Source organism: Pelodiscus sinensis, chromosome 29 (genome assembly GCF_049634645.1).
Source record: "Pelodiscus sinensis isolate JC-2024 chromosome 29, ASM4963464v1, whole genome shotgun sequence".
In the NCBI taxonomy this organism is placed as follows: domain Eukaryota; kingdom Metazoa; phylum Chordata; order Testudines; family Trionychidae; genus Pelodiscus; species Pelodiscus sinensis.
In genome coordinates this window covers 12,068,878-12,207,655 of record NC_134739.1, presented here as the reverse complement: position 1 = coordinate 12,207,655, position 138,778 = coordinate 12,068,878, and the positions used below count along the sequence as shown (strand labels likewise).

At 57.4% G+C, this 138,778-nt stretch overlaps 4 protein-coding genes, 1 long non-coding RNA gene and 2 other non-coding genes across 16 annotated transcripts in view; 2 read left to right on the top strand and 5 right to left on the bottom strand.

Moving 5' to 3' along the window:
* The window catches only part of PLXDC1 (plexin domain containing 1), a 66,939-nt gene extending 37,940 nt beyond the window's left edge, over positions 1-28,999 (bottom strand). For 2 of the 4 annotated variants that reach the window (XM_075911685.1, XM_075911686.1), the window contains exons 1-2: positions 28,772-28,999; positions 15,403-15,554 (exon numbers count right to left, since the gene is read on the bottom strand). In XM_075911685.1, the coding sequence (XP_075767800.1) occupies positions 15,403-15,554; positions 28,772-28,892 (273 nt within the window). In that variant the 5' untranslated portion in view covers positions 28,893-28,999. The remainder of the gene's footprint in view (positions 1-15,402; positions 15,555-28,771) is intronic. The other 2 variants (XM_075911684.1, XM_075911683.1) reach the window with 2 other exon arrangements.
* A 4,652-nt stretch (positions 29,000-33,651) lies between these two features.
* LOC112546298 (uncharacterized) lies at positions 33,652-38,569 on the bottom strand. The gene is made up of 3 exons (XR_003089965.2): positions 37,414-38,569; positions 35,757-35,901; positions 33,652-34,012 (listed from the first exon to the last, which is right to left on the bottom strand). It is a non-coding gene; the product is annotated as an uncharacterized LOC112546298 (long non-coding RNA).
* On the bottom strand, positions 36,317-36,388 carry TRNAC-GCA (transfer RNA cysteine (anticodon GCA)). The gene has a single exon. It is a non-coding gene; the product is annotated as a tRNA-Cys (tRNA).
* Positions 38,570-45,329: 6,760 nt separating the features above from the next.
* TRNAI-UAU (transfer RNA isoleucine (anticodon UAU)) lies at positions 45,330-45,423 on the top strand. The gene is made up of 2 exons: positions 45,330-45,367; positions 45,388-45,423. It is a non-coding gene; the product is annotated as a tRNA-Ile (tRNA).
* A 10,247-nt stretch (positions 45,424-55,670) lies between these two features.
* On the bottom strand, positions 55,671-67,046 carry ARL5C (ARF like GTPase 5C). The gene is made up of 6 exons (XM_075911288.1): positions 66,930-67,046; positions 64,218-64,278; positions 62,961-63,108; positions 60,729-60,812; positions 59,825-59,976; positions 55,671-57,304 (listed from the first exon to the last, which is right to left on the bottom strand). The coding sequence occupies exons 1-6, from the start codon at positions 66,973-66,975 to the stop codon at positions 57,256-57,258; spliced, it is 540 nt and encodes a 179-aa protein (XP_075767403.1). The 5' UTR covers positions 66,976-67,046; the 3' UTR covers positions 55,671-57,255.
* Positions 67,047-74,633: 7,587 nt separating this feature from the next.
* On the bottom strand, positions 74,634-111,328 carry CACNB1 (calcium voltage-gated channel auxiliary subunit beta 1). 7 transcript variants are annotated; one of them, XM_075911760.1, is made up of 14 exons: positions 111,171-111,327; positions 106,107-106,193; positions 94,958-95,077; positions 92,545-92,667; positions 92,235-92,371; positions 91,448-91,524; positions 88,749-88,768; positions 88,281-88,361; positions 86,693-86,751; positions 85,723-85,832; positions 83,815-83,966; positions 82,709-82,804; positions 81,536-81,721; positions 74,641-77,756 (listed from the first exon to the last, which is right to left on the bottom strand). In XM_075911760.1, the coding sequence occupies exons 1-14, from the start codon at positions 111,255-111,257 to the stop codon at positions 77,298-77,300; spliced, it is 1,794 nt and encodes a 597-aa protein (XP_075767875.1). In that variant the 5' UTR covers positions 111,258-111,327; the 3' UTR covers positions 74,641-77,297. The 7 variants fall into 7 exon arrangements, with proteins under 7 accessions (XP_075767873.1, XP_075767875.1, XP_075767876.1 ...); XM_075911757.1 differs by lacking the exon at positions 88,749-88,768 and adding an exon at positions 90,500-90,657 and having other exon boundaries at positions 74,647-77,756; XM_075911758.1 differs by lacking the exons at positions 88,749-88,768; positions 92,545-92,667 and adding an exon at positions 90,500-90,657 and having other exon boundaries at positions 74,634-77,756; positions 111,171-111,328.
* Positions 111,329-123,758: 12,430 nt separating this feature from the next.
* RPL19 (ribosomal protein L19) lies at positions 123,759-130,295 on the top strand. Its single transcript, XM_075911282.1, has 6 exons — positions 123,759-123,886; positions 125,682-125,788; positions 127,270-127,392; positions 128,157-128,277; positions 129,050-129,160; positions 130,098-130,295. The coding sequence occupies exons 1-6, from the start codon at positions 123,882-123,884 to the stop codon at positions 130,219-130,221; spliced, it is 591 nt and encodes a 196-aa protein (XP_075767397.1). The 5' UTR covers positions 123,759-123,881; the 3' UTR covers positions 130,222-130,295.
* The last annotated feature ends 8,483 nt before the right edge of the window (positions 130,296-138,778 follow it).

Sequence of the window (138,778 nt, the reverse complement as noted above, 5' to 3'; positions counted from 1 at the left end):
TCTCCGGGGGAAGGTGTTCTCAGCCCCGTGCCGTGGCTGGGGGGAGACCAGGAGATCTGGCCCAGCAGGACAGAGCGGTGAGAAGCCCCAGAGCATGGAGGTGAGGGTCAGTGGCTCCATCAACACACCAGAAAGCAGCCCCAAGGGGTCTTCTGTGACCGCCCCCCATCACGTCCCTTCTCCCCAAAGCTCAGCTCCCCATATCCGAGGGGGAGGTAGTAATAGTCCCTCGGTGCAGATGGGGGAAACTGAGGCACAGCAGCTGCAAATAGGGAACTGGTGTGGGAAGTGGAATGAGGCCTAAGGAGTTCCTGGCTCCCAGTCTCCTGCCCAGGACAGTGTTAGTATTGATATTAGCACCAGGTTGTTATCCCAGGTTCTCCGACAACCAACCGATTTCGGTGGGGAAATCGAGTCCCAATGGGTTCTGTACCTCCAGGTCACACAGCGTCTCTGTGGCAGATCTGGGAAGGGCCGGCACCCATTCCTTCTGCTCCACGATCCCTCCAAGAGCTGGGAGCAGCACGCCCTGCTCTAATCACTAGACCACACTTCCTCTCCAAGGAATCTCTAGACAGCGGAGACGCCCAAGAGGCACGGGGCCCGCAGAAGCTCTCTCAAGAAAACCATCTACAACCACTGATGGTGGATCTACCCAACGAAGCGCACCCCAGCCGGGCTGGGCGCTTGTCGTTCTGCGCCCACTGCCTCACCATTTGCTGTAGGTTTCCCAGCGACTGGCTGCAGCCGAACAGTCACCCACTCCCCAAAACCCAGGGCCCCCAAAGGCAGGGTTTCCTGGAGCGTGGAGCCACCCGCATTGCCGTGCAATCCGCCAGGGGAGTTTTGCTGCCGAACAGCAGGAATAATCCAGCCCCACAAGTGGTGCGAGGAATCAGCCTCTCGGCCGGCCCGGCGCTGTCAAGGGAGAGGCAGCGTTTCCGAGTCTGTTGTACCTGCGGGGGGGAAGGGGACAGCTGGAAGCTGCTTCGTGCTTTGTGAACGTGGAGGTGTCTTGATTTCAACGGGGAAGATGCTGATCGTGGTGCCCGTGATCTCCGCACCGTGTGCCTGGGAATAATGCAGCTATGACCCTGGTCTCCTCTAGGGCAATACAGCAGCCACTAGCGGCCACAGGGCCAGGAAAGCACAGACACAAAGGCCTGTGTGTGTCCTGCCCCCCACCCCATCACCCCCCAGCTGGGACCCAGTGCAGCCCCTTCAACTGGTATTAGCTAAAGTTTAGGACAAGCTAAGTGACTTCAGGGTGCAGCCTGCAGCTCTCTCTGCCCTTCCTCCTGCCCCGTGGGGTTATCCCAGTCCTGAGCTCGCTACAGCACCCATGTAGCTATGTACGGGCCTGGGGAGCTGCACCCGAGCCCCCCACCCCCACAGTGCAGCCCCCCACTGCTATGCCAACAGCTGTGCCCCGCACCCCGGTTCTCCCTGCCCTGGGATTCCCGCAGCACCCGCCTCACGGGTATTCCCCCAGACGGAACTGTGATGTCCCCTCACCCTGACCTCCCCTGCAGGCCTGTCCCTCCTAGCCCAGCTGAGCTCGCCGCCTTCACTCCGAGCTTTTTAAGCACAAGATCGCTTTTTGAATTTATGTGCAATCCAGGATCTACCTCAGACCCAAATATCCCGGCCCCGCCTCCTTCGCGCCCCTTTTCTGATGCCCTCCCCCTGCTCACTCCCTTTTCCTTCCTCCCTCCCTTTCACCAGGCTGGGGCAGTGGATTGGGACACAGGCTCTGGTCTTGGGCTAAAAGCTTTGGAGTGTGAGAGGGGCCCTGAGCTGAGCCTGGGGCAGGGGGTTGGGGTGCAGGAGGGGGTTCAGGATACAGGCCCTGTAAGGGAGTTTGGGTTCAAGGGGCTCAGGGCTAGGACAGAGGCTTGGAGTGGAGGAGGGGGTTCACGACTGGGGCCGGAGTTCGGGATTCTGGCTCCAGCTGGACACTGCTTACTTCTGGTGGCTCCTGGGTGCTGGGGCCGTGGGGCTAAGGCAGGTTCACCCCGGCTTCGCCCTGCACCACTCTCCAAAGCAGCCAACAAACTCCTTCCATCCCAAGCCCTGTTGTGTCCCCATCCATTCTGTGGAGATCGAACGCAGGGTGGGAAGGGGGGACCCTGACCTCAGCGCCCCTCCTCTCCCTCCCCTGCTCTGCACAGCAAGCAGACAGCTCTGGGGGGCGCAGCTCCAAGGCAAAGGGCAGGAGATGAGCAGCAGAAGGGGGAGGGGCAGCTGAAGCGCCGGCACTTGGTAGCCTCTTGGCCAAACCAGTGAGGGTCCCGTCAGAGACTCCAAGATCGACCAGTCGATCCTGAGCGTCTGGCTGGTGACCAGTGCCCACTGCTTTACCCCGTCCCTCGGCTGCAGAATTTACAAGCGGCAGAGAGACAGAGAGAATAAAACCTGTCACTCAAACCATTTCACAGCATCTCGGCCTGTAAACGGCAGGAGAAAACCGCTCCTGAGTCGGCGCAGCAGGTCTCTTTCTCCAGCCCGGCAAGTCGCAGAGAGGGGCGCAGCAGAAACGCGATGAGAATCATGCCACGCCCATTTTTCTCTGGCTTCAGCAAAACTCCAGCGAAACCGTCTCACTTCCTTGAACCACCCAACACCGAACAAAGCCGCCCACGTCATTAAGTGAAACGCTCCCCGGCCGGACAAAACGAACTGGATGAGCCCTTGGCGCGTCTCCAGTGCCCGTCACCCAGCAGAGCCAAGTGATTTGTGGGCGTGGGCAGTGCCTGGCAGCACCCCAGCCCCATCTCACCGGTGGGGAAACCGAGGCACGGAGCAGGGAAATGAATTGCCCACAGTAGGCCAGTGACACAGCCGAGGGGTGTAGTCTAGCCATCATACAACTCAGTCTCTCTCTGTTCTGGTAACCCACCCACCTTTGCTCTGGACCCGGCTGAAGTCAATGGAAACACAGGGGTTAATTAGACACATAGTGCTCTTACTGGTTTCATTACAGTAACCCCTAGAGGCTGCTCCGCATAGTGAAAGGCAGCCCCTGCCCTGAAGAGTGGTGGGGGAAACTGAGGCACAGAGCAGTGGCGTGACCTGCCCCAGCACCCTAGGAGAGAGGCGCTGACAGAATTGGGAACAGAATCCAGGTGTCCTGGCTCTTGGCCACCCTGCTGGTTGTCTCACAACCTAGCCCAGAAGAAGAGAAATGCCCAGTTGCTCCTGTCTTACCCCAGCACTGTCACACAACGGAGAACGAAAAGCAACATCAATTAAAGATCAGAATGCAACTGGCAGGTAACCTGTGGAACTCTCTGCTGCAGGACAGTGGTGAGAAAATAGTTGAGCAGGAGGAGCAGACATTATTGTGAATGAGAATCATCTTGGAGCAACACTAGTGAGAAGCCCAGCAACAGGGGAGACAAGGGCTAATGGGCAGAGGAGGAAAGAATTCTCCCAGCATGGGAGATGGTGAGCTCTGAAGACAGAGGGAGAATTGGCAGAACTGGAATTTATCTACAGATCTGACACTGTTACCCTGGGCTTGAACAAATACTTTAACTGGTTGGCGCATTACAAAGCCAATTTCTCCTGCCTTTAACATCCGCATTTCCACATTGAAATCTATGACTGGGACACATTCAGCCCACTTAATGTGCCTCCTTAACACAGGGCCTACAATTGACAGGTACATTTTCTGCTGTTATGTAGATCTCTGGGTTTCTGTGATGTCCACTCCAATTCATCTGAGGAAGTGGGTTTGGCCCACAAAAGCTCACGAGCCTGTTTATGTTGGTGAACCTCTAAGAAGCCACAGGACCACACGTTGTTTCTAAAGATACTGACTAACCCGGTGCCCCCGCCATGATGTTTTAATCATCGCCCTGGTATTTCCGCCCACCAGCGAGCGCCGTACAGTTGTGGGGGGAAGTTCTGGCTTCCTCCGAAGCATCCAGCAGTCGCCTTTTTCAGAGACTGGGACTGACGGACCATTCGTCTGCTCTGCTGGGGTAATAAAATAACCTTCCGCATGCAGGCCGGTGAGCAGGATGGTCACCCTGGGAGCCAGCGTCCAGAGGGCTGGCAGGCCGCTGCGCCTTTTGAGGGGTAAATCCGGAGTCACCCCCGCTAGCCTGAGATGCAGATGGATGGGATCCCCGCCAGACTGACCATCCCTGTAAGCAGCGGCGTTGTCAACAAGGGAGGGGGCAGGAACAGCTTCCCTCTTGCTTTGAGAGGGGCTGGGGTGAGCTCTGTGCAGCTCCTTGGCCAGGATCACTGGGCTTTGGTCTTTCGCCCCCCTCCAGCACCCGGGGAACAGCGTGTTCCAAAAGGGGGCGGAGGAATCCAGAGGTGACCCTGCTCCGAAAGGGCGTCGTTTCCCCCAGGGCTGCTGGACTGCGTCAGCAGGAGGCGGGAAAAGGGGCCAAACGAGTCCTTATCACCCCCGCATGGCGGCCCCCGCCCTGTCCAATGTGTTCCCAATAAAACTGGGAGCCTGGATGTAAACAGGCAGCGTGGGGACGGGAACTGGCTGCCGCGGCGCTGAGTTCTCAGCCATGCTCATGACCTCATCTCTGAATCATTATTATGTCCCAACCCGTCACCTTGCTTTGGTTACAGCGGGAATTAAAGAGGAGAACTTTTGGACACACTCACAAATGGGGGGAAGGGGGGAGGAAGATGCAGGGGGAAGGGATGTTAAACAGAAGCATAAAGCGAGGCCCTTTAAAGAAACAAACTGCCACACATAAATTTCTCCCTTGTTTTTTGTTGGGAGGGGGATTATCAAAGATCCGAGCCATTTCCCCCTTGCTGCTTCTTTCTGTCTAATCAAAGAGAAGAAAGGATTGTTCGGACGGTCCAAGCTCGGGATTGGTCAGGACTCCTGGATACTTTTTCCAGCTCTGCCACCAACTCTCTCTGTGGCCTTGAGCAAGTCACTTCCCCGTTCTATGTGCCTCAGTTTCTCCCTTGTTTGCAATGAGAGAGAACCCAGCCCCCGACTATGCTGCAAAGTTAATTCATATTTGGGATGTAAGGGCCATGGATGGAAGGTGTTACATTTGAAAAGAAAGGAAAAACTGCAACTTTTCCAAGACTTCCCAGATTTTGTTGCCACTACTTGGACCAGAGCCACTTGGAATTTTGCAAAGCTAGAATTCAGATTGTGAGGTTCCAAAAGCCTAGACTGAGCTAAAGGAGACTCTCTGTTCGCAGTACAGGACATATGACACAGCTGGATTGTTCTGACTATCCAACAGAGGGAAGCGAGGACACAAACTGAGCAGGCAAGGTGGACAGAGCTTGGTTTTGCAGGTGGAGCTCGGTAGAGTGTCTCTCTCTATCTTTTCACTTCTAATTTGTCTGTAGTTTAGACAACCTCCCTCCACCCAACAAACTCCCTGTCTGCCGCAGCTTTCTGCAGGCCCTCTCGTCGGAATATTTTCCCCCACTGCTGCCAGTTCTGTCTGGGAGAAGGCAACTTGCAGACCTCTCACCCCCCATGGGCTCAGAATCTTGTCACTTCAGCAGGGTGGCCGATGCTGAAGCGAAACTCAGAGCCCCGCAGAGAGAAATTCTGTGCTCCTAGCCAGCTGGCATTCTATCCCAATGAATGCTGGACCGGGAATAGCCTGCCCATGGAGAGGGAAGGAGAGAGGGGGTCTGACAGAGAGCGAGACGGGTCATTCAGAATAGCACATCACACACACACACACACACACACAATTTTTGGTGCACTCGTGTGTGCAAAAAAAAAAGGCACACGCACAATGACATCAGTTGCAGGTTCAAAGAATCCATTTGCCAGCTTGACCACGCTCACGGAGGTCACTGCCGACGGCTGTTATGATCAATATTGTTGCAGGTGCCGTTTTTCACTGAGCGCAGGGGCGGGGAATCGTTTTTGGGTCGGGGGCCGCTGACCCACAGAAAAATCAGCCGAGGGCTGCACACGAGTGAGAAGCAAAAAAACCAACCCTCCCCCCCCCAGCCCTCATTGACATGATCCCTGACTGAGAAGGCGAAAGACCCTCCCCATATTCCCCTCGCAACCAGAGTCTAGTGGGGCCCAGCCTAGTAGATTGTGTGTGCTTCAACGATGTGGGGCACTCCTAGCGAGGACTCCCCAATGTTGGGGGGAGCACTGAGCCTCAGGGGCCGGATCCAGGCAAGCCCAGGACCACATCTGGGCCCTGGGCCTGAGGCTCCCCACCCCTGACTAAGCACTTGAAAGAGAAGCCCCACGGCGTGAGGGGCGGAGAGCAGTGTTTCCTATAAGCTGAGCCCTTGGGCTAATTTCAGGTGCAGCCCAGCTGATTAGCAGGGTGCCCACAGTCATGTGTTTCTACTAGTGGTGCACATCTGCACATGCCGCAGTGCACCTAATAAAATGTATTCCGCACATGGCCAGCACAGGGCTGACTTGCTCCCTGCAGCTCCTCACTGCAGTCACAAGGCAATCAAGAGCCCCGGGTTCTTCCCACTCAGCCACAGAGGGGATGGAAGGGGGTGGGGGAGGCCAACCACAGGCTCAGGGCAAGACAGACACCCCAAAGCAATCGCCATCCAGCCGGAGAGCTGGAGAAAGGGGAAAACACCAACATCGGAAAACGTGAGAGTTCCCAGGAAGAGGAGAAAAATACTTAGGAAGAGAGAGACAGTAAGGGAGGGGAAGGGGCCTTGTTTTTTCTCTGAAGGGAGCTGCAATTAGTGATCCAGACTGCCAAGGACACAGCCACCAGCCTGCCTGCACCCCACCTCGCAGCAAGGCCTCCCATGCACCCTCAGGACTGGCACATACCAGGCCTCTGCCTCGCCCAGCCACCACCATGTTTAGAAGGCTGCATTTTCCAGCTGGCAGCGTCCGGCAGGGAAAGGCTGCCAGACCCTGCCCACTCGACCCGCTCAGTGCCTTTGGCTCTGCTACGCGCCACAAGGAGAAGCTGTGGAGCTCCCCAGCCCGTGGTCATCAGTCTACCCGTTCTGCAGCCCCACCTGCCTACAGACCCCATCCCGCAGCCCCGATCCCCCTGCTGAAACTCTCCCCTGGGCCTCCAGCTTGTCTGTTACGATGGGCACCACGCTTGTGCCTATGGACCCCAGCTGAGACTGGGTCCCTGCTGCGCTAGGTGCTGCACGTACACAGTGAGAAACTGTCCTTGCCTCAAAGAGCTCGTGGCCTGAAGAAACAAAAGGCAGCGCAAAGGGAACATGATTATTCTCCTGCTACAGGTGGGGAAACTGAGGCTCGGAGCAATTAAGTGACTCACAGAGGGAGCTTGTGATAGAGATGGGTACAAACCCCAGGAGCAATGTTGCCTCTAAGTTTTTCCATCCATGAGTTGAATATATTTTGTTCTGTGCACTGAGGCATGGGCAGATGTGCACCACCAGTAGAAACACATGCTGCTGACCTTGGATGCTCTGCTAATTAGCTAGCAGCATTTGAATTTCTCCTGGATGGCCACCCAAGTGCTCAGCTTACAGGGAACTCTGCCCAGGAGTCTTGGGTCTCAGTCCAGAATGGGGAATTGAACCCAGATCTACTATAGCCAGACCAGTACTTTAACCACAGAACTGCCCTTCTTCTGATGGTCACCCCCCAAACGGCTGCCATGTTCCCCAATAGCTCTCTGTTCATTTCCAACTGGAGCTCAGAAGTTACCCTCTCTTTGTTGCACCCTTCCATGTTGACCCTAAGAACCATACCCCAGACCTTCCGGCTTCCTTCCCCAGTCAATCCCCCCTTCCCCATCATCCATCACCCTCTTCTGATGCAAGAGCCTTCTCCCCCCACAGCTCTTGCCCCTCATAGTATGCTTGCAGTACTTTGTTCAAACACTAGGTGTCGCTGTGTTGTATGAACACAGTAGCAGGATGTGGTCCCTGGTAAATCAGACAAGGTTGGAACTCAAGCTGTGTCTGTTTCAGTCAGTAGTTGTAGCTGCTTTCTTTAGTAACCATCTTCTGTTTGGGAATATTTGTCATTCAATATATTGAGATCCTGATGACTGGAATAGCCCCCCTGCACCTCTCTCTCTCTCTCATCAATTCTCCCTGTCATTTCAAATCCTCTCTCAAACATTGCCCCTCCGTTTGCTACCCCTTCCTCTCTATCAGCTGTCCTCTCCCTCTGTCTGGATTTAATTCAGTAATCACATTATAAAACCAAATCCTGTTTGTACGTTTATTTAATTGCGTTGCTTTCTGTTCCTCCTAAGCGCCTACTCCTTGTTCTGAGTGCTTCGACCGCCGCCCTAACACGCAGAACCGAACAAAACAATTAATTCCAACAAATACATAGTCAGCAGCCTGTAAAGCGTCACAATAACACGAACTCAGAATGACAGCAGCAATCATGAGAGCCAGTGTTCCCTCTAATTTTTTTACAACCATGGGTGGAATTAATTTTGTTCTGTGCACCAAGGCATGTGCGGAAGTGCACCACCAATATAAACATACGCTGCCAGCTGTGAGCATTTTGTTAATCAGCGGGGTGGCATCTGAATCTCTTGAGGGTGGCTACCCCAGTGCTCAGCTTACAGGGAACACTGACGAGAGTCCATCGGATTGCCTGTTAGCCATCTCTCCACCTGTGCTCCTGGGGAGAAACACACAACACAGCCTGCAGAGCCGTGTCAGGGTCCTGGCAGACAAGGTCAGGACCCAAACCTCCACAGCCATTCCACCTGCTCCCAAAGCAACATTACCTCCATCCACATACCTAAATGCAGGGATGGGGACCATACGGCCTGGGGGCTGGATCTGGCCCCTGAGGCTCCTGCACCCTCCCTGCTGTCCAGACCCCATTCCTGGCAGCCCCCTCCCACCCACTGAACCCTGCATTTTTTACTCCATCCCAGAGCCTGCGGGGTCCACAAAATCTATTCGCTCTGCTGAGCGAGGGGAACGTGGGGGGGTCTTTCTGCTTCTCAGTCGGGGGCCACCTCAGTGACTTTTTTCTTTGCTTCTTACTTGTGTGCGGCCCCCGGCTGATTTTTCTGTGGGTCCGCAGCCCCCAACCCAAAACGGTCCCCCCCACCCCTGCCCTAATGCACCCCCTTGTAAATCACTCCCTGCCATGCTCCCTCTGTCCCGTGCATGACCCGCCCCACATGGCCTGAGAGGAACGGAGGCTCCATGATGTACGGCTCACCCCCGGCTCCACTGCTACCCACACATCTGCTCTTGTCAGCGGCTGCCTGGAGGAGCTGGCTCTCGATAGGTGCCCTAGTCCTGAGATCCTGCCCCCGTTCACCCAGAGGAGATGGGGAGCCCCTGGAACCAAGGCACTGGGCCTGGGGTGGGGAAGAGTTCTGCTACCATTGCATCCCAAAGCCAGATTTCAGCTTTGGGGTCGGCCCAGCAGAAAACCAGGGGGCAAAATCTGGGTCTGGGGTTTGGATGCAGGGCCCGATGCCGGCCTGAGGAAGGGCTGCCCTGCAGGATCCAGTCCCAGCTCCGTCACCGACTCCTAACGTGACCCCAGGCAGATCACTTTGCCTCTCTGTGCCTCAGCCCCCCATCTATCCCGTGGGGCAGATGGCCCCATCCTACCCCCAGGAGGAAATGCACTAGAGATGGGCAGACTCGGTGAGGGGAGCCAGCTATGTATGTCACAGCAACAGTGCAAGAAAGACCCCCTGGAATGGCTCTGCCACGTTCCTCCGCTTGCTTATCCCCGTGCTAGAGAACAGCCCACCCCTAAGCCCCAGGGTCAGTCGGCCCAGCCTTTCAGGGCGTCGAACCATGAGCCCGGATTTTCTGATCCAGCCCCCGCTTGGCTCAGCAGCTGCGGCTGTTTGAAAAGCCCCACTCTTACCTTGTCGGGTTTTTGCCTTCAGGAGCCATGTATGGGGCACAACTGCACCCCCTGTGTGCCCCCCCCCCTCCCGCCCGCCCCATCCACCACGAGGTGCCAGTTGGCAGCAGTGACCTGGTAAAGTCCCCCTGGCCTGTTGCAAACAACAAGCCAGTGGAAAACGTGAAGACACATAAATGCCTAATACAAACGGCCTGCCCCGCGGACACCCCATTAAGCAGGCTTGTGACAGCTCATAAATACAGGCCCTTAGCCCTCCACCTGGCCCAGGCTAGAGCTGCCGGCGGGCAGAGCGGGACACGTGGGGATGCTGGGCAAACCCCACGCCCGCCGGGGAGGCTGCAGCGAGGGCAGAGCCCGCGGGGGGAGGTGACAAGCACGTTCTGAAAGTCCCGCTCCAGTGAGTGCACAGTAGTGCACATGCAACGTGCACGTCTCGTGTCGCCTGCCTCGCACGCGGTGAGTTATATGGGCCTGAGGCTGGGCTCCACCAAAACTCACCACCCGCCTGCGCTCTCTGCCCCCCGCATCTCCCAGTCCCCCCTCTTTCTCCTGGGAGCAGCGCCTGGAGACACCCCCCTTCCCCGGGACATAGGGGCTCATGCCAGCAGCTGCGGGCAGCAAACAGCCAGAAGCTCACTAAACCTGGTGGCAGCGGGGCCTCCTCGGGAGTTTGAAATCACCCGGGGGTGGCAGGTGGGGATGGGGGACAGGCAAGGGGAGTGCACAGAGACACCCCCCCCCCCAGTGCCCCCAGGAACCACTGCCAGAGGGAGTGCCCCCAGGTAAACTTGGCACATCATCTACTAACGCCCTCCCAGCCCCTTGTGCACCTCACTCCCGCCAGAGCCTGCCCCCTCTTCCCACACTCCCTTCCGGCCCCCAAACTCCCTCCCAGAGCCCACCCCCTCCCCCACCCACACTCCCTCCCAGAATCTGCACCCCTCCCCCACCCAAACTCCCTCCCAGAGCCTTGGGCAGGTGGGGGGGGAGAATTTGAGTTGGGGAGGGGAGCCGGCTCTGGGCATTCTGGGAGCCACCGACATTTCTGCAAACGGCGTTCCCCCTTGAGCCCGCCCCACGTGCCACCAGATGCCCTGGTTTGACACCTCAGGGTCTGGTCCCTGGAGAGGGACTGAGAGAGCTGCCAGGGCTGAGCACACAGGGCAGACCAGAGCCTTTCTGCAGGGGGGGGATCGGGGCCTTGAATGCCCAGCCCCTGTTCTGCTGGGGAGAGGGGCCTTCCCCACCCGGGACGGGCCCTTGGATCTCACAGGAGCTGGTGGATTTTGATTGCTCTTTAAACACAAAGCAAAACACACACACACACACACACACACACGCACCCTCACACACACCCCCCCACACACACGCACCCTCACACACACCCCCACGCACCCCCCCACACACACTCCCCCACACACACACGCACCCTCACACACACCCCCACACACCCCCCCACGCACACACACACACACCCCCACACACGCACCCCCACACACCCTCACACCCATCCCGGCCTGGAAAGGCTGAGTCACCGCGGCCTCCACCAGCCGGCAAGGAGGCTGCCGCGGGGTTGGCGACACAAAATGGCCACCGAGGGCGATTTGCGGAGAGAGGCACCGGCGGGGGGGGCTGAGACGGAGACTAACAAGTTATTAGCCCCCGGCTCGGCCCCCTCCATGAGGGAGGGCGCTGAGGAAAAGGGGGAGACAGAGAAGAAAGGACGTGGCCGGGGCTGGGAAGTGTGACAGGAGCTGCCCCTCCCTCCGCAACAGGGTCTAACCTGCTTACTCCCCTCAGCTCCGGCTCCCCCTTCCCTTCCCAGAGACCCCTTCTCCCACGGGGCTGTGGCAGGGCCACGTGCCCATCCCCCGTCGGCATCAGGCCATACGCAACCGGTACGGCCAGCCTCTGCCAGAGCCGGCACTGCTGGGAGGAAGTTCACCACACTGGAGTCCAACCTCCGTGGAGGCAACACAACGCCGTGCGGACAAGGAGCTGGACCAGAAGCGAGGCGCCCTCAGGGCTAACCCCACCAGTGCCACTGACCTAGGGCGCCTCGCTTTGCCCTCCTCAGTCCCTGGGGAAGACGCAAGAGGCACGCAAGCCGCCCTGAGCTTTGTCAGAGTCTCAAATCCATGATGGTTGGTTATTCGGGTCACCTGCCCCCCTCTATAGGAAAGTTTGGGGGGGCCCAGAAAAGACAGGGCCTTGCTCAGGCTCCTAACTCTGGCAGCTGCAGTCTCTGCAAGGGCTGAGGGAACAGGGCCCGCATTTCAGTGCTGGGAGTGACCCCTGGATAAAAGTAGCTGCCATGCTCCTCCCATCCACTTCAGAGGCATTTGCATCTGGGGGAATCTCTGGATATAACCCACGGCTGTCTGTCACCCCAGAAGGCGGCTGCACCTCAGTACCGAGGGAGCAAGCCTCGCAAGGACAGCTGCCCCGTCGCACCCCAGAGACGGTCGCATTGCTGGCACGGAATGAGCGATCCCCCTTTCCAGAGCTGCCCACTTTCCGCGGAGATTTCCAGCTCTGTGGGGCAGCGACCTGTCTGGGCCACCCCTGCCTGGGGGGAGCAGGCTGAGAGGGGGACCCAGGGGTGCTGCTGCCGCCCTGAGTCCTTGCCACAAAGGCCAGGCCTGGGAAACCCTTTGGGGACAGGCCCCCCCTGCGGCGCTCCCAGAATCAGGGTATAGATACCAGTGAGCAATGACAGCTGGCAGAGGGATTCCATTCGCCCATCTTGCCCCCGAGCCCTGCCTATCTGGATGGGAGGGCAGGGGCAAGAGGAGATGAGGTTGCAGTGGGAGGGGGGAAATGAGACCCCCAAATGCCCCCCCCCGTGCTCCTCTGGCTGGGACGGAGGAAGAGGAGGCGGGTTATTCCGAGTGGCGGGGCGGACAGGAACATGGGGTGTAACGCTGCCTCCCTGACTCCCATCCGCCGCACGGCAACCCCGTCAGCTGCTGCTTATTAAAACCCAAATTTCCGTGGCAATGGCTGGGGGGGGGACAGAACCATCACAGCAGAGAGCTGCCCCCTGCCCCCTCCCTGTGCCCCATCCTTTCTAGCCAGGGCAGCTCTGAGCCGGGGGGCGGGGCAGGGAGCTGAACTGGAAAGCAGGGGGCTGCGGCAGGCCAGGCGCAGGGTCGGCCGAGCCGGGTGCGGAGCCCTGGGCAGAGCGAGGGGAAAGACCTCCCGTGTCTGGGATGCTACGGACGAGATGCTGGGTAAATCTGGAGGGAGCCCGGCCTCTCAGATGTCGCCCCTTCAAGCCACCAGGAGAAACTGTTCCTGCGACAGCCGGACACTGCCCTGCCCAACCGGCAGCCGGACCTCCGGGCGTGGTTGCCTCTGGGCTCTCCCCACACGCCTGCCAGCGGCCGCTCCAGCTTCCGGCCCAAGACTAAAATAACCCAGGGAGGCCAAACCGCCAGGGGCACCCACAGAACTTGGACCAGGCTCCTGCAGCCAGCTGGGAAGGAGAGTGGGACGGTCACAGAACTCGAGCATTTCCCAGATACATCCGCGGGCTCAGGGCCCAGGCCTGTCAGGGCCCAGGGACACGGCTGCTTTGCAGCATCAGCAGACCTTTGCCCCTCCCGCCTGCCCTCTCAAGCGCCCCTTTGGGGTCTCCTCACCGCCCCCACTCCTCTGGGCCAGTCTGTTCCCACAGCCCCTTCCCCAGCTCTTCCATGCTGGAGCTTCACCCTCTAGCCCGGCCTCTACGCCCCCCAACTCCCAGGCGCCAACTCCAGGTGGGTTTCCAGGCAACATCCTTAGGCTCCGGGCCTTCCCCATAGGAGCCCTTCATAGACCCTGTCCCCCCCCCCCCGCCCTGCTTTAGGAACATTGGCTTATGGCTATGAACATGCATAACTCGAAGATGCTTTATGCAAAGCCATTCATGTAACGTGCCAGTGTTGCAGGTGCAATGCGCTGCACCTGCCTGTCCTATTTCTGTGCCTGTCTCGTTCTTGTCGGCGCAGTTCGAAATGAGAGGTGTGGAGCTGTTTGTAATTCTGTCGGGGCTCACCAGGGCCATTACCGATGTCCCGGAAACTGAACGATTCAGTGATCAAACCAACGACCGCTGATTAGGCTTGTGTGTCCTATGAGCCCAGACAGTGGCTGCTCCTAGAAAGACATGTGACCGGAATCCATCTTGAATCTGGTGTTTTTCCATGAGACAGAGGATCGTGAACAAAGGATTCTGGCCCCGGGGGGAAGTTTATTTAAGCAATGGGAAGCCACCAAGATTTTGTCTTCAGATGACCTTTAAAACTGCCTGGCCCACCTAAGTGGACACAGGGTTGCCAGATGGTTTCAACAACAATACCAGACACACTTGACGTTACAGCACAATCGACATTCCATCTGATTTAGAAAATACCCGACATTTAGATTTTCCCCATTGATGTTGTCTCGATTTGTTTCCCACAGAGAAAGCTCAAATACTGGACTGTCCGGTCAAAACCGACAACACTAAGTGAACACTTAACAAGGAAGAACTCTGAAAAGTTGTAGACCCAGGCCAGAGTAACGATCAGCTCTGACTTGAAGCTGAAGCTCTTTACCTGAGAGATGAACAGCTGTTTAGGGCAAGAATTTGCATGTAACAAGTTTCTTAGTGGACTAGCCCCAAGTGTTTTTGTTCATTTTAATTGAGGCATTTTCTTTGATCTGACCCTTTTCACTTGCAATCCCTTACACCCCACTTTTATATTTAATGAAAACACTTCTGTTTATTATCAAGCCCAGTGTCAATAATTGTTACGGGGGAGGGACGGAGAAGGCAACCACTGTGCATCTCTCTCTTTCATCCATGAAGAGGGCGACCTTATGAGCCTTTTCTGTGCAAAACTTTTACACAGAGTAAAGTAGATGAGATTGGGGCATTGGTCCCTTTGGAGGGCGTTGGTTTCTGGGTGCTGAGTACTTAGAGCTGAGCCCTCCTGGGCTCTGTGGGGGGACAGTAACCGCAACTCTGTGCATTGGTTGGGGGGGACCAGAGCTTCTGGCTCAGCAGGAAAGGGTGGTAGGGAGCCTCAGAAGGCAGGAGGGCAGCTGTCAGTGGCAAGATCAGCTCACCAGGCGATAACCCCAACAGGACTTTTGTGATTTAACCCAGCACACCCCACAGCCTCTCGTCGCTTTCCTGTACTCCTTCCCACTTTCTCTATAACAACCAGCAGGAGGCTACAATCAAACTGGTCTTGCCTGGGCGTGGCTCATTCTACAACCACGCAGCCCTGGCCCTTTCAGGACAAGCCACCCTGTTACAACCTCCCCAGCATGTGTGGGGGCCACGTGGACGTTGCGTGGCTCTGGTAACCGTGGCCAAGCCCCGTGGCTCTCCTGGCAGCCTTTGAGTGTCTCGAGGACACGCGTGACCTTTGGGCGGAGCCACGCGTGTGGCGTTTGCGGGGCTCCCGGCACTCCCCTCCCCCCAACAGGTGGCTCGTTTCTGCTTCACCGGCCGCTCTCGTGGCCTTTCAGAACACACAGAATCTGGGTGAAGGTCCCTCAAACCTACAACCGCCTCCATGCCCTCAGGGCAGCCTCGTGCAACCCCCCACCTTACCCCGACTCACCACAATCTGCGTCTTATTGTCAGGGAGGATGTCCATAGCCAAACTGCCTCCTCCCAGGTCCTGGCTTATGCGAGTCCCGTCAGTCTCCGGCAAACTCTCCCGCGTCTTCCTTCTCCAGTCTGGCAGCTTCGTCCCTTCTCCGTGGAGGCGTCCTGAGGCGCACACAGGGAGTGGGGGATCAGGAGGCCCATGGAGGGAGGAGCCAGCGAGATAGGGAGCCTTAAATCCGGAGGAGATCAAACGCCTCCTGTTTCCCCAAGGGGCTGCCGTGTGACCAGGAGAGATGGGTCCAGTGTCGCAGGCCAGATCTTAGGGGACGTCACCAAAGGATTCCTGCGCCCCAGTAGGGACTAAACGGGCTGGGGGCGTAAATTTAAGGGTGTGGATGCCAGTGAGGAGGTGGGGCGCTGCGAGATGGGACCGGTTGACAGGGCTTTGGGGGAGGAGGAGCGAAGAGGGAGGTTCGCTCTGTCCTGGGAAGAAAGCAGGGTTTCAGCCTCGGCGGCCATCACCCCAGCCCTGTTCACCAGCTCGCCTGGCTCCCCACCCCTCCCAGGACATGGAACGTCAGCGAACATCCCCCCCTTCCCCGGGAAACCTACAGCCCCCCAAGGGCAGGGCACCGGCAATTCACAGCAGCGTTGCCACACGGCTGAGGCCAGCAGCCCCGGTGCCAGAAGCTACCTGGAATGAGAGACAGGCCCCACCCCAAAGACCTCGCTGTCGAAACAGACAAAGCGTGGGCAAGAGAAACTGAGGCACAAAGCTGGGAAAGGACACGTGCCAGTTCATTGGCAGAGCAGGGAAGAGAATTTAGGAGTCCTGGCACCCACTCCCAAGTCACTGGGCAACAATGACCTAAACCACCATGGGCTAAAAGCCATTTGAACCCCTATCGGCCGCCTGACCTCACCCCAGGGACCGCCCCTCAGCTGGCCCCGCCCTCAGAAGAGTCTGTGCCACCCACTGCAGCCCGGACACCCAGCCTGGGCACCTCCTGGCACGCGACACAACAGCCCCCCGCACGCTCACGCCCAACGTGTGCGGACCCACAAAAGCCCCCTGCACGCTCACGCCCAGCGTGTGCAGACTCACAAAAGCCCCCCGCACACTCACGCCCAACGTGTGCAGACCCACAAAAGCCCCCCGCACGCTCACGCCCAGCGTGTGCAGACCCACAAAAGCCCCCCGCACGCTCATGCCCAACATGTGCAGACCCACAAAAGCCCCCCGCACGCTCACGCCCAGCGTGTGCAGACCCACAAAAGCCCCCCGCACGCTCACGCCCAACGTGTGCAGACCCACAAAAGCCCCCCGCACGCTCACGCCCAGCGTGTGCAGACCCACAAAAGCCCCCCGCACGCTCATGCCCAACGTGTGCAGACCCACAAAAGCCCCCCGCACGCTCACGCCCAACGTGTGTCACACAACCAGACCCACATCAGCTCTCTGTGTGCCACAGACAGACAACAGCCCCCTGCACACTCACATACCACCAGTCCCACAACAGTCCCCTAAATGCTCACCCATGTGCCACAACCAGACACACAGCAGCTCTCTGCACACTCACAACCATGTACCACAACAGCCCCCTTAATGCTTACCCGTGTGCCACAACCACCCTCTGCATGCTCACTCCTGTTTGCCACAACCAGACCCACAACAGCCTCCTGCACACTCACACACTTCTACATCCCGTGCACAACTCACAATCACCTAACTGACACAGCCAACCCAGCCCTCTGGCAAGTGCGCTGCCCAAAACACCGCCAAGAGATGCACGTCCAAACCTACCCACACGGGCCTCTGGTCCCCAGGCCTGCAAAGCCCCAGCAAACACGAACACAAGCCAAACAGCCTGACACGTGTGTATCTTTAACTCTGCTTAAAAAAACCTCACACACAAAATACACCCCCCCCCCCCACCAGCAGCACACAGGACAAGACATACACATGCAAACCCCCTCCCAGGAACCCACGCTAGCCATCCCCCCAACACCCACACTGAATCCCCCCCTGGACATTCACCCCATTCCTGCTCTCACAGCGTGTGTCTTGGGGTGACATGACTTGCACACGCGCGCCCTGCGAGCGGCAGACGGCCCTAGCCTGGGGTGTGGGCAATTCCCCCCTGGTTTCACCGGGCGCAGGGTCGGACACCTCTCTGGACCATGCCAGCTAACCAGGGCCCCTCTCCGAGCTGTTCCAGGCCCAGCAGGCCTGCTCCGGGGCCCGGGACGCGGCAGGGCGGTGAGAGGGAGGTCAGCCTGCGAAGGGACTCGCCAACGAGCATCCAGCCGCAGCTGGTTATTCTGGGACGTGCCCCTCCCAGCTCAGCCTGGCTTCACCATGAACCCTGCACTTAGCCGCCCACAGATGGAGGGAGGGCCTGGAAGGGTCTCTAGGGGGGGCCATCCAACTGGTGCACAGCACCCCTGCTCAGCCAAACCCAGGGTGGCTTGGGGCTGCTCTTCCCCACTGCTAAATGGGGACCCACTCCCAAAAAACCAGCTGGCTGGGAGGGCTTAGGCCAGAGCACAACTCCTCCCTTTCCTCTCCAACGCAGGCAGCTCCTACAGCCAGCAGGAGGCGCCAGATCCACAGCCACACAAGTCCCCCAACCCCGCCCAGCTCCCCTCTCCTGCTACCGTCCCCCCACCCTCTGCCTTCTCCACTCCTGATTGCCCTGGCTGGATTTAGGATTCACTTGGGCGGGTGCCTTGGTAAATTCTTTCCACCCGGCTCCATCAGTGCAGACGGCAGCAACTGCCGGGCCCCTAAATCTCTCTGCCTGCATCCCTCGTCCTGCTCTGCTAGTGCCAACCTGCAGCCCTCCCCCTCACCCAGTGTTCCCTGTAAGCTGAGCACTCAGGCGACCACCCAGGAGAGATTCAGGTGCCGTCCAGCTGTTTAGCAGAGCGCCTACAGCCGGCAGCATGTGTTTCTGTGGGTGGTGCACATCTGCACTTGCCTTGGTGCGCAGAACAAAATGTATTCCGCACATGGGTGGAAAAAATTTGAGGGAACGTTACCCCCACCCTGCCAGCGCTCTTTGAAAGCCTGACCTCATCAGCACTTGCTACCTGCACTGCCCGGCACAAGGGGCATCGGCGTCCAACAAACTTGTGTCATGTGACCTAAGGCAGGTCAGAGCCGAGATCTCGGGGCTGGGAGGCCACATGTATGTGTGCCCAGGGACGGGGTGTAATTTGCTGCATGGCTCCGAAACACAGTGGGTCCGGCGGGTTACGATCAGCCACCCCGGGATGGGGGCCCGGCTGCAGAAGCGTCTTGCACGTGGCTGCCTCTCCCCACCCCCGCACCCTGGTTGCCTCACGCCCACCCAGCAGCTCCGTGTGCTCTGCCGAGGACGTTGCTCCAACTCACACACAGCTGCCAGCCTTTCGCAGCTCCCAGTGGCTGGAGCAGGACTCCTCCGAGGGGGAGCCTTTGGGTCAGTTCAGGCTCAGATCCATCATAGGGAGATTGGCCAGAGTCAGGAAGTTCTGGGCCGGAGCCAACCTGCCCCCCGACACCAAGAGGGACCATTGGGTCGAGGGGGTTTAACTCAGATGTGTTGACCAAGGTCACAGAAAGAATCGGTGGCGGAGGCTTCTGATCAACTAGTCTTGCCTCCGAGGTGACACGGGGCAGAGAACCTCACCCTCCCACACTGAGACCTAGACACACGCTCCTCCTTCCCTACTAGCAGCCACGAATTCTGACTCTGCTGCTACATAAAGCCTCGGGGACTTATTTAAGCCCCCTGAGGAGGCTGCGTGTCCAGCAGAACCCCTCCTCTCTGACCTAGCCTGTCTTGTCTCCAAACGTAGAACAATGCTCAGAGCTCTGCGCACATTATAAATGGGGAAACTGAGGCACGGAGGGGGGAAGTGGAGGCCACACCGCCGGTGTTGGGCTAGTGGCATCTGTGCTCTGAAATGGCACGGGGTGGGCAGGGCTTGAATCCCCCTCTATGGAGACTCAGCTTCAAACCCCGCTTCTCCGTCTTGCTCTGCCCACCCAGGTTCAAATCCCTGACTCCCTTACAGCAGGCAGAGGCCTGACGTGCTGGCGGAAAGCGGAGCATCCCCGGAGCTCTGCTTTGAATCAGGAGCGGCTCTAACAAGCCTTGATTAACCGTCACATCCGAGCAAGCAGCCCAGGGAAGCTCCAATTTCCTCCCCAAACCTCCAACTGCGGCACAAACTGCTCCTGCCGCACCGAGAGCTGTAAATGTCAGCGGCAGCTTGAGATGCAGCTAGCCCAACACAACTCCATGTCAAGAGAGACGCTCGGCCTCCACCCAGCTCCAGAATGAGCCAAGCAATGTTCCTGCTAATTAGTTCCATCCATGTGTGGAATAAATGTTACTCTGCGCACCGAGGCATGTGTGGAGGTGCACCACCAGCAGGAACACAGGGTGCCGGAGGGGGACACGCTGCTCATCAGCTGGATGGTATTTGAATCTCTCCTGGGCAGCCACCCAAGTGTTCAGCTTCCAGGGAACACAGGAGCCAAGACTAGCCTGAAAATACCCCACAATCGCAGGTAGCAGGCCCAAGGTAGCCGCCAGAATCCAGTGCTCCAAGCTCAGCCTGGGAACTCCTACCCCAGCTCACACCCCTTCTTACAGCTAGGCAACATGCGCCGAGATAGTTCGCCCACACACGGCGCCTCTTTCCAAAGCTACAGGAAAGGATCACTTCGCTCACCATGGAAATGCGGCCAGCTCTGGGGTAGGACGCACTAGCTGCTAACAGCAACAGGGCCCGGTGGGACACGAAGGGTGAGGACCCCACCGTGGAGGGTTGGGAATCTCCAGGCTCACGCATTGGGAAGCTGGTGCCCACTGCTCCCGGGAAATGCCTCCGGCTTTGAGTGTGGGGATTGCAAGCCACCACCCGCTCCCAACCCTGCAGTGCCGGGCTCCAAAGCTTCACCCCTGTGGTCCCCTGTGGGAGGCAGAGGAGATAAACGAGTGTTACTGAGATTAGCCCTCCCGTGTGCCCCTCCCAACAGGACTGGGAAATGGGGTCACGGCAGGTGACCCCGATCCTGTAACCAGGACGCTGCGCATGGTCCCCGCCCCCATCATGGCCCTGCAGCTGGCACCCCCTCTGGGATCAGGCTGGTGCACAGTCTGTCCCTCCCCCCCGCCCCCCAGCAAACCTCCCCCCCCATGGAAGTTCCCACGAGGGGGCGTGGCTGAGCGGGCGTGCTCAGAGTTCTAACTCCGCCCACCTCCTCCGCAGCGCCACTCATCTCCTGCTGCCAGCAGTGGGCTTGGTGGGAGAGTGGGGGGGCCAGGGCTGTATGGGGGGGGGGCAGCTGCCAGGGCTAGAGCCGGGCTGCTCCTGGGGGCCCCCTGCATCCCTCCCCCCTGCACTGCTCTCTGGCTCTCAGATCCCCCTTCCCCACTCCCCCCATGTCACCGCCCCACCCCCAGCACCCCACTCCCTGCAGGGCCTGGGCACTGGCAGCAGCTTCCCTCTGCCCCAGGCAGGGAATAGCACCAGCCTGGCAGGGAGCAGCCCCTGCCCTGCACACAGTCTGCCCCGGGGGGGCGTGGGCTGCTGGGAGCAGGGCTCAGGGTCCCAGCGAGGGGGGGGGCTGTCCTCCTCGACATCCAGCTCCCTCCTCCATCACGCTGACACCCGCCACACGCCTGCAGGGGCCTGCCCGCTCGCTCCTGCCCCCAGGCCTGGCCTTGCACCCCTGCTGCCGCTCCAGCCCAGACACCCCCCGCCGCTGCCCCTCTGCTCCCACCTGCTTCCCCCACCCTGGCCGGAGGAGTCTCGGGGTGAGACAAGGGAGCCCCCGGCCTCAGTCACACGCCGGCCATGTCCCACGAGGCAGGGCCTGTCCGCACCAGCAGGCGAGCTGGCCCAAGCTCTGAGGAGCAGGGAAGGGCGGGGATGTTCTGTGACCTTTCCAGTCATTCAATGGGGTGTGGGTCTGATCTGCCCCCCCCACACACACAGACGTGTGCCATTCACCTCTCAGTAGGGTTACCAGGTAGGTTTAGAAAAAATACTGGTCACACTTGATGCGGGGGGAGACCGGCTGGGAGTGGGGCAGGGCTGGCGGGCGGGGGGTCAGGGCAGCGTGGCTGGCCGGGGGAGATGGGGGCGCTGGGAGACAGAGCTGGCAGGCGGCGGGGGGGGGGGGGGGTCGGGGCAGCACGGTTGGTCTGGGAAGATGGGGGAGGGGTTGGGGGCAGCGTGGCTGTCCAGGGGAGAAGGGGGAGTCGGAGGGGGGGCTGGCAGGTGGGGGGTCGGGGCAGCGTGGCTGGCCGGGCGAGATAAGGGGGCGGGGGGTCAGGGCAGTGCGGCTGGCCTGGGGAGACGGGGGAGGTGTTGGGGGCAGCGCAGCTGGCCGGAGGAGATACGGGACGGGGGTCAGGGGCAGCGTGGCCGGCCAGGGGAGAAGGGGGGGTTGGAGGCAGGGCTGGCAGGTGGGGGGCTGGGGCAGCGTGGTTGGCTGGGTGAGATGGGGGGCCGGGGGGTCAGGGCAGCGCGGCTGGCCTGGGGAGATGGGGGAGGTGTCGGGGGCAGCACAGCTGGCCGGAGAAGATACGGGAGGGGGGTCAGGGGCAGCGTGGCCGGCCAGGGAAGAAGGGGGGGTCGGAGGCGGGGCTGGCAGGCGGGGGGTCGGGGGCAGCGCGGCCAGCCAGGGGAGAAGGGGGGGTCGGAGGCAGGGCTGGCAGGCGGGGGGTCGGGGGTAGCGTGGCCGGCCAGAGTAGAAGGGGGGGGCCGGAGGCAGGGCTGGCAGGCGGGGGGTCGGGCAGAGGAGCTGGCAGGAAGCAGGAGTGGCCGGGGGGGTCGGGGTCAGTGGAGCTGGTTGGGAGAAGCATGGGTGGGGGGGCGGGACTGACCCAGGCACGTGCAAATCCCAGGGCGCTGTCAGTCCCGCGCACGGTCTGGAGAAGCGCGAGTGAGTCCGGCTGCGGCTCCACCACACGCTCAGGAGCAGGGACAGGGCTTCTCCTCCTCCCCAAGGCGTCAACGCGGCCAGGGCTCCCAGCGCCAATCGCGCCCCCTCCCAGCCCCTCCACCCGCCCCCGCCAGGCTTCCCTCCGGCGCCCAGCCAGCAATCCAGGAAATACCAGACACTGCACGTGTCCGATATTTTCTGGATTTTTTTTTACCGGACAGAGGGCCCCAAAGCCGGACTGTCCATAGAAAACCAGACACCTGGCAACCCTACCTCTGAGCCTAGCCTGGAGCCATGCCAGGCCGCCACCCAATGAGCCAACCCACAGCCAGATCCCCCCAAGATTTACCACTCAGACTCAGTGCTTAATTTGGCCCAGTGCTTGGCACTTCATAGCCCCAGCACCGCCAGGCCCTCCCGGTTGGCCTGTGAGGACCCATCTTATTGACTGCCCCTAGCGGGGCTGAGGGTCTGTGGGGGACAGGGCAGGTGTCTGTCGAGGGGGACGCTGCCGAAGTGCTGGGTCAGGCATTCAAGGGTCCCAGCCTGAGGGATGCTGCAGTTCCCCGCTCTTGGCTGCTCCCAACCAGGGCAGGAGAAGCTGAGCTCAAGGGTCATTCACACATGGGTGGCTTCCCCAGCCCTGCCAGCCAGCCACGGACCCCGGATCTCCCACGTCAACTGCCCCGGCCACTCCCCTGGAGGCAAAGCCAGCTCAGAGCTAACCGGATGCAGCTCTGGGGACTTAGGATCTGCCATAGACTTAGCCCTGGGATGAGAAACACTGCAGAGATCCAGACTCTCTCGGCACATCCCGCGTGCCCCTCACCGTGGCACCCAGCCACGCTGCCTGTTCCTGCGCTCGCCTGGCTTCTTCTCTCGCCCTGCCCCTCTCTGCGACCCACAATTCCACCCTCTCTGACCTCCCTTCAGCCATCCGGCCCGGTCTCCCTGCTGCCCCCCTTCCAGCATGTTCCTCTTCACCTGTGCGCCCTAGAGCCCACGATCTGGACGGGGTGGGCAATTGTTTTCGGTGGGGGGGGGGCACTGCAAGAATTTTGAAAGTGGTCAAGGGCCACTTGATATTCATGGAGGAGGTGCGGGGTCTGGCATGGAGCTTTGGGGCAGAAGGGAGCTTGCAGTAAGGGACTGGGGTGCAGGAGGGGTCTGGGAGGGAGGTTGGTTGAAGGAGGGGGGTTGTGACCGAGGGCAGGGGTTGGGGTGCAAGGTCTGGGAGGGAGGTTGGTTGAAGGAGGGGGTTGTGACCGAGAGCAGAGGTTGGGGTGCAAGGTCTGGGAGGGAGGCAGAGGATTTGAATTATGTGGGGTACGGATGCAGGGAGGGAGAGGGGAGAGGGAGAGGCTGGGGGGGCCAGAGGCAGGCTCTGGCTGGGAGACTTACCTGGGTGACTCCCAGCCAGCAGCCCAGCAGGTTTCTAAGGCAGCCTGCCTGCCTGCCCCATCCCTGCACCCAGCTGCAGGGGCCATGTGAGTCACAAACCTGAGTGGGGGGGATAGGTATGTATGTTATGACTGACTACCTGCTCTTCAGGCAGCTCCCATTGGCCAGAAACCGGCCAATAGGATTGTGCGGGGGGGGGGGGGGGGGGGGGGCAGCGTGCGAAGCCTCTTCCCCCCACCCCCGCCCCGGGCTCACAGCTGTCCAAAGACAAACAGGGTCCTGCAGCCACTTTTCTGAGTGGGGTGTGTCTGCAGGCCGGATCTGGCAGCTTGGCGGGCTGCACTCCGCCCACAGGCCATATTTTGCCCAGCCCTGATCTAGAACCTGCACCATGTCTCACAGGATCCACACTCCAGGGCCGGATGCCCCACACCCATTCCCACAATTCCTGTCACCCGTTGGCGCCTACGCACCTTTCTCCACCACGGAGCAGAATCCAGAACCTGATGGATCATTGTCGGCTCTAGAACCCACTGCCACCTGTTCCCCGTGCTTGGACTCAGGCCTAGATCATCTGCAGCTGGTCACACACACACACACACACACACACACACACACACACACACACACACACACACACACACACACACACACACACACACACACACACACACACACACACACACACACACACACACACACACACACACCCCCCCCCCCAATCCCAGGTCTCTCCCAGCCTGAGAATGGCTCCCTCAGCTGAAACAGGAAAAGGCAGCACTGCCTAGACCACAGCGCAGATTCTGTCAGGGCTGCTCCTTTCATAACCAGCCTTTGCTCAGAACTTCAATGCCAGGAAGTGGTGAGAGGCCAGGCCAAGCCACAGAGCTGTGTGAGCCAAACCTCCATGGCTGGTGGGAATCCCTCCCCACTGGCCGGCATGCTGAGACCAGGGCCAGCCCAACAAGGATAAGGACATAAGAGCATGGGAACGGCCAGACTGGATCAGACCAAAGGTCCATCTCACCCAGTGTCCTGTCTGCCAACAGTGGCCAAAGCCAGATGCGCCAGAGAGAGTGAACAGAACAGGGAATTATCACGTGATCCCGCCCCTGTCATCCAGTTCTGGCTAATAAGTATCCTCCATGAATTTGTCTAGTTGTTTTTTGAACTAAGGCTTGGTCTTCACAACATCCTCTGGCAAGGAGTTCCACAGGTTGACAGTGCGCCGCATGAAGAAAAACATCCTTTGGTTTGTTTTAAGACTGCTAGCTATTCATTTCATTGGGTGACCCCTAGGTCTTATGTGATGGGAACAAGTAAATAACTTTTCCTTATTCACTTTTTCCACACCAGTCATGATTTTATAGACCTCTATCATATCCTTCTTAGTCTCCTCTTTTCTAAGATAAAAAGTCGCAGTCTTTTTAATCTCTCTTCATATGGCAGCTGTTCGAAAACCCCTCATCATTTTTGTTGCCCTTTTCTGAATCTTTTCCAATGCCAAGAGATCTTTTTTGACATGCGGCAACCACATCTGTACGCAGTATTCAAGATGTGGGCGTACCATGGATTTATACAGAGGCAATAAGATATCCACTGTCTTATTCTCTATCCCTTTGTAAATGATTCCTAACATTGTTTGCTTTTTTGACTGCCGCTGCACACTAAGTGGATGTGTTCAGAGAGCTAGCCACAGTGACTCCAAGATCTCTCTCCAGTGGTTATGGCTAAATTAGTCCCCATCTTTTTGTATGTAGTGTTGGTATTATTTTTTCCAATCTGCATTACTTTGCATTTATCAATATTAAAATTCATTTGCCATCTTCTTGCCCAATCACCTAGTTTTGTGGGATCCTTTTGAAGCTCTTCAGAGTCTGCTTTGGTCTTAACTATCTTGAGCAGTTTGGTATCATCTGCAAATGTTGCTGCCTCACTGTTTACCCCTTTCTCCAGATCATTTATAAATAAGTTGAATAAGATTGGTCCAAGTATGGACCTTTGGGGGACCCCATTAGTTACCTCTCTCCACTCTGAAAACTGACCATTTATTCCTATCCTTTGTTGCCTGTCTTTTAACCAGTTATCAGTCCATGAAAGGACCTTCCCTCTTATCCCATGATAACTAACTTTACTTAAGAGCCTTTGGCAAGGAACCTTGTTAAAGGTTTTCTGGAAATCTAAGTACACTCTGCCCACTGGATTCCCCTTGTCCACATACTTGTTGACCCCCTCTACCAGATTAGTAAGGCACGATTTCCCTGGACAAAAACTATGTCGACTTTTCCCCAACAAATTATGTTCATCTATTCCTCTGACAATTCTATTCTTAACTATAGTTCCAACTAATTTGCCTGGTACTAACGTTAGACTTACTGGTCTGTAATTGCCAGGATCACCTCTAGAGCCCTTTTAAGTATTGGTATCACATTAGCTTCCTCCAGTCATTTGGTACAGAAGCTGATTGAAAGGCCAGGTTACAAACCACAAACAAGGGTGAGAGGAAACAGATGGGAGGGGGCAGGCTGAGAACCTACAGTCTCATGCCAGGCATAGGCTGGTTACGGGGGGATTGGGGGGTTGATCATAGTAAGGTAGGGCTGGAAGGGACCGCAAGAAGTCACCCACCCCTAATGTGCTCGTCAAAGGTGTCCTTAAAAACTTCTAGCCTCCTGTCTTCTCTAGACTAAATAACCACAGCCTATTCCAGGTAATAGCAGGGCAAGCTTCCCCCATTCACCCAGCCCTGGAGAGACCCCCACCCACCACACCCCTGCCTTGGTCCCACCAGGTCCCTGCAGCTGCTGTGGAGGGATCAACCTGCCTGCTCAGAACTGGCCTGAGACCTGCCAAACTCATCCCCTGCCTCCTCCAAGGGGCAATTCTTTTAGGTTGTTGGGCTGGCTTCGCGCTTCCAGACCAGAGGGAAATGTTCTCCCTCCCCATTGGCAACTCCCCCTGCAATTGTCCATAGTAACTTCGGGCTGGAAGGGTTGGATGCCCAAAAGACCCCACCCCTCAGGACAGCTCAGGGCAACCCAAGGCCCAGCCAGTTGCGGAGCGCCCCTTCCCACACCTGCCTCGCACCACTGCTGAAGGAAAGGAAGGGGGAAGAGTCTGGTGTTCAAGCAGAGGTCCCGGGGCTGAGCTGGCCAGCAGGAAGGGTCCCCGAGTGCCCCAGGAGTGGGAGGCGGGAGAAGACCTGGCCCCAAAGTTCAAAACAGGAACATTAACAGATTAGGCACCTTCTGACTGATGATTTGCACCCTCCTAGCTGCTTGGTCCCTTGGAAACCAGCATCCCTTGCCAGCCTGCTGTACTAACAATGGCAGCGCTTTCTACCATGGTCAGGTTAGACAGGCCAGGCCCACAGGGAAATGCAGCCACCTCTGGGGTGGAGTCCAAGCAATGCGCAGCAGAACAGTGGGCAAGCTCTGAGCGAAGCTTGTGGCAGCAGGCAGCTTGGTGGTTCTCCACCAGAAGCTGGGCCCACTCAGCCAGCCCTAATGAGGGTCAGACACACCCGGGGGTGCAGTCGGGGGGGCGGTCCCCCAGCAAAGTCAAGAGGCAGGAGCAGGATCTGCCTAGGGGGAGAATCCAGCTCCCTCGGCTTACACATGCCATGGGGCTCCCCAGGTAAACTGCAATCACCGGGTGACTCCCCTCCCCTTCCTTCCCTGCCCCCCACATCAGGCAGCCCGCGGGTGGGAGCTAAAGGGTGGCAGGGAAAGGACCGTCCAGAGCACACATTGGGGGAGCTGGGGGTGACCAGGTGGCCTAGTGGTCACAGCCCAACAAGCTGAGCCGGCCCAGCCCAGTGCTGGGGACCTTTGGCTTCTCCCCAGTTTCCAGTGGGCTGCGTGGGATCCCCCAAGGCAGCCAGCGCCCTCCCCTCCGGCAGGAGCCGCCCGCAGCCTCTGAACCACCCCCACCCCCGCCCCGGAGAGCTGCACGGCCCCGAGCGGCGGGTGCTACCGGCCCCCGGCCAGGGCGCTGCTCCCCCCGGGAACTACGCGGGGCCTGAGGGAGCCCCGAGATGCCACATGGGAAATGCGCCCAACTGCCTATGACAGTCCATGCACCCACGGGGCGCCTGTACCCCCGCCCCTCCCCTCCCCGCCCCGCCACCCACGGGGGCGCCTGTCCCCCCTCCCCGCCCCCCAAGGGGGTGCCTGTACCCCCTCCCCGCCCCGCCACCCACGGGGCGCCTGTACCCCCTCCCCGCCCCCCAAGGGGATGCCTGTACCCCCTCCCCGCCCCGCCACCCACGGGGCGCCTGTACCCCCTCCCCGCCCCCCAAGGGGATGCCTGTACCCCCTCCCCGCCCCGCCACCCACGGGGCGCCTGTACCCCCGCCCCTCCCCGCCACCCACAGGGGCGCCTGTCCCCCCTCCCCGCCCCCCAAGGGGGTGCCTGTACCCCCTCCCCGCCCCCCAAGGGGGTGCCTGTACCCCCTCCCCGCCCCGCCACCCACGGAGCGCCTGTACCCCCGCCCCTCCCCGCCCCGCCATGCACGGGGGTGCCTGTCCCCCCTCCCCGCCCCCCAAGGGGGTGCCTGTCCCCCCTCCCCGCCCCGCCACCCACGGGGGCACCTGTACCTCCGTCCCGCCACGCAAGGGGGGCGCCTGTACCCCCCTCCCCGCCCCGCCACCCACGGGGGTGCCTGTACCCCCCTCCCCGCCACCCACGGGGGTGCCTGTCCCCCCTCCCCGCCCCCCAAGGGGGTGCCTGTCCCCCCTCCCCGCCCCGCCACCCACGGGGGTGCCTGTCCCCCCTCCCCGCCCCGCCACCCACGGGGGTGCCTGTACCTCCGTCCCGCCACGCAAGGGGGGTGCCTGTCCCCCCTCCCCGCCCCCCACGGGGGTGCCTGTCCCCCTCTGCCCCGTGCACCGGGACCCTTGTGCGCGCGCACACGCACCTGCCAAGTCCCACTCGGGGGGGGGCTCCCCGCCCAGGACCACACGTGCCCACCCACGCTCAGGGGCGCCCGTGGCGCGCTCCCCTCCCCGCACCCCCCGCTCCCCCGACGTACCTGCCTCCCCCGCGGCCTCGCTCAGCAGGGCGAGCAGTAGCAGGACCCCCCATCGCATTTTGGGGGGCAGGCTCCGGGGCGCTTCTGCCCCCCGCCCCTGGCTCCGCTGCGGCCCCTGCATCGGCCGTCCAGGCTCGGCAGCGCCCGGTCCCGCGGCTCCGCAGCGCAGCGCCCCCCGCGGACCGAGCCGGGGCGGGACGTTGGCTGGGCTCGCCCGGTTCGGGGACGCGAGCCCGGCGCTGCAGCCCGTGCGGGAGAGACTGAGGCGGGCAGAGCGAGCGCTCCTGCCCCCTGCTGGCGCGTGGGGGCCACGGCTGGGGGTGGGGGGGAGCCAGAGCCGGGGTCGGACCCGAGGCATCCTGCAGCCGCAGCCCGGCTGTGCCCCCCACTCCCTGCAGCCCGCGCCCGGCAATGCCCCTCGCTTTTCCTGGGTTCTCCTCCCAGCTCTGGCAGGCATGGGGAGGACATAGGAACCAGGACCCTTGGGTTCCCTGCCGGCTAGTGGGGGTAAAGGGGGGGAATGTGAGTCAGGGCTATGGGGGGTCTAATCCCACTCAATCCCTGTCTGATGTCAGGTGCATCCCTCCCCCGCTCCTTGCCTCAGTTTCCCCGGTTGTATAACAAGTGATAGCTAATAACCCTGCTTCCCATGGTGGGGGGGGGGGGGGGGGAGGCGCCACTGGAAGCACTGGTGCCAGCCAGCCAGATCCTTGGGGGGGGGGGGGAGCTGACCCAGGTGGCAGAGGGTATTAGAGAAGCACCAGGAACAAAGCACCGGCTGGTGACGTGGACCAGCGGTCACGTCCGCCCGGGGAAGAGGCAACACGTGGGAGCACCCCCCTTGTGCCCCGGCCACAGTTCGGATTGCTAAATGGGGTGCTCCTTCCCGTTCCTCTGGGTGGCCAAGAACATGAGAACGGCTGGACTGGGTCAGACCCAAGGTCCATCTCGCCCAGTGTCCTGTCTGCCCACAGTGGCCAACACCAGGGGGCCCAGAGGGAGGGGAACAGAACAGGGAATCATCCAGTGATCCCTCCCCTGTTGCCCATTCCCAGCCTCTGACTGAGGCTAGGAACACCAACCCTGCCCATCCTAGCTAATCGCCAGTAATGGACTTGTTCTCCATGATTGTATCTAGCTCTCTTTTGAACCCTGTTACAGTCCTGGTCTTCACACCATCCTCTGGCGAGGAGTTCCGCAGGTTGACTGTGTGCTGCATGAAGACATGAAGAAGCAGGCCCCCACCCTGCACTTCCTCCCCACAGGCACCAGTCGCCTGTGAAACCCCCCCCCCCCACACACACACACACTCCCCCCAGCAACCAGGCAGCATCTGTGACCTTGTTCCATGTCAGTCTCAGACCCAGCCCCAGGTCCTAGGGGCGAGGCAGTGAGGGAACATAAGAACATAATCTGGGCAGGGACAGCAGCCTGGATGCACCTGAATTCAGGAAGAGGTGGGACCTGGGGGCAGAAGTGTCCCTCCCTCATTGACTAATTTAACCCTCCACCCACCCTGCCCAGTTTGAACGGTTCACACACACACAGCCACCTTCCCTGAGACCACCTCTCCAGGTGGAAACTGCTCGCTGCAGGGGCCTCCCTGGGCAGGCTGGAAGAGGATCTTGCCTCTGCTCCGCAGGGCCAGCACCCTCCCTCCCCCTCCGCAGCATGGAGCAGAGTCCTGGTGGAGATCCCCAGGCGGAAATTTCCTTTGCAAGGGCTCGCTGGCCCTACCCAGCTCCTAGACCTCAACCCTCTCAGAAAAGTCCCTGGGAATTTCTTCCAGAGCCGGGAAGGGGATGGACGAGGGGCCTGACCCATCCGTGGCAGGCAGAATCTGCCCTGGGGTACCCAACTAGATTCCCCAGAGCACAGCAGCCCCATAGACTGAACCCCCAAGTGTGGCTCTGAGCCAGCCCCACGCCCCAGCTCTGTAGGCCGGGCGGACACTGGCTTGGGGAGAGAGAGGCTCTGGCAGGCTAAAGGAAGAAGATGAATGGGCAGAGCCGCACGGCAGATGAGCAGCCCCAGGAGCGATGCTGCAATTAATGAGGATGATTAATAACCCGGCCCCGGCTCAGCCGGATCAGGCCAAGCCCGGACTCCCAGCGCTTACGGGCCCTTGACTGAACACTTCCTGCATTCCCCTCACACACCAGAACCTGGGGGGCGGGGCAGGCTAGTAGATTTTGTTTGCTCCAGCTCCGTGGTGGGGCAGCCGGGAGAGGGGAGGGGCTGGAATGCCAGCGTGGGCTCCCCAATGAACCCCTGAATCTCGGGGGCCAGATTCAGGTAAACTGGGGTCCACATCCGGCCCTTGGGTCTGAGGTTCCCCACCACTGCCCTAGCTGAACTACTGATATCTCCCCAGTGCTACCGATGGGAATCTAGCGAGCAGAAAATGTAATTCTGTATTCCACTGGTCATCCTTCCTGGGCATATAAAGAAAACCAACAATGGAAAAGAATGATCCAGTCCAAGTGACCCCCCTCACCAGTGTTCCCTCTAATCTTTTCTGTCCATGTGCAGATTGTTTCCATTCATGTGCAGAATAAATTTTGTTCTGTGCACAAAGGCATGTGTAGATGTGCACCACCTGTATAAACAAAATGTACCTATGGGTGCTCTGTTAACCAGCTGGGCAGCATTTACATCTCTAAGTGGCCACACAAGCACACAGCTTATAGGGAACAGGGCCCCTCACTCCCTCCAGAGCCTGCCTCCTACCCCCAGGAGAGGATTAACCCTCTGTCGGCCAAACCAGCAGCAGGGTTGAAGCTCCTGGTTTGGGGGGGGGGGGCGAGGTTATCTTTGCTTGTGAGGCACCAAGGACTAAGGGCCTGCATGGGTAGGGTCCAAGCAAGTCAGCCACGCCACCTGCTCCCCACTTCTCAGCCTTGGGCTCCCCCTGCCTGCCACCTCTCTCCTAATACAGCTCAATCCCAGCCCACAGCCCTGCTTGGGGAAACTGAGGCATGGAGGCAAAGTTACGTGCTCCGCATCTGGCTGTTTATGGAGTGACCTTAGGTGTTTGCTATTCCTGGTTCAACCGCTCCCACCGAAAGCGGAATTGGGGCTCCCCAGATCTCGGGCACATTCACAGGAAGCAAACCTGGGTGTCCACGATTGGAATGTTCCCACTACCAGCCCATCCTCCTGCCCGCCCACCCGTAGCTGCTTTTCCAGGCCCGGGGCTCTGACGACAAAACGGGATCCCCTGGAATTTGCTGTCTCAGGCAGGGATTCTCCCAGGAACTGAAACTAGAGCCCCCTGGAATTTACAGGGAGGTTGGAAAATGCCTAATGTAGCAACACAGCATTGGCCACTGGGAGGGAATTTGGGGGGAATGCACCCCCCCCAGCGGGGGGGGGGCATGGAAATCCCGGGGGTGTATATCCAGCACCTGGCTCCTGTACATTAGCTCCCCACCCCCATTCCTGTCTGCTCTGCCGACAGCGCAAGGGCACCCAGATGCCAATTGCACCATCAGACGCCCCCTCTTCCTCTGTTTCCTCGTGGAACGGCACAAGCCTCCCACCTGCGCGTCTCTGGCCTGGCTAGTGGCTGCACCGGGGAGGGAGGGAGGCCGGGCCGGGTTCGGGTCAGCTGGGTATTGCCGTGAGGCAGAAATCCAGATCACACCCACCCTCCCTGGCCTTCAGGACTGGGTCCCGATTCTTGCTAGTTTCGGGGGGCCAACAGCCCCCCCGATGCTCCTAGAGATGCTGGGGGAAAGGTGTCCCCCTTGTTTCCCTCTCCCGGCCCCCGCCAGCATTTCACTGAGTTCTTGAGTAGTTAGTGAGCCCAAGAATCAGCTCCCACCCCGGCTGTCTGGCAGCGCCTCCGTCTGGGCCCTGCTTGGCTCTGGCCTGGGGCACCCCGTCCGCACCGCCAGCCCCAGGCTAAGAAAGTCCATGGAGACCCGCCCTCCGGGGCCAACCCCAAACCGCTGCCTCCCTGAGTCTCCAGGCAGCGCCTGGCCCGGACAGAGGTGCTCAGAGTCCATCAGCCCAGAGCCGCAGGGCCCTGCTGGTTATGTCGGGCCAAAGAGGCCATGTGTGCCCCAGCCCACGGAGGGGGGTGCCAGTGCACCCGGGAACGGAGAGGAAACCCGGCCCCGCAGGAGGGGCTGCAGGGACCCAGAGCTGGGAGGGGGGGCGGAGACCCGGCTCCCAGGCCGCTAACGACAGCCTGGGGGGCAGGGATCTGCACAGGACACACAGCTCGGTGGAGGGGGGCAGGTTGCATGAAGCTGGAGCCTCCCCATTCGTCTCCAGGCAGACACCCACCCGGCGCAGGCTTGGGAGCAGGGACACCAGGGCGCAGGGAAGCGTTTGCTTTGCTCCTGCGGCCGGGCCCCTTTTCTCCCTTCTGCTCTTGGGAGCAGCCTGCGTCCTCCCGCTTTGCAATTCGCCCAGGCCAGAGGTTTTCCGACAAGCCCTGGGGGGTGGGATGTCGGGCCCCGGGACTCATGGTTGCAGGGGATCAGATGAGCAGTGGGGGCAACAGGCCTGGCTCCCAGGTGTGAGAGGGGGCGGGCTCACAGGACTCGGTGCACTGCCCCTGCCCCGAGCACTAGCTCCCTGCGCCCGTTGGCTGGGGACCTGCCGCGGCTGCTTCTGGGGCGCAGCCTGGTCTGTGGGGCCAGGAGAAGCAGGGAGCTGCCTTAGCCCCCCTGCTGCACCGCTGCCCGCGACCCACTTGAGGTCAGCCCCTCCTGCCCCAGCGTGACCCCCACCTCCCCAAAGCCGGAGCCCCCAAAGCTCCCATCCCCAGCCCCACCCCGGAGCCCCCACTCCAGTCCCATTCGGTCGGGTCGTGGCATCGACCGTTTTCTTCAACTAGGTCACGAGAAAAAAAGTTGGAAATCCGCCGGGCTAGGTCTGTGGCCCGGGAGAGGTGCAGCCCAGGGCCTCCCGTAGGCCTGGCATCCCGGCAGCCACGGAGTCCTGCTGCCCCCTCCTGGCACAGAGGGAAATAAAGTCTCATTCTGCGGTTTGTCCCCTGGTTTCATGCCGTCTATTCCTCACCCCCCTTCCCGAGGCCCTTTCCCCTTCCCCAGTCCGGTTCGGCAGGACATTGAAACCGAACCCCCCTCCCTTAGCACGGCTTCTACGGTGAGCTCTTCTGGGGGGCCTTTGACCGGGGAGCCCTGATTCCGGCTGGCCTGGAGGTGCCGCTCTGCGAAATCCAAGCAGCCATCGGTTCCTTCTCCCAGCAAAAACAGGACCCGGGGCCTGGAAAAGGAGAACAAGAGCCCTAAGACCCGGGTGCTTGTTTGGAAGCCCCTAAACCCCAATCAATCTGCCGACGGAAGGGAGCCGCTGCCCAGCGCATGGTGCTGTCCGGAGCTGCGCCGTGGCCACCTGGCTGAAAAGCCACCTGCTTAGCACTGTCCCTTCAGCCCTGCCTCGGCACCTCGTAAATACCCAGACCAAGGAGGGGAGGGACTAGGAATAAGAGGGCGGCATTTAGAAAGGGGGACAACAGAGAGCAAATATAAGGCAAGCTTCTTGGCAGAGATGGGTGGATTTGGGGCAAGGGGGGGACCCCATCCCATCGGGCACTTAGGATCAGCCCAAACAAACCGCTGGCAAATGGAGAATGCGTGTAGCCAACCTGTGGAACTCCTTGCCAGAGGAGGCTGGGAAGGCTGGGACTATAACAGAGTTTAAAAAGAAGCTAGATAATTTCATGGAGGTTAGGTCCATAAAAGGCTATTAGCCAGGGGATAAAATGGTGTCCCTGGCCTCTGTTTGTCAGAGGCTGAAGAGGGATGGCAGGAGACAAATCGCTTGATCATTGTCTTCGGTCCACCCTCTCTGGGGCACCTGGTGCTGGCCACTGTCGGCAGACAGGCTCCTGGGCTAGATGGACCTTTGGTCTGACCCAGTACGGCCGTTCTTATGTTCTTATGAGAAAACTCGGCACGGTCCAGGCTAGGGACTAGATGCCCTGCTCCGCCTTGCCCAGCTTTTGATCCCCTGGTTTGTTATTGTAGGGTTACAGCCATGCACACCTGGCCGCGGCTTGCTTTTCCTCCTGTTCCCCAGACAGTCAGGGAGCGAGGGGAAAATACTTGCATTGCTGCAGGCCTCTGACCCTTGCTGGCGAAGGGAGGGGGCAGAGGAGTAAATCAGGCCATGCAAGTACTTGCCCCTCGCTCCCTGAGAGTGGGGGGAACGGGAAGAAAAGGAAGCCGCATCCCGGTGCTACCCACCCTCCCGAAACTCCGCCCTTGGTCCTGTCCCCTTGTATTTCACCCCATTGCAACAGCTCCCCCGTCACTCCCAGCCCCGCAACAAGGCGCTGCCTCGGCGTCTCCCAGCGCATCTCCCGTTCGGGGGTCTCCGGGTGTCTGACTCCCCCACTGACTCCAACAGAGCAGGCCGAGGCACAGTAATGCTGCTTGGGGGGCAGCCCAGCGCTCCCAGTAACCGGCCAGGGTCCTTAGACTAAGGAGACGCTCTCCCCTCTGAGATAGTGAAGCACCGGAACAGGTTGAGAGGAATCCCCATCATGGAGGGTTTTTGGAACAGGGATTTTCTGGGTTTGCTTGGCCCTGCCTCAGCATGGGTGGCTGAAGGCTTAAGAAATTCCTAGAGACCTTCCCAGCCCTGCGGGTCTGTGATCAAGCATGTAGCGTGCTCAGCCCTTCCCTCTTTGGGTTTCCAACCTCACATTCAACCCAGAAGTTCCCAGGTACCCCCACTTATCACCTCTGAGCCAGGCAGCTCTCTGTCCCGCCACAGACCCTGAGCAGGGTTCCCTGTAAGCTGGGCACTTGGGCGGCCGCTCAGGAGAGATTAAAATGCTTCCCAGCTGATCAGCAGAGCACCCACAGCCAGTGTATTTCTATTGGTGGTGCACATCTGCATATACATTGGCGCACAAAATAAAATTTATTCCTCACGTGCATTGACCACATTAGAAAAAATTCTGCCCTGCCCTCCTCTGGATCACCTCACAGCTGGGTTTTACCATGCTCAGGCGGCAGCTCCCCAACACAGCCGCTCCATAGCGGGGCCATGACATCAATAGGCTGGGCTGGCTCCAAGTCCTTACTCCTTATTCCAGGCCGTCTTTATGTCCTAGGCCTGATACAGCGCCCAGGGCTTTGGGGGCACTGAAATAAAAATCAAAACTAGATTAGTGCCTGAGAGCGGCAGCTAGACAATGACTGACACCCCCTCCCCCCCCCCCCCAGTGAGATCTGCAGGCTCCCAAGTCCCTTGGCACATTTTCAGTAGCAACTCCTGCCTTCCTTGCTATGGGGCTGGACCTGGACAGAGTCAGAAAATGACACTAATTAAACATTTCCACGCATTGCACCCCTCTCCTCCATCCCCGTCCGTTCCCCAAAAGTCTTTACGTGGGAGGGAACAACTCCCTTAAAACTAAACTAACTGGAGACAGGATGGGCAAGGCTAAGCCCAGTATTAATGCTGCAGGAGCTACAAAAACAACTGCCCATTACAGCATTTTCCCTGCAGAGCAGGGATCACAAGCTCAAAATCTGTGGCATTCAGGAAAAAAAAATGAGGGGGCACCCGGATTTGAACCGGGGACCTCTTGATCTGCAGTCAAATGCTCTACCACTGAGCTATACCCCCTCTACTGGAGGAAAGTCTGTTATTGCAGAGTAGATTTCACAAGGACTGTTATTAACACACTGGGCCTTCACACTGCATTACACCAATGGGAGAGGCTGAGCTGTAAGGAATGTTTGTCTAGGGAGTGACTCTGAGCCGCAGCCTGACGGAGAATTAAAGCTTTTCACGAATGCTGGTTTGTTCCTCCATTTCTGATCATCGTGGTACAAGCTGGAGAATTAAACCTTGGGAGGACTGACAGATCTCAGAGACATAGTGCACAAATAACAGCCACCAACACCTGCTGCTGAAATATTCCCAGCCCAGAACACTGCCTGGCTCGTAGCTTTCCGAAAGGGGAGAGCAGTACCGTTTGGTCTGAGACACCTGCTCCAGAGAAGAGAGGCCCTGCCAGGCCCTTGACATGGGCAGGGCTCAAGAACAAGTTTCCTGAGCCACCTCAGTTTCTCCATCTGTAAAATGGGGTTAATCCCACAGGGGATGGGTTGATGAGAGAATATGATCTTGGTAACTAATTGACCATTCATTTTCAGTGGGAAATATGTCAAGGGAGGGATGATAGGAGTTACTATAGAGAATTTCTGGGTGTCTGGCTGGTGGGTCTTGCCCACATGCTCAGGGTTTAGCTGATCGAAATATTTGGGGTCGGGAAGGAATTTTCCTCCAGGGTAGATTGGCAGAGACCCTGGAGGTTTTTCGCCTTCCTCTGTAGCATGGGGCGCAGATCACAGCTGGAGGACTCTCTGCATCTTGGGACCTTCAAAGTATTTGAAGGCTTCAATATCGGAGATATAGGTGAGAGGATTATTCTAGGAGGGGTGGGTGAGATTCTGTGGCTTGCACTGTGCAGGGGGTCAGACTAGATGATCATAATGGTCCCTTCTGACCTTAAAGTCTATGAGTCTCTCCTGTGTAAAGTGCTTTGAGCATCTAGAGAGGCAAAGCGCTAGATAAGAGACGGCCTTTACGAAGGGAGGGAAATAACCCAGCACCGTTAACTCTTTCCACCCCGGCATTTTCCTCACTGGTAGGTAAGCGACTGTGTCAGAGAAGTTGTGTCGACCACGGGAGCTGAATGTGTTGCTTCTCGAATAGGGGTCGCTCTGGCTTACGCAGCCCTTGAAATCTCTCCAAATTCTTCTGCTCCTGGCTTGGCTGGCTTTGAATCTAGTTGTCCTCTGAGTAAGGAAGTTTCCCGGGAGACTCCATTTTGCCTCTCGTTGGCTGCCAAAAATATTCATTAGCACAGAGCTCGGGTTCCCTGGGGCTGCCTCATTCCCCAAAGAGGAAACCTCTGAAAGCCAGGAAATACAGCCTGCCGGGGAGGGGGCGGGAGGGGGACAGGCCGTGTAAACATGAAAGCCAAGCCATGAAGAGTTATGTTCTCTTGCCCTTGCTCACTGCTTACAGCCTTTATCTTTGTCACTCACCACTCATCCTCCCTGCCCCGAGCGTTGGCTTGAAAAAGTCCAGATAATCCTGTTTTTCAAAGACCACACCCAGGTAAAAGGGTAGACAGGGCCATCCCCAGTCCAAACGCTGCCTCAGGGCAGGAGTTTTTTTCCTGACCCATTCTATATTGTTGCATTGAGAGAAGCTTGATTGATATCTTTGGCGTCCCGTGAAATGTGTCCTTTACTGGGCACTACTTGCACGCTTCAAGTCTCAAAAACACGCGTACACGTGCACAATGACACACAAAGACAAGGTTCACTGTATCCCAGCCGGGTTCCCGCTTGACTTCACTTTGTTCCTATATCTCACCGATCGACGGGCGACGCCCCTTTTATCCCCGTTAGGGCGCGGCTGGCCACAGTCTAGGCGCATTCAGGAAAATGTTACTCTCAGAAAGTCCAGAAGGGTCCACAAGATTCTATGAAGGTCCAGAACTTTCTAGGAGGTCGGCAGAAAACGGGTCCACATACGGGAATATGGCCTGGCAACAGAAGTTGCCCGGAAAGGGGAGGCCTCAGGTGGAAGGGGCGGGGCTAAGGACAGCCAGTCCTCAGTGCTGCTCGGATCACACCATGCCTTTCCCGCGCACCTTTCAGTGCCTGGGCCTGCTTTGAACAGTCTTCATAATCAAAGAGCCCACAGGTTAGATTCAGTCGCCCTAGACCAAATGTGACAAGCACAAATGCCCAGCGAGAGGCTGATAAAGGGAAGCGGCTCTACCGTAGGGTTGCCAGATGGTTTCAACAAAAATACCGGACACACTTGACATGACATCACAATCGACATTCCACCTGATTTAGAAAATACCCAACATTTCTATATTCTCATTTCTATTTTCTCAATTTGTTTCCCGAACAGAAAGCTCAGATACTAGACTGTCTGGTTCACAACCGGACACCTGGCAACCCTACGCTCTACGGCGCTAAATACATATTTGCCGTGTAAGACACTCTATAAACACACAGCGATCGGGGGGAGAGCAGAGAGAAACCAGGAATCCTGGCTCCCAGCCTCTGTTTCAAGGATAGATCAGCTGCTTCCTAGCGCCTAGATTGGAGCCTAAGCGTGTCATCCAGGACAGGATGCTGCTGCGACAGCCGGTTTTCAAAAGATTTCTTAGGACTCCCTCTCTTCCCGCCTCCCCCCCCCCCCCCCCCCCGGATGGTGAGCAGTCCCTGGGGTGGAAACGGGGCCAGCAACAGGGGGACCCTGAAGGGGCCGGAGGAAGGGGCATGTTTGCAAGCTGAGGCTGAAAACTAGGTTTAGTTCCCACTTGATTTACACTCACTGACTTCAGTAGACGTATATGTGGCCTGTAGGGTTGCCAGATGATTGAACAAAAAAATACCAAATACCGCCCCCCCCCCCAAAAAAAAAACTACTGGGAAAAAATTCTGTTGAGAAAAAAAAAAGGGGGAGACCAAAATTGTTGAGAAAAAAAAAAGGCACTACGCCTTTAAATGGCCCCGCACTCCTCATTCCCCTGCCCCCGCCAGATGCAGCAGGGGAAAATTGTCCTCACCAGCCTTCCGTCCGAGAAAAACAGAAAATACCAGACATTTCACATGTCTGATATTTTCTGGGTTTTTTTACCAGACGGGGGACCCAAATAATGGACAGTCCAGGTGAAAACCGGACTCTTGGCAACCCTAGTTGCTTGCTAGAATTGCATTTTTCTACTAATCCAGCCGTTCTTAAACAGTGGGCCAGGACCAATGTTCCAACTAATATTTTACACCCATGTGCGGAATAAATTTTTCCACATGCACCGATACATGTGTGGATGTGCACCACCAGTGGAAACACAAAACCTAGCTGTGGGCACTCTGCTAATCAGCTGGGCGGCACTGGAATCTCTTCTGGGTGGCCGTCCAAGTGCTCTGCTTATGGGGAACACTGGTCAGGACTCCACAGTGGGTCGCAATCCCATTTTAATGGGGTCACCGGGCTGGCTTAGATGTGCTGTGGCTAGGAGGACTGCCAGCTTGGCTGGGTCTGTCCCCAGAGGTTTCACCGCATGATAGAATACTTAACTCAAGACGAATCTTTAGAGCCTAGAGACTTGTCCAGCACAATCCAGGGGGCTGGCAACCCGAGTGCCGAGGAGAAAGGAGAGGACTGGAGACAAATTCCAGAAAGACCCGGGAGACTAGACTACTACAGGGGAGAATCAGACCCCAAACCCCATGCAGCCCTCCCATGCTCCCTGGCTCCTGCATAGAGCCACTCCTCATCAGATCACAAAACACTTCAAAGAGGAGGGCAGGAGAGTCACCCTGGTTTACAAATGGGGAAACTGAGGCCTGCGACAGAGTGAGGAATAGTGAGCTTACTCAACACCCAGTCCTGTGGGGTCCATAGCACTACACCACCCCGGTAGCAGAGTATCTTGTTAAGCTGGGTCAACAAGCCGTGTTCCCTCTAATTTGTCCCATCCATGGGTGGAATACATTTTGTGATGTGCACCAAGGCATGTGTGGATGTGCACCACCAGAAAACACACACACAGCATTGTCCGTTCCAACCCCTCCCAAACCCCGAGCCAGGCGGCCAATTTACAAACCACGAGGTTTCAAACAGGAACACAGCTGCAGGTTCTGCTTATGGGTCCGATGGTTTCTGGGAACTGTCCGCGTGATGGTTCCCACTTTCTTCCGCCACCAGACACAGACTTTGAAAGCACAGGCTGTGCCCACACTCCAGTGACACCGTTACACTGCCTTGCTGTAGTATAAATCGTTCCTTCCTTGACAGACAGGCGTTTTCAGTCAATGTCCTTAATCCACCTGTCCGAGAGGTAGTAAGGAGGCTGACGGAAGAATTCTCCAGTGCTTAATTATGTCTGTCGCTGCCACTATTTCCACAGCCCTTAGCAAAGTCGCTGGGTTAATCTCATTTTTAGGCCTAGACTTTACCACACAATCTAATTAGCTGGGGCGACAGCAGAAGAGAGCTCAGCTCATCAAACTGTGTAAATACCCTGCCACACGGGAGCAGAAATAACGGGCAGGAGAGTCCAACGTTACTGTGATCTTGGTTAGCTGCGGTGGGTGACATTCAAGGCCTAGCACAAGGCCTGGCCGCCCCCTACGCAGGCCGTCTCTGGGGCTAAGGGGTGTATTTGACTTACTGTAAAATGTATTAAAGAGGCAGGAACTGGAGGGGGAGGTAAAGGGGAGGAATCAGTCACTGGGAAGCAGCATTGTCTAGGGAGAATCAGCACAGCGGACTGCATTTGCTTGTTTGCCCACAGTGGGTCAGTCCACTCAGCCCCCCAGCTGGGCCAATTTGTCCCAGATAAGGCCCGCAGCACCGGGCAAACACAGCCATTTGCAAACCCATTAGGAGAGGCTCAGGCAGGGGGATGAGGCGACAGGTCCATAAACTACCCCCAGGGACGCCTCTAGACAGCTGAGGCTAATAATACGCCCCAGCTGGGCCAAGAGGCTCTGCAAGCGCTTTATAGCATCATTAGGCCCCTTCCTTGCAAATGGGGAAACCGAGGCAGGGGGCGAAGGCATGACTCCACCAAGAATCATTCCGTGAACGTAGAACCCAGGAGTCCTGGTTGTCAGTTGCCATCACTAGATCACCTGCCCACTAGATCACGACAGCACCTTAATGGTTCACAGTCATGCTGGAAGGGCATCACAGGTGGGGTTCCGCAGGGGTCTGTTTTGGGCCCGATCAACGATTTAGATAACGGCACCGAGAGAACGCTTCTTACGTTTGCAGATGCTGCCAAGCTGGGAGGGGTTGCCAGGGCTTTGGAGGGTAGGGTCAGAATTCAAAATGTTCTGGACAAACTGGAGAAATGGTCTGAGGTAAATAGGATAAAGTTTAATAAGGACAAATGCAAAGTGCTGCACTTAGGGAGAACATAAGAGTGGCCGTACTGGGTCAGACCAAAGATCCATCTAGCCCAGTATCCTGTCTGCCGACACTGGCCAATGCCAGATGCCCCAGAGGGAGGGAACACAATAATCATCACATGATCCCTCTCCTGTCATCCATTTCCAGACACACAGAGGCTAGGAACACCATTCCTACCCATCCTGACTATTAGCCATTGATAGACCTAACCTCTATCTATCTAGCTCTTTTTTTAACCCTGATAAAGTCCTCTGGCAAGGAGTTCCACAGGTTGACTGTGCACTGAGTGAAGAAAAACGTCCTTTTGTTTGTTATAAACCTGCTGCCTATTCATTTCATTTGGTGACCCCTAGTTCATATATTGTGGAAATAAGTAAATAACTTTTCCTTGTTCGCTTTTTCCACTCCAGTCATGATATAGACCTATCCCCCCTTAGTCTCCTCTTTTCTAAGATGAAAAGTCCAAATCTTTTTAATCTCTCTTCATATGGAACCTGTTCCAAACCCCTCATCATTTTTGCAGGAACAATCAGTTTCACACATACAGAATGGAAAGCGACTGTCTAGGAAGGAGTTCTAGGGGTCATAGTGGACCAAAAGCTAAATATGAGTCACTAGTGTGACACTGTTGCAAAAAGAGCAAATATGATTCTGGGAGGCATTAACAGGAGTGTTGTGAGCAAGACAGGAGACGTCATTCTTCCGCTCTACTCTGCGCTGATTAGGCCTCAGTTGGAGTTTTGTGTCCAGTTCTGGGCACCACGTTTCAGGAAAGATGTGGAGAAATTGGAGAAGGTCTAGAGAACATGAGCTATGAGGAAAGACTGAAAGATTTGGGCTTGTTTAGTTTAGAAAAGAGAAGACTGAGAAGGGACATGAGAGCAGTTTTCAAGTATCTAAAAGGGTGTCACAAAGCCCTGGCAGGTGCAGACTGGCATGAACGGTGCCTGGTAATGTACCTGAAAACCACACCAGCCTGTGCAGACCCCAACACAGGAAAGGACACATCCTTCGTAGTGACCCCTTCACTGAATGAGACCCCGGCCCTCCCACTGTTCCACCCGGCCACTTCCAGTCACAACAAAGCCTCAGAAAATCGGTGTTCAATCCTTCTGCCTGCCACAGCTAAGCCTGTGTCACCTCAGGCGCCTTGCTCCCACTGACGTCATTAGGAATTAGGGACCTCAGTACCTCTGAGGAGCTATGCCTCAGTTCTCCCATCTGTGAAATGGGGACAGCCAGCCTGTCTGCCTTGTCTCTTCAGCTCGTAAGTCCATTAGGGATGTTGCTGTCTCTACAGAGCCAGGATATCCTCAGGCCTGGCCGAATTCGATTTTTATTTTTGTATAATTTTGACAGATAAATACTGATGTTTAGTTTGAAGCATCGTTTTGGTTTTTGTTTTTTTTTCCTTTTCAGTGTTCACAGTTGCAGGAAATTCTGAGCAGAGGAAGAGCCGAAAATTACTGGACACGATGAGATTCAAAACGTTCAAGCTTTATCCCCGTGAAGGCACAAACAGTCAGTGTCACGCAGCCAACGCAGGAAAGGCAACATCTGTAAATCAACCTCAAATCCGTTCCCGACCAGCACTTGTCTAACTTGGCTTATCTCTCCGTTCCGAAGCTCACCAACTGGAAGTACTTTTGCCTGGGCTGGTGTGTCGTTTCTCAGCAAAAACCGAGGCCTTCCAAGGCAGCTAATAATAACAATGCTGTGGCTAGCACATTTCAGCGGTCGTGCGGCCAGGGAGTTGCCAGATCCAAACAGATTTCTAGTCAAAGCAAAACTACTTCTCTCGTCTGCTGTCTCGCTCACAAACCCACATTCCCGTGTTTGCTTCGTGACCGTCTGTGCCCCTTGCATGATCCCAAGTAATGGAACTTGGCCAGGAAGCCCGGGTTCGATGCCCTGACTCTTACACAAGGGGCTCGTTAATGGCCATTATTATTTAATAGCTGTATTATGATAAGTCTCTCCTAGCCCCCTCATGCTAGACCCTGCCCCAACCAGCTTAAAGTCAAGCAGACAAGCCAAACAAAGGGCGGGAGGCGAAGCCAGCACAAACAAGAGCCGTACAAATATGTTCTAGCCCAGACTGAACTGAATCTCTGCATGAGGTTCCCTGACTGGGTCACGCTGGGGGGTGAGAATAAATGATCAGAAGACGCCTGCTTGGCCATAAGTTCCAAGTGCCCGGCCCCCCTGAGCGACGGGCTCTGTATGGTCCCAGCATTCTATGTTGCACGCTGGTTTCGCATCGAGACCCGCCGTTCGCACCCGCCTCAGAAGGCAGTAAGAGGCTGGACTCTGGCTAACTGGCGAGGTGCTGGAGCCGGCCGCATCCCGGGGCTGTCCTAGCGGGCTCAGGGATTCCGGAGCCAGCCTGCCCTCCTGGGGGCTCGTTTATTCTGGGGGCTGTTTGGGGAAGGCTGGTGATTAGGCTAATCCCTTAACCCCTGATTGCCTCTTCCTCCCCATTAGAGGGTCAAACAGCTTTAGCAGCAGGGGCTGAGATAGGCCCTGGGGTATATAAAGCGCCGGGTTGCCTGTCGCTCCCAAGGGCAGATCTCCCTGCTGCCAGCTCTTCGCCATGCGGGCCTCTCCTGCCTGGCTGTGGCTCCTCTCCTTGCTCCTGCAGCCCCTGCCGGCGGCACACGGCTACATTTGGGCCTGGATGTATTCGCTGCCCTACCACGCCCCGGACCAGGCTGCCCTCCCGAGAAGCGCCAGTCCCCCGGCTGACAGCACAGCCAGCGTGGTAAGAGGGGGTGGGCGCTTCTCCTTCAGCCTGCCTGGTTTGACTGTAGGAGACAGCACCTTAGGGCGGCGGTTCTCAACCTCTTCTTCTCATGACCCGGCGGAAGCGATCGTTGATCCAGCATCATTGGACTGGAGTGGGGGGTCTGGGTTAGGGCCCAGGATGAGAGCTGTGGGGTGCAGGAGGGGGCTCCGACTTGGGGGGGTCAGGGCTGGGGCAGGAGGGGGCTCTGGCTTGTGGGGGGTCAGGGCTGGGGCAGGAGGGGGCTCCGGCTTGCGGGGGGGTCAGGGCTGGAGCAGGAGGGGGCTCTGGCTTGGGGGGGTCAGGGCTGGGGCAGGAGGGGGCTCCGGCTTGGGAGGGTCAGGGCTGGGACAGGAGGGGCTGACCTCAAGTGGCTCCCGGGCATCGGTGTAGCGGGGGGGCTAAGGCAGCTTCCTGCCTCTCCTGGCCCCGCAGATCATGCTGCACCCCAGAAGCAGCCGCAGCAGGTTCCCAGACAACGGGAGTGTGGAGCTAGTGCTCAGGGCAGGGGCAGTGCATGGAGCCCTGTGTGTTCCCTACCTCCCACCTAGGAGCCGGGCCTGCTGCCGGCCGCTTCTGGGGGGCAGGACAGTCTGCAGTGCCAGGCTAGGCAGGAAGCTGCCTCAGGCCCCCGTTGCTCACAGGATCCCCCTGCAGCCAGGAGCCCCAGGGCCCGACATTCCCCCGCCCAGTGCTGGGGACCCCGCATCGGAAAACTGCCAGTTGAAAACCACCGTTCCAATGGGTAGAGCAGGGGACTGGGGGGTGAATAAGCATCTGTGATTGTCACCCCAACAGTGACTGTCAGGGGTGACAGCTAGGCCCCCATGTGCTCCAGTGGCGCAATGGGCTAGCGCACAGTACTTATACAGCAGTACTTGGCTGAGCAATGCTGAGGTTGTGAGTTCAAGCCTCACCTGGAGCAGGTATTTTAGGGGTGTGGAATTTGCAGGTGCTCCTTTCCCAGGGCAGATAAATGGACCCCATATAGAGGCTGAGCAAGGTCCCTCAAACCCCAAAATGGGTGTGGGTGAGGCTTCATTCAATTAATGATTGCAAAAAAACCCTGAAATGTCTGTGTCTGTGCTCAACTGAATTTTTTTCTTCAAAAACATTCAGTTTTTCATGGGAAAAAAAATGTTGGCCGGCAGGGAGGTGTTTGGTTTGCCCCCTTCCCCCCAAGAAACTCTTCCTCTGCCAAATTTGAAGGGGAAATATAATCCGTCCAAAACGTAGACAGACCATTTTCCGCAGATGGCAGCTCACAGGTTTGTTTACTGCTCTTGCTGGCCAGGCACTATTGATGGTTCTGGTTTTTAAGTTTCACTGCCTGGTTCTCGGGCACTAGCTCGGCGCAATGAATCCATCCAAACTGAACAAAACCTCGCCCTGTTTCAACGGATTCTTGTAAAAATAAACCACGCAAGCGCTGCGATGGGTGTGAAACCATTTTTTCGACTCCACCTCCCTTGGCGTCTAGCACTGCCTAGCAGCGCCTGGGTTAGGAAGAGCCTCCCACGCAGAACTGCTTAACACAAAGCGTCCTCTTGGGAGTGATTTAGACAAACCATCTCTGTTGGGAGTGGCCTGCTGGCTTTGAGCAGCTGTAACCCATAGGCTTAGTGCAGGACTCAAGGGCTTCACTAGTATTGTGACAAGTGAGTGTTCTGATTATGCTGAGCGCACCAGTACCGGACCCGGTCTGGATGATGCTACGTGCTTGGCAAACACACCACTGCCTGCTCGCTCCCCCAAAGAACTCACAAACCAAGTACCTGCATTCACCCTCAGAATCCGCTGGAAGGGGAAGAATTATTCACCCCAACTTCGAGGGAGGGAAACTAAGGCCAGGCTTCTTGGCCAAGTCATGCAGCGAGGCTGGGAAGAGAACACAGGAACCCCTGCAGTGTACAGCTTATTAAAGCGCGCCAGTGCCGGGCGTGTCACCGCTGGGATCTTTGCCGGCAACACGGTTCCATTTTTAAGCGCCCTTTGACCTCCCTGGTCACCAGACGTCTCCAGCTACAAGTGTCCCAAACTGACTTGCGGCCTGCTTTGCAGAGGCTGGGCGCTTACTGCGTTTCTCCAGGGGAGAGAAAAACTGAGCCCCCCCCTTTATCCGGCGATCCCCCCCCCCAGAATGATTGGTTGCTTTGGAACATGTGAGCCAGCCAAGTCTCCCCCCACCCACCCGAGGGTTTGCAGGATGACCCCTGGCTGAGTGGCAGCACAGGGGCCATGCTGATCCTGATCCCACACCCCACACCAACGCTCCCCCAGGGTCCCCTCCGAGCCCGTCCCCTGGCACTTACCTCCCCGGGAGGGGGGACGCAGTGGGGACGGTCGGCCCATTCCCCCTTCTGGTCTGACCTTGCGTCCTCTTTCCCCTAGGCGGCCGCGAGATGCAGCCAGGACCGGCCCTGCGCCCCGGGGCTCTTCTGCGACAAGCATTTCCGGCTGTGCCTGCCCCGGCGCCAGGAAGGGCAGTACTGCCGCCGCGACGCCCACTGCGCCCGAGGCCTGAGCTGTATGTTTGGCCAGTGCCACAGAACCATGCCGGACGGGCAGGAAGGTAAGGCAGGGAGCGGGGCCGACGGGGCTGGGGGCCATGCTGAGGCTGAGCCCTGGGCCTGTGTGCACACACCCCCGGCGTCAGGCAGCCCAGCCTCCTGGCTGTTCTAATTTATACCTGGCAAGCAGAGACAGAGAGCAGTGATAGGGCAGGGAGCTCCGGCCACGCCCACATCCCTCCCCATAGGGCGGGGCCAGGCACGGCCCCAGGGGCTGCTGCAGGGGAGTGGCGTTTCTGTGGGAGGCTGGTCCAGGTGGCACGTGGTCCCAAGACGGATGGGACTGGTTGCTGCGCCAGCAGGCTGCAGGGTCCTGGACCGGGGACGGAGGGATCGATGGCCCCTCCCGGCCTGCCCATCCCTCAGCGCCTTCCCCGTCTGCCCCCAGGTGCCCGCTGTCGGCAGGACAAGGACTGTGACGGGGCCAGCTGCTGCGCCCGCCACCATGGCGAGATGCTCTGCAGGAGAAGGCTGGCTCTGGACCAGAGCTGCTACGTGCCCCCGGGAGGCTTGGCCTTCAGCCTCAACCAGGTCTGCCCCTGCCAGGAGGGGCTGGTGTGCCGGACCGGGGCTGCTGGCGGCGCGTGAGTGCGCGGCTCACTGGGCCGCACTGTGAGCTCCCTGCCAGGTCTGGGGCAGGGCTCTGGGACAAGTGGGGCGATGAGGAGGGGCAGAATAGAGCAGGGGGGCAGGGCTGTTGGTTCATGCCTAGATTCATTGCCCCTGCCCTTCGCTGGAAGGGGACAGTGGGTTATAATGAGCAGAGTAGTGGGAGGGACCCACAACGCCCGGGGCCTATCCCAGACTCTGGGAGGAGAGTGTGGCCTACTGGTTAGTGAAGGGGGGGCAGAGAGAGAGAGGTCTAGTGGTTAGAATAAAGGCATTTTGCATGTTTTCTGGATGCTATTCCATGGACTCCTTGGGCGAGCCCTTACCTCCCTTTGTGCCTCAGTTTCCCCAACTTTAAAATGGAGCTAACCCCCCTCCCAGGACATGCTGTGCAATTCCAGTGTGGGGAGGGGGCGAGCAAGCCAGAAATGCCACCTGCTGACTCCTGGATCCCTCCCTTCTTGTCCCCTCCAGGAAAACGGTCGACTATTGGCAGGGTAAAAGTGACTGGCGCTGCATGAAGCCCTTGCTGTAGAGCGGAGGTGCCGGGGCGCCCTTCCCCGAGGACACGAGCGCCATATTGATTCCCTGTAAATAGCATGTACATAGACCTGTGCTCTGATAAACATGTCTGGTTCTTCCCCACTCAGGGGACTGGTGGTTTATTCCTGGCTCTGAGTCACAAGGTTAAACCGCTGCCCTCTCACCACGACCCGACGCTTCGGAGCACTGGCTGGCCCCTGCGGTGATGCCTTTGGTATTTGCACATTGCTCTGTGCGTGTGTGTGTGTGTGCGCGCGCACATGGGGCTGTGCATTGCTCTGTGTGTGTGTGTGTGTGTGTGCGCGTGTGCGCGTGCATGGGGCTGTGCATTGCTCTGTGTGTGTGCGTGTATGTGCATGCATGGGGCTGTGCATTGCTCTGTGTGCGTGATTGTGTGATTATATGTGCACGCATAGTGCATTGCTCTGTGTGTGATTGTGTGTGCATGCATGGGGCTGTGCATTGCTCTGTGTGTGTGTGTGATTGTGTGTGCATGCATGGGGCTGTGCATTGCTCTGTGTGCGTGATTGTGTGATTATATGTGCACGTATAGTGCATTGCTCTGTGTGTGATTGTGTGTGCATGCATGGGGCTGTGCATTGCTCTGTATGTGTGTGTGTGTGTGTGTGATTGTGTGTGATTGTGTGTGCACACATGCGGCTCTGCAGGCCTGCCTGTGTATATGGGTGAGATACTAACTCGCCCATAGGCAATCACCAGCCTGCAGAATTCAACGGCACTCAACACGAAGGGCTGCTCGCGGCTCCGAGGGGCAGGGCGGCGAGGAAAAGTCGGGTGACCCAGCTCTCTTGAGCCGCAGGCAAATACACAGTCACGTCCCCCTGTTCGCTGGGTGTTTGGCCTCCAGCTTCCATGACCTGCTCCTATGGCCAGCTTGCCAGAAAGCCTCTCTCCTTGTTGCCTAGTGACCAGCGCCTTGTGAGCAGAGATGCTGAATGGGAAAGGCTCCCAATAAACGGCGGAGGCCTGGTAGCGCCGTTAATCGGGGGCAGGGTGGCCGGAAAGGGGCTCAGCGTTAGAACTACAGAGCCCTAGGCAGGGAAGGGACCTCGCAAGGCCATTGCGCCAGTCCCCTGCCCTCACGGCAGGACCCAGAACCAGAGACCATCCCTGCCAGGTGTCTGTCTCACCTGCTCTTAAATGTCTCCAGTGATGGAGACTCCACAACTGCCCTAGGCGACTTATTCCAGTGTTTAACCCCCTGACAGGATGTTTTTCCTAATGTCCAACCTAAACCTCCCCGGCTGCAGTGTAAGCCCCTTGCTTCTTGTCCTGCCCTCAGAGGTCTGAGTCTGCTTCTGCCTCACGAGGTGCCGCCGTTTGGAGCCTGCCCCTGCCTGGCGCTTGCTGCCCTAGAGCAAAACCAGGGGACTTTCGGGCCTTAGACACTCTTCCCCTAGACACACCATTGTGTCATCGAAACACAAAGGCTACATCTACATTGGCAAGATTTTGCACAAATACTTTTAACGCAAGAGTTTTTGCGTTAACGTATTTGCGCAAGAGAGCACCTACACTGGCATGGGCTTTTGCGCAAGAGCATCCGTGCCGGTGTAGACGCTCTCTTGCGCAAGAAAGCTCAGATGGCCATTTTAGCCATCGGGCTATGTTGCGCAAGAAATTCATGTTGCCTGTCTACACTGGCCTCTTGCGCAAGAAGAGTTGCACAAGAGGGCTTAATCCTGAGCAGGAGCATCAGAGATCTTGCGCAAGAAGCCCTGATTTCTTACATTAGAACATCGGTGTTCTTGCGCAAGAACTCGCGGCCAGTATAGACAGGCGGCACGTTTTTGCGCGCGCAAAATCTTGCCAATGTAGACACAGCCAAAGGCCTGGGACCTCAAAAGGATCTGCCAGAACAAGAGGTCTTGTGGCACCTTCAAGACTGACATGTTCTGGGGCATCAGCTTCTGTGGGACACCTTGTTGGTGTTACGGGTACAGACTAAGACGGCTCTGAAAGGTATTTGGCGCAGCAGATGCTGAGCCGAGGCGCCTCTTTAAATCCCAGACCTGAATTATGAAGGCAGCATGGCAAGTTAGCTACCTTTGAAGGACATCCCAGGTACCCCCCTTTTAGCAAGCGAGTATAGTTCTGTGGTAGTGCATCTGACTGTAGTGTAAGAGGTTGCAGGTTCACATCCAGGGACCCCCTAAATGGGGGCTACCTTTTCTCCCCTGACCCTTGGAAATTACAGCCTACGCCAGAGTGCAATGGCGTGCTGGGCCTCTGTGGTGTTACCACAATACAAACCACATCACATCCCTTGATGCCCAGCAATTTGTTGCCTTCACTGGAAGACACATCTGCCTTTTGGGTTGATTTATTTTTTCTTAACTTCAGCTCGGAGGCTTTTGCCCTGTCTCCCTTTCTCTGCCAGATTAATAACGTTACCAGCCTCAGTGCTCAAAATAATGCATCAATCAAGAGATTGTTTTTTAAAAAGACAAAACTCATGAGGCATAGGCTCAATTTACCTGTTGGATTGGGGGGGGGGGGTTTCTTTGCGGGTATGTCTACACTTCAGCGTTTTTCCGACAAAACTTGAGGAATGTTCACACTGCAATTGCGTTCTTCCGCAAGAAAATCGAAAGAACAGAGGGGTTTTTCTGGCATCGGGAATCCTCATTCTACGAGGAAGAAGCCTTTTTGCCAGAGCTCTTTCAGAAAAAGGCGTGTGTGACAGGGAAGAGGAAGTTCTTTCAAAAGAAGAGGAAAGAGGAAAAAGCGCAGGTGCCCTGGTGGCCACGCCGTCCATAGCAATCACAGCTGACATGCGAGAGAGCGTCCATTTGGTGGGGACACACTCTCTTGAAAAAGCAGATGGCTTTTTCGATGCGCTTTAGCAGTGTGGACGCTCCCTTTCAGAAGAAGTTTTTTCAAAGAAGATCTCTTCCGAAAAAAGCTTCTTCTGAAAGAAGCCGACAGTCTAGACATAGCCTCAGCAATTAGGAAACACACAATTCTGGGGAGGTGGGGCAGCAGAAGCAGTAAGTGGCCTGTCTATAACATGTATTGCCTAGACCCGGGAAGTTGACGCAGCGCATGCGTGAGAACACTAAAAGGCCCTCAGGCACAGGAAAGTTCTGTGCAGCAATGAAGCTAAAATAGGCACCGTTGCATTTTTGAGAGGTCACTTAAAGAATCTAGTTCCGCTCTTCTGTCCACTTGCTCATTGCAAGCCCTACAGACCATCTTAACTTCCCACTCTGTGCAGCTGGAGGTTTGTGCTAAAACAATCAGCAGTAAAATGTGTTGTGCTTTAAATAGCCATCAGTAGGGTCCAGAGTTAACATGATGTTGCAATTAATGCAGCCATTTGCACTTCTCTGAATTGTTGTCGCAGGCCTCATGCTGACTCAAGGCGAAAAATGCCCCAGCAGTTAAATTCAGGGGCTGCGTCCAGATTGGCATGATTTTCCGGAAATACTTTTAACGGAAAAGTTTTCCGTTAAAAGCATTTTCGGAACAGAGCGTCTAGATTGGCATGGACGCTTTTCCGCAAAAGCACTTTTTGCGGAAAAGCGTCCGTGCCAATCTAGACACGCTTTTCTGCAAAAAAGCCCCGATCGCCATCTTTGCGATCGGGACTTTTTTGCGGAAAACAAATCTGAGCTGTCTACACTGGCCCTTTTGCGCAAAAGCTTTGCGCAAAAGGGACTTTTGCCTGAACGGAAGCAGAATAGTATTTCCGCAAGAAGCATGGATTTCTTACAGTAGGAAGGAAGTGGTTTTGCGGAAATTCAAGCGGCCAGTGTAGACAGGCGGCACGTTTTTCCGGAAAAGCGGCTGATTTTCTGGAAAAACTGGCCAGTCTAGACACAGCCAGGGTGTTTCTCTTCACAGCCAGGAACATGTTATGTAAAAAAAAATGAAGTCTGGGATTCTTAGACCACAGATCTGTGGCAAGAGAAGATTCCAGAGCAAGTGCCTATACAGAGCCCTGTGTGTGCGCGCAACAGCTCCCACCAGCCCCAGGCACAACACCTCTCCCATGGCACCATTGTTTGTTTACGTGTCCCCCCCATTAGTGGCTGAGTTGTGTTAATTGACTAATTGCTTGAGTCAGCACCATTTCCCCAGCCTGGAGAGCAGCACACATTCCAGGCCTTCCTGCGGGAGGCTGAGTTGAATTCCAGGTCACACAGCATCACTACTTAATTGTAGGAAACGAGGAGCCAGGCCTCCTGGGTTCTGCTCTCAGGCCTCCCAGTGACGTTGTACGGCCTTGGTAAAGTCACTTAGCCATGGCCCTCACTCGCCGAGCCCTGGCCTACCTTTCGCCCAAGCCAGGGAACCAGGAGAGTGGTGGGGGACAATCAGGCAACATTGTTTTTAAAGGAAGACCTGGAATCGAGTAGGCTCCTGCCTTCCTTTCGCCACAAACTTCTCTCTGCGAGGTGGGGACGTTCGCCCCTCCTCAGTCCCAGATGCGGGAGGCTGGGCCCGACAACGCAGCGAGCGCTTTGAAGTCTGCCCGGCGGGCGGCGCTGCCGCTGGTGTGGTGCCGGCCCCGAGGCCGCTCGGGATCAGCTGCTGCCGCGGAGATTTGCTTCCTGTTTGTGCCGCTCGCTGCAGTGACGCCAGGCCAGCTGCGGACCGCAGTGAGCTCACAGGATTTCCGTACACTCAGACGCAACGGCTCCTCGCTCACGTGGGAGGGAAAATTACCCCGCAAGCGAGCGCTGCCCACGGCCCTTCTGACTCAGCTCTGCTGCTAGGCCGGCGGTCGGCTCTGCCGAGCACGCCGCCTCCGTGCCGAGTTTGCAAGCCTGGCGGGAGAACGCTCCCTGCCAACGCCGTGTAACGCCCGTAGGCGCCCGGCTCTAACCCAGCCTGCTCGCCCCTGCCCAGCGCAGCACTCCCCAGCTGTCCTGCGTCCCGAACCCACCTACCCTCAGCACCTCCCCCTCCTGGTTTCAGATTTCACACCTTTGGGGCAGGAGCTCAACCGCTGCTGGCCCCAGTCCGGTTAGATCCCACGGATGCTCCTTGCACCCGCGGTCGGCCTCTCTGGGTTGCAGGGTGCTAGGCCCTGTACACACAGCGAGACCGACCCTGCCTCCCCCAGAAGTTCAGAGCCTTGAACACTGCGCAGAATCTGGGTCTTCTCGTCCCAACAGCCAGAGAGGCCGGAAGGGAAGCAGCACCATACCCACGTTAGAGGCAGGGAAACTGAGGCAGGGATGAAGCGATTTGCTGAAAGTACGGGGGAGCCTGGGACAGAGCTGGGAATTGAAGCCTAACAAAAGAGGGGGTTCAACAGGCCACAAGTCCAACAGGATCCGGCCATTCCCCACCCCTGCCCCAAGATCCAGTGGCCAGTTTGCAGGAGCCGGCTGGCTGTAAGCGCAGAGACAGCCCCTTTTGCTGCACTCAGCATGATGAGCCGGGGCTAAAAACCAAACATGAAACTTTGCTTCCTTTAAGCTGAGCTGCTGCTTCCTTCCTCGCCCGTGGGCCCCTTCGCCACCGCTCGCCCGTGGTGTTTTCAATCCACTGCCAGGTGAAGCGAAAATCAAGAACCCCGTGGCCTCCTGCCCTTCCCCCGCCGACGTAGGAGGGGAGCGTGGCCACGTGGAGGGACAAGCAAGTCCCTCTGCCCCCCGAGCACTGCCCAGCCGTTCTGTTCGCAGAGGGCAGGCCGCTAGAAAGGAGGGAGCACAGGCCAGTAGGGAGGGCAGCCAGATCTCGGAAGAGTGGGGTCCCCGTGGCCTGCCAGATCTCTCGTGTAACCTTCTCTGCTTCTGAGCTGCAAGAGTTTGGCTGCTGGGAGGTGGTGGAACCCTGCAACGCAGAAGGGGCCAGTCTGACCCTTTGTGGCAAGATGCTTGTTTTCCCATCTCCCCACCAGGAGACTGTCCGGCCCTCGGATGCTCTGCAGAAGGCGGACCGGATAAATGCACTAGACAGGAAAGGCTGCTATGGAAGATTGGGCAGGGATTCAACCCCTGGGAAACCCTCCCCTAGGACTCGGAGCCTCAGTCTCTCACTCTGAGAAATGGGGCTAACGCGTCCTCCATCCTGCCCGCGGAGCTCAGAAACTCTGCGGCCCACCTGGCTGGCCATGCAGCCCCCCCACACAGGGCTGTGCTCTCGGTCAAAACCTCGAGGTTTCCCCATGGTACCAATCAAGCCATCGACCGTCCAATCGCCTGCCTGGAAGAGGCCACGGGGCAAGTGGCGACGTTACCCAGCATCCTCCCCTGGAACCTTTCGCGGAAGGCCCAGCTAAACCAGCCCCCTAAGGCGGCAGGTTCTGCCCCATCCCTCCAAGCCGGGCAGAGGAAGATGGGGGGACTGGAAGGAAGAACCAGGAAGGGGCCAGGAATGTGCCCGGCAGAGCCCACATGCAACAGGCTGGATTTCCAGGCACTCCCCAGAGACACGTTCAGCTCGGACACATTGTGCAACGTGGCAGGTTTCAGAGAGATGTTTGGGGGGCTGCACCGTGGGAACCCCTTGTTCCACTGACCCCAAATTTGAAGCACTAACCGTCCCCTGCACCCCCATGAGGCACCTTAAATATTCTGGGAATCCAAGCCAGGAGTGAATTTTGGTGCCCTCCCAACTGGAGTCCTTTAAACAATACGCCTGTCAGCTACCTTCCCCCCATCAGAGCAGGCGTGCTGCAGGAACACCATGCAAACCTCATGGGTTTCCTTCCTTTCCAAAAGCCGCTAGGATTGAATGTGATCAGAACCCGCTGGGGCTCACGCTCTGGGCTGGAAGCAGGGACTATTGGCCATGTGCTTCCAGGGGGCTACAGACCCAGGTCGAGGTCGGGATGTCCCCGCCCTGAGTGTGGCCCAGATGTCCAGTAAGACAAGCTCCTGCCCTAGAGCTCACTAAGGTAGGAGACAGTTTCCCGGGGGCTGGCCCTAGACTGAAATAACCCCCGTTCCCCAAGGAAATTTCTTTCCTTCAAGAGCAAGGTGCACAGCTGTGACCGGTCCGTCTATGACAAAGACAGAGCCACATGCCCAGGTCTGGTATTAGCACATTCCCAAAACCAAACACTCCGTCGTATTCACTTCTCCCTGGGGGACGGACGTTCGTTCGTTGTATTGCGTCATGCACTACTGGAAGGGCCCCACCCCCCGCTCTCGCGATGAGCACAGCAAAGAGAACAAATGGACACCAAGGGATCACATTGGCGGAAGGACGGAAAGTTGCTTATGCCCATTTCACAGATGGGAAAACTGAGGTTCAGGTCCTGAAAGACATTGCAGGCCCTAGCTCCAAATGAAATCCAAGGGAGTTGGACGCCCCAATGCCTTGGAGGACCTGAGCCTAACTGATTTGCCCAAGATTCCCCTAAGCAGCTGGTGGCAGAGCCAGGAATTAAACCCAGATCTCCTGGATCCCAGCCCCGTACCGTATCCACTTAGGCTGGCAAAGCGACCAATAAAAGACAAGATCCCAACTGTGCAAAAAATTAAATAGTGGAGCCTTTAATCAGGTATAAAATACAAGACACAAGTTTTATTAAAAATACAGAACCGGAGAGTCAAATGGATCATCCCGGAAATCGTAAAAAAATACCCCCATCTGAGCTCAAGGCAGGAAGCTAAGACACGCAGTCCTGCTCCTCTGGGCCCAGCAGGGGGTCTGTGCAAATGCAAATCCATGGGACAAGCTTAATGAGTTTAAAGCACTTAACGGACGGACGACAACTTGTTAAGGGGCTGATCCAGAGTCCATCGGATTCCTCGGGCACCTTTCCTGGGGGTGTGGGGGTCAGTTTGAGTGTCACCCCAGGATAGAGCACTGCACTGGAGAATAGCAGAGCCCCCGACTCCCCCCCATCCTTTGTGCTTATCCGGCATCCTTCATATCCAGGGATTCCAGGCCACATGACAAAGGCAGGCACTTGCCAATGGGGGAAACTGAGGCACGGAAGAGTTAAGTCATTCCCCATAAGTGTGCAAGAGCAGAATCCGGGGAGGAGGGGGGACAAGACATCTCCCCGACCATCAGCTCCAGAGTGTCAGCAGAAATGGAACCAAACACCCGAGTCCGGATCCAGAGTCTAGATTTGATCCTGATGCCAGGTCCCACCAGGCCCTGGTGGAAGAAACCAGACGGAAACCTGGTGAAGGGGGGAGTTTGCTCCCCTGGGTGTGACCGGGGCAGCTTTTCCCCATCCTTGCGCATTCCCCCCACCCCTCCGAATCCCGGTGCTGGAGGAGGGGCCTGAACCCAGAACTGTGATATTGCACCAGGGCCATGGCAGAGGAGAGAAATGCTCCAAACCCGAGCAGGGGAGACGGCCCTTTCCTGTTTGTGTTAAAATCCTAAAATACAAGATGTCCAAGGTCCCGGTCAGACAGACCAAAGGGAAGCACCAAACGGGAGGAGCCAGCCAGCGGGCGCCGTCAGACACGCTGCACGGTGACCCGGGGACGCACGGAGAGCGAACTCAGGGGACCATCGGTGCCCTGAAGCTTTTGGCTCCCCGCCCCAAGCACCACTTGAATTTGGAGACGGGCCCAGGCAGCGCCAAGGGGTGCAGGTCACCCCGGTCCTCTCGCCACGTTTATCTCCAGCCCCCATCGGGAGACCGAAGGCCTCGAGTGCTGAGCGAGACTCCTCCTGGCGTAGCTTATTGGCAAATCGGCGGGAAGCGACGCTGGGGCGGCTTGTGCGTAAAGTCCTCAGGCCCGGCTCCAGTCTTCCGGCCTTTGCTTACGTGTGAGCCAGGAGCAGAGCGATTCCCCCGCTCCAGTCCCCCTCTGCAGACGTGATCAGGAAGAAAGACGGCGCAGAACCGATTCCCGGCAGAGACGTGATCTAGAACGGAGACCCCCGGGCAGAGGCGATCCGCCCAGATTCCCTCCAGACTTGCTATCCAGAAGGGATCCGCTCCCACGCTGATCCGGGCTCGAAAATACACGGTCCGGAGACAATCCCAGCTTCAGCAGGGAAGTCCAGGCTGAGACGCGCGCGTCTAAAGAAATAAGTACGATGCTTGCGAGCGCTGCACGGTGCCGTCATACCGCTGGCCAGATGTGTCAGTTGGCCGCCACGCGAGACTTCATCCACTCCAAGCCAGCTGGCAGGCTGCAGAGACGAGGCGAGAACGCACATTAATAACCCCACACTGCACGGATACACCTGCCAGAGGGTTTCCAAAAGAGCACAGCTCCACGCCACGCAATGGAGAAACTGAGGCAAGGATGGGATTGGCCTGCGCTGCTCAGCAAATCGGGGGCAAAGCTGGGAAGAGAACCCAGGAAGCCTGTTTCCCAGGACCCCTGCTCTAACCTCTCCCATCCAGAGGCAGGAAGAGAAGCCAAGAATCCTGACGACCCCCCCCCCCTTTAGCCTGCTCTAACCAATGGATACTACTCCCCTCTCAAAGCCAGAAGCAAAACCCCCCTCCCAGCTCTAACTGCTGCACTGCTCTGCTTTCCCAGCCCTGCCACTAGAACCCACAGACCCCAACTCAGTCCCCCTTGCTCTAACCACTAGATCGCACTGCCCGTCAATAGTTCTAACCCCCCGGCGCGGCACAACACACAGCAGTCCCCCAAAGACTGTCCTTTGCATTGGCAAAGCCCTCCACAAACCAAACCGTGCCAGGCTGTGCCAATGAGACAGCTCCCCTTGGGGGAGCCCCGGTTCCCAGGCGCTGGGAAGTCCCGGATTATGCCAGAGTCACCGCTGAGTCAGCCTCCCGCTGCCGAAAGGCCTTGGGGAGCAGGAGAAAGGCAGGGCCCCTTCCCAGGCCGAGACCAGGGGCCAGAGACTAGGTGGATCAAGTTTCATCTGAGCAGTGAGTCATCACCGGCGTCTGGCCGCCAGGTAGCAACCCGCCAACCTGGTGCGTGGGTCAGGCAGGCATCCCTCCCCCCCGTGAGCTCAACCATCTGGCATCTCTTCCCAGGCGGGTCACATGAAGCCAGCCAGCAGGTGCTGGCAGCATGAGTCACCTGAGAAGACGCTTTGGGCCTTTTCATCGAGGTGTTTGGGGAAAAAAAAAAAAAGGAAGTGACGGGCTCCGAAGAGAGGTTCTCGCTGCACCGATGGGGAAACTGAGTCAGGCGCAAAGGGCCTCACAGAATGGAGCGCGTGCCCAGGATTCCCTCCGCGCCAAGGTCAACAGCCCTTTCTCTCCCAGATAGGGAAAGGGAACCCAGGAGTCCTGACTTCCGCTCCTCTACGCTAACCACTAGACCCTACTCCCCTCGCAACAACAGATCCCTGGAGTCCCAGCTCAGCCCCCTGCTCTAACCACTGCACCCAGCACCTTAAAGGTGCCTGGAACATTTAGAGGCAAGTTGTTGCAGGCCAGCTTGGAATGTGCATCTGTCTGGGCCAGGCACGGAGGGAACCTGCCTGGATCCGCGCCCGTCAGTCGCAGGAATCCCCTGACTTCCTATTGGCTTCTTCCCGAAACTCCGTGCTCGGGCGCCGCAGAGCCAGGGCTGGGAGGCCAGGATGCTGAGTTTCCGCTTGGACCTCGCTGCGAAGCCCGACCCAGAACGGAACCAGACCCAAGCACCCCGACCGGCTCCCAAGAGTCGAGTCAGAGTCGAACCTGACCCGATCCCAACTCAGGATGGGAAGGCTTAACCTTAACAGGTGAGGCGGGCCAGTTAAGGTGAACCAGTGGGAGCTACTCCAGCCCAGTGGCAGGCAGGCAAGGGGCCATTCTAGCTGGGCTAGAGCAGATTTCTTCCCCCTCCCCCCACGTTAATCAGTTAGCCAGGATTTTACATCCCTAATGCCTGTTAATCAGCTGCCAGGAGCCCCGAACACCCATGCCAAGCAAGGTTAGAAGGGAGCCCCCAGGAACTGCCGTGCTGGGGCAAACCAGCATCCACCTAGTTCAGCCTCCCATCTCCTCACTGCAGTCAGAACTTGGAGCTACAAGAAATCCCCTAGTGAACAATTAGGGAAACACTTAGCAGGTAATTTTCCTTCTAGCCTGGCCAGTAGCCCGCGGCCTGGCATGGGGAGAGGGGTGTTTCTAGCCCTTAGATAGGTCAATCCCGCATAACATGGCAGCCGACATGTTGATTATCTGCGTGGCTCCGCCTAGAACTGGTGCAGGGGGTTTTTCCCCCCGGAAAATGTTCATTTTCAGCAGCAATGCCAATAGCAAAATACTTCCGCTTGGAAATGCTGTCCAGGTGCCTCTTGGGAATTGTAGTTCAGAAGCCTCATGCACCCATTCATTGCTTTAGGCCAGGTTGCAGGTCAGACTACCCCTCCCATGATGCAACACAGGTTCCCCCCTTTCGCATCATGAAGAGACCGTGGCCATGGTGCATCATGGAAGATGTAGTCTGGCTGGGAACCTTCCCCATAGAGGAGACACAGGTCAGGGGGCAACTGAACAACAACTCCCATGAGACACCGGGGCAGCATTTCCAAGTCGAAATGTTTTGGCCATCAGGCATAAAGCCGGCACTTTCCACAAAAAGTATCCTTCCTCCAAAAGCATTCAGCCAGCCAGACCCCACCCCTCTGCTGAATGAAGCGGAGCGCTGCAGCCCGCCTATCTTGTGGGGGAGAGTTCCGCAGGACACGCGAGCAGCAAAAGGGACAGCCCAGTTTACGCGGTGGTGCACTCACCCCTCTCCCGTGAGGGCACAGCAGCCCTGGATGTGCCACGGATGGTCCTTGATGGAGCTGAGGGTTAGGAACTTGGAGATCTCTGAGGTAGTCATGGAGTTCTTCACATCCTGCTTGTTGGCAAATATCAAGACCGCCGCATTCTGCAGGTCCTGGGGGGAGAGATGCTGCCATTAACCTTCACCCCCTCCATTCTGCTCCCCACCCCCCATGAACATCCTCCCACCCCCATGGTGCTGCTAAGGGACAGGAAGCAGCATGCACACCCGCAGCATGGCCAGGGACCCAGTGGGTTGCGCACTGGGCTGGGAACCAGGTGATCTAGGTTCTGTTCCCAGTTCTGCTATGTGACATGGGCGAGCCACTTTCTCTGTTTCCCCTTTGGCTGTTTAGATTGTGAATCCAGCATGGGGACCTGTCTCGATGGGACCCTGTTCTCAGTGGGGGCCTCTCGGTGCGGCGGTGAGAAGCCAGAACGCTCCTTACGCCCCATTCCGAACAGCGGGCCCTAGTCGGGACTGGAATGAGGCACGACCGGTTTGTTTTGCATGATGCCAAGCAGCCGCCTTGTCAACCGAAGGAAGGCGAGGGGCCGTGTTACGGCCCAGCAGTCCCTCCGCGGGCAATATGGAGATGCAGAGCGGCTAACTGCAGCACGAACCCAGGGGTTTCTGCAGAGCATGGGGTGTTATGCAGGACACGGCTCCTCCAGGGTGCAAGGGACGGCCGGGGCTCTGGGTCTGAAATAGCTGGATATCCTGCCGCTACCTATCCAGCCCTTTAACAACTGAGCACAGACATCAGCAACATCGCTCAGGGATCCGCCTCACAGTGACCGGGCTGAAGCAGCTTGGGCATGGCCATCGGGCAGTGGCCGCAAAGGGCGATGCCGGTGCTCGCTCACCTCATGCGCCAGCATCTTGTACAGCTCCTCCTTCGTCACCGTCAGCCGCTCGCGGTCCGTGCTGTCAATCACCAGGATGACAAACTGAAGGGATGGAAAGCGGTCGATCAAACATGCTGGAGCAGCACAAACCTCTGAGAGCTGCTGGTGGGGCAGGAGCCAGCTCCGGCCCCTCAGCACGGCACGATACCGATCGCTTCTGCCACCGATGCTCTGAGTGACCTTGGTCAAGTCACAGTCCCTCCAGGTCTTAATTTTCCCCATCTGTGCAGAATTCTCCCCAGACTGACCTGTCCATATTGTACAGCTCAGCGGGGCAAAGGCTGTCTCACCATGTACATGTACAGCACCTAGCATAGCACTCTCTCTGGCCCCTGCTGGAATACAAATAAGCCAGCGTTTGCTCTGGGCCTGCGGAAAGTTAACGGCAACCTTGCAGGCCTCCTACTCAGGCCAGGCCTGTTCTGAGCCGTGAAGGAGAACCCGCAGGGCAGTGGGAGAGAAATCCCAGCTCGAGTTATGCCAGGAATGCTGGCCAGGCAGGAAGGACGCGTCTGAACGCGGATCCCTGCCTCCGTGCCAAACCAGCGGGGGATCTTTCCCAGGGCGCTGCAGGAAAGTATTTTAATTCCATTCACACCAGCTGGGACAAAAGGGGGGGGAGAACCACGTAGAGAAGCGGCTCCTCCCCTGGATCCAGCCCCCCAAACTTCTACTTGCTTCCTGCCCCACCCTAGCAAACCATCTCCGCTGTCTCCAAAGCACCAGTCTCCTTAAAGGAACAGTGCAACATCCCACAGCTGAGCTACTGAGGAAGGGTTGGATCCTGCCACCTCTGCTCCCAAGGAAGCACCCATGGAAGGTGTGGGTGCCGGAGGAGCCAGAGGGAATTAGGAACTCAAACCCCAGAGGATTCAGGTACCCCAGAGGATCCCCTGCAGAGAAGTCTGAGCAAGGCCACTCATCCCGCAGCTACCTGCATGCCACCGTGGGGAACAGAGACTGCTGCTGCCGGGGGCCCACCACCACATAAAACGGCCACACTGGGTCAGACCAAAGGTCCATCTAGCCCAGTGTCCTGCCTGCCGACAGTGGCCAATGCCAGGTGCCCCAGAGGGAGGGAACAGAACAGGGGATCATCCAGCGACCCCTCCCGTCACCCATTCCCAGCTTCTGACAGAGGCTAGGGACACTATTCCTACCCATCCTGGCTAATCCCCAGTGATGGACCTCTCCTCCACGAATTTATCTAGCTCTTTTTTGACCCATTTATAGCTTTGGTCTTTACTCCATCCTGTGGCAGAGAGTTCCACAGGTTGACAGAGTGAAGAAATACTTCCTTGGTGCACCAGTAGAACTGCATTTGGAGTAGGGATGTTAAATATCGATTAACCTCATGAATTCTTATCAGTTACTTGACTATTCTACAGTCCCCAGGGCCGGGGCCGGCAGCCAGTGCACTCCAGCCCCACTCCCAAGGAGCCCCCTTCCACTCTGCACTGCCGCCTCTGTATCAGAGGCAGCAGCTCGGGGTACTAGGCAGAAGAGTTTAAAAACCAGCTCCCCATGCAGACTGGCTGCCCCGTGCTGCTGTCCAGAGGAGGGGCTCAGCTCCCGGACCTGGAGTGAGCCAGAACTGAGCCAGGCTGCCTGCCTGCCTGCCTCCCTCCTACTACTCTTTAAATGCAGAGCTGCAGCGGGGGTAGGTCCCGGACCCCCCACGAGCCAGGACTGCTGGCCAGCCTGCTAAACAATTTACTTGGGGGGCAAGGGGAGAGAGAACGCATGTAGTCCACAGCATTAACCGATAAGCTTTTGCTTATCGGTTAATCGACTCCACTAGGACATCCGTACAGTACTTGGGATCGAGGACTAGAGCCGCAAGGATCGAGGCGCCCCGGTGGGTCCCCCAGAATAGCACAGGAAGGGGGGTGTGGGTGGGGGTGCCCTGCGTTGGCTGACCTGCAGGAGGTAGAATAGGAGCTGCAGGGGAGGATAAGGGGCATCGTCAGAGGTGGGTGGGTGGGGCCCAGCAGCGGGACAGGAGGGCGGGTGGGCGGAGGGTGAGGGGCATCTGTAGAGGCGCACACAGCTGGCAGCCCACGTGGCCAATCAGCTCCTCCCCGTAACGAAAGCACATCTGCCAGCGGCCAAGCATGTCGCCCTGGGGGAGCATCACAGGGCAAGCCCAGCCCGCCCGGGGACACGCTGCTCCTCCCACCGGTCCCTTACCTCTGTGTTGGAGTAGTAGGTGTTCCACGTGGACCGCAGCGTCTCCTGCCCCCCGATATCCCACATCAGGAAGTGGGTCTTCCGCAGGATGATCTCCTCCACGTTGCTGCCGATGGTGGGCGACGTGTGCACCACCTCGTTCATCAGGCTGGGGGGAAGCACGGGCCAGCGTCAGAGCCCAACCCAACACTGGGACACCCCTCACCCTGGAGGCCCCCCCAGATGCTCAGCAAGAGGCCAGGAGGAAGAAGGCAGCACCACCTGGTAGGTAAAGCACAGCTGTGGCGTCCTGAAGACCTGGGTTTAGTTCCCTGCTCAGGCACCGACTCCCAAGTCACTGAGCTGCTCCCTGCCTCAGTTTCCCCCCCAGCCATCCTTTGCCTTGCCCCCAGGAGAGCCTCAGCGGTACGATCCCTGGGAAGGGGAGGCTGTGTGGAACCCTGAAACGAGCACCATTCGGAGCCACGCGTGACGGTTCTTTCAAAAGCTGGCGTCCAAATGACGACTTGACCCAGCTTTGAAACTTTACTAGAAAAACATGCTGTTTCTAGCCCCCCTTCATTGAAATGAATCAAGTGTAACCCACACACCTAGTGTGGTCCACTGTCCCATGTCGTGATATTTAGACCAGGTACAGAGAGAGATAAGGGCGCTCTACAAGCAAGACTAACAGCCAGCTGGCTTCTTGCTCAATTAGTAGAAGTTCCTATGCTAAGCTCCAGAGATCCTGGGTTCAAATCCGCCCGTGGCTGTTACAAAAGCACAGAAAAGTTCTTTCCCTTGGCAACTTTTTTTTTTTTTACTCCCCCTCGCTCCTTTTCTTTCCTTTTTTTTTTAAGCAATGCATGTTTCACGCAGTACCGGAGTGCACTGGCTTTCTTTTAGCCAGACTGCGCATTTCTGGTGTGTGGGCGACCGGCCAGCTCGTCACTAGCATTCGTAATTCTGAGTTCTATGGGACTTGACTCCATCCCCTACTATGGGTTTGTCCAGCGCCCAGCCCAACGGGGCCCCGATTTCACCTGCCACCTGTCGCTGTTCCCCCTCCCCTTGCCAATTTCATTCTCCCCCGCTGCCTTCTGGAATGCGAGGATGCGCTGCAGGCCTCTTTGTTGTGCTGCGACCATTTGCTGCCTGCTGGGGGAAGCTCCCCCCGCCCCCCCCGTAGGGGTTTGGGCAGGGCTATCTCAGCTCCCCCTCAGCCATCTGGCTGGCGGTTTGGCTCGGAATGGGAGACGGCAGGCCGGGGATACTCACAACTGGTAGAGGATGGTCGTCTTCCCTGCATTGTCCAGGCCCACAATGATCACCTTGTGTTCTGCAGGACAGACAGACGCAGGGTCAGGACAGCGCAGGCAGGCAGAAGAACCTGGTGTAACCCAGCTCCATGGGCAGCTCCCTCACCTCACCCCATCTCCCCTCCCACCCCAGTCCAGCACTGGGAAAAACCGGACGGCTTTCCACAAGCAGGCTGGCTCTGAGCGGGGACAAGCGGAGAGGGGGGTGCAAAGCAGAAGCTTTTTAAACACGAGGGGCCTTAAAAGCCATAAGCCGAGGGACACAAGATTCCAAGGTCTTGCTGCGTTGGGATCACCCCAAGGAGAAGCCGAGAAAGAGCCGTCAGGCTAGAGGGGGATTAGTTGTTTCCAAGGATCAGTTGGCTCTAGCGGACAGAGACCTGGATGTAACCATGAGCCAGTCATGGAGCAGCTCTGTGCCTCAGTTTCCCTCCCACGCGGTCTTGTCTGTTGACACGGTAAGCTCTTTAGGGCAAGGACTCTCTCGCACTGTGTCAGTGCAGCACCTAGCCAAGGGGGGCACCTAGCTACTGTTGCAAGACAAATGTTAACAAGTAAGTAGTTTGGTGGGGGTGGAGGATGGTGAGCCTAGCGGTTAGAGCCCAGCCTAGGACTTGGGGAGCTAGGTTCAATTCCATGCTCTGTTAAACCCTCCCCCAACCTCTGCATGAAGGCCCCTAGTCTCCATGCCCCTGGTCTCCTTAAGCAATGGCTCTTGGCCTTTCCAAACACCGGTTCCCCTTGCTGGGGTCTGATCTGTGTTGCACATGCCCACATTTCACCCCACTTAAAAACGACTAGACAAAAATAATCAAGTGTCCCAGCTTGCTGGTATTGCAAAGTGGCTGCATTTCTCCTGTTTCCCATCTAATTATAAAATAAGCCAACAGGATGATAAAAACTGTCCTTCTAGTTCAGCATTATAGCCTGTAGACTAATACAAATGAACCATGGTAGGTCTGAAATTTGAGTTTGTACAGACTTCGCTGGCACATTTTGTGTAGGTCTGCTCTAAACCAGAAGAGCTGGGGTACCCTTGGAAGACCGCTGCATACCGCTAGGGGTACAGGTCCCCCCAAGTGAAAAGCACATCCCTCCCTCCAGCAGACTGGGGGGGATAAATATTACAAACTGCTCAGCTACTGTGGTGACGGGAGCCAAGGAAGCACCACAGGCAGCCACACCGGAGACAGACACTTCCAAACACGCTCGTGATTTTGATCTTCAGAGTGGGCAGAAGAGAAACCCAGCCAAGAGGCCACAGAGCCGGACTTGATGGGCACAGACCAGACCTGTTGCAAGGGAGCTAAGGCAATTCCGAGCTTTGGTGCAATCGGAACGTCCCTGCCACACAACCCGTTGCCCCCTCCTCCTGCCTCTGGATCTCGGGGCTCTCGAGAATCGACCCCCAGCCAATGGACCCTCCCCCCAAAAAAATCCTCCCATGGAAGTACACAACCAAGCCTGCGAATTGAGAGTGGCAGCTGTGGAGCTGGTGGGGAGAGGAGGGGGCTGAGTGAGGTTCAGGATCCGCATCCTTGGGCACAAAATAGCCCCGGGGGGGGGGGGTCCCAGTGAGGAGTTTGGGAACAGCTGTAACTGAGGAGGGTCCCATCCCCTGGATGCAGGAGAGGCCAAGGATCCAGAGCAGCAGGCTCTCAACCCTGCTCCCCCAAAACGTGCTCAGGAACCCCAGGCCGGCGTTGGGGGGGAGCCCCACTAAGCTAAGCTGCGCAGGCCTCACCCCGGGGGGCAGAGCGATGGGGCTTTGGGGTTCTGCCCCGCTGCGAGGTTAATGCCCCCCCCCCCCGAAGAGCAACAGCCTCCGCAAAGCCCAGTGGCTCGGCACTGGAAGCGCTTCCATCAGGAAAGACGCAGGCAAGTGCACCCAAGGGGGGGGGAGCCAGGGAGAGGAAGGCAAGTGAGGGAGCAGTCGGCTCCCGGCTCCCAACAGCAAGAGGCTGTTTTCTCTCCAGCCCAGACGCCCACACAATGGGCTGCACTGCTGCATTGTCTGGGCTCCCAGGCCGGAGTCTGGAGCGGGCCTGGGCGGCTGGAAAGGGGCAGGGCAGGAAAGGGAGAGGGGCCGGAGCAGCACAAAGCGGGGGGGGGGGGGGGGGTTAAACCCCTGCAGGGAGGGCAGAGGAGCCTTTACGGGCTGTTCCGGGCCAAGCCCCAAACCCAAGGCCTGGCCCCCCCGAAGGGCTCTCCGCTGCGGATTTCAGAGGCAAGCCCCGAGATGAAGATACCCGGGTTTACCACCGCCCAGGGGGCAGCTTTCGGCCCCAGCGCCTCCGTTCTGCCCCGGGGTGGAAATCAGAGCTCGGGGGGGGGGGCGCTTTCCCGGGGGGGGAGCCACCGGCTGAGGGTCCGAGCTCCCCCCCCCCAATAAAACAGGCTCCCCCCTCCCCCTCCTTTGTTTCCTCTGGGCTCATTATGGCAAGAAACTTTCTGCTTCCCTCTGCTGTTCAGCTCTGCCCCCCCCGGCCCCCCACTGCGCTCCCACCCGCTCCAGCCCCCCAGCCCTTCCCCCAACAGCCCGCGACTTACACCCCCAACCACGCCAGCAGCCCCCCAACTCCCTTCCTCCCCACGCACCCCCAGCCCTCCCCACCCTCCAGAAACCCGCCACGACCGAGCGGGGCCTAGGATCCCCACGGGCGGCCCTTACCCTGGCTGCCGAAGATGCTCATCAGCTTGGCGAACAGCTGCCCCATGGCGCCGCGAACCCGCCGCCCGCAGCGAGGGACTGAGCCGGGGCCGGGCGCCCGCCCCCCCCGCTTTATAGCCTCGTGACGTCAGCGAGCGGGCTTGGCCCCGCCCCCAGGCCCCGCCTCCTGTGGGGGTTTCCCACGGGGACGCCCTCACGCGCGTCCTGTGGCCGGAGTGGGGCGCTGCGTACGGCTACAGAGAGGAAATCCCCGCTAGCCCCTCCCCTTCCCAGCCCTAGCCTGGGGGGCCCGTGCACAGCCGGCCCCTGCCGCAAAGGGGAGCCCCCCAGCAGCCCCACTCCCTCTCCTTCCCACCCCCAGCCTGTGCACGACCAGCCCCTGCTGCAAAGGGGAGACCTCTAGATTGGATCCCAACCCAAAATTCAAGCTTCCACCCTGGATTTTGACTACCCCTGTGCCTGGAGGGGCATCTCGTTTGGAGTTTGCCGCCAATCTCTGGTGACACAGGAGTCTCACGTTTCCAAACTGACTAGCATTATTTCCTTGTGTCCCCCCCCCCCCCTCCAGTCGATATGCTCCCCCTGTTGCTTGTCTGATACCTAGATCTTTGGCGTGGGGACAGGTTTCCGGTGCTATGTACAGCACCTTGCACCACGAGGTCTATGACTGAGGCTCATGGGCACTGCCACGAAAGAAAGAATAAAACCTGCTGCAAAAACCTACCCTCATGCAGGGCAACATGATTCAAGCCACAATGAGAGGGGAAGGTGCTGCCCCAAGAAAGACACCCCACCTCTCAGATTTCTCGGATCCAGCTGGTCCAGACTTCGGACCGCCAGAGATCTGGACTGCAGAGCTCTTGGGCCCAGCCTCTCCCAGGAAGATGCTGCTGGGTGCTGCTTTGGGACGGGTGGGCAAAGTTTTGCTGGTTTTGTTTCAGGATTTTCATCCCACGACCTGGAACCTCAGAAGCAGCGTGAAACTAAAGTGAAATTCCTTTCAGTGCCTGGCCAGGAGCAGGGGGCTGATTTGGAGCTGAAGGTCCAGGCTAGTTCTTACTTTACTGGAGCTGATGCACCCAAAATAAGCTCCTGAAACCAAAACCTTGGCGGCAAACAAAACACCAAGAGGGGATTTACCCAGAGCTGCTCCCTGAGCAAATATGTAATAGCATGAGAAGGTCTGGAAACGGAGCCAAACTTCCCTGCAATGCTCTTTCCCAAACTCCAGGCTCTGAGCTGACTGACAGAGCTGTAAAACGTTCACCCCTCCCCTTTTTTTGCACTGGCAGAGCAGCAGGCCTGGCAGAGAACTTTAAATCTAAACGTCTGGGCCAGAATGGGCCCACGTCCTCCTTTGGAATGAAGGGCTGGCACTTCTAGCATCCACAGCTTGGTTCTTCACCATTCATGGGCGTAGCCAAGGAGATTAGACAGAGCGGGCGTGTTTATTAACTGTCCAAACAGAGATTAGTTCCCCCATTGCTCTGGGCGCTGAACAGAGACAGTCCCTGCCCCAAAGAGCTCCAGACTAAGGAGACAGAAACAAATGATCATCCCCATGTTACAAACAGGGATCAAACCATTGTTCCCTCTAATTTTATCCATCTGTGTGCAGAATAAATTTTGTTATGTGCACCAAGGCATGTGTAACTGTGCACCACCAGTAGAAACACATGGTGCCGGCTGTGGGCGCTTTGCTAATCAGCTTGGTGGCGTCAGAATTTCTCCTGGGTGGCCACCCAAGTGCTCAGCTTACAGGGAAAGCTGGATCTGACCCAAAGAGAGATTAAGCACCTGCTGCAAGTGTTTTCTATAGTGTTTTCTATCTCTCCGTGGATGGTGTTTCACCAGCACCACCCTACACTTAGGTTTAGAAAGTCCAAGGTTTTAAAAAAGCAGTTCTGTGCAGAACAGAAGTATTTCTATTGTTGTTAAACTCCAAAGCAAAGAGCGTCTGGTTTGGATTTAAATATTTCTCTGATGTTTTTAACCCAGCGGTTACTGCCAATGAATAACGAACCGGAAAGTGACTCTGACTACAACCAAAAGCAAAACTAACCAGGAATTAAATACCATCGGCGTAAGCACAATAAATAATAAAAGCAGCTTACGGTATGGAGGGTAAGTTAGATTTCAACCGGCTTTGTTTTTAATATGCCAGAGTGTTCAAAATTATGAAGCTAAGAATGTATTTTATTAATATGATTAAATACTAAAATGATTAAATAAATTAGGATAGAATTATTTTGATATGTGGCATGGAAAGCATTGAAAATAGGTGGATACCCATTTTAGAGATGGGAAAACTGGGGTACTTGTTTAAGGTCATGGAGTGAGTCAGAAAAATGAGGAATAGAATGATAAACTGGCCTCTTCTACACTCTGTTATTGCTCTCCCACTGTTACTGTGCCCCTTTAACCACATTTAATACTCAGAAAGAGCTTTGCTTCATTTGGGGGGGGAGAAGTTTAGCCGAAGAGCTGCTAAAATGTCCCCTCCCCCCCCAAAATGGTTCTTAATTAAAAAAGGGCCCTTAACAAAGAAATGTTTTGCCAACAAAAAATTAGCTGTTATCAAAAGTTTCCATTGATTGTGGTATTTGAATGGCCGGTTCTATCAACACGGTTGTCACAGCAACTTTTGTGACCACTACTGACCAGTCTTTGGTAAATACATTTTTAAAAAGTCACATTGATTAAAAATGATTCCAGTTGCAGTTTCAACATAAAACTTCAATTTAAAATATCACAGAAGTGGATCCATGTCAAAGCCCGTGCCACATAAATAACGTTGGCACTTATTCCATGCAGGGCCGGCCTGAGGTATTCTGGTGCCCCGGGCACGGGTGCACGGTGCATGCGTGGGCTCGCCCGGGGGAGCAGGTCCATCCCCCTAGGGTGCACAGGCCTGCCCCTGGGGCACACGGCGTATGCGTGGCCTGGCTATGGCCGCTGGCGCGCAGCCTGGGGCCCACCCCTAGGGCGTATGGCACAAGCGCAACCCAGTTGGACCCGGCTGTCGCTGCTGGTGCGTGCTCCGGGCCATGTGGGGCCCCGCGGCCTTGGGGGGAAGGGCGTTGCTGGCTGGTGCCGCGGGGATGCGGGCGGGCTGGCTCTGCGGGAGCCAGGCGCGCGGTACCTGATGGCAGCTGTAAGGAACACCACGCGCCCCTTACAGCTGCCATCAGGCACTCCCCATCAGTTGGCGCCCTGGGCAGCTACCCGGCTCGCTCATGCCTCGGTCCGGCCCTGATTCCATGTTTCAACCAGCTTTGTATAATAAAGGGAGGTGGTGTGGGGGGAGGGCAGGGTTGTGATCCTATTTGAACTAGTTCCCTCATCCCTACTGAAGTCCTTCCTAAACCTTCTTTAAAAATGACTTTGTGGACTGAGTTCTCAATCTCTCCACCCTTTCCCTCCCCTCATTTCAGAAATTTCACCAAAGACCCTTAATATCCTGCAAAGAACATGCTGAATCAGAGCCAAACGTTAAATACGCTGGGAACAATTAACACACCATCACACTGCTCATGACAAAAGAGAGCCAAAGTCTACTTGTGTGTCAGGGGATCTCCTGGTTAACTAGATCAGATTGATTACTCCAGTAACACACTCTTGGTAAGAGAGAAACCACTGACTAAAAGCTTAGTCAGTTTCCAGTCATCATCTTCTTCCCACTCCCTCCACACGCACAGCTGCCTGAGAAAAATAAAATGATGCAACAATTCTAATCAATTTGTAAAAGGAAAATGATCAGCAAGAGAGAGAGAAAAAGAGAGAAGTTTCTAATTTTCTGTTTTTGAGATTCCAGGGGAATGATTAAATTCTCTTCCCCAAAAGTCCTGGTTTCACTTTATTTAAGGTCATGAAAACACCTGTCTTTGTATTAAAAAAAGAAAAAGCGAACACAGAGATGTAGCCCAATTATCCGTATCCTTGAAACCAGATCTTCCTTTCTGTATTTCATTTTAACCTGAAGATAAGGAGACAGATTATGCCCCACCCACATAGAAGTCATGGGGAGTTTTGCCGTTTACTACCATATAAACAGGGCCAGAATTTTACTTGTCATCTTTTTCCTCTGCTGTGAAGGATAATCCATGCGGCTCTTTGTGGCTGTAAAGCTGCCAGGAAGACATCAGAACCTGTCTAGATTTTTGTCCAAAAGTTCCTCATGGAATAACTCTCCGAGGCTGCTACAGAAATGTAGTTAGGGTCACCCTAGGGTTGCCAAGTGTCTGGTATTGGCCCAACAACTTTGGTCATTTTTCTTTCTTTTTTTTTGCTCAACCAGTTTTTTTCCTGCCATGTTCGGTATTTTTTGTGAAACTATCTGGCAGCCCTATTGGGGTCCAAAAAAACGCTCTCCAGACTCACATAATAGACTAGATAATGGTCTTTGGAACCATCCTCTTGAATTTCACGACAGGGAGAGAATTGTTAAATTCTCTAGGACGGTTTTAAAAAGATCTCTAGACCATCCTTAGCATTCTACGATATTCTATAGGGTTTTCCCTATCAGGATTCAATACCTTAAAACGTAGGTATTCTTAACATTACAATCAGTATCGTATCTATGGGCCAGATCCACAAAGATATTTAGGATTTCACTTTTTATTGATTTGGGCCTAGTTTATTAAATAGCTCTAATGAGCCATGCCCAGCTACGGAGCTCTAGAACAAGCAAAAAGATCCAACTAAAACTACAACTCCCATGACTCATTTCACCTGCCTGCCTTGCACTGAGAAAAATGCCTCTCCTCCCCCCGCCCCCCAAGGGCTGGTGACCGTGTAGAAAGTGCTGGCTGGGCAGAACCTGGCTTTGCTCTGTTCCCCCGGGAGGAAGGGGTTTGCGCGGTTTGCGCGGTGTTGTAATACAACAATCTGACGGCTCTTTCACCTACCCCGTGTCGCAATGGCTGAGGGTTTCCTCTGCGCGGTTGTGGGCCGCACTGCAGTGGAAACACCCTTTGTGCCTCTAATGGAAGCTGCTTGGAGCTATTTCCGTGCCGCGGGCCCAAGGTTGCCTATGGGAGTTAGGCACCTAAATACCCCTGCGGAGCTACAGCTGGGCCTCTTGCACAGCGAGGCTTTTGAAGCAAGTGGCAGCGTTGGCGCCTTCTCTTTAATGCCTACGAGCTGGCTTGTCCACCAGCCAGAAACTAGGGATGCCGGGTGTCCGGATTTGAACCGGACAGTCCAGTATTGGAGCTTTCTGTCCGGGAAACAAATCGAGACAATAGAAACGAGAGACTAGAAAAGTCGGGTATTTTCTAAATCAGATGGAATGTCGATTGTGATGTCATGTCAAGTGTGTCCGGTACTTTGGTTGCAACCCTACCAGAAGCACCTCTCCAGGGCGATTTCTGATGCTAGGGACCCTTTGATCTAGCAGGCCAAGGTGCCAGAGCCATTGTCTGGCTGCTGAAGGAAGGCACAGCTCTAGCACCCAAGCCAAATTCCAGCTGGACACACGGTGGGAAGCAGCCAGGTCGATCGTCTCTCCCGGGGAATCTTTCAGACAAGAGGAGGTGGCTTGCTCGAGCGGCAGGGTCCCCTCTAATTTTGCCCGCCCCTGAGCGGAATGAACGTGATGGACACCAGGCTGGAGGGGTTGTGGTACGCGGAACAAAATCCATGTGGCGGGGGCGGGGCCAAGGGGTTCTGACTGGGAGGGGGCTCAGGGCTGGGGCAGAGGGTTGGGGTGCAGGAGTGTTCGGGCTCTGTCTGGGGGTGCGGGCTGGAGGGGGGGCTGGAACAGAGTGGTGAGGTGGAAGGACACAGGCTGGGGGTACAGGCTCCAGGGTGGGGCTGGGGCAGAGGGTGGGGAGCACAGGTCTGAAGGGGGGCTCGGGGCCAAGCTGAGGAAGGGGGCTCGAGGGGGGGGCTTGCAAAGGGCCGTCTGGGCCTTTTGGGCTGTGCTAGTGGTGGGGTCCAGGCTGCCACCAAGGCCAAGCACAGCAGGGGGGGAGGGGCACGGATAAGCGACCCGCTGAAGGTAGGGAGGCGGGTTGGGTTCTGGGCTTAGGGGATGGGGCTTTGAGCCTTTCCCTTATCCTGCCTTCCTAATGCGGGGGCCAGGCCCATCCCTGGGGCAGCCTGCTCCCCAGGGGGGCCCCTATCCCCTAAGCCTCTGCAGAACCCACCCCACCTCCCTACCCCCAGCAGGTCCCATAGCTGGCCTTGATGTGGGAGCCAAATCCATCCCTGGAGCAGCTTGTGGGCGGGGGCAGGGAGTGGTTCTGGGATGGGCCACCATGAGGGGGGAGGGCATGTGTCTGGCCACCCTGCTATGGCAGGGGAGCTCCGAGGCCAGGCCATGGTAGGTGGGGGCCCAGGGCTGGGCTGTTCCGGCCATAGCAGTGGGGGCTGGGCCCAGGTTGCCTTCAGGCTGCGGGAGACATCTGGTTCAGGCTCTCTTCCTCGGCCACCAGGCTGGAGGCTAGACGGGATGGCGTGGCCCTCTGTTCCTCCTCGGGTGATCCCCGGAGCACGTGCACGGTGCGAGTTAGGCGGCCCTGCGGCTGACCACACTATAAACTAGCGGTTGGGACGCAGCAGTGGGTGGAACGCTCTGGCCTCTGTCCCGCCGGGAGTCGGGGTAGATTATTTCTCATCTCTTTCCATCTAATTGAAGGCACTTCCCCAGCCGCCAGCGTTCTGCTCCCCCGGAGCAGCGACACAGGAAAGATGGGCTCTCCCCTCTAGGAGACTCCGTGGATGCCCCTCCCCATAAGCACCCGGATCCTGGGCTTCTCCTCCAGCACAGAGAAGCGAAGCGACTTGCTCCGATTGCTCCACAGGCCAATGGCAGAGCTGAGGACAGCACCCGGGTCTCCTGCACCCAGTCCAAGACCCTGTTCAATTGGCAAAGAGCTGCCAAGTTTAATGGAAGGCTGCAGGAGCTGTACCCTGAAAAACAGCCCCCATCACCTCTGGGCAGCACTGCGCCACCTTTCCGATGGGACGTGACCCATGTTCCCTCTAGGTTTTTCCATCTGTGAGTGGAATACATTTTGTGACGTGCACCCAGGCACATGCAGGTGTGCACCACCCACAGAAATGCACACTGCTGGCTGTGGTCAGCTCGGGGTGTTCTGCCAATCAGCTGGTTGGCAGCTGAATGTCTCCTGGTTGGCCACCCGAGCGCTCGGCTTACAGGGAACACTGGGCGTGGCCCTGGCACCGTGACCACAGGCAATGATTTCAAGCTCCCCTGGCGTTCTCTGTCCCCATCCATGAGCAGCACAGCACACCCCAGAGGCAGGCGCATTTCAGTAGCCAAGGGTGTAGACGCCAGTGGCAACCAGAAGTGCCCAGGGCAACATAATCTGCAGGATGCCTGATTTGAAATGTGGTGACCCACGACAGCCAGCAGGTGGCAATGGCACAGCACAGGGCTGAGTTAACCCTCTCTGCCCCAGAGAGTCTCAGAGGAGCTGCCCAGTTAAGTCTGTAATTTTAAAACCTCAGAGACTCACCAAAATAGAATCCTGAGCTTCCGTGGGCCAAACCCACGTCCTCCGATGAGAGTGGAGAAGAAAGGGGGAGCCTCCCAATTTGAACGGAAAGAAGACCCCACACTGGACAGTGTTCCCAGGCGCTCAAAAACAAACTTAACTCTGCTCCTTCCTGCATACACACACTCACTGTAGCATCCTGGCCGGACAAACCCATTTCCTTAACAGAAAGAAGTGGAGGGGAAAGATGGGGGGTTGTTGTTAAACAGAAAGTTGTTAAAGGGAAAGTCACATTTGGCATCCACTGTGAAACAGTCTCTTTAAGTGTCTCGACTCCCGCTCGGACCAAGAAGGACTAGTGAGGGGCACAGAGCATGCGCATAGACTGACTTTAATGGGGCTGGGACTTTGAAGCCTTCCTAGCAGGAGACTCAAAGCTTAGGGCAGGGGAGGCAGGAGACACAGGGCATGGCTCATCTGTCACTTTAATGAAACAATTGCGACTGGACTGCAGAGGTAGACAACTGATAAGGGAGGGAAGGGAGCATTGAAAACGCATCAGCACACGGCGCTAGCACTCTTCCCGCCCACCCCATCACAGCCGCGCCCTGTGAGGTCTCCATGAAATATTTATTACAAAGAATCAAGCGAATGGGATACCGGTTCTCTCCCCCCTCCCGCCTCACATGAACAATAATAAATAAATAAAATACACTTTTAAAATAGTTTGTTAAATGACATAAATACAGGACGGTTCGTTGCTTTCAAGTGGCTTTGCTCACGTTCAGGTTGGGTCCACTTTGCAGACTCCTCCTCCCCGCCACCCTCTGCTGGGTTCAAGAGTGTGTCATGGGCCCCACACTGCTAAAGGAGATTCTCCTGCAGTTCAGTTGGTAGGGGCCTGTGCACTGGATTGCAATCCTAGGCCCGCTACCACCATGAAGCTATGAGCAGCAGCACTGAGCGAGCCATGACGTGTAGTATCTACGATACAGTGATGTGGCTAGAGCTTGCGGATTTCAAAGCGCATGGTGGAGGGTCGCTTATTATCCCCCACCTTTACAGAAAGGGGAAACTGAGGCACAGAAAAGAAGTGTGGCCTGACAAAATGGCAGAGCTGGGTGCAGACCTGAGGCACCCCAGGTCCCTGTTCTAGCCACTAGGCAGCACCGTGGGAATCACAGGCAGCTGCCAATCAACTTTAAGAGGCCACAGAGAACACATCCCTGGTGTTGGTTGTGGTTCTGCGGGGCAGGCTTTACCGCTCATGCCAGCTGTAGGAGTGGGAGACCCATGGGTCTGGTCTAAGGCAGTGCTGGGGCTCCCCTGGTGAAAGATCCAGTGATACCCCAAGCAGGCAGTAGGGGGAGGCAGCCCCCCCCAATCTAAGAGCAAAGTTTAACATTCCCTTTGAGAGGCGTGGGGGGCTGGGCTGGTGGGCACGGCTGACGCAGGCCCCTCCAGGCACGTGTGTGATGTGGGCAGGGCGCCAGGGAACTCACATCCAAGAGGCGCGGCAAGGAGCCGGGCCCTGCCGTGTCCCAGCTGGTGCGTGGGGGGACGGGGACGGGCTCTCGCGGCGCACGCACACACACCATGGCCGGACAAGGGCTGAACGCACATTAGACAGCCGCTGCGAGGCATGGCGCCCCCGGGCCAGGGGAGAGGCGCTGGGCACCCGTGGCCACTTCACGCCGGGCCAGGCCAGCTTTTGGCACCAGGTGTGTGTGGGGGGGGGGGGTGAGAGCAGCTCTGCCCAGGTCAGAGGTCTGGGCCAGATCTAAACAGATCCCTTCCCCCCACCCTCCTCCCAGGTAGCTGGGGAGGGTGGGACGTGTCTGGGCCTTTGCGTAGAAGCCTCCAGCTGGGATAAAAATACCCCAGAAACAAAGGGCCCCGAACCCTGGTTCCCACCCCAGAAGTGGGCGCACTGGCAGAAGGGGGGGGTGTTCCTGGGCTGCACGGCAAAGGAACTGGGCTCCCCTCCGTCGTTCAGCTCCCCCAAATGCAAAACACCCACCTGGGGCTTCCAGGAGCTGCCTTGTAAAAGGGCAGAGAGGCAGCATCACGGGCCTGTGGGGCCCCAGGGTGTGAAAACATGGGGGGGGAGGGCACCACAACACCCCCCCCCCCCCTTAGCCCAGGCACCGCTTGTATCCGGATGCCCGAAGAGGGCAACTGCTCTCTGCCCGGCGCACTGCACTCGCATGCGGGGAGGCCGTGCCGCTCAGCAGGCAGGGAGCACGCCGTCCGTGCACCCCCCGGGCCCTACGGGGCACACGCATGCACTTTCCCCTCCCCCACCCGCTCAGCCCCGGGGGAGCTGCCAGCCGAGGCACTGGAGCACAGAGGAGCCGGGCGGGGGCCGGGTTCTGTCGTAGGCACTGGAGCACAGAGGAGATTCCTCGGCGCCGGGCAGGGGCCGGCCATCCCAGGCCTCTGGGTCCTGGAGAGCACCGTGGATACACATGAGGGGCTGAGAACGGGACGGGGGAGGAGCCGGGGGAATGATGGGTACGAGGGTGGAGCGTGCTTTCCTCCCGTGAGGAGGTGCCCGCCTTCGGGCATGGTGCCCCACAGGGAGGGCAGGGGAGCAAGCTGGGCCCCACTTTGGTCAGCTTTGGGGGCAGGGCAGGCCTGAGGCCCCGGGGGGGGAGGGGGGGAGTACATCTTCACTATCTTATGGGAGGTGAGGAGGCAGGGTGGGGACACCACTGGCAGAGAGGCCCCCCCAGCGCTGCTGGCAGGGGAGCCCCATATGGGGGGGGAGTGGTACAGTCTCAAGCCAACCCTGCTATGGGGCACAACCAAACCAGCCTCAAAGGGGAGAGACCCCCCCCAGCTCTACTGACCTCCTATAGATAACGCCCCATGGCGGGGGCCCCTAGCAGCCAGCTGCCCCCCCCTAGCGGATGTACACGTCCCGCCCCCAGCCCTCCAGGTCGTTCTTGTTCCGGCTCATGGCCTCCTCCTCGCTGGGGCAATAGCGGTCGCGCCCCTTGCTCCGGCCCCGCAGCTGCCGGTTGTGGTTCTGCTGGTCGGGCTCCGCCTCGTCCCACGAGCCCTGGCGCTGGTGGGAGCGGCCCAGGCCCCGGGGGTAGACGCCGCGGGGCTCACCCTCCAGATCCTCGTAGGGGTCCGTCTCCATGTCCATGCAGGACTCGCCCGGCTCCGTGTAGGCAGAGTCGCGGCTGCCCTGGGTCTCCGAGTCGAAGGTGTCCTGCCGGGACAGGCCGCGGCTGGCCAGGCGGCCGTGCGGCTGGCCGGGCCGCCCCTGGCCGCGGCTGGCCGGCTCCCCGGGGTAGTCGTGCAGGCTGGCGCGCTCCCCCTCACGCAGCTGCTCCCCATGCACTAGGTAGGGTCCCTGGTTAGACGCAGCGACAAACCATGCGAACGGGAGAAGACAAGGCCGAGTTAATGGGGCCACTGGGGGCAGCTTAGTACTGGTTAGCACACCGCACGCACACACACACACAGCGGCCCCCACACCCACTTCGGGCAACCAGGGAGCGGGAATTCTGGGGTCCCAGTCCCGGGGCTAGGAGGGTGAGTCCGCCTGGAAACAAACGCACCGGTGACGGAGTCGGGGGTGGCTCAGGGCTGGGCTGTGGGTGGGATGGACGGGGGCAGAACAGTGTATGGGGAGCCCCGGGCAGGCACAGCGGGGGAGGGGCTGTGGGGCAGGACCGGTGGAGCCCTGGACGAGGGATGTTAACACGTGGTTATTAGGCTACTCGAGCCGTCGACAGCATTTTTACCGACTACGCGATGAGTCGACGGGGGAAAGCAGCCGGCTCGCGCCGGGACCGAACCTGCGATTTAAAGCGCAGCAGGAGCCGGGGGGGGCAGATGGCAATTTCAACTGCAGAGCCGCAGCGGGGTTCGTCCTGGCTCGAGTCCGGACTGAGCCAGGCCCCCTGCCGGGCTGGCAGCAGCCTCTGTCCATGGAGGGTCCCAGTGGGGAGTGGGACACCCATGGACAGGGGCCGCTGCCGCAGAAGGTTCCCCTGCCGCCCCCCCACCCCATGATGCTGCTCCTGCTCCCCCCCACCTTGTTGTCTCTGAATAGAGGCAGCAAGGGGGAGGGGAAATGCGAGATGTGAGTAGTTGAGGCACATCTGCTAATCGACTAGTCAACTACTAGCTCACATCCTCAGCCAGGACTGGCACAGCAGGGGAGGGGCTGTGGGGCAGGGTTAAGGGGTGTTGGCGGGGCCAGGTATGGGGCGCCCTGGACTGGCACAGCAGGGGAGGGGCTGTGGGGCAGGGTTAAGGGGTGCTGGCGGGGCCAGGTGTGGGGCGCTCTGGACTGGCACAGCAGGGGAGGGGCTGTGGGGCAGGGTTAAGGGGTGCTGGCAGGGCCAGGTCTGGGTCGTCCTGGACTGGCACAGCAGGGGAGGGGCCGTGGGGCAGGGTTAAGGGGTGCTGGCGGGGCCAGGTGTGGGGCGCTCTGGACTGGCACAGCAGGGGAGGGGCTGTGGGGCAGGGTTAAGGGGTGCTGGCGGGGCCAGGTGTGGGGCGCTCTGGACTGGCACAGCAGGGGAGGGGCTGTGGGGCAGGGTTAAGAGGTGCTGGCGGGGCCAGGTGTGGGGCGCCCTGGACTGGCACAGCAGGGGAGGGGCTGTGGGGCAGGGTTAAGGGGTGCTGGCGGGGCCAGGTATGGGGCGCTCTGGACTGGCACAGCAGGGGAGGGGCTGTGGGGCAGGGTTAAGGGGTGCTGGCAGGGCCAGATATGGGGCGCTCTGGACTGGCACAGCAGGGGAGGGGCTGTGGGGCAGGGTTAAGGGGTGCTGGCGGGGCCGGGTATGGGGCGCTCTGGACTGGCACAGCAGGGGAGGGGCTGTGGGGCAGGGTTAAGGGGTGCTGGCGGGGCCGGGTATGGGGCGCTCTGGACTGGCACAGCAGGGGAGGGGCTATGGGGCAGGGTTAAGGGGTGCTGGCGGGGCCGGGTATGGGGCGCTCTGGACTGGCACAGCAGGGGAGGGGCTGTGGGGCAGGGTTAAGGGGTGCTGGCGGGGCCGGGTATGGGGCGCTCTGGACTGGCACAGCAGGGGAGGGGCCATGGGGCAGGGTTAAGGGGTGCTGGCGGGGCCGGGTATGGGGCGCTCTGGACTGGCACAGCAGGGGAGGGGCCATGGGGCAGGGTTAAGGGGTGCTGGCGGGGCCAGGTGTGGGGCGCTCTGGACTGGCACAGCAGGGGAGGGGCCGTGGGGCAGGGTTAAGGGGTGCTGGCGGGGCCAGGTGTGGGGCGCCCTGGACTGGCACAGCAGGGGAGGGGCTATGGGGCAGGGTTAAGGGGTGCTGGCGGGGCCGGGTATGGGGCGCTCTGGACTGGCACAGCAGGGGAGGGGCTGTGGGGCAGGGTTAAGGGGTGCTGGCGGGGCCGGGTATGGGGCGCTCTGGACTGGCACAGCAGGGGAGGGGCTGTGGGGCAGGGTTAAGGGGTGCTGGCAGGGCCAGGTATGGGGCGCTCTGGACTGGCACAGCAGGGGAGGGGCTATGGGGCAGGGTTAAGGGGTGCTGGCGGGGCCGGGTATGGGGCGCTCTGGACTGGCACAGCAGGGGAGGGGCTGTGGGGCAGGGTTAAGGGGTGCTGGCGGGGCCGGGTACAGGCTGCCCTGGACTGGCACAGCAGGGAAGGGGCTGTGGGGCAGGATGAAGAAGTGCCGGCAGGGCCGAGTACAGACAGCCCTGACTGGAGAAGCAGGAGCAGGGTTGTGGGGCAGGGTTAAGGGGTGCTAGTGGGGCCGGGTACAGGCCGCCCTGGACTGGCACAGCGGGGGGCCGTGGGTGGGATTGAGGGGCCCCAGTGGAGCCAGAATGAGAGACGCCTGCCTGGCTCCCGGCTGCCCGAACGGGGAGGCCGCGAGCAGCGTCTCTTCCGCTTCCCAACGAGCGAGCGTTAGAAACGCCACGCACCGCGCCACAAACATGCCCGGACCTCCTCCCGCAGCGCCCCCCTCCCCACACAGGGCACCACACAGCAGGCTCCCCACGGGGCCCCAGGCAGCCGGGGAAACTCCACTTGCACTTACGGGGGAACCGGACACACCCGGAGGCAACGGGCGGGAGCAGGCCGGACCCGGAGGGGCGGGCACAGGCCAGATGTGCCAAGGTGCCGTTATGTGAGCTCAGTGCCCTGGCAGCTGGTGGGCAGGAGCTGCGATGCCTGGGGGGTGCAGCTGGTTGTCGCTTCACAGGGGCTTGGTGGTACCCACCAACTGGGCATCTCTGCTACCAGCCAGGCCAGCCGTCAGCTCTGCCCGCCAGGGGTGAGGTAAACCGGTGCAGCCGTTACGGTACCTTCTTGCCATGGGGCGGGGGTACAGCGCCAGGGCAGGAGCTAGGAGCCCAGCTTCCTAGCCGAGGTGAGGAAATTGCCTGACGCTGCCTTGTTAATGGCCCCCATCTACACACGCGGGGAAGGCGTCGGCCAGAGACGTCTGGCAGCCGGGCTGGGGTTTGCAGCTCAGGTCTGGCTGCGCTGGTGCTGCCCCCGAAGGTGGATGAGGGATCAACCCCTCCCCCAGCCCGCCCTGCAGAGCCCCATGTTTGGAAATCCCGCCACAGCCTTTCCGCCCGCTCTGGGAATGGTGCTCGGGGCAGGCCCTGCTCCGAAGGCAGCGCCCAGCCACGCCAAGAATCCTGGCTAGATTTGAAACGGGAAGGCGCGGTCACGCCCTGGGCAACCTGAGGGGGGCGCCCGGGCTCCCCGGAGGGGGCAGCCTCTGTGCAGAAGTCCAGGGAGGCGGGGACACAGGAGGGTGCTAGCAGCGTAAAACCGGCTCTCTGCGATGCTCGGGCGGCGCCGGCGGGGGTAGGGGGCACATCCCTTCGTGGTCTCCCCCGGGCGCGATGCCCCCTGTTCCTGAGCCTCAGAACGATGCTGGGCAGGCAGACGGAGCCCCTCCCGCACGACCCGGGGGGGTGGCGGGGGGCAGCAGCAGAAGTGGGGTGCGGGGGGATCAGCCGGAGATTCCCAGGATCATTTCTTCCTCCGTGTTCAGAGAAGGCGCCGCCTTCCTCCTCTTACAGCTACAGCGCGTGCTCCTCCACCCGGGGCCGGGGGCTCTGCCCCTGCTCCGGGCTGCCCTTCCCGCCCCAGAAGCCCAGGTTGCGCTGGAGGGAGGTGAGCACCTGTACCTGGAGGTTGGAGACGGGGGCGGGGCTGGAGGCCAGGGCGGCGGTCGCCATGGTGCGGTTCAGAAGGGGATTGGGCGGGTTGCTGCTGGGCGGGTGCGTGGCCTTCCAATAGGCTTCCAGGTACTCGGCCAGGTGCTCACAGGCGTCCTCCAATTGGTTCTCATCCAGAATGATGTCAAACATTTCCTGCAAGGAGAGAGGGGCGTGAGGTGGTCCAGCAGGGGGAGTGGGGAGGGGCAGGGGGCGGGGCCTCATCCAAACTGGGGGAGTGGGGAGGGGCAGGAGGCGGGGCCTCATCCAAGCTGGGGGAGTGGGGAGGGGCAGGAGGCGGGGCTTCATCCAAACTGGGGGAGTGGGGAGGGGCAGGAGGCGGGGCCTCAGCCAAGCTGGGGGTGTGGGGAGGGGCAGGGGAGGGGCCTCATCCAAACTGAGGGAGTGGGGAGGGGCAGGAGGCAGGGCCTCAGCCAAGCTGGGGAAGTGGGGAGGGGTAGGAGAGGGGTCTCATCCAAACTGGGGGAGTGGGGAGGGGCAGGGGGCGGGGCCTCATCCAAACTGGGGGAGTGGGAAGAGGCAGGAGGCGGGGCCTCAGCCAAACTTGGGGAGTGGCAGGGCCTCAGCCAAGCTGAGGGAGTAGGGAGGGGCAGGGGTGGGGCAGGGACAGGGCCTCACCTAAGCTGGGGGAGTGGGGAGGGGCAGGAGGCGGGGCCTCATCCAAGCTGGGGGAGTGGGGAGGAGCAGTGGGCAGGGCCTAAGCCAAACTGGGGGCATGGGGAGGGACGGGGCCTCATCCAAGCTGGGGGAGTGGGGAGGGGCAGTGGGCAGGGCCTAAGCCAAACTGGGGGCATGGGGAGGGACGGGGCCTCAGCCAAGCTGGGGGAGTGGGGAGGGGCAGAGCAGAGAAGGGTTCTGGGTCAAACTAGCAGTGAGAGGCAGTTAAGGTGGTAGTGGGAGGTATCGGCCAATCAGGGCATGCCGTGGGGCAGACATTCCCCGGCTGTGGGGGGCAGGGACTTGGCCAGGCTGCGAGGACGAGGCGGGGATCAGGGCAGGCACTCTGCTGAGCTGGGGGTAAGGTGAAGGCCGCGGGGACCGGCCGTGGGGCGGGTACTCACTGGCGGAGCTGGGGCATGGGGCCGTTGTGTGGGCAGGAGACAAGCCGTGGGGCGCACTCACCGGAGGGCACTGCGCCAGCTTATCCGAAGCCACCATCTGCACATTCAGGTGCTTGGCCTGGGACTTGCCCCGGGACTTGACCAGCCTTTGAAGCACCTGCAGGCGGCCAGGGGCGAGGAGTGAGCGCCGGGGGCGGGAAGGGGCAGCGTCTGCCCAGGCCCCAGGGGAGAGGCTGGGCGCGGTGGGGCTGACGCAGGGCGAGAGAGGTGACATAGCTGCTGAGCCCAGCGCTCCGACAGCAGAGCCGCTCTGTTCCTCTAAAACGGGGTCGCCGATCCCCGGCTCTGCAGCTGCCCTTCAGTCCTGAGCCGCAGCCCCTGCCATCCCAGCCTGGGGAGACACGTCCCTTCGAGGAGAAGGCTGCGACCCTACAGCTCGTAACCCTCTCCCCTCCCTTCTGCTCTGACCAGGGGACCAGCCAAAACCCAGATCCCACATGCCCAGCGCCAGGGGCCCAGGGGTGGGAGAGACCCGCAGGGAGGGGACAGCTGCCTGGGCTGACTTCACCCCCTTCCCACCCCACAGAGCAGGGCCTCCCCCGACATGTGAGCCCTGCACAGGGAGTGCAGCACCAGCGGCTCTGAGCCCGGGGGGCACTTGCCCTGCTGCATCCGGTGGCCCCTGCTGGAGTGGCCCTGCCTCCACGGGGCAGTAGAAGGGGATTTCATGTCCCTGCCCAGCTGCAGATCTCGCGGGGGGTTAGGACGCATGGCGGAGAGCTGAGGGGCTCCACTCCCACCCCACGGCCCCCGCAGAGCACATACCTGCACCTGCGTGCCAGGGGAACGGTCCCAGGGCACCTCTTCTCTCTGGTACTTGTTGGGCCCCCCGGCAGGGGAGGTTCTGGGCAGCAAGTAACCAGTAACCCAAGATCTGAGCCACCCCTCTGCAGGGTCCAATGCACCCACCTTGGGCAGCGTCCCCGGAAGCTGAGTGCTAGGGTGGCTGCCCAGGAGGGATTCAAATGCCATCCAGTTGATTAGCAGAGCGCCCGCAATGCCCACAGCTTGTGTGTCTAGTGGTGGTCCACATCCGCACACGCCTCGGTGCACAGAACAAAATTTATACCACACACGGACGGAAAACAAATCCAAGGGAACACTAACCTTGGGGGAGGTGATCTTGATGTAGACGATGATGGGGGCCAGCGAGGTCTTGGCCAGCTGGGCCGGGTGGTTGATGGTGTCGGCGTCCAGAGCAACGAGCTGCAGTGTCCGGGCCAGCTCGAAAATCCGCTCGATTTCGCTCTGCACCTCAGCTGTTGGACCAGAGAGACAGTGAGAGACTCTGGGGGGGTGGAGCCGGGAGCAGAGAGACCGTGAGAAATGGGGGGGCAAGCTCTAGGTGAGGGCCAGGGGCAGAGAGACTGTGAGAGACATGGGGAGGCAGAGGAGGGGGAGAGGATTGAGGGAAGGGGTCAGGTGGGGAGGACCAGGGCAGTATGTTGCGGAGGCTGCGGGGCACAGCAACAGGGGAAGTGATGTAGTAGGGGCAGACCTTGTGTGGAAGAAAGGGGAGAGGTAGAAGGGTTGTGGGGCAGCCAGGGCTGGCCTTACCATGAGGGGAACTGAGGCAACTGCCTCAGGTGCCAGACTGTGGGCGGGGCGCCCCTAGGACCCAGAGAATTGAGACCTTTCAAAGTTTTGGCTCCAGCGAGGGAGCATGGGGGCGTCATTTGAGCTCCCCGCCTCAGGTGCCAAAATGTTGTGGGCCGGCCCTGGGGGCAGCAGTGGGGAGCGCTGCAGCAAGCAGCCATCCTCTGGGGTCTGTGTGTCCCACAGGCAGCGGGAGCCCCTCCCAGACACGTGGGTTTCGCTGCGGCTCCGCCTCCTTCCCCAGGCGGGAGGGACGTGTCTCCGGGTCCTGGCGTGGGGAACGGCCAGGCCGTGCTGCACACTGGGGTCGCCGGGCACGCACCCAACGTGCGACGCTGCCCGAGATCATCCAGCACGGGGCGGGGCAGGGCCTGCAGCTGGGGGCACGCTCACCCCCCCCTTCCTCTGCGCCGAGCTGGGGACAAACTAAACCCCAGGGCCCCACATGCCTGGACCTGTATCAGCCCTGGGGTGGGAGACTCTGGCCCCACCTTGCTCTGCTGCCCCCTGGTGGCCCTGCGGGAATGACACGGGTCCCTCTGGCGGGAGGAGCAGGGGGCTACCCGCTGGCCCCCCCGCTCGCCGTGGCCAGCTGTGGATCCCACGGGGCTAGGCAGCGTGGCAGGGAGCGGTCTGGGCGGGTCCCCGAGAGGTTGAAGTTACATACCCAAGACATCTGCACCAGGAGCAAGGGAGGAAGGAAGCAGCGCGGAAGGAGAGGAAGGGGGAGGGAAAAGAAAGAAAAGGGGGGAGGGGAAAAAAGAGGACGTGAATTGTACCGATTGTCCCAGGAGTTCAGTGTCAGGCCTCCTGCCCCCGAGCCCGGCCCAGAGGGGGCAGCAGGCCCAGCTCCCACGAGCCATGTTAGTCACCCGGCACGGACAGCAGAGCAGCTCGGTCCCTTTAAGTCGATGGGGCCCCCGGCTCTGCGGACGCCCTTCAATCCTGCCCCGCTGCCAGCGCCCAGGAGACCCCGAACACGCCCCGGCCCCGCTGAATGGGAGGTATGTCACAGGGGTGGGGGTCCTGCTTGGGGTGGCCAAGCATCGCAGCACGCTTGAGGAGAAGAGCGCCAACCCCCTTTCCACGTAGCACAGGCGGGCGAGAGAGACGCCAGCCGGCCCTGCCTGGGAGCGGGCGAGCAGCATGGAGCAGGGGCGCCCTTGCAGACAGGACAGGACGCCTCGGGGCAGGCAGGGCACTCCAGGGCCACCGGGGAGCGAAGGAAGGGAGGACGCAGGGATGAAGGACCCAGTGAATTCAGATCCAAGCCAGGCAGGAGGGCTCCCCCTCCAAAGCCAGGCGGTCGGTCCCAGCGAGAGAGGGCCCAAAACCAAAGCAGGCCCGGAACAGCCAAGTGGGGCTGGGGTGTGGGAAAGGGTTCGCTCCCCAGCTCCCCCCGCCCCCCACCGGCCTCACCCAGGCTGGAGCGGGTGCTGGAGCGCTCGATGATGGTGTGCTTGCTGGGGTTGTTCAGCACGGAGCGCTTGGCCAGGGAGATGTCGGCCGTCACCCGCGTGATGGAGATTCTGAGCGGGACGGAGAGAAGAAGAGCATGAAGGGGGAAGGGAGGCCTCTGGCTTTTGCCCTGGCTCCAGCAGGGAGCCTATCCCACCGGGGCCGGCCTACAGGCCCCCAAAGTAGCCCTGGGGACCGAAGTCAGGGTGCGAACTCCAGCCCCGGGCTGCACATGGCCCCCTGCCCAGCAAGGGGACACATGGCAAGAGCGCCCAACGCCTGACTCTGGCCACTGACTTCACCGCGGGCAAGTCGTCGGTTCTCTCGCGAGCCTGAGCTGCAAAAATGGGGCGAAAGAAACAGCCTGTTTCGGGGAGGGGAGAATTCCTCGTGCTCCCGGAGTGCTTGGAGATCCTCCGACAGAGGGGGCAGAGGATGGGCAGGGGTTAGACTAGCTCAGAGGGAGCGCTCTGCATGAGGCCGGAGTGACAGCAGGCGACCCACGTGCTGGCATCTCCCTTGTCCCCTAAGGAGCCTGTCACCGGGGTGTCCCGTCACGTGGGGCGACTCCAGGAACACAGCTTTTGAATAAAACGCCATTCCCCTGGAGCCCAAAAAGGGCCATGGCCGGGGTGGGGGAGGGGGGCAGGACTGGGTCCGACCAGGCCCATGGCTTTCTGAGCCCATCGGCCAGCACCACATGGGGAGCAACCTCCCACCCCGCATCCACATACACTGGTGCTGTGAATCCCGACACCCCCTCCCCCACCTCCCTTCTCCTGCTTTGGCTCAGAGGGAGGCAGGATGGGTAGGCAGGGCTCTCCGGCCCTGCCCCTGGCCGGGGAAGGTGAGACCCTTCCACCCCCTACGAGAGCCACAAACCCAGCCAGGGCCCCTCAGGGTGGCAGCATCTCTCCGGGGGGGCCCACACCTGCCGTCGAAGTGATGCTTCAGGAAATCGAAGAGGGCTTTCTGCATCATGTCCGTCACCTGGGAAGAGAGGGGAGGATGGAGTCAGGGGTGAGCCGGGATTCCCTGCATCAGTGTGTGCTGCATGGGAGGGGGGCGAGGGACAGACAGACAGAGTGCGGAGGGGGGTGCATGTAATGCCAGAAGCCACTGGCTCCCCCCGGCACAGTCCCTTCATCACTGTCACTGGAGAGAGCCCGCGTTGATATTATCCATGCAGGGAGCGTGACACAGCAGAGGGGTCCAGCAGGAGTTATAGAATCATAGAATCATAGAATAATAGGACTGGAAGGGACCTCGAGAGGTCATCGAGTCCAGTCCCCGGCCCTCAAGGCAGGACCAAGCTCCGTCTACACCATCCCTGACAGATGTCTATCTAACCTGTTCTTAAATATCTCCAGAGAGGGAGATTCCACCACCTCCCTTGGCAATTTATTCCAATATTTGACCACCCTGACAGGAATTTTTTCCTAATGTCCAATCTAAACCTCCCCTGCTGCACTTTAAGCCCATTACTCCTTGTCCTGTCCTCAGAAACCAAGAGGAACAAATTTTCTCCTTCCTCCTTGTGACACCCTTTTAGATATTTGAAAACCGCTATCATGTCCCCCCTTAATCTTCTTTTTTCCAAACTAAACAAGCCCAGTTCATGAAGCCTGGCTTCATAGGTCATGTTCTCTAAACCTTTAATCATTCTTGTCGCTCTTCTCTGTACCCTTTCCAATTTCTCCACATCTTTCTTGAAATGTGGCGCCCAGAACTGGACACAGTACTCCAGCTGAGGCCTAACTAGTGCAGAGTAGAGCGGCAGAATGACTTCACGAGTTTTGCTTACAACACACCTGTTGATACAACCTAGAATCATATTTGCTTTTTTTGCAACAGCATCACACTGTTGACTCATATTCAACTTGTGGTCCACTATGACCCCTAGATCCCTTTCCGCCATGCTCCTTCCTAGACAGTCACTTCCCATCTTGTATGTATGGAACTGATTGTTCCTTCCTAAGTGGAGCACTTTGTATTTCTCTTTATTAAACTTCATCCTGTTTACCTCTGACCATTTCTCTAACTTGCTAAGGTCATTTTGAATTATGTCCCAAACCTCCAAAGAAGTCGCAACCCCACCCAGTTTGGTATAATCTGCAAACTTAATAAGCGTACTCTCTATCCCAATATCTACATCATTGATGAAGATATTGAACAGTACGGGTCCCAAAACAGACCCTTGAGGAACTCCACTTGTTATCCCTTTCCAGCACGATTTAGCACCGTTAACAACAACTCTCTGACTACGGTTATCCAGCCAATTATGCACCCACCTTATCGTGGCCCTATCTAAGTTATATTTGCCTAGTTTATCAATAGTTGGAGAGAGGAGGACGGAGATGGCCTGGGGCAGGGGCGGGGGAGTCGGTGAGATGGAAGGGGAGGGGAAGGGGGAATGGCCAAGCAGATGGATGGCGGGGAGGGAGCAGGGTGAATGAAATCAAGGGTCGCCTGTCGCCCGCAGCATGTGCCCCGCCCCTGTGCCGCCCCAGGCTCCTCACCTCGTACCCCTTCAAGGAGGGTCCCACGAGGATGATCGGCCGCATGGAGGGCACCACGTCGTAGGGCGGCACGTGCTCCGCCTGTCAGAAGGGGCAAAAGACAAGGTGTGATGTGTGCCCGGGGGGGGGGGGGGGGGGAGTCACTGGCACCAGGGGGTCTCGCTCGTGTCCAGAATGGAAGCGCCTTGCAGGGTGGGGTACCGCTGGCTCAAGCTACCCAGCTCCCGCTGCTGCCCCCTTGGCTGGTAGCCAGGTGGCCCTGCTGGAAGGTTCTGCCCTGGTGCGGTAATGGCCCAGCCCGGGGAGGGAAGCTGGTGGCCTGGAGACACCCATGCTGGTGGCTCCCCGTGGAGCACTGACCCAGCCCATCACCGCTGGGGAGGAGAAACCAGGTGGGGAAGGCTCCTTACAGGGGTCCAAACCCACCCCCCATGTAACAGGCAGGTCAAGTAAAGCCCTTTTACTCACCGATTTCTGCTTCTGCTTGGCTATGTCCAGTGATCACCATGAATGGGGCGGGGAGGGGGCAGGCGAGAGAAGATAAACAAGGCATGCGTGTTATTGACAGGTCACGACACGCAGCGGCAGCAGGAAAGGGTCTGCAGCCGGGGCGGTGGGTGGGAAATGAGGACAGGTAGGGGAGGGGGGCTCTGGAACTTGGCGCTGTGTGCAGAAGGAATTGGGGGGGGGAATCAAAGGGAGGGTGTACGGGGGGGACGGTGCAGCTCGCACCGGTGTCTCCCCGGTGCTACTCGGCTCTGCTCCCCACTTCAATCCACACACCCCCCGCCCGGCAGCAGCAATGTCCCCCTCTCCTGCCCCCGTGGCTCCCAGGCTGCCCCCTTGTGCTGCACTGAATCCCCCCCCAACTGATCACCAGCTCTGGAGCCCCCTGGGGACCCCGGGGTGAGGAACGCATAGGACACCCAGCTGCAGCCTCTGCCCCTGTGCCCTAGTGCGCCCCCCGGACTGCTCATTAAGCAAGATCCCAGCAGTCTCCGATACAGGGATGCTGCCCCTGGGGGAGCGGGATGGGTACCCAACGGGAGCCACCTCCCCCCACATCTACTGGGGGGAGGGAGGGATGGGGGAAGAAGGGGTGTGCACTGGAAGGTTCCACTTCCATGCTTTACATGGGGGGGGGCCTAGTATTGGAATATTCCATTCCCATCTTGGAGAACCGCTAGAACATTCCATTCTCAAGTTTCATGGGGGGGGGGAAGAGCATTGGAACATTCCATTCCCATCTTGGAGAACCGCTAGAACATTCCATTCCCAAGTTTCATGGGGGGGGGAGGGAAGAGCATTGGAACATTCTATTCCCATCATGAAGAACCGCTAGAACATTCCATTCCCAAGTTTCATCAGGGGAGGAGGGAAGCATTGGAACATTCCATTCCCCGTCATGAAGAACCGCTAGAACATTCCATTCCCAAGTTTCATGGGGGAGAGAGCATTCTAGTCCCATGTTTGGAGCACCGCTAGAATGTTCCACTTCCAAGTTTCATGGGGGGAGGACAACTCTGGAACATTCCATTCCCAACCTTCACATGAGGGATGGGGGGCAGTGCTTCAGACTTCACATGAGGAACTGCTGGAATGTTCCACTCCATGTTTCATGGGGGAGGAGCAGTGCGAGAACATTCCACTCCCATGCTTTATCCTGGGGGGGGGAGGGTTTGAACCCACCAGAATGTTCCACTCCTAGGTCTCATAGGGGCACGGCTGCGCTGGACTGCTCCATTCCCATGCTTCACGTAGCAAAGGTGTCGACAGGCAGAAATGCTCTTAACTCACAGGGGGCATGTGTGATCACTGGAACATACCATTCTCAAGCTTCATTTGCATGTGCGTGTGTAGGGGAGCCAGATGGGGGACACGCCACATGGCTGCCCCCTTCCATGTCATGCTAGAGGCAGGGTTTCCTGGTGTGATGTGCCACACACCCAAAAGTGTCTGCACAGGGGACATCCAGCCCCTGCTATAGGTGCCTTGGTGCTCGTGATAGTGCTCTTACCCCATAGCGTGCCCCATGGCGCTGACCAAGAGCAGCAGCTGAACGACAACAGGACCACATCCGAGCCATGCCCCTCCCCCCAGCCCCAAGGCCCCCAACCAGGCCAGCGAGCCCCACACACAGGGTGAATCACGGGTATTAGCAGCAGGCGTGAGCGAGGGTGCGGCAGACGGGTGCAGAACCCCACTCTGGGCCCCTTTACCTTCTTAAAGAAGGGGATGCGCTTGACGTTGGAGGGGGACGTGGTAACACTGCTGACGCTAGGCTTAGGGGATCGGGAATGCTCCGGGCCCTCAGCCTCCTCTGCCTCTAAGTCAAGGGCGTCTAGGTCATAAGCTAAATTAGTCATGTCCAGAGTACCTGGGGGAGAATAGGGGGAGGGGGAAGAAAACAAAAAGAAAGAAGAGAGGGAGGGAAGGAAGACAAAGTAAAACGGGGAAAGAAGAAATAACTGAAAAAAACAAAAGAACGAGAAAATGTACCAAAGGGAGGAGGGAAAAATGATTTGGAGAACGAAAGAGAAAAAGGAAAGGAAGGGAGAAAAACCAGAGACTTCCCTGCATATGGGGTAGACAGGATGGCAGGGCAGGGGTGGCAGGCACCATGCTTGTGAGGGCAACAGGGCATCTGGTCACAGGTTTCCTCTGCGTGCCACGGAGGTGGGCATGAGTGGGCATGTCTGGAGGATGCATGTGCCCCGGCGGGCATACTTGGAACACGCCTGCGTATACGCCCCTCTGCCTCTGCCCACGTGTTCATCCGCTCACATGTGGGACTCTCCGTGGGTGTGCCAGCATGGGTGGCAGGCCCCCACGTCTGGCCCAATACGAAGGCTCATCCACCTGGCTGCCCGCGTGTGTGTTGTATGCGCAGCCCTGGGCTGCGTTTGCAGGGCACATGGAGATCCCAGAAATCCTACTGCAGTTCCTGAGCAGATAGCTGGGCAGCTCCAGGCTGGCACCCCTGTCTTTCTGCCCCCGTGGGGCTAGCTGGTCTCAGGGGCTGAAGGGCTCACAGCTAGAAGGGGACCTGGCAGCCAAAGCCACAACTAGAATCAGCCGCTCTCCTCCAGTCTCTCCTAGGGGTGCAATGAACTTTGCCAGCTGGGGGCTGTCCGCTGTCAAACAGCAAAGGGAGAGGGAGGTCTTACCGCTAGCAGGCGGGGTAGGCCTGCGGGTCCCCGTCACCACATCGCCCAGGCTGGAGCTGGAGTTGTCCCCCGATTTGCTGCGTGGGGCAGAAGGGGGGGAGGGGTAAGTGCTTGGAATTTCCTGGGGGGGCGAGGGGGAAAAGTCTGGGGGCGGGGACCAGATTGGGAAGCAACAGAGGGACCCACTGTGGCAAATGCTGAGCAAGTAGGGAAAAGGTCTCTCTGTGAGAGGCTTAACACTGGAACCGCCCCAGGACGATGCTATGTGCCCATCTGCCTTGGCATCTTCTGCTCCCCTGCCCCAGCCTGGATCAGACCACTGGGGCCAGAGGCTAGCACTCTCCCACTCACCTAGGGCTGTACCAGATCAGATCAAGGGCCCATCTAGCCAGCAATTTTCCCCACTGTGACAGTACAGACCGATGAGTCCACCTGTTCCTGCACACCCTTCCTGACCTCTCCCCAGCCAGCATGCAGGCTCAGCCCTGGAGCATGGAGATGGAAAGTCCTTTGCATCCTCGGCTGGGTCTCCGCTGCCTGGTCCCTAGTGCAGGAGTTTACCACTGAGCACAGGGAATGACAATCCATGTGTTGAGCCCACTGGAAGGGAAGGTTGATCCTCCTCCCACGCCCAAGCTCTCCGTGAAGTGGATTGGCGTCTGGGCCTGCCTCAGTTTCCCATAGCCCATTGCTCTCGATCCCTCAGGTGGGGTGGGGATCCCTCTGGTGCCCCAGGGCTGCATGAGGATGTGGCCAAGAGCTGCGATTCCCCCTCCCTCCTCTCCACCTGGAGCTTAGGCGGTTTTGCCTCATCTTCTGCTCCTGAAGCATCCTCATGTTCTCCAGCTTGACAGGGCTGGGGATGAACCCCACCTCGCAGCCCTCCTTCACCAGGCGCCCGATCCACCAGTCGTTGCTGTATTTCTGGGGCGCACAGAGAAAAGGGGCCTGAGACATGGCGCCGAGCCCCTCCCCTTGGCGCCGAGCCTGACCCCCCACCAACGGAGCCCGTGTCGCCTCGGTGCCAAACCCACGTCCATCGACACAATACCGAGCCCCAGTCCTCCAGCCTCCCCAGCCTCCGCCCCGGCACCCACCTCTTTGATATGCAGGAAGTCCTTGGGTTCGAAGGAGATGGCCATGCCCTGGACCGGCATGTCATCATTGGGGGAGGGGTTGTAGCCCACGTTCGTCCTCACGGCGAAGGCCACTGGCTTGGTCTGTTCAGAGGGGGGGAGAAGTGATGCTGGAGGGAGGGGCCCCCAGACAGAACGCTGCCCTGGCATTTCAGAGGGCGCTGTGGCCAGGCGGCTGCACAGACCCGCCAGGAAGGGGCGAGGCGATCCGGGGACACATTCTGGCCCCCTCAATTGGGCACATGGAACAGCCCCGGCCATCTCCTTCCCCTCCCCACCCCACCGTAGGAATCAAGGAGACGGGGGCCCTCCGCCAAGAAATGGAGCGTGGACCCCTCCCGCCCCAAGAGCGGTGCCGAGGGCTGCGGCTCTGGGTGGCTTCGGCCTTCTGAGGGAGGGGACACAGGATTGTCGCGTCCCCTCTGTGCCACAGCCACAGCCAACCACGTCGGATTCTGGGGCCTATTGAAGCTCCGGCCACCACAGGGCTGGGTAGGAGAGCTCAGCTGCACCGCCAGGAGCGGATTAGGAGAGGTGTGGGAGGGTGTCTAGACCCCAGTCCCCACCCCGAGAATGCACGCCCTATGGGGCAGCGAGCCAGGCCCCCATCCCCCGAATCCAGCTCAGAGGGGGCCACGAAAGAAGCCGAGCGTGAGCTGGAGCCAAACGGCTCCAGGGACTGGTTGGCTCCGGGGTCGGGCTCCGGAGCTTGAGCCTGCAGGTTGAGAGCCAGGCCAGGACGACCCCTTTTAATCGGCTACATGTAGCGCTAACACCACGCTGAACCGATTCAAGGGGGAGGGCAATGGGAGCACTCCAGTGGGGCTGGAGCAGCCCCTCCTCCCCAGGCAGCGGCTGCCCCCACGCTACAGCTCCCAGGCCCTGCTGCGGGCGCTGCCCCCTGCGTGGGGACTGCCAGCTTGCCCACTGAGGAGCAGCCCTCCGGCTGCACGGGGAGACGGACTGCTCCTGGGGTACCAGTTAACTGTTACCCGGTAAGCATCATCCATTAAGGGTGATGCTTTCTGGGTAACCGTTTAACCATTGGCCCATGTACACCCCAAGTCGGCAGTGAGGAGAGGGGCGTTGCCATGGGAATGGGGGCTTGCGCCTATGGAGCTGGTGGTTCATAGTCGCAACGGCTGCCCCAGAAGAGGACGTGGGCCCCACGTAGACCTGCCGGCGGAGGGGCCTGGCTGGGCGGTAAACCGAGGCGTTCGCTCCGTGCCGAGAGCCTTAGCAGGGCCTTGTCGCCTGCTATTACACCTCCCCTCCCCCACTGCACCGCAGGGAGACACAGGGGCCTCGTTAGCTAATGGCAGCAGGACTGCGCAGCCAGGGGGCGCTTCTCACCGTCGCCCAGCAGCTTGGCTCAGGGCCGCCAGCTCCCCTCTTCCCAGGGAGTCTGGCAAGGGGCAGGGGAGAGGCAGGTGCATAGGCCAGGCCGCCGCAGGGGGCAAGAACGCAGGGGGCAGAAGTGAGCACCCATAGGCCACCCAGACTTGGCCAAGGGTGAAGTGTCCCAGCTGGCCTGTGGAAAGACACCTGTTCATTGCACAGAGGGGAAACTGAGGCGCGGGGAAGTGAGACGTGTCCAAGGTCAGGGACGCAAACAGAACCCAGGAGGAGGGCCAAATGCAAGCGGCTCCAACCACTAGTCCACACTCCCCTCCCTGAGTGGTAAATTGCCCAGCCTCAGGCAGTGATTTCGGGGCCTGGTGTCTTCCTGCTAGCTCCGACAGTGGGGCGACTCCTGGGATTGCGGGGGCAGGCTGGGGAAGGGGTTGCTTCCCCCAGGGCCTCCTCCCAGCGGCAGGGAGACTGGACCGTGAGTGTATTTCTCCTCCTCCCGCCAAGGGATAGGGCTGCCGGGGTGTGTCCCCCACCTGTGGCAGGATGGCAGCACCTCCAGACAAGTTGGGGGGCCCCTCAACCACTTGGCAGCAAGTGCTAGCTGGCAGCCACCCCAGGCCACGTAATGGAAGGGCTGGGAGGCGGCCAGGTGGGGCAGCGCCAGGCCGCAGTCTCCTGGCACCGGCACTCTCCCGAGCCCAGCCCGATCGATGAGACATTTCATCAAGAGGAGCCAAATGAATTAGCTGATGGGGGTCCCTGGGCTGCGGGATTTATGGGTGGCATTGGGCCCGGGGCCAGCTGCCGCAGGAGAAGCGAGTCCATTGGGCAGGGCGAGGGGACGGAGCCAGGCCTCCCTGGCACCCAGCTGCCCCTGCAGAGCGGCCCTCTCGGGGGCAGAGCGGTGAGTCAGGCTGAGGGGCCTGGCACCAGCAGTTCCGACGGGCTCAGCCGCAGGAAGGAAAGGCAGAGCAGAGAGCCATGGGGCTGACGTAACGCCCCCCGCCTGCCCACGCCCTACCTTGGCCTTCTCCAGCTGCGCCAAGGCCTGCCGCTCGGCCTCCTTCTGCAGCGCCTCGCGATCCTCCTCCAGAGACACGTCGGAGTCTGAGGGGCGGCTGGTGTAGGAGTCCGCAGAGCCCTGAGGGGAGCACCGAAAGCACCAGCATCAGAGGGATTCACAGCCCCCCCTGCCAAGAACCGGGTGACTAAGGGGGGATAGGCTAGAGGTCTATCAAATCACAACTGGTGTGGAAAAAGCGAATAAGGAAAAGTTATTTACTTGTTCCCACAATATAAGAACGAGGAGTCACCCAATGAAATGAATAAGCAACAGGTTTAAAACAAACCAAAGGAAGTTTTTCTTGACTCAGAGCCTGGTCAACCTGTGGAACTCCTCGCCAGAGGATGCAGTGCAGGCTAGGACTTTAACAGGGTTCAAAAAAGAGCTAGATGGATTCATGGAGGTTAGGTCCATCAATGGCTATTAGCTAGGATGGGTAGGAACGGTGACCCTGGCCCCTGTTTGTCTGGATATGGGTGACAGGGGACGGATCATGAGGATTACCTATTGTGATCCCTCCCTCTGGGGCATCTGGCGTTGGCCACTGTCGGCAGACAGGACACTGGGCTACATGGACCTTTAGTCTCACCCAGTCTGGCCGCTCTTATGGGTGCCATGGCCATGTAGCTGAGCGAGCCCATTTCGAGCGGCAGGAGATACCCAGAGGGATTCTCCCACGTCCCCAGGCTGCAGCGCCCTGGCATGGCTCATCAACCACAGGGGCAGGGGCTGGTCGGGCAGCCTGGAGCCAGGCCCGGCTGCCCCCCACGCTGGAGGCGGATGCATCTGGGGCCTGTCTCAAGGAACAATTTCATTCCTTATGCACCCATCGCCGGGGCGCTTTAGAAACAAACCAACAGCCCTGCCCCGGACTCTCTGTGCCTTGGTCCCGCCCCTCCTCCCTCCCCCCGGCACAGCGAGGGTTAAGCTGAGTGGCAGGGAACTGAGGTGCAGCTGTTCTCGCTGCTCTGGGATGGAACGTGATAGCGGGGTTGGGACAGGACAGCACCAGGCTGAGCGGACGGCATCAGACCCCATGAAAGCACCAGTACTGGGGAGAGCAACAGGCAGGGGGAGCCTAGAAACAGACAGTCCCCCTAGGGTGAGGGGCCTGGAAACTCTCATCTTTAGGAGGAGCAGCCTGTCAGCAGGAGGAAAGAAAGCAGGGGCAGGAGAACCAGCAAGGAGGGAGAGGGAGAGGGAGACCCGAGGGCCACAAAAAGCCGAACTAGGACCTTTCTCTTCCCACCTCTGGGCTGCCCCCTACACGTGGGGCAGGAGGGGAGGGGGCGAGGAACGGAGAGGAATGAGCTGGCATGAGGCCAATGAGATCCCTGGCCGGCCCATGGCTCCGGGGTGCCACACTGCTAGCGGGCCCTGCCCCTGAGGAACAGGCTTCCTAGTCACCAGTGGGCCCCGGCCGGGCTGGGAGCGCAGAGGCAGGAGGGGGCGGGGGAACCCAGGGGGTGAGGGCGAGGGGTGGCGTCAGCACAGGACGTCTCAGGAGCTGCAGTGACGCTGCCCCAGCCTGGCCTCATACCCACCCGTACACGTGGGCACGGAGCCCGGGGGCTGGGTTTGTTCAGGCAAGCGAGGCCGGCGGGAGAAGGCAGCCAAGGGAAGGGGGTTAACCATGAGGGAACGTTTACAGGACCCCCCTCCCCGCACTGTTCTCCTAACACCCCTCAAGCCCCCACAGCCGCCCCACTCTGCCAATTCCTGCCCCCCAGCTCCACCAGCCTTCAGCCCAGCTCCCTGCGGCACAGAGGCTGCTAATAACCCTAGTGGGTCGGTATCGGGGTCCCAGGGAAAGGGGGGGACCAGCAATCTCGTTTCCTAGACTAGCCCAGGGGCAGAGGGCGACCAGGACTCTGTATGCTCCCCCCTTCCAGTCCAGCGGCGCGGTGCCCAGCCAGCCCCGTCCCTGGGGGCAAAGATAGCAGCCCTCCGCCACGGAGCTGCCTCTGCCCAGGCCCCCGAAATGTCAGGGCTAATGAGTCGGCTCTCACCCCACACGGCAAGTTCAGCCCCCTCGGGAATGGGGGGCAGCCCCCCATGACTGGCCGGGCAGCGCATCCCCGTGAGCCGCAGGCTCCGCACTCAGCTGCTCCAGACCGAAACCAAACCTGCTGCTGTCTCCAGAACCCCAATAATGGAACAACCTCCCGGGGCAGCCGCAGGGGGCAGGGAGCCATTCTCAGGCCAGCCAGAGGGGGCGCTGCAGAGCCCAAGGGACAACCCCCGTCCCCCCAAACCAGGCCAGCCTCCTCTCAGGGCAGTTCCACCGCGGGTTTCACTCAATCAGACACAGAGGCGTCCCTCCAAGGAGCCCCCCCCAGGGGACGATACGGGGGGGGAGGAGCTGTCCTGTGCTGTGTGGGGATGGATGGACCTTTACAGGCCAAGGCTAATAGCTGGGAGTGGAGATGATTTAGCTGGATGTGGCTGGAAGGGGAGCACCCCCCATCTCCCCGCAGAAACATGCGAACCCTCCCTCCGCTGATCTCCGCCCCCCCCACCCAACCCCCGCCGGGCAGCCCTGCAGCAGACAGAGCCAAGGCAGCCGTACTCACCTCCTCCGCCGAGTCGTCCAGCCAATACAGATACATCCTGGCCGCGAGAGGGGGCGCGCAGGAGGGGGGCAGCTGGGCTGGCAGGGGGACCCCAGCAGAGAGCTCTGGCAGATAAGACTAGCAGGCGAGGAGGGGAAGCCACGACCCAGCTGCACTAAACATCCAGGGCTCTGGAGGTGGGAATCGGCTCCCCCGGGTGGCGTGGGTGGGCGGCCCTGAGGCTGATCTCCCGGAGAGACCATCCACCCTGCAGGAGCCACCTGGCTTCCCTGCCTCCCCTGGACCGGCCCAGAGACACAGGCAGGCAGGAGTTGGAAAGAGCCAGGAGCTGATGACGTGGGGCCAGGATGCGATTGGCTCAGACACTGAGCGACTGTCATGTCTGAATGGAGCCGGCATGTGGCCCAGCTGGGTGGGGGGGTCACCGGCCCTTTAAGAACAAGGCTGCTGGTTTGAAGCCCAGCATGGAGGAGTAGCGAGCAGGAGGCCGCTACCGTGCTGGGATGTGCGGCCCTGGATTGGGGCACTTAGCCCTGGCTGTGCCGATGCAGCTGGGCTTGCTAGCGCAGAAGCCGTGGGGAGCACCCGGAGCCAAGACGAATGGGAACGGGGACGGGGAATAGGGAAGTGCCTGGATCCGTATCTCCTGCTCCAGCCCCTTCTCCCAGAGCATTCAAGCCCCGGCTGCATGCACGGCAAGAAGTGGGTCAGGCTTAGCACCCAGTGGGGGAAACTGAGGCACAGGACGGCGCCACTCGGCCAGATTTCCAACAGGGATGTGACTGGTTAGCCGATTGATTGGTGGAAGCTGAAGCAGCTCCCCTACCTGCCGCAATCAGGGGGCTGCTTCAGCCCCCCCGGGGCCCGCTGCAGGCAGAGGGCGCTCCAGCCCGACCGGAGCCGCCCCAGTCTGTAGCGGGGGGAGGGGGTTTACTCCAGCCTGGCCACATGGGCTGGAGCAGCCCTCCCCACCCAGGCCCCAATTAAATGGGGTTAACCAATTAAATGGGGTTTTACCTCCCTAATTTCCAAGCGCATGGCCCTATGGCAAATCCCACCCATTGTGGGTGCTACAACCTGAACATTCAGGCTCTAGGTCCCGTCAAGATTCGACTGCCGTTTGCCTGAGGCCTACCCCAGTGTTTCACAACCCCAACCCAGTTCCCAGCTGTCCCAAGAATGTTTTCCTCTCCCCACGGAGGCATCAGTTTCCTGGATTTTGCCTCCAGGGCCTGGTAAAGGTTCCTCTTGCTCTTGTGTTCTCCCCACCCACCCACCTGAAATCAACGCCCCCCACTACAGGGAACACCCCTGGGTACCACTGAGAAGAAGCTGGATCAGCACAATTTAGGGGTGGGAGGGGTCACAGATACGCTGACCCAGCACAAGAGTTCCAAGGTGTTTCACAAGCTCTCTGAGGCTATATCTAGACTGCAGGCTTCTTTCGGAAAAAGCTTTTCCAGGAGAGCTCTTCCAAAAAATCTTCTTCTGAAAGACAGCATCTACACAGCAAAAGCGCATCGAAAAAACGATCTGCTTTTTCGAAAGAGAGCGCCCACACCGAATGGACGCTCTCTCGCATGTAAGCTGTGATTGCTATGGATGGCGTGGCCACCAGGGCACCTGCGCTTTTTCCTCTTTCCTCTTCTTTCGAAAGAACTCCCTCTTCCCCGTCCACACACGCCTTTTTCCGAAAGAGCTCTTTGGCAAAAGGGCTTCTTCCTCGTAGAAAGAGGTTTACCGATGTCGGAAAACCTCCTCTGTTCTTTCGATTTTTTTCCCCCGAAAGAACACGATTGCAGGGTGGACATAAGTGAAGATTTTTCGGGAAAACGGCTGTTTTTCTGAAAAAACTCTGCAGTGTCGACATACACTGAGCTGTGGCACCCCCCAGCATGCAGCCACCTCGGCGTAGAACGAGGCAGCTGTTTAACAGCGCCCCGCAACACACAGGCGGCGGGGGGGGGCGCTTGAACCCCCATGCAGGGCCAGGACTAGAGACAGCACCACGGACTGCAGAGCGCCCCCTAGCACCATCCTGGAGTACTGAGGGATTGGCATTGATTCTAGGGCAGGGAGGCCTCCTCACCCCTCTCCAGGAGCATGGCGCCCCCTAGTGCCAGACTGGGACACTGGCGTTAGCACTGACCCAGAAGGGAGCCCCCGCTCCCCCAAGTCCCCATGCCTCTCAGTCCCTAATGCCTTAGTGAACCAGATCTCAATGGGCTCAATCCATTGTGGAGTGGGACAACTTCAGCCTGCTCCCTGCAAGCTGACCCCCCCAGTGCCTCCTGCTCCTCCCCCCACCCAGAGACTCAGCCCTCAACCTCCCAGAAGTATTGGGGAGGGAGGAAAAAAACATCCCCCAGATCCTATACTCCCGGGGGGGCTTTGTACTGAGATCAAGGATGGCCAGGAATGTGGAGGGGAAGGCAGAGGGAGTCTGGGGGGAAAGTGGGGAGGAGGGGATATTGGGAGTTGCAGAGGAGGTTTGGGGGTGAGAAAGAAGCAGGCTGGGGGGCAGGGGCTGAGGTGGAGGGTCTGGGGGGGCAGTGATTGGAGCGAGGAGGAAGCAGGTGAAAAGAGGTTGTGGGGAGCGTAGCAGAAGCAGGAGGGTGCGGGAGGGAAGGGCTGTAGGGGGATGCAAAGAGCTGCACAATGTTCTGCCAGCTGGGGGACCCCCCACCAGCCCGGCTGGGCTGGGACCCCCCTATGGTTGGGGCCGGCCGGTTGCTGCCTGGGTGGCCCCATACCCAGGGGGTCCCAAGTGGCTGGGGAGGGGAGGCACAAGGGAAGGGATGAAGGGCAGCAAGAGTGGGGGAGCAGCCAGGGGACCCCCAGCCCTCCAGAGAGATGTCGGAGGGTAGGGGGGGACGCTCACCAAGACGGGCTGGTGCCCTTTGCTGGGCGACTCCATGCTGCCGGTGCTGGCTGGGCCCGGGCGCAAGTGGGCAGCGGGGACGGCTCTGCTGGGCGGCTGGGCTCAGGTTTCACCAACAGTGCAACATTTGCAACCTGCCAGGGTATATTTAGCCCATGCAGGGGGCGGGCGGGCGGGCGAGGGGGCTGGCCTGAGCCAAGGGTCAGCCTGGGGGGTGGGTTCGGCCCAGGGTTTAGCCGCCCTTGGACACGCTCTCCGCTCACCATAGACCAGAGGGAACCGAAAACAGCCAGGCTCTGCTACCCCCAGCCCCTCAATCCCTACCCACAGCTCCCCATTCCCCACGCCTGACAGCAGACGCCTGCTGAGGCTCAGGGGCACACCGCGGGGCATGCCTGTGATGGGGGGGGAGCTGTCAGAGCGCCAAAGACCCCCCCACATTAATCCCTGCCGGCCCGTGTCCAGGGCCGAAGCCCTGAGCAAAGCCCAGAGGCTGCTTTCTGACTGGGTCAGATTCTGGGATGGGTTAAAGCTAATTGGGGTCTGGAGCCTCCACATTCTGGGCCACCCTCCCCAACCCCCCACAAAAATCAGCCACCCCCTTCCTACCCACCCAGCCCCCACCCCCTGAAAGTCCAGCTGTGGCAGCCCCCAGCCCATTCGCTGAGCTCTATGCTACCTCCCTGCTGTGCCATCTAGGCCTCGCAGCTCCCGCTGGGGCCTCCGATTCCCAGGATCCTGTCTCGATTCCCCCAGTCACGACCTGGGCATCCTGACTCCCCAGGGGTATGTCTACACTACAAAGTTAATTCGAACTAACAGACGTTAGTTCGAATTAACTTTGATAGGCGCTACACATACAAACCGCTAGTTCGAACTTAATTCGAACTAGCGGAGCGCTTAATTCGAACTAGGTAAACCTCATTCTACGAGGACTAAGCCTAGTTCGAATTAAGCAGTTCGAATTAAGGGCTGTGTAGCCACTGTGTAGTGGGAGGCTAGCCCTCCCCAGGTTTCCCTGGTGGCCACTCTGGCCAACACCAGGGAAACTCTTCTGCCCCCCTCCCGGCCCCGGAGCCCTTAAAGGGGCATGGGCTGGCTACGGTGCCCGTGCCAGGTGCAAGCCTGCCAGCACCCAGCCAGCAGACCCTGCACCTGGCACGGCTTGAGCCAGCCACCCGCTGCCACCCAGCCCTCCCCCTCTTCCCAGGACCAGGCTGGCGGCTCCCGGGAGCCCGGGTCCGCAAGAGGCGGGCGCCCGCCTGGGCTGGTGCAGACATCGTGGACCTCATCCACGACCTCCGCACTAGGCACAGGAAAGTGGCCATCTAGGGCAGGAGAGCTGCCAGCCTGGTCACCCAGGAGCAGGTGTGCATGAAAATCAAGGGGATCCACTGAGACCCCCGACCTGAGCCCTGAGCTTAGAATGGCCGTACTGGGTCAGACCAAAGGTCCATCTAGCCCAGTAGCCTGTCTGTCGACAGCAGCCAACACTAGGTACCCTGGAGGGGATGGACCGAAGACAGTGACCAAGCCATTTGTCTCGTGCCATTCATCTCCACCCTTCCAGAAACAGAAGCCAGGGACACCATTTCTATCCCCTGGCTAATAGCACTCCATGGACCCAACCTCCATGAATTTATCTAACTTCTCTTTAAACTCTGTTATAGTTCTAGCCTTCACAGCCTCCTGCAGCAAGGAGTTCCACAGGTTGACTATTTGCTTTGTGAAGAAGAACTTTCTGTTGTTAGTTTGAAGCCTGCTACCCATTCATTTCATTTAGTGTCCTCTAGTCCTTCTATTATGGAAACTAATGAAGAACTTTTCTTTATGCACCCTCTCCACACCACTCATGCTTTTATAGACCTCTATCATATCCCCCCTCCGTCTCCTCTTTTCTAAGCTGAAAAGTCCCAGTCTCTTTAGCCTCTCTTCATATGGGACCTGTTCCAAACCCCTGATCATTTTAGTTGCCCTCCCCTCTCCCACCCTCTCTCTTCCCTTCTCCCACCTCCTTTTCCCAGTCTCCCCGAGTTTTGTTCAATAAAGAGAGTTTCTATTTTTGAACACACATGTCCTTTATTTTGTACATCAGGAAGGAGGTTAGGGAGGGGTAAGTGGAAGGAGGTGAGGGAGGAATGGGGTACAAGCCCCCAATGGGGAGGACTGGGGTGGCTCTGCAGGCTCCTCGGGGTGGAAGCTCTCCTGCAGCCCCCCGATTGACCCCCCCCGGATGGCAGCCTGCGGCAATTGCAGCCGATCTGATGGCCGAGTGCTGTGATGTGCCCAGTGTGGGCACTCAGGGCACTCCAAGCCAGGACTGCTTTGCAAGCGGGGAACCCTGAGAACTGTCTGTCCGGGGTGGGGGTCGGGTCCCTTTAAGCACAGCCCTCGGCTAGCCTGAGACAGCAGCTCCACGCTCTAAGTCCTAATCTGATGCCCTGCCGGCACTGCTTCCGGCCAGCCTTAACCCCGGTTCAGGGTCCACTCAATGTGGACATGCTAGTTTGAATTAGCAAAATGCTCATTCGAACTAGTTTTTAGGTCTAGATGCACCAGTTCGAATTAGGTCTCCCCTCCTCACTGGGTTGGGCTCGTTGCTGGATGGGGGTACCTGTGCTGTGCTCCTGGGGCAGGCAGTTGGAGCTTTAGTGGGGTGCGCCCCCCCAATGCTGCCATGCGTAGGCCCACACTGCCCTCTGCTGGGCAAGGCTGGGGAGGCATCTCCTGAGGGACCCCCCAAGAGGCAGGAATCAGATGGAGCAGCTACCAAAGGGTGAGAGCAGTGGTCACCAACCAGTCGATCCGCCCTGCTGCTCCCTAGGAGCCTCCTGCTTGTTGTGCAGGGTGGGGGAGACCGAGGCTGGGGATGCTGATGTCACTCTGTCCCCCTCCCCTGTACCCCGTCTTCTCAGAATGAGGAGGGCGGGGCTTTGGCAAAGGGGCGGGGCAGAGGTATTTGAGTTTGAGGTAGAGCCTGAACTGACTTAAATTCAAAAAGTGATCTTGTGCTTAAAAACATTGGAGACCACTTGGTTAGGGATTTTCCCCTGGCCGGGACGATAACGCACCACTGGAGGCTGTTTCTCCGGAGCAGACCCACCCCTAAACCAGAGATCCCACCGCTCCTCCACATCTCCCCCCCATACACACACACGAAAGCTCAGCGGCCCCCTGCAGCCACTCCGCCTCCCCTCCACTAGCCCAGGAATGAGCCCCCCAGCCTTGCCCAGTGGAGAGAGCAGCCTGGGCAGCCCCACAGTGAACGGCCCGCAGCATGGGCAGTGCCTCCATCGGGTTTCAGCTGGTTCTGATCCAGGATCCATTTGATCCCCTGAATTCCAGGGCAATCTGATTGGGTGGAAGCTCCCACTTTTGGCCCATCTCCCAGTGGAAAACCCTCCCTTGGGGTATCCGGAGGGTTGAGGGAACCTGGGAATGAGCCCATGGCAAGGGGAGCCCAGGTGTGTGTCCCCAAGAGCCTCATCGCCCTGGGGGGCAGTCCCGGCTCGGGTACCGACAGAGCCAGCTGGGAAACGGCAAGGCCTACGTTACCTCCTATATTCCATCTAAACTTTTCCATCCATGTGCAGAATAATTTGTATGTGCACTAAGGTCTGTACGAATGTGCACTACTAGCAGAAACCAAACACCTAGCAGCGGGTGCTCTGCTGATCAGCTGGGCAGCATCTGAATTTCTCCTGAGTGGCCGCACCAGCACCCAGCTTACAGGGAACGCTGGTCACTTCTCCAGCACCCTTCTCCCTCGCGCTCTGGAGGGTGGAAATACACGGGCAAGCTGGCCCTTTAAATCCGCTCTCTCCACAGGGCCCCACTCCAAGAACCTTCTCCGCAGGAACTGCGACCTCCAGCATCTTCCCATGCCGTCACCATGGGAACCACTCTCACACAGGCACCCCTCCTGGGGGGCAGGCCCCAGGGCCCCTCCTTCCAGCTGTTTATGCCCTTGCCCTTCACTCATGGGGGAGGGCAGCTGGAGAGGCGTACGCCACACCCAGCAGAGCAGACTTTTAGGGCCCCCCCAAACAGTGTAGGTATCAGTCCAGGCAAGAGCTAACATCCCCAGGCCCTGAGGCCTTGTCAACCCCCCTGCCCTGCCCTGGGGGTGACGCCCTCGCCCCAGCCGCAGATCCGGCGGCTAGTGCGTCGTCTCAGAGTCAGCCCCACTGCCAGCATTACCACCCCCTAGCTCCATGGATGCTGGTGATACCCAGGGGCCTGCCCAGAGGCAGCTAGTGGGTTCCAGACAGGGACCCCCCCCGCTACTAAGAATCTGGCCCCGGCCTGCTGATCCTGCCCCTCCAACCATCCATCTCGCAGGGACTCAGCTGTTTCATTATTTAATGTCTGTTCCAGGCCCCCTCCCCTGGGGGGTTGCCATGGAGACCATGTTGCTTCCCGTCTCAGAGATGTTTCTGGGCTACTGGATGGAGGGGGGGGACGCAGAGTGATAGTGGCTGAGAGGGAGGTAACAGGAAAGCGGGGGGGAGGGAGCAAGATTGCAGGAGCTACCCAGCAGTCAGCTCCACCCCGCTGGCAGGACAGCCAGCCCCCCTCCTTGCCCTGGAGGGGCAGCAAGGCAGCTAAGAGCTTCCCTGGGGAGCTGCGTCTGGGACAGGGGGTGGGGCGAAAACCAGCGCTGGTCCAGTCCCAGCCTCTGCCTGCTGGGGGCGCTGCGGGGACCCCGCGCTGCTTTAAAGGAGCATTCCGTGGCCAAAGTTATGGCCACACTTTGCCATGGGCGGGCAGCTCTGATCTGGGGCTCCCCCTGGGTGCCCAACCCCTTCGGCTAGAGACCTGGGGACAGAGCACCAATGGGGCGGTGCCGTTCGTGTGACCCCAGCTCCAACACCCACCAACCCGCCCCTCTTTCCAGCACTAATCAGCCCCCGATTCCGCCAGGGAGTCACCTCCCCCTGCCAAGGCTCGATCACAACACAGAGGGGAACTCGCCCCACACTGGGCCCATCCCCCCCACCCCAGGGTGACTCAGTGCACAACCAGGTGCTAAGACGCCAGGTCTGCCCTTAAAAAGACCCCACAGATTAAACCAAACTGTGGTTTGCGTGGGGGGGGGGGGGGAGGCAAATTCTCTGCCTTGAAGCTTTAAACTTCTCTGCGCCCTGACAGCCTCGAGAGGCACACTCCGCGCTTCCAAGGCTGATGAGCCCACCTCCCTCTCTCCCACGGGAACTTGACGTTGGTTCTTTCTTGTTGCGTTCCTCCTGCTTTAGACCAATGGTGGGCAACCCGTGGCCCATGGGGGTTCTAGACATTTTGTGGACCGCTGCCCACCCACAGGGTGGCCAGATGACGCCGGTTTCCGTGCTGTTTTTTTCCTCCCGCTATTACTACAGTGACATGCACGTAAACCCAGGACACGCAAAGGGAGGTGTGTGCCTCACTTGTGCGTGCCACCTGCCCTGCTCTGCCCCCCTTGGGCAGGGGGCTGGACTTGGTGACCTCCTGAGGTCTCTTCCAGCTCTATGATTACCTCTAGTTCCAACACTCCCCGCTGCAGAATCAACGGTGCAAAGCAAACCTCATGGAGAGGGAACCCCGGGGCTCCGTTCCCCCTCCCAAACATGGGATGCTGAGGCCACGGGAAGGCCCCCACCCCTGCTGTCCTTACCTGTCTGACGAAGCTGTTGGACGTTGTGTCCGAAGAAGTGCTGCCATCGGAGCGTTTGAACCTGCTCTTCCGCTTGCTGTACTTGCCCTGGGAGAGGGAGAAACTGGTTAATGAGCGTGCAGGAGCTTACAGAGAAGTGGGAGCGGACCCGTGCAGGCATACCAGAAATCTGTAGAACTCCCCGCTGCAGGACGCTGCCAAGGCTCCTGGAGGAGTTACCCTGACATCTGCTTTGCCCCACCTTCCATCTGAGAATCTCCAAATATTTGACAGGCACAAATGAATCAAGTCATCCCTCTCCTGCCCTGGGGAGGTGAGCGAGTAGCATTATCCCTGATGGACAGCTGGCAGGAAATCGAAGCACCAAAAGGAGAAATGCTTTACTCATGGCCACACAGTAAGTCAGTGGGACAGCGGAAAGCAGAGCTCAGGAGCCCTGCCTAACTGAGCCTACAAACTGTTTCTAGGACCACACTAGACATCCGCATGGCTGAGAAGAGGATGAGCTGCTAGAATATGGGCAGCAAGCCTCACGCTTCAGGGCGTTGGCTGGTCAGTTCCTGAGGCCAGGAAGGAATCTCTCCATTCCCGGTAGCAAATGACACCATAAGGAGGCTCTTTCCCTGTGACTGATGGCGGCGGAGGGGAGGGGGACAGGCACCCAGATCCTGGATTAAACTTTCCAGTGGGCTCAGAGGGGCTATTCTTCTGTGATAATCCCTACAAGCCAGCATGGACTGCAGACACGTTAGGTCCACATCCCCCTCTCGATACTCCCTGGGGACTGCTGAGTCTCCCACAACAGGGCCAGAGACCCCCCAATGTCCCTGGCCCTTTCCCTGGCCCTTGCCCAGAGCCCTGGGGGGTGCAGAAGCAGCGCTGGAGGGAGGGGTCACGCTACGACTCTCCTCTGCTGGGGGAAGCAGCTGGCTCCGAATGCTGCATGGTCACCTGATGCGGGTGCCAATCAATACGCCGCTCCCGAGCTCTCATCGCCGTGCTGGGTTCCCAACCAATCTGGCCCCGCGCCACAGCCAGCCTCGAGTCCCCAGGGAGCTAGCGGCAGCGCCAGCCACGTCAGCCCACCCCGCTGGACACTGGGGGCGTGCGCCGGGCGAGGGACAGCGGCCCTGGGTCGGGGGCTTTATTCCAGCTGCTGTCGGCTCCACCTCCCCATCCCCAGCGCACCGGGTCTGGACAACCACAGATCACATGGCACATCCGAAGGGTGGGGTCGACAGCTCCATCCTCAGCTAGCAGAAGGGGAAACCAAGGTACAGAAGAGGCTGGCGTATCACAGGCACTAGTGGGGGACCACACCCGGAGAGCGGCTTTGCCGCCCCGTGTCGACAGGCAGGGCGAGGCCCCTGCCCACACGTCCCCATGGGTGCAGGGCCGGGGCCCAGCTCCGGACAGATGTCGGGGGGGGGCTGAACTGTGCTCTCCTGTGAGCTGCCCTCCCACTACTCCTTCCTGTGCCCAGGGAAGGGTGGGGCTCGCTCTGTGTACGTGGGCTGTGATCCTGTCGCATCCTCTGAGCCTAAGGTGACTGGCGAGGGAGGCAGCAGTGCCTGGAATTAAATTAGCCCCGTTGGTCATCACGGAGCAGGAGAGAGAGAATGTGGGGCTGGTTGGATTTGCCCTCCCTCCCTGCCCCACAACCAGGGCCCCAGAGATCACCCAAGAGCCGGCCCATCTGCGCCAGGGGCAAGGTGGGATCCACAAAGGCAGAGACTGAGACGACGGAAAGGGTTCCGGTCCCAGCCTCATGGACCTCCAGAGGAGGCCCCATGCTACCAAAGAGGTGGATGGGGCAGGAGGCTGTGATTCCACCCCACCCCGTACAACAAGAGTTGTGTATACCCCCCTCCCCACAGCTCTACCTCTGTGCAACAAGCCGTGTGCGCACACTCCTCTCCGTGCAAGAAAGCCGTACACATTCATGCCCCTGCGTCCATGTCACAGCCGCCTATAAACACACAAAACAGCCCTGCTTCCATGCAATGAGCTGCATACACACACGCCGAGCTGTACACACCCAACTACTACACACACGCTCATCCCCATGTAATTAGAGCTTACTACCGACCCGATTTACTACACACGCTCCTACCACCTCCCTAGTGGCACATGCGCTCCCCTCCACGCCTTCCCCTCAGTGCGCAGGCTCGGATGCTCTCCTTCCTCACACCCACGCAGGCCCCAGCAGCCAGGCAAATGCACACGCGTAGGGAGCCAGCGAACACACCTGCTGCCACTGAGTCATCCCCTGACCAACAGCGCCTGGCAAATGCTCCAAATACCCAGCTGGTGGCACAGACTTAGAAGGAGCCAGCAGCTGAGAGCTGTCCCACAGCCAGCGCGCTTGCCCCATCCTCTACAGCGCCTCCTGCTGGGGGAGGCTGGGGCTGGCAAGATTTCCACCCCACCCGCAGCCAGCCCTCCCTGCAGAATTGTGGCTGGACCCCTCCGCAGCTGTCTCAGAGGGCCCAATCCTGCTCCCCCTCCCCGTCCTCGCCCTGGGACGTCAGTCCCTTCCCAGCTGGTTCCTCCTGAAACTCCCAGTGAGCGCGAGGCCTTTCTGCACAGGACAAGCAGCCGGGACGTGTTGGGGCAGGTCTCGGAATGAGCCATCTCAGAGGGACAGCTGGGCCCAGTTGCTGCCCAGCCCACAGACACGTGGTCCCTGCGCAGGGCAGGAGTTGGTATTTTTAGGATTCCTCCCCACCCCCATCGCTCCAATCAGGGTCCATCCATCAGTCACATTCCCTGCACCCGCGGTGGGTGGCTGGGATTCCCCATCCAGGGGGCTGGTGCAGGGTTTCGTCTGTAACGAAATAGCTGCAAGCCTGTTTTTTACATTCACAATGAACCCTGCAAGCCCAGAGGCCTTGGAGCTACGAACCGCCAAGCCTAGAGAGGCCGAGGCTCAGCCCTGGCACAAGTTAAGCTCTTGACTGGTGGCCCTCCAGGTGGGGAAGGGTTAACCGGAGCCATGTCCTAAGCTGGTGGAGGCTGGGTTTGTGTTTCCCAGCCCTGTGGTCCATCCAGACATGGGTAACCCTTCCCCTTCTCCACCCTGCTAAGTAGCCCTGAGCAACAGATCCAACCAGCGACTGGTACCCCCGGCAGGCACTGGTATCCCAACCAGATACTGGTATCCCAACCAGATACTGGTACCCCCAGCAGGCACTGGTATCCCAACCAGATACTGGTACCCCCGGCAGGCACTGGTATCCCAACCAGATACTGGTACCCCCAGCAGGCACTGGTATCCCAACCAGATACTGGTACCCCCAGCAGGCACTGGTATCCCAACCAGATACTGGTACCCCCGGCAGGCACTGGTATCCCAACCAGATACTGGTACCCCCGGCAGGCACTGGTATCCCAACCAGATACTGGTACCCCCAGCAGGCACTGGTATCCCAACCAGATACTGGTACCCCAGCAGGCACTGGTATCCCAACCAGATACTGGTATCCCCAGCAGGCACTGGTATCCCAACCAGATACTGGTATCCCCAGCAGGCACTGGTATCCCAACCAGATACTGGTATCCCCAGCAGGCACTGGTATCCCAACCAGATACTGGTACCCCCGGCAGGCACTGGTATCCCAACCAGATACTGGTATCCCCGGCAGGCACTGGTATCCCAACCAGATACTGGTACCCCCAGCAGGCACTGGTATCCCAACCAGATACTGGTACCCCCAGCAGGCACTGGTATCCCAACCAGATACTGGTACCCCCAGCAGGCACTGGTATCCCAACCAGATACTGGTATCCCCAGCAGGCACTGGTATCCCAACCAGATACTGGTATCCCCAGCAGGCACTGGTATCCCAACCAGATACTGGTACCCCCGGCAGGCACTGGTATCCCAACCAGATACTGGTATCCCCGGCAGGCACTGGTATCCCAACCAGATACTGGTACCCCCAGCAGGCACTGGTATCCCAACCAGATACTGGTATCCCAACCAGATACTGGTATCCCCAGCAGGCACTGGTATCCCAACCAGATACTGGTACCCCAGCAGGCACTGGTATCCCAACCAGATACTGGTATCCCCAGCAGGCACTGGTATCCCAACCAGATACTGGTACCCCCAGCAGGCACTGGTATCCCAACCAGATACTGGTACCCCCAGCAGGCACTGGTATCCCAACCAGATACTGGTACCCCCAGCAGGCACTGGTATCCCAACCAGATACTGGTACCCCCAGCAGGCACTGGTATCCCAACCAGATACTGGTACCCCCAGCAGGCACTGGTATCCCAACCAGATACTGGTATCCCCAGCAGGCACTGGTATCCCAACCAGATACTGGTATCCCCAGCAGGCGACATCACAACAATGTATCTGTGCTGGTATCCCCACCTCCTCCTCCATCGGGCAGTGCTACACCAAACCCCACAGCGGGTTTCCAGCAGGGGTGAAGTACCCCTTTAGTATCCACTAGCAAGCAGAAGGGGAAATAAAGAGGCGTGGTGCCTCTGGATTGGATCTACCAAATTACCCCGTCTGCTCCAAAGTTTCCCGGCGCGAGCCCCAGAGGAGGCATAGTGGCACCCCGGGGGCCCCTCCGGGCCAGGACTGGCCCAGTCTCACAGACCCTTCAGCATTGTGACCCACATTTTCCAGACGGGGAGACCACGGTGACACAGCAAACAAGGGCAGCTAGGTCCCCCGCAAGACCACCCGCTTCCACCCCTAGGACCCACCCACCCCCTTGCTCACCTCCCTGGTGACCTCTGGGCACAGGATGGGGGGCACGTGGGGCCCCCGCTTTGCCTGGTGGGTGCCAAGGGGGGGGGGGGTTTCAGCTGAGCTGGAACCCGGCGAGAGCAGCGAGAAGGGCGGGGGCAGAAAGCTGCCAGGCTGCGAACCTGCCTCCGATCCCCCCGCATCGGTTCGAGCCCGTCTCAGCCCCCCTGCACTTTCCAGCAACCCCCTCGGAAAAGCAAAGGGCAGCGGGTCATGGGCCGGTTCCGATCCGGTCCGGTCCATCCCCCCGGTATTTCTGGCTGCAGCCCCCCTCCGGGGGGGGGGGGACCCACCTGCAGGCCGGGGTGCTCGAACACGTCCATCTGGATCTCCTGGGTGGAGCTGCGGGGTGTCCGGGCCATGCCGCCCTCCCGCACCATGGAGCTCGCGGCGGCTCGGCCTGGCTCGCCCCGGACTCGTGTCCCAAGCCAGCCCCGGCAGAGGAGGAGCCCGGGGCGGGGGCGGGGGCGTGTGGGGGCGGCAGCCGCCCGGCCCCTCCCGGCGGCCACACAATGCGCAGGCAGGCGGGGGAGGGAGGGAGGGGGGTGGCGAGAGGCGGGGGCGAGCCCCGGGGCTCGCCGGCCCGGAGGGGGCGGGGTGTGGTCCGAGCGCCCCCCCCCCCCCACAGAGCGATGTGGGGGGGTCTGCAAGCAGGCAAAGACCCCCCCCTCCGGCTTTGGAACTCCCCCCCCCCCCGATCCTCCCCCCCTACCGAGGGGCCTGGCTGCCAGCAGCGCTAAGTGGGGGGGGCAGATGTCAGGAGATGTCCCCCGTCATGGGGATTCCCGAAGGGGGGGGCTCATGCCTCCCTACTCCCCACAGAGCCCCCCCCCAAACCCACGGCCATGGCTGGGCGCAGGGCTCCAGTGATGGGTCCGCTCCCCCCTGCCCAGGGACCATGGGGGGCACTGCTGCCCCCCCTCAGATCCTGCAGAGAGCTGGCCCTGGGTATTTTACTGCCACTCTTTTCAAGCCCGCCCCCCAGGCCACTGCTCCAGCCCACCAAAAGCTGGATCCCGCCTCCCTGCAACTGGCTGTGGGGGGTTGCGGGGATACTCAGCCCCCAGACCTGTTTTATTGGGGGGTCCCGGGTTGGCGTGGCGCTGGGTTGGCTCTCAGCGCTAACCTGCTACCCGCCCGGTAACCTGCTACCCGCCTGGTAAGTTGGATTCCACGCACAGCTCCCCCCATCCCATCCCTGGGCTCCCTCCACACACACTGTCCCCCCTTCTTTCCCTCCCCCCGTCTGCCAGCACCCCTCAGTCCCGACCTCCGCCCAGCAGGTGGTAACCTTGAGAGAGATTTCTGAGTCCCAGGATGGGGACCCCCAGCTGGACCGGTTCCCCTCCCTTCCTGCCAGGCACAGGCTCAATGCGGCCGTGTGGGGGGGCAATACTGCTGGGATGGGAGAGGGGGGAGCTTGGTTGGGAACAGATCTCAGCCTCCCAGAGCCCCTGCCATGAGAGCATGCTGGCCGGTGAGCGGCTGTATTGCTTAGCTGGCCTTATTGTGCAGTGACAGCTGGCCTGGGTCCCAGAGCTCTGCTGCAGGTCGGTAGCTGGTAACCCACCCACCTCTCTCCCCCTGTGCCCTGCCACCTCCTTTCATTCGCCCCCACCACCCTTTGCCAGGAACCTGTCCCCTACCAGAGACTTCCTAGCAGAACCCACCTGCCCCAACACCCCCTGGGGGCTCCCAACAGGCCCTGATGATCCTCAAAGCCCCCCACATGCCCCCCACGTCAGGTAGACTAGGGCACTTGGATGAGCTCCAATTTAGGGTGAGAAGGAGGGAGGGGAAAGGAGTCATTGGGGCCACTTCTTCCCCCACCAGCCACCTGGGAAGCAACTGATGCTGTGGCCAAGACCCTGGAGTAAATGAGGGGGCTGAAGAAAAGTGCACTCCCCTCCCCCCCCCCCGTGCTGCCCCTCCCACCCAGCAACCCAGCTGAGGAATGGAGTCAGGGACTTACCCCCTCCATCTGCCCGGTACTCCTGCCAGGGCATGGGGGACAGGGCAGGGACGCTGGTCCTTCTCCGCCCACTTCGGGGCTCCAGCTGAGGCGTGGGGGTCGGGGCCTTGCAAGCCCTCATGACCCAATTCTGCTCCCCAAGGAGACCACTGGGCGGGTGGAGCAGGACAAGCCCTGCACCCCACCCCCAGGAGAGGGGCAAGCCACCGCACCCCAACCCTGGCAGGATGCTGGACGGGCTGAGCAGGGCCAGCGATGGGGCAGGACCAGAGCTGGGATGGGGGGGAGGGGTTGATAAGTGAGTGGGCTGTGGCCAGCCCATATGCTGTACTCCAGGGGTGGGGAACCTCAGACCCGGGGGCCGAGGCTCAGGGGCCTCTCCCAGTACTGGGTAGCCTGCGCTGGCACTCCAGCCCCACTGCTGCCCCACCATGGGGCTGGAACCACAAAATCTACTAGGCCGGGCCGCCCTAGGCTCTGGTGTGTGAGGGGAATGGGGGGTGGGTCTGTCTCCTCCACTGGGGGCTATGTCAGTGAGGGGTTTCTTGTTTTGGTTTGGTTTTGCTTCCCACTTGTGTGCAGCCCCCGACCTAAAAAAAGTTCCCCAGCCCTGCTGTACGCTCTACACCCCAGTACAGAGGAAGCCCCATGACAGGCGACAGGGGGAGAGAATTCACGTGGCTGGTGGGGGTCTGTGGCTAAGTAGGAAAGAATTGGGGGGGCTTGGCTCTGTGTTTCCCCACCTCCCTCCCTTGTCTCGCCACCCGCTAGGCCACAGCTCGCTTTGGCAGGGATCCTGAGCGTAGGGAAGTGCCCTCACCCCACTGGAGCATGACAGCAGCCCCATGACCACCCCTTCACCTCGCAGAGACTGGGGGCCAGTCCCAAGGGGGTGCAGCGGGGTGCGGTGGATTCACTCCGGAGAGCTGGCTCCAGCCCCGGCCTGCGCAGCTGGGAGACAAACTATCCAAGCACCAGGGCAGGCGAAGCAGGAGAGCTTTTCCATTATTAGAACCCATCCATCACGGGCGGGCTGAGGCGTGACTGCAGAAACCAGCACTGAATCCCATTTCACCTCCACCGGAGAAACCAGGCATGGAGAGAATGACTTGCCCAAGGTCACGCAGCTAATCGGTGGCAGAACCAGGTGTAGACTCCAGCCCCCCTGTTAGGCTCTAGCATCCCCCCCTCTCCGCCCCCATTTCAGAGGGTGGGGATACAGCTCAGATGACTGGGACTATACAAGTCCGGACCCCAAAGAAGCAAAGAGGGGGTCTTTTGAACCCCAAAAGACTAAGCAATTGAATCAACCAATTGTACACAATGTGAGTGCAGAAGAGTATGTCAAGTAAGGCCTCTAAGGAAAGTTGGTGATGTTCTGAACTTGCTGGGCATTAGGAGATCTGCACGCAGGGCATACACGCATGTGAAAGTTGTAATTGTAAACTACAACATCACCTGGCATATAAGGCAGGGAGGTGCACCAGGCCAGCTGTTTCCACGGAACCAACTTCAGCGACTCGTCCATCCTTCAGCTGGGAAAAGACAATGCTGGGACCACTAGAGTTAATGGAAAGACAAGGAGACAGCTGGGAATTCCCACACACACACCAATGAGTCACCAGGCCAGAAAGAAGGGGAAGGGGGGAAGCCTTTTACTAGCAGGCTTATGTTGCATCAGAGGCTTTCTCTACACCTAAAAGTTTCAAGCGCAGCAGCTTTAAGCTATGGATGTAAACAAGTAGTCGAGTATACGATTAACCGGTAAGACTAGGCTTATCGGTTAATCTTCTCAACTACTTGCATCCCGCCCAGCCTTGCTGCCTCTGTATCAGAGGCAGCAAGTGGGATGGGGCAGGAGCCGGTGCTGCAGGGAGCCACCTTAAAAGGTAGATTCCTCCCAGCACCGGTTCTGCCATGCCGCCAGCCCCCCAGCATGGGGGGGCAGGAGAGGCTGCACAGGAGCAGGGGAGGCATCGCACGGAACAGCCTCTATCCTCGGACAGCTCAGACCCCCCCACGGACGGGGCTACTGCCACCCTGCACTGCTGCCTCTGTATCAGAGGCAGCAGCATGGGGTGGCAGGCAGGCAGCTGGTCTGCTTGGGGAGTTGGTTTTTAAACTGGCTCCCCTCACGGACCGGCTCCCTCCTGGCACCTTGCGCTGCTGCCTCTGATACAGAGCTCTCCCAGGCCAGCGCTCTATGTAAACCACATCCATGAGGAGAGTAGCAAACAGCACTGTAGCCTGGTTCCCATTGGCACTTTACAGCGCTGTAACTTCTGCACTTGGCGGGGGGTTGTTTTTTCACACTCCTGAGCCAGAAAGATGCAGCACTGTGAAGTGCCAAGGTAGACGCAGCCTTTGCATGAAGGTTTTTTCCCAGAAACTGAGGGCAGCCTGTCCGTGAAACCCTGGATTCTCCCTAGGACAGGTGTGCTGGGAAACTGTTCGGAGGGAATAGAAAAGGGGATTTGTCTAATAAACAAGCGTAAAGCCAGAGGTTGCGTCTTTCCATTTCAATTCCGTGTGACGGGTCCGCGTTTGCTTTCTCTTACCTGTTCACCTTTGAATCTGCAGTTTTTTCCATAGTAAATAAAATTACTTCTACCCCCAGAGCGTCCCAGCGACATTCAAACTGCCCCTGCCTCTTCATCCCAAACTCAAACCCAGCTCTGAGTCAATACAAGCCGGTTCCCGGTTCCAGTCAGGAGTGAAGTAGGTTTCCTCCCTGCAGAGGATCCCAACTTTGGGGCGGTTCCCTGATCCAGATGTGACTCCCGCCCGTCTCCCGCTCCTGACAGGGGGATGCCAGGCCCGATTTGAAATGACCTCTTCAGACTAGGGATGGAAATGGGCAATTGGTACTCGGCCACAGCCCCCCACCTACAGTCTGCCATCAGCAGCAGCAGCACCCCTGTTGCCAGCGGCAACCACTCTGGGACCAGGACCAAGATCCCGCGTAGTTAGGTTAACCAGTTAAACATTGGGTTAACCGAACGTTTAACCGGTTAACTGATTAGTGGGGATTTTCCATCCCTACTCCAGACCAGCAGGGGCTGGGAGATTTGGGGAGAAGGATGCTGTTTAGAGAAACCCCTGTGTATCCCCTCTTCCCAGCTAGGCCAAGGGAGATGGCCTTTTCTGAGGGTTCAGGGCCACTCCCATTTTGGCCTGTTTGTGCAGAGACCATCCAGTTACCCGGCCCGAGGGGAGCAACTCACTGAGCATCCTGGGCAGCTGCGGCTGTTTCCAGGATGTTGTTTTTCCGGCTTGTCTCCCTTTCCTGCTCCCCCCTCATAACCATAGTCCCCCCAAGGGACCCTGGCAGTGAACAGAAGCTGGGCAGGAAGAGTAGGAGGGAGAGGAGAGCAATGACTGAGGAAGGTACAGATTGGAGGACAGAAGGAAAGAGCTGGGGAGGGAGGGTGAACACACAGCCCGCAGGCAGCTGCATGGGAGTATAATGCAATTACTGATCTCTCCTTACAGGGCCAGAGCCTCTCCACGGGCCAGGCGCGCTCGCCGCCTCCACGTTTCAGTAGCAAACACTGTTGACGCTGACTTCGGGAGACTGCTGGTGTCCCATTGGCAAATTGCTGATGTGGGGCGGCAGGGGCTGGCCTCAGGCCCATCCTAAACGCCAGCAACACAAGGCGCAATCTTGGCACGATGGCCCTTCCCCCGCTTAGCGCTAGTTACAGATAAAGGCAGCCACCTCTGGGGCGGAGCAGAGTGCTTTTTGTGAGCAATGAGCCATGGGGATACAAAACCCAGCACAAGATGCTAAGGAAGATGTAGACCAGGCCCTCTGGTCAATTTCATTGCTTCCTAGGAGGCATAAGAGCATAAACCAGGCCTTCGCAACATAGGGCCCGAGGGCTGCATGCGGCCTGCAGGGGCTCACTGTGCGGCCAGTGCCAACTACAGACGGCGTGGCCCTATCTGATCTGCTGGCCAGGCAGAGGAGCGGAGCGCTACCAGGAAGAGGGAAGTGCGGCGAGTCTCACCGCCGGGCTGCCTGCGTGCAGCTCCGGCGCGAGGAGGCAGGGTGCGAGCCAGAGGGCGGGACGCTGGCAAATGCCAGGACGCTGGTGTGACGTGGCATTGTGACGTCACGGCTGGCGACCGCCGGATTCAAAAAGGCTTTGGCAGCCCCGCAAACTGGAAGGCAGAAGCCAGGTAGGGGAGGGGAAGGGGCTTGTGCTGAGGGGAGGGGGGCAGGTCAGGAGAAAGGGGAAGGCCCCAAGGGGCAGAGTGCAGGAGAGACAAATGCCAGGGGGCCAAGTGGAGACACGCACGGTTTTTTTTTTTGCTCAACAAAAATTTTTAGCCCGTGTGTTTGGTATTTTTTGGGAGCGCATCCCTACTTGCGTCCCATAGCTGTTTTCTTTGGAGTAATATGGCCCTCGCCGCTTTTCGAATTGTGCAGGCCTGGCATAAACAACCCCACCCCACCCCTGCAGCATTCTCTAAATGCTGCAACCAGTGTTCCCACTAATCTTTTCCATCCATGTGCGGAATAAATGTGTATGGGCACCAAGGCATGTGCACCACCTGCAGTAGAAATGAAAAATCTAGCTCTGCTAATCTGCAGGGCAGCATTGGAAACTCTCCTGAGCGGCCGCACAAGTGCACAGTTGACAGGGAACACCGGCTGAAACCCCATTTCAAGGCTGCATTCTGGTGCTTTTGCAATATGGGAGAAAACAGCCAGATTTCCCCTCCAGGGAATTCCTCCAGTTTTGGGGCATACCTCTGGAGAACAGAACATGATTCTGCCACAGAGCTGAGAAGTAACTATCTTCCCTCCTCGGTACAGACCCACTGGTCTGACCAAATGTGATCCTGACATGCGTTGTTATCTGCCTTTCTCTTTGCCATCAGGCTGCGTAGCAAACACTAAAGGTAGGTCCTGAAACTGGTGAGCCACAGGGTCTGAACCAAATTTCCAGCACACATTCCTGTAGCAGGTATGTCCAAGTCTGGGAGTTTGTTTTATGAAAACAATCAACTCAATTTTTAAACAGCCTAAATCTGTGTTTATCTGTGTTTGTCTCTCTTAATGAACCAAGAATCTGTTCCTGTCAGGTCTCCTTCTCCTGCCATATGTTGATCATTTTACACCAGCCAGATTTCAAATGAACCATGAGATGGAATCCAGTCTGAGAATTTAACAAGCGGCCTTAGTTTTGGTCTGATTTTCTCATCAATTGCAATTTTCAGACGCCACCTCCAAAGGAGGAATGAGGCCTACAAAAAGTGTGGATTTGGGTGCTTTTTAACTTTTAGTTTATTAAAAATACAAAGTGACAGATTTTGCTTGAGTGGCGTTCGTACCAGTTTAAAAATGGAATTTTCGTTATATTTTGCAAACAAGGCGATTTAGAGAATTACTTTTTAAAGAAACGTGACCATTTATACATTTACATTTTTGCTAGTTTCTCCTCTTGTTCCAAGAACTCTTAGGCTTTCAGATCCTGGAGAAGATCTGAGCAATGTTCCTTCTAATTTTTTCCTTCCATGTGCAGAATAAATTGTGTTCTGTGCACCAAGTCATCTGCAGATGTGCACCACCAGTAAAACATGCTGCTGGCTGTGGGTGCTCTGCTAATCAGCTGGGCGACATTTGAATGTCTCCTAAGTGGCTGCCCAAGCACTCAGCTTAGAGGGAACACGGGTTCTGAGCCCTCCAAATTCACTCAGACTTCAGCCCTTTTCTAGATCATTCTTGGACTGGGGGGTGGCACTTTCTGGGCATGAATCTAACCTAATTGACTCTGGTATTACACTACCCCCTTTTCATGCAAATGCTTCTGGTTCACCTGGCATGAGAAGGGAGTTGTGCCACCCTGGTGCCTCAGTTTCCCTACCTGTGTACAACAGTGACATTGATACTTACCAACCTCACATGGCGCCGGTGAGGATTAATTAACGTTTACAAAGTGCTCTGAAGGTAAAAAGCTCTCCACAAAGGCCAAGCCTCATTAAAACATTATGATTATTACCACTGTCGCTGGCAGGCATTTTGCATGAAAAACAGAAACCCTGTTACATCATCGCTTTGTACTGAGAACCAGTCAGAAGATACATGGGATTTAATTAAAATGCAGAGTTAGAAACACAGCTCAGGAGTCCTACCTCCCACCCAGTGCTGTAGCCACTAGACTGCACTTTCTCCCTCCGATGCAGGGGTAGGCAATAAATAGGCTGCAGACCAGACACACTTCACCAGAGTTAGCCCCTCGCGGGCTGCTGGCATCATATTTACTTGCGCGTCCACAGGTACGGCTGCTTGCTGCTCCCATTAGCTGCAGAGCGCTGTTCCTGGCCAATGGGAGCTGCGGGAAGCGGTGTCCCAGTCTGCAGCCAATGGGAGCTGCAAGTGGACGTACCTGCAGGGAAATACAGTGCCAGCAGCACGTTAGGGACTAACCCTGGTGAAGCGAATCCAGCACACAAGGCGTTTATTGCCCACCCCTGCTCTAAGGTGACTGTCATGTTGTCTGGAGCGGCTCGCAACTGCGAGTGCCTATCTCAGGACAGGCTGTCACAACACAAGGGCAGACACTCCAACCCGGTAGCACATTCTATCGCTGTTTCATCAAGCCAGTAACAAATGTGAATTCCTGTATCACTAGAGGAGTCTTACCACGACATTACAGACAATCCACTCGGATTCTCCAACCTATCTTGCCACCCAGATAAACGGAATGTCGTGACGACGGTCACTTAAACCAAACATTGCACCACACCAGGTTTCTCTCTGCCCCAAGAGACCAGTCACTTACCCCCAGACCAACTGGCATGTCAGCTCTTACACCAAAGAAGAGGCAGGCAGACAATTCTCTAGTAAATGATCTAACGGTTTATTTGCTGAGAGAGAGAAATGAGTTTGCAAGAGGCTATAAGAGGTAAAATATAAGAACAGGTGAGTCGAAGTTTGTTAGACCAAATGATAGCAGAGATGTAGCAATCTGCCAGTTTCCCAACAGAAAATTCTGGCTACCCAGAATAATTCTGGAGATCTTCTCATTCAGTTTTTCTGCTCCTGTCTAGACTACGGAGTTTTTCTGGGATACCATCCAGAGGTATCCCAGAAAAACTCTGTCGCTTCTAGGGAACGCAGTTGCTCTTCTGCTTTTTTTGGTGGAAGAGCAGACACACTCTTTCAGAAGCTCTGCCTTCCTCCTTCCATGAGGAAGAAGGGCTCTTCTGAAAGACGAGGTTTTTCCAAAATTTGGCCCAGTGTAGACGGGCCAAATTTCGGAAAAGCCTCTTCCGACAAAGCTATCAGAAAAAGATGTGCAAATTGCGGAGCACAATTAGCATACCTTTTGCTAAAAAAAAGCAGCAGTGTAGACCTAGCCTCAGAATCCAAACAGTCCAGAGATAGACTATCTTTCTTTAAATCCTTATTTATAGCTCTCTTCACACGGAAAGCAAGCTGACCATCTCTGCCCACATAAGCTTTTCCTTTGAGGCAGGTGAGGAGAAATGCACTTAGCCTTTTGACCTCTGATCATCACCAAATGCTTTGAAACTGACTTTTCCAGGTAAAATCTTTAAGTCCTTCATTAGCATTTCTCAAAATGTCTTTGATGGGTTATTTAGCTATAGGGAATACACAATGTAAGCGTTTGCTATTATAACAGAAACTGGTAAGTGAAAACAATACAAGTAGCATTCTATTAATTTGCATTAAGTTTAAACATCCAAATACACACTTATATCTTTAACACTTTAACCCTATACAACCACACATATGAATGGACCAGGGAAATTTCTGACCTAAATTGGCATGTGGTTTTCCAGGATCACAATGATATCGGAGATGAGGACAGGCCAGGTAATAAGCCGCTGCAAATGAACACTGAAGCATGAAAATCAGACTGTTGCATCTCCATGTAGCAATGTGGTGAAACTCAGAAAAGGTAATTTGAGGTTAAATGGCAGGAAAAATTCTTCCTAACCTACAGTATCTTCCAAGAAAGGATGGCCCAAGAAGTAGGAGATTGGGACTCAGGCTAGTCCTAGGTGTAACGTTGATTCACTGTAGGAGTTTAGCAAAAACAAGGAGGCATCTTAAAAACTAACAATTTTATTGTGGCATAAGCTTGTGAGAGTCGCAACTCGCTTCATCAGATTCATGCATCTGATGAAGCCAGCTGCAACTCATGAAAGCTCATGCCATAATAAAATTGTTAGGCTCTAAGATGCCACCGGACGCCTCGTTTTTGCTGAAACAGGCTAAGAGAGCTCCCTCTCTGAAACATGTATGAGCTTGGGTTAGAGGTGCATCTACAATTCAAGGATGCTAGTCCAATGTGGTACTCTCACAGCCATCTGTTTGTATGACAGTACCGGATCCTTTTCATGAGTACTGCTGGAAACTCTACTTCTGATGATCATAGTGGGTTCTCATCCCTGAACCCCCAAGACTATGTCTATACAGCAACATTATTTCCAAATAACATAGTCCGTATCTACACAGTAATGTTGAAATACTGTCAAGCTGGAGGACTTCTTACTCCATCTCCTGTAACCCCAGGGCTGTGTCTAGACTGGCAAGTTTTTCCGCAAAATCAGCTGATTTTGCAGAAAAACTTGCCAGCTGTTTACACTGGCCGCTTGAATTTCCGGAAAAGCACTGACGATCTCATGTAAGATCATCAGTGCTTTCCCGGAAATACTACGCTGCTCCCGTTCGGGCAAAAGTCTTTTTCCAAGATTTTTGCGCAAAAGGGCCAGTGTAGACAGCACAGTAGTGTTTTCCGCAAAAAAGCCCCGATCGCGAAAATGGCACGGACGCTTTTCCGCAAAAGGTGCTTTTGCGGAAAAGCATCCTGCCAATCTAGACGTGCTTTTCTGAAAAACCCTAAGCATTTTCGGAAAATCATGCCAGTGTAGACGTAGCCTAATTGTACGAGGAGGAAGAGAAGTCGGAGGAAGAGTGCTCTATTTCAAAATAAGCACTCTTATTTTGAGTGCTGTGTAGACCGCACCAAAACTCAAAATAAGCTATTTCGAAAGAAGCTACGCAACTGATGTACCTCAATTTGCATTGCTTATTTCGAGTTAAGCTGTGCTGTGTAGACGTGCCCCAGGAGAGCTGGTCATCCTACCCTCCCCTGCCAGGCCCCGTGTATACCTGCAAAGCTGTCACCATGGACTGCCCCATAGCTTTGGTTCCTGTTTCACAGCTGGCCTTCAAGCTGGCACAACTCACAACTACATCTATCCCTGAATTAGGGGGCTGTGTCTAGACACTGAATTTCCGCAAGAACACTGACGATCTCATGTAAGAAATCAGTGCTTCTTGCGGAAATACTATGCTGCTCCTGTTCGGGCAAAAGTCCTTTTTCGCAAAAGGGCCAGTGTAGGCAGCTCAGATTTGTTTTGCACAAAAAAGCCCCGATTGAGAAAATGGCGATTGGGGCTTTTTTGTGCAAAAGCGCGTCTAGATTGGCACGGACGCTTTTCCACAAAAAGTGCTTTTGCGGAAAAGCATCCGTGCCAATCTAGACTCTCTTTTCTGCAAATGCTTTTAACGGAAAACTTTTCCGTTAAAAGCATTTGCGGAAAATCATGCCAGTCTAGACGTAGCCAGGATGTTAAATTTTGAGTAACTGATTAATCGAATAGTCGATTCAATTTGCATCAACTATTCAATCAGTCAATAGGGCACCTCTGCCTTTGAAGTGTAGGAACAGCCCTAAGGCTGTTGCCACACTTCCAAGGCGAAAGCACTGCAGGGAGCATGTGGCCAGCGGGGCAATCCCCAGCCCCAGACTTCTCTCAAGTACCCCTAAGGGTACTTGTACCATTGGCCTATCTGACCCAGGGCTCCCACACTTAACCCATGAACCCAGCTTCAATTGTTCCCCAGCTCTGACCTGCCCCAAGGGCTCCCACACTCATCCCATGAACCCACCTCCTACCCCATGATAGGGATGTTAAATATCAGTTAATTGAAGTTAATTAACCTCATGAATTCTTACTGGATACTCCACTAGTCTATAGTCCCTGGGGGTGGGGCTGGCAGCCATTCCGCTGAGGCAGCAGCATAGGGTGCCAGGCACTAGCCAAAACTGAGCCGGGCTGCCTGCCCACCTGGCTCCTAATACACTGCAAATGCAGAGCCCCAGTAAGGATAGGGCCTGGACTTGGTGCAAGCCAGGACTGAGCCGGGCTGCTGGCCAGCATGCTTAAAAATGTACTAACAAATGGTCTGGTAGAATAGTAATAGGAATGCAGCCGTGTTAGTCTGGTGTAGCTGAAGCAAAATGCAGGACAATGTAGCACTTTAAAGACTAACAAGATGGTTTATTAGGTGATGAGCTTTCGTGGGCCAGACCCACTTTTTCAGATGGCAGCAGGGAGGGAAGCGCTGTAGTCTCTAGCATTACCTAGCATTACCGAGAAGTGCGTTTGCTCATCCATTAATTGACTACACTATTAAATCCCTCCCCCATGACTGCCCCCAACCCTGATCTGCTCCCACAGTGACCCCATGAACCCAGCTCCTACCCCATGAGTGCCCACCCAGCCCTGACCCGCCCCATTGGTCCAGCCACAGCTACCCCACGCCTGCCCTGCCTCTCCCCCATGGCTCAGCCCTCCCCAGCCTGTCCAACCCTGCACCACCCCATCCCCTTCCACGTGGTACACTGAGCAGCTTCCCTGCACTGCGCAGGCGCAGCCTCTGCCGGGCTAGTCCGGGCAATTCTCCCACGTGACCATTGCGCAGGCGCCGCCGGGCCCCGGACTATACCATTCCCAGACACGGGGGGAGAGGGGGGGAAGATATGTTGCAGACTCTCGGTTCCGTCCGAACTTTTTCCCTCGGAACCGGTTTCTTTCCCTTTCTTCTGGGCTCTCCCATAACGCAGTGGAGCCATCTGGGACGGGAGGGGGCGCTGTGAGTGGAGGAGGTGGAATGGTACGTCCCACGCAACCCCCCCCCCCGCGCTGATAGTGGGAGTGGCCGGCGCTGAGGTCCCTTCCTTTCCGAGCTCGGGCCGCCGCCGCCATGAGGTGAGCGAGGCCCGGGCCCGGCGGGGGGAGCCGCCTGCCCCGTCAGCCCCGGCGCGGCCCCTCCCTCGGGGCCTGGAGTGGGGGGGGCTGGAGTGGGGGGGGGAGAGGCCTGGAACTGGGGGGGGGGCTGGAGTGGGGGGGGGGGAGAGGCCTGGAACGGGGGGGGGGAGGAGAGGCCTGGAACGGGGGGGGGCTGGAGTGGGGGGGGGAGAGGCCTGGAACGGGGGGGGGGGGCTGGAGTGGGGGGGAGGAGAGGCCTGGAACGGGGGGGGGGCTGGAGTGGGGAGGAGGAGAGGCCTGGAACGGGGGGGGGCTGGAGTGGGGGGGAGGAGAGGGCTGGAACGGGGGGGGGGCTGGAGTGGGGGGGAGGAGAGGGCTGGAACGGGGGGGGGGCTGGAGTGGGGGGGAGGAGAGGGCTGGAACGGGGGGGGGGCTGGAGTGGGGGGGGGGAGGAGAGGGCTGGAACGGGGGGGGCTGGAGTGGGGGGGGGAGGAGAGGGCTGGAACGGGGGGGGCTGGAGTGGGGGGGGGAGGAGAGGCCTGGAACGGGGGGGGCTGGAGTGGGGGGGGAGGAGAGGCCTGGAACGGGGGGGGGGCTGGAGTGGGGGGGGGAGAGGAGAGGCCTGGAACGGGGGGGGGAGGAGTGGGGGGGAGAGGAGAGGCCTGGAACGGGGGGGGCTGGAGTGGGGGGGAGAGGAGAGGCCTGGAACGGGGGGGGGGGCTGGAGTGGGGGGGCGGAGGAGAGGCCTGGAACGGGGGGGGGGCTGGAGTGGGGGGGAGGAGGAGAGGCCTGGAACGGGGGGGGGGCTGGAGTGGGGGGGGAGGAGAGGGCTGGAGTGGGGGGGAGGAGGAGAGGCCTGGAACGGGGGCGGGGCTGGAGTGGGGGGGGGAGGAGAGGCCTGGAACGGGGGGGGGCTGGAGTGGGGGGGGGAGGAGAGGCCTGGAACGGGGGGGGGCTGGAGTGGGGGGGAGAGGAGAGGCCTGGAACGGGGGGGGGCTGGAGTGGGGGGGGGGAGGAGAGGCCTGGAACGGGGGGGGCTGGAGTGGGGGGGAGAGGAGAGGCCTGGAACGGGGGGGGGGCTGGAGTGGGGGGGGAGGAGAGGCCTGGAACGGGGGGGGCTGGAGGGGGGGGAGGAGGAGAGGCCTGGAACGGGGGGGGGTGGAGTGGGGGGGGTCACTGGTGACAGGCTGATGTAACCTGGTGTCTGGTGCCCCAGGGAAGGCCCCGCTTTGCTGGGTCTCCCCCATGTTCCCCTGGGCCCTGGCTGTCTGGACAGCAGGCTTGCCTGAGGAGGGAGCCCAAGTCTGCCCCTCTGCTGGGCCCTGGAGCACTAGGCTCTGACTTGCACAGGGACGGGTGACGTTGGGGTGTCCGGGGCCAGCGTCAAGGGTGGTGCTCAGCTCAAGCGAGGCACCCGGAATCACTGGTTGCCGTTCCAGCTTTGTCCCGCCTGTTCAGTTGAACGTCACCCCCCCATCTTAGTATGTGATATTTTTTCCACAAGTGGAAACCTCCTCTCTCTTTTTAGTAAGAGTTCTGGTCAATCCCACTGGCTGCGATTTCTCCACTCGCTATTTTTGCCACATGCCAGACTTGATTGCCCTTTTCACAGATGGAGGCATTTCAGAAGTGCCCTATGAAATTAACTTACAGTGGGGTTTGTAATCTGTGGGTTGAAAAGCCGGGCGTAAGGGGAGGCTGCATTTTGAGCATTCCTGGATCAGACACATGTTGAGCTCTGCCATTGCTCTCACTGGGGGGCTGCCTGTTCTAAGCTGTGTGTTGGTTTGTTCAGTATGCTCAGGCTGCAGAAGAGGCTGGCCTCCAGCGTCCTGCGCTGTGGCAAGAAGAAAGTTTGGTTGGATCCGAACGAGACCAACGAGATTGCCAATGCTAATTCTCGTAAGTAACTATTTCTCATCCACAGGAGCTCTGGGCGAGTCCCTGACTTGCTAGTGCTGTCTCCTGGTATGATTTGTGGGCATAGATAATGATTGACTATTGCAGAAGGTGCAGTGATCTCAACTTGCCCTGGTTACACGCTCTCTAGCAGGTTAATTTAATAGTAGCTAACAATTGCTTTTGCCACAGGTTTTTTAATATTGGACTTTATTTAAAGGTTTTGCTGACTTACAAGCATGTAGCAGTTGCCTTCCTCTGATAATTGGAAGCAGCTAGTGACACAACTCTAGGAGTCTGCTAAATCCACACCGAAAGAACTCGTGCAAAAATGTGACAAGTTTGGATGTTCTTCGGGACAGGAGTTAACACTCTCTAGACCAGTGTTTCTCAACCAGTGGTACGAGTACCCTCCGGGGTACTTGAGAGAAGTCTGGGGGGGGGGGACATTAACACAACTGAAATTTGGAGAAAACTGAATTTTTGTGTTAATTTTTACAACGCTTTATTATTTTTGTACTTTTTTACACCCAAACATTTCATTGCCCACCAGGTTACAATTAAGTTGTTTAATCAAATGTGTTGCAATGGTAGAAAAAAAATTGTATGTCTGAAAACTGTAGGTACTGGGGGTACTTATAACTTTTTTTTTTAAAGGGGAACTTTATATAAAAAAACTGAGACACACTGCTCTAGGCAAACACCAACCATAGTGATATCCAGTGGTTAACAGATGAGATGTGTGACTGAAAAATAAGAAGAGCACAAATGCATGCGATACAGTTCACTATAAGCTCTGAAAAATAGTTTGTTCCTTCTCACAGAATAGGCATCCTTTGGTGTTCACTGAGCTGGCAGATCCAGCAAATAGAATGGAGACAGAAGCTGGATCCAAAGGACTTCTTTGGAAGGGCTGTTCATTCTATTTAGCTTCACACTGCAGTGATGGAAGAATGTTTCCCGTGTAGGCCTGTGGTAGTCCATCGCACAACGGCCTGAGGAAAACAATTAAGGGGCTTTAGTAATCTTCTTAAATTCCTGTAGATCAGCAAAAGCAACAAGGAATCCTGTGGCGCCTTATAGACTAACAGATGTATTGGAGCATAAGTTTTTGTGGGCAAAGACCCACTTGAAGATCCAGACTAACACAGCTACCCCTCTGATACTGTAGACCAGGGTTTCCCAACCTATGGGTCGGGACCCAAATATGGGTCACCATTATATTTCAAAAGGGTCACCACGTGTCTCCCCAGGTGGCTCTGCCTCCTCTTTTCCCTCCCGTTTTTGAATTGCCTTGGGTCACCAAGTCTTCGTGAATTGTCAAAATGGGTCCCCATGTGGAAAAGGTTGGGAACTGCTGCTGTAGACTCTCTAATCCATCCCGAAAACGTTCTGAACAGGAAATGTTGATGTTGGACTCTCGCCTTGCTCGTGCCATCTGTTACCTGTTCTGTCTTGAACATGGAATGCCTTATGATTTCCAGGTCAGCAAATCAGGAAACTGATCAAGGATGGTTTAATAATCCGCAAACCTGTGACTGTTCACTCCCGTGCCCGATGCAGGAAGAACACCTTGGCCCGCCGAAAGGGCAGGCATATGGGCATAGGTAAGTGCTGGCTGGCTTCACTTAGGATAACTGGCTGTAAACATCTGTCCAATTCTAGAGACCTTTCCTGAGGGTGGATTTATAAACGGCTTTATGTACTGAGGAGGGGTTCTGTTAATCATACTCGTTGGATTTTGGGTAGGGATGTTATATATCGATTAATAATCATGTAACTGCATTAAATCTTAGTGGTTACACAATTATTCAATAGTCCCTGGAGGCAGGGCCGGCAGCCAGTGCACTTCTGGCCCCACTCCTGGGGAGCCCCCTGCCACTCTGCATTGCTGCCTCTGTATCAGAGGCAGCAGTGTGGGTTGGCGGCAGCCTCTGTCTGCGGGGGACTCTGAGCTCCCCATAGACTGTGCCAGCATCCTATGGGGCTTGCCGTGGGCAGAGGCTGGTTCGTGGCAGCAGTGGCGGAGGAGGAGAGGTGGCTTTGCAGAACCAGCATGTGTGGAGATCCCCGTGTGTATCTGCTCTCACCTGCTTATCAGAGGCAGCAGCACGGGGTAGGGGAGTGGCTCTATAGGCACTGGCTCCCGCTCTTCTCCCCCCCCCCATGCTACTTCTGATAGAGAGGCAGCGGAGGGGGGGTGCATGTATTTGATAGGATTAACTGATAAGCCCAGGCTTATCGGTTAATTGCATAGTCAGCTACAGGTTGATATCCCTAATTCTGAGGCAGGCAGAGGTGTTAAGCGTGCTGGGAAGGCTGCTCACCGGCAGTTAACTGTGTTCTCGCTCTGTAACTTGTCCCTTTCCAGGTAAGAGGAAGGGTACAGCTAATGCTCGTATGCCCGAGAAGGTGACCTGGATGAGGAGAATGAGAATTCTGAGACGTCTCCTTCGCAGATACAGGGAGTCCAAGAAGATCGACCGCCATATGTAAGTGTTAGAGCCAGTTGAATCCTGCCCCTCTCCTTAGTTGGTGAGTGTGTTTGGGTGGAACAGGTTCCCCATCTGTCTGGATACACCAGGGCTTTTGCAGCAGGCTCTATGGACTTGGACCCGAGCCCACAGAGACCAGAGCAGAAAGCTAAGGGTATGTCTATGCTAGCCACCCTAGTTCAAACTAGGGTGGCTAATGTAGTCATTCAAACTTGCAAATGAAGCCCAGGATTAAAATATCCTGAGCTTTATTTGCACGTTTCCAGGCACCGTCATTTTTAAATGCCTGGTAGTTCGGACTCCCTGCCCGCGGCTACATGCGGCACGGGCTAAGTAGTTCAAATTAAAGCCCCTAATTCGGACTATCGTTACTCTTCATTGCAGTTCGAACTAGGGTGGCAGTGTAGACATATACCCTAAGAGATTAAAAACATCTTCTATGTAAATGATCAGTCTCTCGCTGCGGAACGATCTTGGTGTTACAGTGCTTCTCAGATCTGATGCCTTTGTTGAAATTGGGCAGCTCAAGGGAGATTAAGATGTTGCACAATGGTGAAATTCCTTTTCAAACTCTGGGACACGCAAGTCACCACGTGGCACACGGCGTTCACTGCAGACAAGGCAGAACTGGGTTCGTCTTGAATCCCTCAAGATGCCTTGGAAGCTGCACAGTTGTTTGTGTTTCCTCTTTGGCAGCCTCAAGCAAATGAGTGCTGCTTCCTGCCCCACAGTGGCTGCCCCCCCTCACTCCATCCCTTTCCTTTTCCAGGTACCACAGTCTGTATCTGAAGGTCAAGGGGAACGTGTTCAAGAACAAGCGGATTCTGATGGAGCACATCCACAAACTCAAGGCAGACAAGGCTCGCAAGAAGCTCCTGGCGTAAGTGTTTGATTCTTAAAGCCATGCAGAGCGCTCCGTACAGGCCCAGGGTTAAAAGTCTTGCACAAGTTTGCTTTTTATAGCTCTCAATATCGGTTCAGGTGATTCCAAGTGCTTTCAGCACTGTCCTCGTAAGCACCCTTGTATCGGTATCGCACCATTCGCATTAGGAGACTTCTACTCTGCCAGTATGGCTAGAGCAGCAGAACTTTCTAGTGTAGACGAGGCGTAAGGCTGAGCTGAATGCAGGGTTGTACCGCATCAGTGTTGACAAATCAGCCTTGGTTCTAATGGTGTAAATATATCCCAGGGTGACGCAAGTGTCCCCTTTCAACAAGCTTTGCCCTTCTGTGCCACAAACGCCCAGGAAATCGCAAACCTTCTGGGAATGGGCACATTGTTTAGCTGAAGATTATGGAGACAAACTCCCCTCCCATTGGAGGATCCGGTCTGAAGAAGAGGGAGAGTTAAGACAGTTGAAGGACAAATATGTTCCGGCAGATCATGCGTTACTTTCCCTTTCTAAATTCAGTCAGTGGACAGATTAGCTTTGTTAGGATCTCAAGGGAGTCTCTAACAGACAAGTCAACGTGGTGGCCTTGGAGTGAAGGCAGCATGGTGCCCTTGTGCTGACCTAGCTCATTCCCAATCCTGGCCAAGAGTAGCTCCTATTGACTGTGGATCATTGGGGTCACTGAACAAGATACTGCATTGCACTTTAGTCTGTTGCATTGCAGAGCCGTACCGGGGAGCTGTAATGCCTCGATGGTGCATGAGGGGTTTGTGAAATGTGTTCGTAGCTCATCTCTCCCCGACAGCTACCTACGGCTGGAGCAAAATAGTGGGAGGTAGGGAGGGAGGCCCAGGTGAAAGCTGGGTAGGTTTATGGCAGTTGTTTTTGACATCCCTTGTGTTCATGAAACCTCTTCATTTCCAGTGACCAGGCGGAAGCTCGCCGGTCCAAGACTAAGGAAGCCCGCAAGCGCCGTGAAGAACGTCTGCAAGCCAAGAAGGAAGAGATCATCAAGACTCTCTCCAAGGAGGAGGAAACCAAGAAGTAAACTTCTGTGGCTGTTCTGTGTACATAGTGCTGTCATCAAAAGGGTATTAATAAACGTTCCACATCCAAACCGGCTCTGGCCTGTGTCGGCTTCCTTTCCTGCTTGGGTTCGGGGGTGCTGAGCTGCCTTTGCCATCTGGGGACATGTGGCTCTTGCAATACAGTGAAACTTCTCAGCAATCCACCTTTCTATCGCGCAGTGCTTTTGCGGGGCAGCACACCTAACCTCTCAAGGCTCGGGTGTGCATCTAGTCAGTACAGCAACTTTCTTCCTGCTGTAGAAAGAGGGCGAAGGGACTCTCGGCCAAAGAACAGTCACTGAGCTGGGATGGATGCGTAGAAAGGAGAAGCCTTGGTAGCTGAGCCTGGGGACAAGATGCAGTAGGAGCAGTCCCTCAATCCCTGCAGTATTGTTTCTCGTACTGGGTAGAAAAGTTAGCCAAGTGGCACCTTCATAAGCAAAAGAAAAGGAACGTTAAGTATCTGTACCCACGCTCTCAGGGCTAGCCGCGATAATCTATATCTACAAACCCACGAGGAGTCCTGTGGCACTTCAAAGACTAACAAGTATTCGGGCATAAGAACGGCCAGACTGGGTCAGACCAAAGGTCCATCTTGCCCCGTGTCCTGTCTGCCCACAGTGGCCAGCGCCAGGTGCCCCAGAGGGAGGTAACAGAACAGAAACAATCCCTCTCCCGTCACCCATTCCCAGCCTCGAGACACCAATCCTGCCCATCCTGGCTAATAGCCATTGATGATCCTGTCCTCCATGAATTTATCTAGTTTTCTTGAACCCTGTTAAAGTCCTGGTCTTCACAACCGCCTCTGGTAAGGAGACCCACAGGCTGACTGCGCTGTGGTGAAGAGAAACTTCCTTTTATTTGTTTTTAAACCTGCTGCCTATTAATTTAATTTGGTGATACACACCCCCGCCCTGTTCTTATGTTATGGGAACTGTCAAAGTCAGACAGGACTCACAGATTTGGCAGACTGCTCTGTTTATTTCAGCAAAGCTTTGCTAAAATGCATGGAGAAAATGTGAGTACCCTACAAGGTTCAAACCCCTTGATTTTATATAGTCAAAAGAAAGCCAAAATTAACAGGATTAAAAGGGGGGCAAAACTTCACATAATTAGTGTGAGGCTACTCAAGTACTCTTCATTTCAATATTAAGCACACAGCAATCTCCTGGCTATATCTCCCTGATTATCTGGAATTGTTTCCTAACACTTAATGTTTCTTTTCCTGTTAAACTCAGGCCCAAATTGGCTAGCACCTTGATCTGCATACCTACAATCAACATTAACATACTTTTCTTCTTCCTCTTAAAAAGACAAACAGAATTCCTTCAACTTATTCCATTATTACAGCACAATTCATCTTTTTCTTACAGTATAATTCTTTCTACTTTCACAATCCCTCCTTTTGGTCAAGCTTCGCCTATGACCAACAATTACTGGGTTCCTTGCATTAACCGTTCTTTGTCTCTCTGTTCATCAGTGATATTTAAAATCATCAGATTAGCACTCTGGTGAGGGGTAGCTAGCTGTGTGATATGTTTTGCACAGTTTTGGATACAACAGGAGATTAACTGAAAACATACAAAAATCATTAAGATCCCAAATAGGATAGTCAGGGCTCCCTGAAACAACCAGTTTCCTATGCCAGTGAAATTGAACAAGTTACTCAGCCATTTCCACAGGGAACTTGGCTCTTCGTGAGGAAGATATGCAATCTTTTCTAAGTAGCTAGCGCGATCTATTACATAATTGGTGTTGTCTGGTATATATACACAACATTCTTTGCCAATGAGAGCACAGGTCCCTCCTTTTGCTGCCAGCACTATATTCAATGCCTGACGGTTTTGGAGGACCACTTGTCTGATCGCTTCTGTTTCTTTGGCCAGGGCCCTTAAACTTTCTCCAGTTTCATTTGCCATGATTTCAACTACTGCTTGTAACCTCAGAAGCCTTTTTGCATGATGTATTACTCCCCCAAGTGGGATAAAGGAACCACCAATAGCCTCTTCCCAAGTTAAAGGGCTTATGTGATTCACATACCATTTGGCATCCGACAAGTCCCTTCTTTTTTGCCTAAAATTACGGAGGCGTTCTCGTGGGAAGGACTCTAACACTCGGAATTGTGGGAAGAGTTGGGCGGGATAACAGATACCTGACCAGTTAACTGGTAATGTGGTATAGGCCTTTGTTCCACAGACCCAATGATGCCCTATCAAAGCCGGGAAGGGTCGGTTGCACCCCTTTGCCATATAGATGTCTATAAAGGAGGAGTAATATCCCCCAAAGGGCACAAGGTGATTCTCCTTACGGGGAGTAGTGTTATTTGCATGGCATTAAAGATTGTACTGATGTTACAATATGCTGGAGACAACTGCTTCTCCCCAGATTTAGCCCCGTTCCATTACACACCAAACACCAGTGACCTTTTCCCTCCACCACGCTTATCCATTTAGATACATTTATTCCTACTGCTTCCCAAGTGTCATTACTGTTCCATGTCTTGTTAAATGGATGAGGTCCTCCGGTGAGGCCTGGGGAATTAAGTGGGATTGCCAAGACAGGAACCAGCTTGTGAGTGGGCTGGGATGTGGCTGCAGACCCAGCAATTAGAGATATTAAGGGTCTGAGCGATCCATACTTGCTGGTGGATAAAAGAATTGTCATTGTCATTGTGGATTCCCCAGACCTTAAGACACCAGTAGCCGAGGAACAGGCCCCACCAGAGGCACATGCTGGAGGCAAGACCCTTTTTGGTTCTGACAACCTCAGCTGAGGGAACCGCAGTCACGGTTTTATGTCCACCAGGCAGCAGGCGCTAGGCTCACTGCTGCTTCTTCTTGGGCCTTGCTTTTGGTTGTCGTCTGCTTCAGGCAACCCTTACGTGAACGTAGGTTGTAAGGTATTGCAGGCTATTCCTCTACGTCTTCTTCTGGAGTCAAAATTGACTCTGCGTGGTCCTGAGGCGATGACTGGTCTGCTGGGGGTGGTGCCTTCTTACACTGAGAAGCCTGTATCCATGCTGCGATGCCGGATAGCTTAACAGCCGTCTGGGCAGTGAGCAGCACCTGATGTGGACCCTTCCACCGGGGTTCCATGGCGTGTTTTCGTTGGTGGTGTCGTATGTAGACCCAATCACCTGTCTCGAGGGTGTGGCAGGCGTCAGAGGTGGGTTCGGTTGGCCAGGCGGCTCAAACCTGTGAATGGAAGTGACTTACAGCTTGCATTAGTCCCTTGCAGTACTGAAGGAGTATACTGCGAGTCAAGTTCAAGTCTGAGACTGGAGTAATGGTAGCCATTGTTCGCATAGGGCGCCCCATAACAATTTCAAAAGGACTTAATTTATGTCTTTGGGATGGGGTGGATCGAATTTCCATAAGGGCCAATGGTAAGGCTGCTGGCCAGCTTAACCCTGTAGAGTCACAAATTTTTGCAAGCTTATTATTTTTTTTAGCATGCCATTTCGTCTTTCAACTGCACCTGCGCTCTGTGGGTGGTAGGGACAGTGCAGCAAGTGTGTGACATGTAATACACGATCCAGGTGCTGAACAAGTTGTCCAGTAAAATGTGTACCCCGGTCACTGGACAGAGTGGCAGGAGTTTCTTTTGCAGGCATAATATGATTTAACAAACATTTGGCAACAGACAGCGAATCAGCTTTGCGACAAGGAAAGGCTTCAATCCAACCCGAAAATAAGCATACCATAACCAAAATGAATTCATATAGTTGACACACAGGCATTTGTACAAAATCAAGCTGCCAATGCAAGAACAGTGCTTGGGGCAGGCCCCAGAACCCGTGAGATACCTTTACAGGTTTGCCAACATTGTAGCTTTGGCAAGTGGTACAGGCGGCATAGAGGTGAGCTGCAAAAGAGCTGAAATGTGGGGCCCACCATCCTGCCTTAGTTACAGCAGAGATCATACCCTCCTTTCCGACATGCGAAATGCCGTGTAGCAGGGCGGCTAGAGCTGGGTAGAGCGAAAAGAGGGCCACAAAGGCACCAATAAGGGGCGCCAAAGGGAATCAGGGTGTAGAGAGCAACCCTGGGCGACCCAGGAGTCTTTTTCTGTTTCTGAGGCAGAGTCTTGGAGCAGGGTGACTTTAGAAAGGGACTGCGGTGGTACGGAAACAGAAAGGGAACCGAGAAACGCACCTGGGGAAGATTTTATGGCAGCATTACCCTTAGCAACATTAGTATCTGCTGTGGAGTGACCAGGGCACTTAACAATAGCTAATGCAGATGGGAGTAAAACTGCATACAGGAGAGCAGAAATGTAGGGGCCATTCTTGATAGGGGTACCAGCAGAGGTAAGGAAACCCCGAGCTTGCCAGAGGGTGCCAAAGTCATGTACAACCCCAAAAGCGTAACGAGAATCAGTATAAATGGTGGCGGAGCGTCCCTCAGCCAGAAAGCAAGCGCGGGTTAGGGCAACTAGTTCAGCGACTTGTGCTGAAGTCACAGAAGGTAACGGCGCAGCTTCTAGGGTTTCAGAGAGTGATACCTCAGCATATCCTGCGAGGAGACGACCTTGGCTATCTCTAAAGCAGGAACCATCAGTGAATAACACAAGGTCGGAGTTAGAGAGAAGGACATCAGAAAGGTCGGGGCATGGGACGGTGACAGCAGAGACACTTGCAAGGCAGTCGTGGGGTTCACCGTCATTAGACAGAGGAAGGAGAGTGGCAGGGTTCAACTGAGAACAGCACTTTATGGTGATATGCGAAGCCGAAAGCAGTAAAAGTGAGGCGGGCGGAGGAAAGGTGAGCTGTATTACATTGTAGCAGGAGAGTATCTATAGAGTGAGGGACCATGAGAGAAACAGGAGAGCGGAGGACAAGGGACTCAGACATTTTAATTAGGCGTGCCGCGGCAGCCACAGCCCGCAGACGGGGGTAGACCTTGGGCAACAGGATCCAAGGTGGCAAAGAAATAAGCTACTGGACGATTTTTTTTTTTTGCCACCATGTTCCTGAGTAAAAACCCCAAGTGCACAACCAGATTGCTCGTGGCAGAAAAGGGTAAAGGGCTTACAGTAGACAGGTAACCCTAAGGTGGGGGGGGGGGCAGTGAGAAGCACTAAAGAGTCAGTTTCTGAGACAGATAATGAAGGGGAGCAGAGGAGTAGATCATTTACACATTGGACCAATGTGGACCCAGAGGGGAAGACCAGGTTAACAAGGTCTTTGGCTAATGCTTGGGAAAAGTAAGACGGGCTTTCTGTGTGCCCCTTGGGAAGCATACTGCTGCTCCTTGTAAGAAAAGGCAAAAAGATACTGGAACTTAGGGTGAACCGGGACAGAAAAGAAAGCAGAACACAGATCAACATCAGTAAAATGAGTTGCATCTGGCAGGATAGAAGCCAGATTAGTTGCTGGGTTAGGGATTACAGGAAAGGTGGGTACAACAATGCAGTTAATAGCTTGAAGATCCTGAACAAACCGCCATGATTTCCCATCAGCCTTTCGAACTGGGAGGAGGATAGGGGTGTTACAGGGGCTGGAACAGGGGACAATAATGCCTTGTTCCCACAGGGTGGATATGACCGGAGCTGAAACCTCTAAATCCCAAAAACCCGGTGCCACGACCCCTTCTCTGACCTTATCCCCATTCTTGGTACCCTCCCCATTCCCAGTACTGTCTGCCCTGCCCTGAATAATGCTGTATTTGCAGAGCTATCAACCTTTGTGAGGACTGCTTCTCTTTCCTTTTAGAGTGCAGTGGCAATGCTCTGCCACTGCTTGCAATTTGTCCATGGTCTTGGCCTCCCATCCAACACTTATTTGCTTTAACATACTGCTAATAGCAGATAAGAGGCTATTAACAAACGCATGCGCCAGGGCGCCCTGTCCATTTTTACCTGGTTGCTGTACCCCCAAAAAAACCCCAAAAACCAACCAAACAAACAAAAACTATCAGTCAGTCTGTGTGATAGTTGCCCGGGTTTTTTTTTTTTCTTTGTTGCTGTTTACGGGGTTATAAGTAGCTTACACAGTTGCAGCAGGTCTGCTTCAGAGGGTTCATAGGCATTGCACACTAGCAAAATTCCTCTGCAAATTTGGTAGGGTTTTCCTGGGGCTTTGGAAAACCTTTTAAAATCGAGTGGAGCTCCGTGTGGGTCCAGGGTTTATAACTTCAAGTGGGACCGGTCTGAGTCTTCTTGAAGGACGGGGTAAAGGGAAGCGCTCGATCTGGTGGTGGGAGAGGAGGTTTCCAATAAAGCTTTTTCTTATAATTAGAATTTTTAAGGGAGGCGAGCTTCGATTCAGTTCATTTAAGATTTGCCTCGTCCCACCACTGCATGAAGCAATCTACCTCTCCTCTAGCCAATTTAGTTTTTGGGAAGGCCAAGTTTGTCTTTTAAGACGTCCACTTGGTCTTTGTTCCAAGATCCTAACAGTGGCCACTGAGTTTTGGGATCCCCCCAGAGTCAATCTAGATCATTTTTCCAGAAATTTACAGGAGTCCGGACCCTTTCTAAAATATATAAACTGAGCCAGGGTCCCTTTAGGGAACTATCCCTGCTTAGACGTCTAGTTACCCATACAGGAGGACTTCATACACCAATTACACAAGGAGGAAATTCGGGTTCGTCAGAGCGGTGCCCAGTGCAACACACAAAAGAAGCCCACAGGCTACTGCCTCAATCGCCCTTGCGTTCACTCCAAGGATTTTATCCAAGGTGCGGTGCGGCTGCGATTGTGCAGATTCCAGTCACACAGACCGCGGGGACAGGAGCCTCTTGGTCGGCCAGTCCCTGGACAGGGATGGCTCCCAGACTCACTCACACCACAGGGAAGACGGATAGACACAGAGACAAGACAGTCCTCAGTCCGGACAAAATAATTACCTGACCAGAGTCCTGATGTTAGATCCCGGGATCCCTACCAGAACAGAGCAGGAACCAACAGGTTCGATGGCGTAGACTTCGCTGTGGCTGTGCACCTTTCCATTCTGGCGGAGGACCGCTCGGGCTAAATGCCCAGGTGCCGGCTGCCACGGTAGTCCTGCAAGACAGTCAGGGATCACACAGCTTCAGCGAAGACGGTTGCCATCTCAGTGGGACCTCCAAATTGTCAAAGTCAGACAGGACTCACAGATTTGGCAGACTGCTCTGTTTATTTCAGCAAAGCTTTGCTAAAATGCATGGAGAAAATGTGAGTACCCTACAAGGTTCAAACCCCTTGATTTTATATAGTCAAAAGGAAGCCAAAATTAACAGGATTAAAAGGGGGGCAAAACTTCACATAATTAGTGTGAGGCTACTCAAGTACTCTTCATTTCAATATTAAGCACACAGCAATCTCCTGGCTATATCTCCCTGATTATCTGGAATTGTTTCCTAACACTTAATGTTTCTTTTCCTGTTAAACTCAGGCCCAAATTGGCTAGCACCTTGATCTGCATACCTACAATCAACATTAACATACTTTTCTTCTTCCTCTTAAAAAGACAAACAGAATTCCTTCAACTTATTCCATTATTACAGCACAATTCATCTTTTTCTTACAGTATAATTCTTTCTACTTTCACAGAACAAATACATAACTTTTCCTTATTCACTTTTTCCATACCAGTCCTGATTTTATAGACCTCTAGCCTATCCCCCATTAGTCTCTTTTCTAAGCTGAGAAGTCTCAGGTTTTTTTAATATTTCTTCATAGGAGACATGTTCCAAATCCCTAACCATTTTTGTTGCCCTTTTCTGAACCTTTTCCGATGCTGATATCTCTTTTGAGATGGTGACCACATCTGTACGCAGTATTCAAGATGTGGGCATATGGTTTTATGTAGAGGCAATAAGATATTCTCTGTCTTATTCGCTATCCCTTTTTTAATGATTCCTAACATTGTTTGCTTTTTTGCCTGTGCTGCACACTGAGTGGACATTTTCATAGAACTACCTATAATGACTCAAAGAGCACTCTCATGAGTGGTAACAGTTACATTAGTCCCCGTCATTTTGTACATATAGTTGAGATTATTTTTTCCAGTGTTCACTATAATTTCATTTGCCATTTTCTTACCCATTTAGTTTGGTGAGATCTTTCTGAAGCTCTTCAGTCTGCTTTGGTTGTAACTATCTTGAGCAGTTTAGTATCATCTGCACATTTTTCCACCTCACTGTTTACTCCTCTCTCCAGATCATTTATAAATTGGTTGCATAGGATTGGTCTCAGTACAGACCTTTTGGGGGACACCATTAGTTACTTCTCTCCACTCTGAAAACTGACCACTTATTCCTACCCTTTGTTTCCTGTCTTTTAACCAGTTATCAGTCCATGAAAGTACCTTCCCTCTTACCCCATGACAACTAACTTTAGAGCCTTTGGTGAGCGACCTTGTCAAAGGCTTTCTGAAAATCTACGTACACTGCGTCCACTGGATTCCCCCTTGTCCACATGTTTATTGATCCCCTCAAAGAACTCTAGCAAGGCAGGATTTCCCTTTACAGAAACCATGTTGACATTTCCCTAACAAATTATGTTCATCTCTGTCTGACAATTTTACTCTTTACTATAGTTTCAACTAATTTGCC

Coding starts and splice junctions, on each gene's coding strand:
- CACNB1 (XM_075911757.1), bottom strand. CDS start 111,257: ATGGTGCGGGAGGGCGGCATGGCCCGGACACCCCGCAGCTCCACCCAG. Junction 90,658..91,447: donor GCCTACCCCGCCTGCTAGCG/GTAAGACCTCCC, acceptor ATTCTCCCCCAG/GTACTCTGGACATGACTAAT. Junction 83,967..85,722: donor CAGCACCCGCTCCAGCCTGG/GTGAGGCCGGTG, acceptor CTGGTCCAACAG/CTGAGGTGCAGAGCGAAATC.
- ARL5C (XM_075911288.1), bottom strand. CDS start 66,975: ATGGGGCAGCTGTTCGCCAAGCTGATGAGCATCTTCGGCAGCCAGG. Junction 64,279..66,929: donor GAGCATCTTCGGCAGCCAGG/GTAAGGGCCGCC, acceptor TCTGTCCTGCAG/AACACAAGGTGATCATTGTG. Junction 63,109..64,217: donor ACGACCATCCTCTACCAGTT/GTGAGTATCCCC, acceptor GCTTCCCCCCAG/CCTGATGAACGAGGTGGTGC.
- RPL19 (XM_075911282.1), top strand. Junction 127,393..128,156: donor GGGCAGGCATATGGGCATAG/GTAAGTGCTGGC, acceptor GTCCCTTTCCAG/GTAAGAGGAAGGGTACAGCT. Junction 128,278..129,049: donor AAGAAGATCGACCGCCATAT/GTAAGTGTTAGA, acceptor TTCCTTTTCCAG/GTACCACAGTCTGTATCTGA.